Here is a 134,658-nt window from a genome sequence, read left to right as displayed (position 1 = left end):
ATCTTGGCGTTCCAGCCTCGAGGACCATGAGAAAGCAGAGTCCTGTTGTGTGAGCCACCCAGCCCGTGGTCCTTGTTAGAGCAGCCATGGCAAGCTCTGAACCATTCCTGCGTCTGGAGGCCAGCAGAGCGGAGAGGACCCATCACGGTTACTCTCTTCCATTGTTTGATCTGCTGGTGGCTCCCATTGGTCAAAACCAGGCTAAAACCAGAGGGCCGGAGAGCTTGTTGGTGTCTGTCCCTGTCAATCAGCGTTTGAGGCTGAGGAGCAGGGGAGAGAGGCGGGGATGGGTCTGGAGCGTCAAGCAGAAAACAGACTCCATCCCCTACACAGTGATTACCCACTGCTTGTAGCAGCCGTTCGCTTTAGAAACAAGATGGTGCTCATTCAGCAAAGCCTGGTAGCTGAACCTGTATTCGGCTCATTTGTATTTAGTGAGAGTAGTAATAAGGTCACGTGTGCACTGCTGACTCAAGATCTGATGATCCCTGTGTGCACCTGAATACTAAGGATCCACCCACACACACACTGCGGCCTCCTCAGCCATCCCTAGCGAGCCCCAGGCTGCCTCCAGCCTGTGCGTCTGCTCAGACCTCCTCTACCGCCGTCCGCCACTCTCACACCCTCCTGAGACGCTAATGCCCACCATTTAGGGGGCATTGCCCACATGTTCCAGGAGATCTGCCAAAGCCACTCCCTGTTGGCATCCTCTGGGGTCCTCGTTGAACTTGACTCCAGGCTGTGATGGGAACTGTCTTCCTACTCTGTCTCTGCCTCACTCTGTCACCTGTGCCCCCCACAGGAGCCCTGCTTGTATCCCTGGTCTCCTAGTATCATACCCACACTCATATCCCCCAGTGGTGGCCACGTGCACTACAGACACTGTGCCTTTCTTCTTCTTCTTCTTTTTTTTTTTTTTTAAGATTTATTTATTTATCTGAAAGTCAGAGTTACAAAAAGAGAAGGAGAGGCAGAGAGAGATCTTCCATCCGCTGGTTCACTCCCCAATTGGCCGAAATGGCCAGAGAAGCACCAATCCGAAGCCAGGAGCCAGGAGCCAGGAGCTTCTTCCGGGTCTCCCACACGGTTGCAGGGCTTCAAGGACCTGGGCCATCTTCACTTCTTTCCCAGGCCACAGCAGGGAGCTGGATCAGAAGTGGAGCAGCCAGGACTCGAACCGTCACTCATTTGGGATGCCGGCACTGCAAGCAGCGGCTTTACCCACTATGCCACAGCACCAGCCCATGCCTTTGAATTCTTCCATCCAGTTTCCTCCCCTAGGCGTGGGTGTGCACACACACACACACACACACGCTCCACAATTCCCTCCTTCCTCTGTTCTGTGAGGTCTTTCTAAGACATGCTGCTGTCTATCTGCCAGCGGGCTGTTAATCAGTTTGTGGCAGCACAAATAAAATCAGAGGGTCTAATTAAAACTAATGAATGAGTGAGTGGAGACCAGCCTGGCCGCCTTGCTCTCTGAGCTCCGAGCAGCAGATAATGAAAGTGTCACCCAGCGAGTGATGTGTTTCAGCAGAAGTGTGAGGGCAGCAGAAATGAGGCCACAGAGCTCTCCCCACCCCCCGGGCGTATTTGCAAGTGGGCGGGATCTTACGATGTTGGCGCATCTGATGAACTAATTCGGCAGGAACTGGGCCAGTATTCCGGTCGGTCCCACAGGCTGTGTGCTTTGTACAGAAGAGAAATGCATTTTTCTCCTGGCTCCGGAGACTGGGAAGCCTAGATGGAGGAGCCAGCTTCCAGGGCCTTTTGCTACGTGGAGGAAGGCAGAGGAGCAAGAGAGACCAAACTGGTTTAGTAACAACAAACCCACTCCCGCATGAATGACACTGATCCGCTCAGGAAGGCAGAGCCCTCGTGACCTAACCACCTGTGAAACGTCCCACTCCTAGGCCGGCGTTGTGGCGCAGTGGGTAGAGCCGCCGCCTGCAACACCAGCGTCCCCTATGGCTGCTGGTTCAGGTCCTGGCTGCTCTGCTTCCCATCCAGCCCTCTGCCAGTGCACCTGAGAAAACCAAAGAAGATGGGCCCCTGCCACCCACGTGGGAGACCCAGATGAAGCTCCTGGCTCCTGGATTTGGCCTGGCCCAGCTCTGGCTTTGTGGCCATCTGGGGAGTGAGCTAGCAGATGGAAGACCTCTCTTTCTCTGTCTATCCTCTCTCTGTAACTCTAAAGTAAATCTTTTTAAAAAGAATTATGAATACAACAGAGGGTGAGAGTAAAGAGAGATTTGCTGGCTGAAACACGGAACGATAGGGGGCATCAGACTAGCAGGCACAAGCAAGCAGCCACAAGCCCTAGCGAGGCCTGAGGTCAAGTGTGTGCCCAGAGAAGGGTCCCTCGGGGCTGAGATCCAGCCCTGGCTGTGACCGAGGGCCAGTGACTGGCGGAGAAACCTGTGGTGTCACAGGCGGGGAAGGGAGCCCTTCCAGAGGGGACTTCCCCACGGGGCTGGGACCTTCACAAAGAGAGACAGCCCAACACCCTGCTCTCACCCTCTCCTTCTTGGTAGCTCCTACTGGGGTGGCCCTGGACGGTCCCCTCCGGGATCTTGGTTTGCCCCTTAGCCACTCTTACTTTGTTACAAAAGGTAGTGAACCTGAGAAGTTTTTGGTTTTTGTTTTTCAAAGATTTATTTTGTTTATTTGAAAGGCAGAGTTAAAGAGAAAGGCGGGGGTGGAGGGAGAGATCTTCCATCTGTTGGTTTGCTCCCCAAATGGCCTCAACAGCCAGGGTTGAGCCAGGCTGCTCCACTTCCAATCCAGCTGCACCTGGGAAAGCAGTAGAAGACGGCCCAAGTGCTTGGGTCCCTGGCACCTACATGGGAGACCCAGATGGAGTTCCAGGCTCCTGACTTCAGCCTGGTCCAACTCTGGCCATTGCAGCCACTTGGAGAGCGATCCAGGCAGATGGACGATTTCGCTCTCTGTCTCTGTCTCTATCTCTCTGTCACTCTGCCTTTCAAATAAATAAGCAATACTTAAAAAAAAAAAAAAAAGGTTTGCTCTTTCCCAATCCCCAACTAAGGAACATGCTATTTTATTGATGGCAGTCTGTTCTAGACTAGGAGTGACACAGGCAGAGTGGGGCCATGGTGCAGAACTCCGAAGATGCCCCAGGAAAATAAAAATCCTAGTTGAACGGAAAACAGTGTTCGAGAAAAGGCTGCAAAACCCTCTCCAATAACGAACACCTTGGGATCACAGCGTTTGTTTAAAAATGGAGCATCCTCATTGGGGGTGACAGCTGGGAGCCGAGGCCCACGTGCTATGTGTGGGTTTCTGACTGATACAGGCACTTAGTGGGGCCCCGGGTTGGGCAGAGAAATTGCTTGGCTCAGCAAGTTTCCCGGGCGGATGCAATTTGGAAGTGCCCCAAAGATCTAAAGAAACGCGAGCCAGAGCTGTTTGCACAAATGATTGGGAGCGGAAGCAAAAGCTTCGTCAAAGCAAAGGTGCGTGAGCAACATATCGGTCTCCTGGCGTCGCTTGAAGAAAATTAATGCGGAGGCCAAAGAGTGGGGAGCGCGCGGCCTGCAGCACCCCAGAGACCTGCCCGCGGCTTTGTTCCCGGTGTAGCAGAAATGAACGCTCCCAGCAACCCTCCGGAGAGACACAAGACACGTGCATAAGTAAGATTAATCAGCCCAGCCCGCGTCCACCTAATGAGTCATCTTTGACATCACAGGGAATGAGTGGATCTGTGTACTCGAGCAGGCGGCAGAACCAGGGCCGCCCAGGTGTGTGTGAAGTTCAGGGGACAGGAAATGACAGAGCCCTGGCCGGCCGCGTGCTGGGAGGACGACTTGGGGCGGCTGCTGGGGTGAAGAAAACGCAGATGTGGGGGCTCCTGTCCCTTCTGTCCTCGGGAACTCTCTTTTCTTTCCCAACAAACTCGCAGGAAGCTGTTTGTGGTCCTCAGGACTTCCTGGGGGTAGGGTGGAGTGGAGGCATCACCGGCGTCTAGGCCGTTGGAGGAAGTGGGTATGGGGTCCAACTACAGTTCTTGCCTGTTTGGGGCCTGGGCCACGCCAGGCCAAGCACTGCCCTAGGCCCCTTTCTGTCGTGTTCTCTTCAAATCCTCTCGCCAATTCTTTGTCGCTTGTACTCAGCCCACTTTTCAGATGAACACACTGAGGCCCCAAATCACACAGCAGGTCCTGGGTTGAAGCTGAGCTCGGAGGTCACCTGGAGATTTGGGGCTCAGGCTGATGCTCTCTTAGCAGGAATTCTTGTGCATGAATTTCAAAAATGTTGCCACCAAAACAAACCCATGTTCTTTTAATTCCACTTCCTCAAATGTTTTGAGGTCTTCCCCTCATTCAGTGAGCAGGAGGGAGGCAGGGGGGTGGGGGTTAAACCCGAGCCCTGGGGATGCTAGCAGGCTGAGATGCCAGTGGGATCTGGATTGGGCAGATAATCCCTGTTTGCGTTTTATTCTGCTGCTAGGAGAAACCACAGGATGGATTTCAGTGAGAGAGGGACAGGAGATTCCAGGGTTTAGAACCTCACTGTCTGCCTGTCATGTGATGGGTGCCTGGTGCAGGTGGGGGCACAGGTGGGTGGGTGGGGAAGCAGCGGAAGACTTCATAGCAGCGTCCCCACTTGCCTAGGAGAAAGATCAGGGAGCAAGTGAGAGCAGAGCAGGGAGAGACCGGAGCACACTTGGGAACTAACCAGTGAGTTTGACATGAGGGTTAGGGAAAGGAAAGATTAGCAGAGGGTCTAAGAACTGTTGCTTGGGCCGGTGCTGTGGCTCAACAGGCTAATCCTCTGCCTGTGGCGCCGGCATACCGGATTCTAGTCCCAGTCGGGGCGCCGGATTCTGTCCCGGTTGCCCCTCTTCCAGGCCAGCTCTCTGCTGTGGCCTGAGAGTGCAGTGGAGGATGGCCCAAGTGCATGGGCCCTGCACCCCATGGGAGACCAGGAGAAGCTCCTGGCTCCTGGCTTCAGATCAATGCAATGCACTGGCCGCAGCGCACCAGCCGCAGCGGCCATTGGAGGGTGAACCAACGGCAAAAGGAAGACCTTTCTTTCTGTCTCTCTCTCACTGTCCACTCTGCCTGTCAAACACACACACACACACACACATGCACCTGTTGCTTGAGCCACAGGTTGGGTGGTGACGCTGCCGGTGGTGATGAGGGGGCCTTTGTTACGTTCTCAGCGTGAGAAGCGAATCTGGGCAGAGGGGTGGGAAGAGGAGTGTTGCGGCTGGCTCACGCGTGAGAGATCAATTAGACATCCAAGTGGAAATCTCAAGGATGAGCCTGGAGTTGAGAGGCCCAAGGCGAAAATGGAAGGTGGATGGGACAGGAAGTGGCGTAACCGCGTGGAAGCGCCTGGAGGCAGTGTGTAAGAGAGCAGCTGGGCACCTCTCACAGTTCAAGGTCAAGCACGAGACCCAGCAGAGGAGGCTGAGAAGGCCACTGGGGTAGGAGCAAAACTGGGAGAGAAAGATGTCATGAAATCCAAGAGAGGGGAGTATTTCAGGAAGCAGGGATGGGGGACAGCACCAGTATCACCTGAGTGCCAGTTTGAGTCCTGGCTGCTCCACTTCCCATCCAGCTCCCTGCTAATGGCCTGGGAAAGCAGTAGAAGATGGCCCATGTCCTTAGGCCCCTGCACGCACATGGCAGACCTGGAAGAAGCTCCTGGCTCCTGGCTTCAGATTGGGGCAGCTCCGGCCGTTGTGGCCATTTGGACAGTGAACCAGCAGATGGAAGATCTTTCTCTCTCTCTTTCTCTTTCTCTCTGCAACTCTGCCCTTCAAATAAATAAATAATAATAATAAAAAGAAGCATCTTCCATCCATGTGGGAGACCCAGATGAAATTCTTGGCTTCCGGCTTCTGTCTGGCCCAGCCCCAGCTGTAGTGGCCATTTGGGGAATGAACCAGCAATGGAAGATGTCTCCCTCTCTCCACCTCTCTCTCTCTCTCTCTCTCTCTCTCTCTCTCTCTCACACACACACTCTTTCTGTAACTCTGCCTTTCAAATACATAAATCTTTATAAAAAAGGAGGAGGAGGAGGAAGAAGAAGCAGGCTGAGATACTCATTTGCCACATCAGAGGGCCTGGGTTCAAGACTCGGCTCTGGGTCCTGACTATAGCTCCCTGCTAGTACAGCAGTGATGGCTCGAGCGGTTGAGTCCCTGCCACCTGCATGGGAGACCTGGATGGAGCTCCCAGCTCCCAGCTTCAACTCTGGTCCAACCCTACCCATTGCAGGCATTCGGGGAGTGAACCAGCAGATGGAAACTTCCTCTCTCTCTTTCTCTCTCTCTCTCTCTCTGCCTCTGAAATAATTTTTTTTTAAGTTCTATTATTGTCTGCCTCCAGGACCTACTGTTCTCATGAGGCTGCCTCTGTGCCACTGTTCCAGATCACCAGAGAATTTTTTAAAAGATTTATTTATTTGAAAAGCAGAGTTACAGAGAGGCAGAGGCAGAGGCAGAGGCAGATAGAGAGAGAGAGAGAGAGAGAGAGAGATAGCTTCCATTTGCTGGTTCACTCCCCAAATGGTCATAACAGCTGGAGCTGGGCAGATCTGAAACCAGGAGCCAGGAGCTTCTTCCAGGTCTCCCACGTGGGTGCAGGGGTCCAAGGACTTGGGCCATCTTCCGCTGATTCCCCAGGCAATAGCAGAGAGCTGGATGGGAAGTGGAGCAGCCGGGACTCGAACCAGTGTCCATATGGGATGCCGGCACTGCGGGCGTTGTCTTTACCTGCTACCTCACAGCACTGGCCCCATGAATGGCTTTTACAGAGGAAACAGCACTTACGAGGGTCTCCCTCCTGATGTCCAATAGAAATTATCGTTGGCCTCGGGCAGCAGGAAACTGCCCATGAAACCAGCCCAGAGATCAAATGGAGAGGAAAATGCCAGAATGGAGTGAAGAGTTCACGCCCCCTGTGCCTGAGACCCCGGGTCGTCACCAACGATGCAGAAAACAAGTTTCCAAAGAAAGAGTGGAAGAAGATTGCAAACCACGCTAGGAGACCAGAACCACACGTTACCCAGGGAGTCCTGGCTGTTCCTGAATGGCTACCACGGGGGAGGGTCAGCAGAGAGGGCCCAGCCACTTGGGAGCAATTTATAACAGAGCGCCCAGGATGAAACCATTATTTCAAAAGGTAAAACAGGGGCCGGCAGTGTGGCACAGTGAGTTAAGCCAGCTTTCACAATGCCATATCCCACGTGAGCACCTGTTGAGTCCCAGCTGCTCCGCCTCTGATCCAGCTCCCTGGGAATGCACCTGGGAAAAGCCGCAGAGGATGGTCCAGGTCCTTGAGCCCCTGCACCTATGTGGGAGAGCCACATTGGGGGTCTGGGCTCCTGGCCTAGCCCCAGCCAGTTGCTGGCATCTGTGGAGTGAGTCAGCAGATGTCTTTTACTCTCTCTTGCTCGCTTGCTCGCTCGCTCTCTCGCTCTCGCTCTCACTCTCACTCTGTGTGTGTGAGAGAGAGAAAAAGAGAGAGAGAGAGAGAGAATGAATCATATGTACAAAAGAGAAATCCAAAGTCAGGTCATTGAATTTAGGAACAGATTACCCTTTGGAGAATCCGAGTGCTCTGTGACAGTCCTATATCAGAGATCTTGTCCCTAATCTCTTATCTCTTCCCTCCCCCTCTTCTCTCTCTTTCTCAAAGTACTGTTAAAAGTTGACATTGCCAATACAACTCCATTTGGATAAAAATGTCCTTGATTGTATTCCCTAGAGTAAGTAAAAGGAAAACCCAAATAAATTATGCAAATTATTTGAGACTGTCACAGGCCCCAGTATCCGCTCTGTTTAACAAGGTCAAGACCCCAAAATAAGCATTAGTAGCTGAGGGCAAGCATTGTGATATGCAGGTTAAGCTTGCGATGGTGGCAACCCATACGGCCGCTGGTTCGAATCCTGGCTGCGCCACTTCTGATCCAGTTCCCACATAATGCACCTGGGAAAGCCATGGAGGATGGCCCAAACGTTTGGGTCCCTGCCACCCACATGGGAGACATGGATGGAGTTCTGATGTTCTGCTTTTCCAATAAATAAATAAATCTTTTTTTTTAATTTATTTATTTGAGAGGCAGAGTTACAGACAGTGAGAAGGAGAGACAAAGAGAAAGGTCTTCCATCCACTAGTTCACCCTCCAAATGGCTGCAACAGCCAGAGTTGTGCCTATCTGAAGCCAGGAGCCTCCTCCAGGTCTCCCATACAGGTACAGGGGCCTAAGCACTTGGGCCATCTTCCACTGCTTTCCCAGGCCATAGCAGAGAGATGGACGGGAAGAGGAGCAGCCGGGAATAGAACCGACGCCCATATGGGATGCCGATGCTGCAGGCAGAGGATTAACCTACTGTGCCACAGTGCCAAATAAATAAATCTTAAAAAAAAAAAAATAGTAGCTGGCTGCTCACACCTCCCGATGCTGACCCAGCTGCACCTCAGAAGGAAGCCCAGTGGGACCTGTGGAGTGAAAACAACACAGCACTTCTGAACTCCACAGGGACCTGACTTTCTCCCAGCCAAGTTCCCTCATTGGCTTTTTCAGCAGCGAGCACAAGGTAGCACGGAGCCAGCCCGCTGGCCTCAGACACGCCCCAGCTCTGACTCTGGGGCCAGCTTTTACTCCGTGGCTCCACCAGGATCCAGCAGCCACTTGGGTGTGCTCCACTGTCTCCTTCATCCTTGGTTCTGAGCACTGTCGCCCTGGGCAGGTGCAGGCAGCCCAGCTGGGGCACGTTCTGCTTCTGGTCGTCTCGGCGCTGGCTAATCCATACACCAATGCATCACCCACCCAGCACCTGCCCATCCAAGGAGCAGGGACCAAGATCACCTAGATGCTCTGCTCCAGCTCCCGTGCTGTGAAGTCAGAATATAAGATCCAGAATAAAATAAACCAGACTTTTTTCTCATAGCATCTTTTTTTAAAGATTAATTTATTTGAAAGAGTTATACAGAGAGATAAGGAGAGGCAGAGAGAGAGAGAGAGAGAGAGAGAGAGAGAGAGAGAGAGAGAGGTCTTCCATCTGCTGGTTCACTCCCCAGATGGCTGCAACAGCCAGAGCTGGGCCTATCCGAAGCCAGGAGTCAGGAGCTTCTTCCAGGTCTCCCACATGGGTGCAGGGGCCCAAGCACTTGGGCCATCTTCTACTGCTTTCTCAGGCCATAGCAGAGAGCTGGATCGGAAGTGGAGCAGCCAGGACTCAAACCGGTGCCCATATGGGATGCTGGCACTGCAAGCGGCGGCTTTACCTGCTATGCCACAGCACTGGCCCTTCATTTCTGTTTAGTGCTAAGCAACATTGCGTGCTCTGGAGGTATGTGGCTTATCCACCCACCCACTGAATGAGGAACCACACATAATAAAGTTTGAGCCTTGCTTCATGCAGATCCAAACATTAACTCCAAAGGGAGGAAAGATGCATGTGTAGAAGTCAAGTCTATAAAAATATTGAAAAAAAAAAAACAGAGATAAATCTTCATGACCTTGGATTTGCATTGGTTTCTCAGGATACCAAAAACACAAACAACAAAAGCAAAAAGATGGGATAAATTGTACTTGTTCAGAATTAAAACGTTTTGGGTTTCAAAGGACATCACAAAAGGACAACCCACGGGAGTGTTTTTGTTTGGTTTTGTTTTGATTTTGTTTGAGAGAAAGAAAGAGAGAGAGAGAGAAAGAGAGAGAGAGAGAGATCTTCCATCCACTGACTCACTCTCACTCCCCAAACGCCTACAACAGCCCGGGCTGGGCCAGGCTGAAGTCAACCTCAGTGCAGGTCTCCCACCTGGGTGACGGGGACCCAAGCACGTGAGCCTCTTTCTGCTGCCTCCCAGGGTGCACATTAGCAGGCAGCTGGATCAAAAGCGGGGAATCTGGGACTTGAACCAGGCACACTGCCCCAGACGCCCGTCCCTGGCTCTTACGGGTTTACCTCTCTGGTCGCCTTGCTTCGAACCCTTTGCTTCTCTGTCTGTCTTCGAGTTACCGTCTAGTGTCTTCATTGTAGCCAGAGAAGCCCTTCCTCCTTTAACTTCTCTTATAGGATGGGTCTACTCGTGGCAAATTCTACATCGCTTTGTTTGCTTGGGAATATCTCGGTTTCCCCTTTCCTTTTGAAGGATTCAGGAAACAAGGAGAGGAAAGAGAAACCCGCCTCTGCGGAGTGCCACTGATGCTGCGTGCCACCCTCCCTCTGCTGACCAACAGAGCAGCCAGCACGTGGCTTGTGACATCCCCAGGGGCACCGGGAGCTGAAGCTTTTGAGGGTCCCAGTGTGGTGAGGACCCTCCGGCCCCCACTTTTGCTCCCAGGCTCCCCGAGCTCCATGGTTTTGCCTGAACCATGCGTTCTTTCTGTTCCCACCCAGTGGGTTTTGGGTCTGCCTTCCACTGTTATCCAGGAATGGCTACTGCTCCCACCACGACCACGGGAGACACCCTCCACCCCCCCACAGGCAAAAACAAGACCAGTGCCTGGTGAGAGTCTTTCGGGTCAAGACAGAAAACCACAAGTCCTGTCGAAAGAAGTCCCACCCCAGGAGCTTGGGCTGGCCTCTGCCAGACTGCCGGGAGCCAGGGAGGTGCGGCTGGGGCAAGTGTGGACACGGCCCCACTCCCCTCCCGCTGTGGGCTCAGCGTTTTCCGGTTTCTGCAAACTCTCACCAACATTTCAGAATTCTGACAAAACTGATCCTGACAATTGTTCAGTTTTTCAATCACCATCTACACTTACATCACGTAGTCGGCTGTTTTTTAATTTAATTAAATTTCATTTGAATATTTACTTATTTGAAAGTCAGAATTACAAGAGAGAGAAGGGGAAGCAGAGAGAGGGAGAGGTCTTCTATCCTCTGGTTCACTCCCCAGTTGGTTACAACGGCTGGAACTGTGCCAATCTGAAGCCAGGAGCCAGGGTCTCCCACACAGGTGCAGGGGCCCAAGGACTTGGGCCATCTTCCGCTGCTTTCCCAGGCACATTAGCAGGGAACTGGATCAGAAGCGGAGCAGCCGGGACTCGAACCTGTGCTCATATGGGATGCTGGTGCTGCAAGTGGCAGCCCCTGTGGTTTATTTCAAGGAACATAGAAGACACTAACTTTATACCCTTCCCATCTACCTACACCTGCTGCGTAGACCTTTGTTTTCAAGCTTTAAGTAAAATCTCAAAAGCCCCTGTAACTCCTCTAGCCCCACTTGGAGAGTGAGAGCAAATGCAGCCCCAGTGCCCTGGTGACTAACCCATTACAACCACAGCGTCATTTCCGGCTCTGTGTCCAGGTGTGAACCCGGGAATCCTTGTGGCCCTAGTGCAGCCGGGCTGGGGGCAGGGCCTCTGGGAAGTGGGCTCCGCCCTAAAGGGTGGACTCCTCCACCTGGACCCTGGGGGTTATCACACCAGTGGCTTTGCTGTCAATGCAAGCATGCTCAGCCTCTCTCTGTGATGTCCTTCCCGGGGCTGGCGCTATGGCGTAGCTGGTTAAAGCCCTGACCTGCAGCGCCAGCATCCCTTTTGGGCACCGGTCCTGGCTCCTGGCTTCGGATCAGCCCAGCTCTGGCCACTGCAGCCATTTGGGGAGTGAACCAGCAGATAGAAGACCTCTCTCTGTCTCTCTCTGCCTCTCCTTCTCTCTGTGTGTAACACCGACTTTCAAATAAATAAATCTTTTTTTTTTTAAGTGCCTGGTTCAAGTTCCGGCTCCACTCCCAATTCCAGCCTCCAGCTGCTGCAGAATCCTGGCAGGTGATTGGGTCCCTGCCACTCACACAGGAGACCTGGGCTGAGTTTCAGCCAGGCCCAGCCCTGGCTGTTACAAGTATCTGGAGGTGAACCAGGAAATGGGAGTTTTCTGTCTGTCTGTCTCTGTCCCACTCTGCCTTTCAAATAAAAGTGATTAATTAATTAAAAATAATAAAAACCCGTGGTTCTAGCTCAGTAGCAGCAGCAGCAGCATTGAGGAATTTGTTAGGAATTAAATTTGGCTGCGCTGATGCGGGCACCGCCGTCAGTGCTTATCGCGCCCTGTAGGTGGCGCTGATGCGCGCTCCAGGTTGATCACCTTTGATTTCAGAGCAGAGTCCCCAGGAGCTGGAGCGAGGACTCAACCCCAACTACACTTGGGCACCTTTTTGGTTTTTGAAAAATTTGTTTATTTGAAAGTCAGAGAGAGAGGGAGAGACAGATCTTGCACCTGCTGGTTCACTCCCTAGATAGCCACAACAGCCACAGCTGAGTCAGGCTAAAGTCAGGAGCCAGGAGCTTCTTCTGGGTCTCCCATGTGGGTAGCAGGGGCCCAAGCACCTGAGCCGTCTTCCACTGCTTTTCCCAGGCCATCAACAGGGGGCTGGATGGGAAGGGGAGCAGCTGGGACTCGAATCAGCGCCCTTATGGGATGCTGGCGTCGCAGGTGGTGGCTTTACCCGCTATGCCACAGCGCCAGCCCAGGGATGAGGGCCTTTTAATGGGGTGGGGGCTCTTCACCATGAGGCCAAAGGCTCAGTCCTCCTCTGGGGGCTTTTATGAGCAAAGCGGGGCCTCCTTTACAGCATGATGGAGAGACAGCGTGGAAGGAACTCAGATACCCAATGACCACATGGGATGGGGCCTCCAGCCAACTTAGAGCATCCTCCCCCTACCCTGGGACCCCAGTGTAACCCTGAACTCTTCTCTTAAAGCCACAGCACAGAATTTAGCCTGCCCGAGGCAAGACTCCACCACAGAGCAGCGCAGACTCGGGGGCTCCCCGTGCTCTGCCCCCCGTATTTCCTACCTTGCTTCTCCTGACCAGGATTCCTCTAACCCCATGTCAGTTCCTGAGGCCCGCCCTGCATCCCCGGCCTCCCTGAGCCACCTCAGCTGCCACAGGAGGGGCCTCCACGCAGGGCGTGTGAAATGGGAGGGGCGTGGGTGGGCTGAGAAGCCAGAGGAAAACCTGCCTGGAGACTGGTTCCGGAAGGGGGCATTTGGGCCAGCAGTGAGGTCACGGGTTGGGACGCCACGCCCACCTCGGTGTCTGGGTTCGGTATCTGGCCCCAGTCCCTGACCCCGGCTCCCTGCTGATGGGAATCTTGGGAGGCAGCACTGGTGGTTCCAGTAACCGGGTTCCTGTCGCCCATGTGGGAGCCCTGGCTGAGTTCCCAGCTCTCAGATTCATCAGGGCCCAGACCTGGACATTGTGGGCAGTTGGGGAGTGAACCAGTGGGTGGGAGGGGCGCTCTCTCTCTCTCTCCTCTCCCTCTCCCTCTTGCTCTCCTTCTCTCTCTGTGTAACTCTGACTTTCAAATAAAAATAAGTGAATCTCTATAAAAGAGAACACAGGTGGCTGGAGTTAAGGTACACAAGTTAAGCCACCACCTGCGATGACACTGGCATCCCATATAGGCACTGGTTCGAATCCCCGCTGTTCCATTTCAGATACAGCTGCCTGCTAATGCAGCTGGGAAAGCAGTAGAAGATGGCCCAAGTGCTTGGGCCTTGCACCCACGTGGGAGACCCGGAAGAAGCTCTGGCTCCTGGCTTCAGCCTGACCCAGCCCTGGTCATTGTGGCCATTTGGGGGAGTGAACCAGTGGATGGAAGACCTCTCTTTTTCTCTCTGTCCCCTGCTCTCCTCTTTGTAACTCTACCTTCAAAAAAGAGAAGAAAGAACAAACACAAAATATAATATGTAAAAAAGCACAGATAAAATGTTAGTTGACTACAAATGGATGAGTTAAAAATAACAGAGCCCCTAAAGAAAATCAACAGGGAGAGAAGCTATATTGGCAAAATTTTACATGAATTTTCACTTTGTATTCTTGAAAGTTTTATTTAATCATTTATTTGAGAGGCAGAGAGAGGGAGAGAGGGAGAAGGAGAGGGAAATGAAGAGAGAGAGAGAGAGAGAGAGAGAGGGAATTTATCTTTTGGTTCACTCCCCAAATGCTCACAATAGCCATGAGCCCAGAACCCAGTCCACGTGGGTGGCAGGGCCATCTACGTGAGCCATCACCCCTGCCCCTCAAGGTGTGCATTAGCAGGAGGCCAGAATGGGGAGCAGAGGGAGGATTTGAACCCAGATACTCCGTCAGGATGTGCGTCCCCACCAGCAGCTTCACTGCTAGGCCAAACACCCAATGGATGTGTCATTTCTCCACTGAGAAATTTACAAGGAAAGGTGTCTATCCCAGTGCAGACACTTTTGGTTAAATGAAAATTAAAATGAACAGCACGGCGGATGAACCTGTCCGACAAACCAGAAAAAAAGCATGTCATTCTCTAGAGTGACCAGACGGGGGCAGCAAGACCAGCGGTGTCGTCGTCCTGGCCCTGGTTCCCAGAGTGCTCTGTGCCCACCAGCCCAGCTCAGGATGGTGCTAACTCCAGACACCAGCAAGCAAAGGCCTGCTGGGAATTTGTTAGAAACACAAACCCCGCGGCCCACGGAATCAGAAACTGCCAGAGACGGGACCCAGCAGGGTGCGTCGCGTAAGCTCTCCAGGTGTAACTCCCTTTGCCAGACCCTGCAGCCAGGCACAGGGCCGCTTTATCCAAAAGCGAGCAGACGCTGCTGTGGGAGTGGATAGGATGCTCTAAGTGTATTTCCGTATTTGGCAAAAAATGCCTTCCGTCTAACCACCAACCTGCTTCTTTTTAAAGCAGCCACTCTGAGTCTGCTCAGGTGCCCACCCCTCTAAACCTTGCCAGCGTCTAAAACCGGAATGGGCAGGGGCCAGGACCCTAAGTCTGCAACAGTAGCCTCTCATCTGGCAACCCTTGTCCACAGCGGTCCTCCTGGCCTGGGCACTGAGGCCGCCTGCCCCCAGCCCAGCCCCCTTGCTGCCCTGACGCTCCTCTGTCCATGCCCATGACCTATAGGCAGGGTCTCCCTCTTAGCCTGGAGTCTCCTCGGGGGAAGGGCCGCGTGACCCACCCCAAGGAGCAGGTGCACATTTCTGCAGTCCCGCGACGTCACGCACCGTGGAGTTCTCTTTTTCCCCAGCTGATCCGTCAGACGGAAAGCCGCACCTGGCCCTCCTATACCCCACTGCCTCTGTCCTGGCTCCTCCCACAAACACCTGATGGTGCCCACAGCCACACCCGACAGGGGATGACCATAGGGAAGTGAATAGCTGACGACCTTGCCCCCCGAATCTCGGAACCAAAGTCTGGGCACCCTGGCGGGCTGGGAGAAGGCGGGCCTATTGCACATGCGCAGTGTCTGCAGCTGCTGCTCGTGTCGCAGACCCTCTCCAAGCGTCGGTTTCTGAGTCCCGTGTAGGTTCGCTAAAGGAGGGAGCCCCTTGTGCTGGGGACAGACTGCTCCCCGAGACCCTGCCGGGGAGCTGCAGTAAAAAGGCATAGTGCACGCCGTACTCGCATCACTTGGTAGAGACTTGTGGGTCTCTAGACGCTGGCTCGCCCCGTGCTCCATGGAGGGACCTGTGACGGAAGCCAGGCGCTAGGGCTTCTGCTGCCCGCAGTCACTACCATTCTTCCTTCTCCAAGGCCCCTGGGTGCTTTGCCTTCTCCCCACCCCTGCGCTGACCCCACTCACAGAGAGAGCCCTCCTCCCAACACAGTCCTGCCACGACCTGGGACATCGCTCCCTCCTGTCCTTTGTCTCCATGGTACGGTCCCCCCTGCCTGCTCGCCTGGCCCTCACCCTGTGTCCCCCAATCCCGGTGCAGGCTGCAGGGACCCTTACGCTCAGCCTGCACGCCCGCCCCAGCCACTTGCAGGAGGCAGGGCCTCTTCATCCACTTCTGCCCTGGTACCTGATGCCATGAGGGCTTTGTCGAGACCTTGGAGGAGCCTGGGTGAGGTCTGGAAGGCCAGGGACCATGGGGTCAGAGGCGAAGCTCCCTGGGCTGAGGTCATGGCTGCGGTGGCATAGGCTGGGCTGGGCTCTGGCACGTTTACAGTCCCTGAAGCGGGCAGCTGCCTGGAGCCCCCTGGCCTCTCCTCCATGCCGCTCCCCGCCTGCCTGACCCCTCCATGTCACCTCCTCCTTCCAACCCCCTCCACTCAGGCTTTTTTGAATCTTTCCCACCCTCCCACTGGTGCCAACGCCGGCCACCTCCACATGAACACACAGCAGTGGTGGGTGCTGGGTGGGCGGATGCTTGCACGTGTGGCATCAAGAATGAGTCTGAGACGAGTTCCAAGTGCAGTTTGATTCCTAGCACCTTGATTGCCTGGGGGCAACCAAGCTCTGGCTAGTCCTCTTGCCATGAGCACATCATGTTTTCTACTGGGTCCAAGCGTCTGGATGACATGCCCCCCCCACAACCCCACGCAGTCCCCACATACCAGTGGAGAGACGGGGGTCATGTCCACCTTTCCTGTCTCCAGCCCCCACCCAGACCTCCACGTGGCGCTCCAGAACTCCTCAGAGTCTTGCACGGACGTGGGCTGAAGCGGCCGGTATGGCCAGTTCAGGGTGCCCACACCCCAAAGCGTCAGTGTCACCCTCGAGATCCTGGAAGTTTCTCCAGGCCCTCTGTGCGGCCAGGGTCCCTCAGGCTGGCCACTGTCCTGGAGACACCTCTTTCAGGGCTTCATTTGCCATGTGGCCATGGTGGGGGCCCTCGGGGACTTCCCGTGTGGTTTGGCATCCCTGGTCCGAAGTCTGGACACTCTCCTCTCCAGGAGAAGCCATGGTGCCAGGTGCTGGGGACACGCTGGGGACAGTCCCGAGAAGGTCACAGGTTGTGTGCATGGCTATCGTGGGTACTGCGGGGGGTGTCGAGGTCTGGCAGTCCACTTCTGGTCACCATGCTCCAAAGTGTCCCTCAGCCCCCCACTACTGTTCTGGCATCATCGTGTTCTGACAGGGGCTCTTTCTGTCTCCTGTCCCACCCCTGAGCCCCAACTACAGCCCACAGGTGAGCAGAGGGCCCCTGGTCCCCACTGCTGGGCAAAGCCACCTGCAGCTGATTACAGGCCCTACAGGGGGGAAAAATGCTCCAGCTGCCACTTCCAAGGAGCAGGCTCACCACAGCTCCCGTCCCATGGGCGGCCCGGCCCCTGGAGCCCCGAACAATCCCTAAGCCACATTTAGGGGGAGGGGGAGATGGCCTGGGCCCCCCTGCTTGCACGCCATCCTGGCCATGCACCCTGGACTACGTCACCTCTCTCTGCATCTCGGTTCATCACATACAAGGGGTTTCAAGAAGTTCACGGTCAGTGGTGGGCACCTGGCCTGGCTGGTTCAGGCGCCTGTGTCCCAGATCAGAGCCCCTGGTTTCCAGTCCTGGCTCCAGTTCCAGACTCCAGCTTCCCGCCAGGACACACCCTGGGAGGCAGCGGGTGCCGGCACCCTGCCGCTCACCCACGTGGGAGACCTGGGATGAGGTCACCTTCTGGCTTTGGCCTCAGCGGTGCGGTAATTTGGGAAGTGAGCCAGCAGATGGCAGCACATGCGCTCCCTCTCTCCAATTAGAATATTCCCGGACAGATTGACTGCTGCCCATTTCCATGAATGTGTTGAGGCCCTCGCGTAGAAAACAGGAGGAAATTACACGTAAAGTTCATAACGCAGCATGGGTGAGACTGCTGTGAGGAACCGCAGGTCGCCAACCCCTCCTCACTTATAAAGCCGATTCAGGGGTTAACAGAATTTAACACAGACAAAAGAGCGAGCCTCGTGTCAGAGCACCAGTCTGCTCATTGATCCTTGCATGTGGGCATGTGGGTGTGTGTGTATGTGTGTGTGCACATGTGTGGATGGGGGGTATGTGTGTGGTGTGTGTGTGTGTGTGTGCACATGTGGGCATGTGTGTATGTATGTGAGTGTATATGGGGTGTGTGCGCACATGTGAGTGTGTGTGTGGTGTGTGCATGTGAGTGTGTGGGTATATGTGTGTGCGCACATGGGTGTGTGTATGTGTGTGAGGTGTGTATATGTGTGCATGTGAGTATATGGGTGTCTGCATGTCTTTGTACATGAGGGTATATGTGTGGGGTGTGTGTCTGTGTGGGGGGTGTGTATGGTGAGTGTGGAGGTGTGTATGCACCTGTGTGACTCTGGCCATTCCAGGTGTTTGCTGCTTGAGGCCCCCTGGCCATCTTGGGAGAAGTGAGATGGACTAAACGCAGCCCGGGAGTCCCTTCTGAAGATGCCAGGGTGGGGGTGTGCACCCGGGGCCCACCTGCTCTCCGGTGGGGAGAGAGCACCAGTAACAGCACCCAGGGGTCTCGGGCAGGCAGCCCTGTGAGCACCTGTGGAATACTAGGAGCAGCAGTATGGGGGAGGGTGGGGGCACCCCCCAAGGGCCCCACCAGCCATGCCGAGCTGGTGAACCTGCTCCCAGGAGGTGGGCAGAACTGATCCTGGAGCCAGGGGATCTGCCAACAGCCTACTGCGGGAGTCCCGGCAAGACCGCATCAGAATGGATGTCAGAACGTCCGCACAAGGAGACAGAGGTGCCTGCCCCTCTTTTCCCTGGGCCAGATGGTCCCCAGCCTCAGGGCGAGGAGGGCAGAGTTGACCCCACACACCGGTCAGGGGGACCCAAGACAGAGCAGAGACCTGAAGTCCCAGCCCCCAGAGCACATGAGCGTGAGTCAGACGGCCACGACCTGGCACACAGCACTGCCCGCTCTACAGAGGACACGGTGGGGGGAGTCTCGCGAGGATGCCTCAGGGGGCCTACGGGACTGACAACTAATAATGTTAAAAGCCTTCTCTGGGGGCTGGCTTGGGGCCAAGCCTGGCGCTGTGGCTGTCCCTGGACTTCAATCCCCCCCCCCCTCATCACAGACTCATCCGGGAAGGGGGAAGGGCCGATTTCCAGCTGCTCAGATGAGTGATGGGAACCAGGCTAATGGCTAGCACCCCGGTCCCTCTCCTCCAAGCCTGGACTTTCAGGCAAGGCCCGGCTTTGCCACTAGATGGCGCCTTCTCCTTGCAGTCTACTGGCTCCACCGAGACTCGAACTGGCACCCATGTGAGATGCCAGTGCTACAGGTGGCGGCTTTACCTGCTACTCCACAGTGCCGCCTGATTCTTTCTGAAACTCACAAACAGGTGTATTCTCTCATCCCACAGTCAGCCATCCATGGTGCTCTGGAGCTAGGCAGCAAAGGAGACCCAGCTACCTCAGAGCCTACCTCCCAGGTGCCTGCTCCAGTGAGCCCACCATGGTCACACGGAGTGATCCGTACAGTAAATGCTCCATGATGCAAAGGAGGAAGAGGTCGGTGTTGTTTGGGGGTAGGGGTGGAACAAAGGTTTCATTTGATCATAAGAGATGTGGAAGAGGGGCCGGCGCTGTGGTGCAGCGAGTTAACGCCCTAGCCTGAGGCGCCGGCATCCCATATGGGCACCGGTTCCAGTCCCAGCTGCTCCTCTTCCAATCCAGCTCTCTGCTGTGGCCTGGGAAAGCAGTAGAAGATGGCCCAAGTCCTTGGACCCCTGCATTCACGTGGGAGATGTGGAAGAAGCTCCTGGCTCCTGGCTTCCGATCAGCCAGAGGAGTGGACCAGCAGATGGAAGACCTCTCTCTGTCTCTACCTCTCTCGGTAACTCTGCCTTTCAAATAAATAAAAATAAATCTTTAAAAAAGAGAGAGATGTGGAAGATTTTTTTATTTTTATTTTTTGACAGGCAGAGTGGACAGTGAGAGAGAGAAACAAGAGAGAAAGGTCTTCCTTTTTCGTTGGTTAACCCCCCAAATGGCCGCTACAGCCAGCGCTGCGCTAATCCAAAGCCAGGAGCCAGGTACTTCCTCCTGGTCTCCCATGCTGGTGCAGGGGCCAAGGACTTGGGCCATCCTCCACTGCACTTCCGGGTCACAGCAGAGAGCTGGACTGGAAGAGGAGCAACCGGGACAGAATCTGGCACCCCGACCGGGACTAGAACCCGGGGTACCGGCGCCGTAAGCGGAGGATTAGCCTAGTGAGCCGCGGCACCAGCTAAGATGTGAAAGATTCACCTAGGCAGACTGGAGATGGTATAAACAGTCATGGTGTCATAGCAAACCCTAGGTGGCATTGTCGATGCACCCATTTCACAGGCGTGTAAGTACGGTTTGGAGAAGTTAAGCAAGTTGCACAAGACCAAGGAGTTAGAAACTTGCAAAGGAAAGGCAATGCCAACAGGTATTTAAAATGACAGACCCTGGGGCTGGTGCTACGGCACAGCAGGTTAAGCCACAGCCTGCATCTCATGTGGGTGCTGGGCCGAGTCCTGGCTACTCTACTTCCGATCCAGCTCCCTGCTAATGTGCTGAAGAAAGCACTGTTCAGGAAAGCAGTGGAAGATGGCCCAAGTGTTTGGGCCCCTGCACCCACATGCGAGACCAGGACAAAGCTCCTGGCTCCTGGCTTCAGCCTGACCCAGTCCCGGTCATTGTGGCCATTTGGGGAGTGAACCAGTGGACAGATCTTTCATCTTTCTCTCTTTGTCTCTCCCCTCTCTCTCTCTCTCTTACTCTGCCTTTCAAATAAATAAATAAATCTTTAAAAAAAAAAGATAAAATGACAGACCCCAGAACTTAAATTCACTCAAGGTTTCAGATAGAAGGGAATGACTCAGGAATCAAATCCGGGCATCACACTGAGGCCATGGAAGGAGATGCTGTATAGAGGACCTTTTGTCTGAAGCTAAAGGATCTGGACTCTCTCCACTGCTGATGGGACTCTCAAGGGTTTTAACTGATGCAGCAACTTCATAGCCATTCTAACTTACCTTGCCCAATAAGAATAAACCATTAAATCCAGGAAAGAAGTAGAAGCAATAATTTCCATCTACCATGGACAGATCTGGGACAAAGGTGTTCTATTTTAAAATGTTGAGAATTCTTACAACCCAGAAAGAAAAAGGCAAACAGTCTAATTTAAAACAAATACATACAAAGAAACAGGCACCTCAAAAAGAGAGAGAGAGAGAGAGAGAGAGAGAGAGAGAGAGAGAGAGAGAAAATACAAATGAAATGGCCAATAAACCTACGAAAAGGAACTCAGCCAACACAACAAGTCAATAATTAAAATGATACTAAAAGCCATTTTTCTGCCATAGATGGACAGAAAGGGGGAAAAAAAAAACCTCTGATAATAAAAGGGAGCATTGGCATGGGTGTGGGTGGGTTGTGCACAGCATCCACTACTTGGGGGTACACGTTCACACAACCACTGCACATTTCTTTTCAAATTGCAAGCACACAGTTTGCCGGGGTTAACTGAGCAATCCCAGTTATTGGGCTCTCTTGGGGAAGCAACTCCACACAAGCCCGAGGAGGCTCATCACAGCATGGTAAGAGTGGGAAGGCAGAAATGACCCAAGCATCTGATAGTTGAAAACACCATGCTATGGTCACACCAGGAAATATCATGCCACAGCTCAGAAAGTGCGGGTCACACTGACCAGAATCAAAGCAAGCACAATGACACACACAGAGCCACATTTCTGCTGACATGGGCTTGTTTGGGTGGAGGTGCGATGGGTGGGATGGATTAAGGCTCCACGTGGAATGCCTGATCCCGTCTCAGAGTGCCAGCTCCAGTCCTGGCTACTCCGGTTCCAATCAGCTGCCTGCTGCTGCACCCTGGGAGACAGGGTAGATGATGGTTTCAATGCTTGGGCCCCTGCCACCCACATGGGAGACTGGGATGGAGTTCCTGGCTCCTGCTTCAGGCTGGCCCAGCCCTGGCTTTTGCAGGCTTTTTTGGGGGAATAAACTAGTGAGTAGAAGATTCTCTCCCTTCCTCTTCCTTCGCTTTCTCTGCCATCAAGTAAATCAAAGTATTTTTTAAGAGAAAAAAACCTGATTTGTTTAAAGGAATATATATTAGGGTATTTCAGAACGACTGTGGAGGGGCCAGGTTGTGGCACAGCAGGTTCACGTCCCAAATGTCATGCTTCTGATCCAGCTCCCTGCTAATGCGCCTGAGAAAACAGTGGAAGATGGCCAAGTCCCTGGGCCCCTGTACCCATGCGGGAGACTCAGATGGAATTCTGGGCTCCTGGTCTTGGCCTGGCCCAGACATTCGGGAAGAGAACCAGCAGATGGAAGTCCTCTCTCTCTCTCTCTCTCTCTCTCTCTCTCTCTCTCTCACACACACACACACACACAAACACACACTTTCAGATAAATAAATCTTTTAAAAAATAGTCTTGCAGGGGCTGGCATTGTGGTGTAGCAGGTTAAGTCTCTGCCCATGATACTGGAACCCCACATGAGTGCTGGTTTCTCTCTCTCTCTCTCTCTCTCTCTCTCTCTGTCTCTGTCTCTCTCTCTCTCTTTTTTTTTTTTGACAGGCAGAATGGACAGTGAGAGAGAGACAGAGAGAAACGTCTTCCTTTTGCCATTGGTTCACCCTCCAATGGCCGCCACGGTCGGCACGCTGTGGCTGGTACACCGCGCTGATCCAAAAGCAGGAGCCAGGTGCTTCTCCTGGTCTCCCATGGGGTCCAGGGCCCAAGGAGTTGGGCCATCCTCCACTGCACTCCCTGGCCACAGCAGAGAACTGGCCTGGAAGAGGGGCAACCGGGACAGAATCTGGTGCCCCGACCGGGACTAGAACCCGGTGTGCCGGCGCCGCAAGGCAGAGGATTAGCCTATTGAGCCTCGGCGCCGGCCCTCTCTCTCTTTCTATCTCTATCTCTCTCCCTCCCTCTCTCTTTCTCTCTCTGCCTCTCAACCAAATAAATAATTTTTTAAACTATGGAAATTGGAATTAAAAGATGAGCTTCTTTTTGGTGCAAAAAAATGTTTTACATCCAACTATAGTTTTTTCATGATACCTGTTTTCTCTCTCCTCCTTGGAGAGACCTCAATAGGCATGGGTTTCCAAAGGTTTTGCCCCCAAATAAATTTATTTTTAATTCCATTTTCCACAAGCTTTTTAAAGTGCTCATGTATGTCTGGCAAAGAGTTTAGAAAGGGATCAAAAGAAGACACATCAAAATCCTAACAGTGGCAGAGGGGCTGACCATTCACAACGCTCTCATTTCTACAGGAACACATACATGTATGACTCAGGTGGTTAGTTTCCATTTTTAACAAACGAATAGGGAGATTTCAAAAACACAGATGCATCAGTGCCCATGCAAAGTGCCCTGGCCAGGATGGAATGGGGAACACAGCAAGCAAAAGCCAGTCCTTGCCTTCCGGGAGCTCATAGGCCTGGATTTGGGGGTCAGGAGCTGGTCACAGCATTTCAGGAATCAGAGGAGAGGGGAGAGCAAGGAAAGGCAAAGCTGTGATCCAGCCGAATGCTGGTTCCCAGGCGTGGATGGACAGCTCCTGTGGCCTCTGAGGGAGGCCGGGATGGCTGTGAGGTGCGGTCACCACGCTCGGAGAAGGAGCAGGGGACCCTGGGATTGGACTTCGGTGGGGCTTCACAGAGTATGCAGGCGGCCAGGCAGAGGGCAAGGGGGGAGGTGCTGATTGTCCCGGGGTGGGGAGAGGCGCAGGGTCTGGGCAGGGAGTGATGAGCCCGAGGGAGCACTGGGCAGGGATGGAAAGCCAGGGGAGGCAGCAGGGAGCAAAGGCACTGTCAAGTCCTGCTTCCAGCCAGAATTTACCGGAACTGTCGAGGAGTCAGAGGGAGGGTGAAGGGGTGAGGTCCCCCTTCCAGGATCTACAGAGAGCAGTTCCTCAGTGCAGGGGCCACAGCCCCTCTCTTCCCCGAGAGGAGCCCAGTTCTGCTGTGCACACAGAGAGCCTGGGTTCTGAGGCCGGGTTGGCCAAGGGCGGCCAGGCAGGCACGTCGTCCTCTGGCTTCCAGCCAGGAGCCTCACGGGTTTCCCGGAAAGGCTGACACGGGCCGCTCTGTTCTTTTGAGTCAGAATATGCGGCGAGGGAAGCCTAAATTAATTAAATGATGCTGATGCCCTGAGGCCCTCCGGAAGCAGCGCACAGGGCAGGGGTGGTGAGGCCTGAGCGTGCCGCGCCCCCACTCTGAGTGCTGGCATCCAGAGAGGCTTGCGGGCTTCATTGGCTCTAAGCCTGCACTTAAGTGCTTCCAGAGAGACAAAGAAATCATAAATCAGGAGCAGGCGCCCCACCCACGCACCACGACTTCCAACTCCAAGGATTGCACTCCGTTCACATCAATGGCATCAGATGTCTTACCCAAGCAACAAATGGCCAAGCCCTAAAACTGATGTGACCTCCTGACCCTCTCAGAAATGTAGCTGGGGCTAATCTAGTGCCTCCCCACAACAGTAGCTATTCCTACAAGGGTCTCCCCCTACCACGCACACACACCTCAGCCAGGCACTGCATGTAGCAGGACAGCTACCCCTCTAGCCCCTCCTCATAGTCCCTTTTACTAGGATTCCCCAGTCTCCAAAAACCTTCCCTACAACACCAGTCCAACATGGAATAGACTCTTCCAACAGATGGAGATCAGTGCATAAAAGAATGATTGCTAGCCAGAAAGCACCAAGCCCTCACTACTCACACTAAATAATGAATCCATACAGAATAAAAGTTCCAGCTAAGCCCCAGGCCTGGAGCGAGCTCCTTTCAAGCCAGTCTTCTCACAGTCCTCACCCACCCGGAGCTGGCCAGCATGGCGGCTCATTAGATCACCTGCGTCTGGATCCCTCTTCACCTACGAGCTCTGACTGTGGATAAATCACTTTGCCTTGGTGTCCTTGACGGTTGGTGAGCTCATTCGATGAGCTAACATTTGCAAAGTGCTCAAAACAGTGCCTGGCACATTGTAAGTACTGCTGTGTGTCTAACAAACAAATTCCTTCTTTCACTCATTCAGCTTACGTTGAGTACCAGATGTGTATCCTGTAGCAACAGTTGCCAGATCTGATTGAGAAAGGAATGGGGAGAAAATGCTTCTATTTGCTCCTACAGGGCCCGGTGGGAAGTTTCCTTTTGCCTGTAAGATAGGGGAGTCCCCAAAAAGGAGTTTACCAAGAGCTCTGAGGGCGAGGCAGCCACAGGTGCAGGAAGATAAAGGGGGCGGGCCCTTATGCAAGGCTGGTTGGCAAGCGGCACCGCCCAGAGCCAGCACCCTGGACAGCTCCCGCCTGCAGGAGGAATGGCTGGAATGGAGGCTGCTCACAGGCCTTTTGCTGAAAGGGATCCTCGCCCCTTATGAACCCGGCACCCTAGTCCTTCAGGCTGATGATGGGAGGTGGGTGCCTTAGGATCTGGAAGTATGACAGTGAGGGAGCTTAGCGTCCCTGGGTCATCTGCCACTGTCCCAGCGGTGGCCACCTTGCAGTGGAGCATCAGGGGCACTGGGAGGAAGGAGGCAGCGTGAGGACCAGGGGACAGGTCTCCCAGGTTAAGCTTAAATCCAGGCTCTGCAGCTGGGACCTTGGGGAAGTGAACCAGCTCCTCCACGCCATCACCCAGTAAGATGGAGAGCGCAGTTCCGAGGGAGGGGTAAGTAGAACTGCACACACAACGTCCCTGGCACAGAGAGAACCATCATGCATATGTCTGCTTCCTGCCACCAGGAATGAGGACTGCAAGAGGCGTGAGCTCAGGACCAGCCACGAGCCATGTGGCCCGAGCCCTGGAAGAAGGGGTCTGCACCTGGGAGGTTCTGGGAAACTTTCCCCTCTCTGGGCTTCCACCGTTCTAGACAGAACACTCCTGTCTCATATTCTTCCCTCCTTTTTTCCTTCCCCTTAGAGAGTGCAGGCAGCACTGGCCTACACAATCATGGCTCTGCAGGCTGGAAGGCCTTTCTTTTAAAAGCTTCATCGTGGTGGTCTCACATTCAAATGACTGGAGACCCAGGCAGGTGACAAATGCGGGAGGCCCGCTGGTGGGGTGGGCGGGGGGCTGGAGGAGAAAGACCGGGAGGAGCTGGGGTGTGAGTGTACCAAGAACAAAGGCCTTCCAGTAAAACTTAAAACAAGTCTCCCACACCTCCCCCCACACCCCCAAAGAGCCCCCTGGTGGCACAGGTTTCTGCTCAAAGGGACTGGGTCTCTTCCAACCTCTTAGGAGCCAGGGTCATCCAGAGCCAGGCCTTTCGCACATGGGGCCCTTTCCCAGAGGGCAGTGCGGCCCCTGCAGAGCAGGAGCCGGGTCAGTCAGCGGAATCCTCTCCTTGGGGGTGGGGTTGGGGTGGTTAGCTTGAGCAGTAATAGTTGGCAGGGACTGCTGCTTCGAGTCTGACGCTCTGTCTCCATCACCTCATCTCACAGCCATCTCAGGAACAGATGCCAACTTTCCAGCTCCCTCCAAAACTCCCCAGAGCCACAGCACCCACCTTAACCTGAGGGCCCAGCCAGGTGGCCAAGGGCGCCCTCTGTTCCTTGTATCTGCTCCTGCTGTGACAGGAGGGTAGAACACTACATTTCGCAGACAACAGTAACAATGGCAAAGCATTTACGTGGCTCTGCTGTGTGCCAGACACCCTACGAGGTAGGTACCACTATCATCCCATTTTACAGATAAAGTAACTGAGGGACAGAGGTGTGAAGTCATTGCCCAGAGGTACTCCTAGCAGCAAGTGGCAGAGGTAGGAGCCATCCCAGCTGCCTGCCCATAAAGCTCTTGTTCTTTGCACCGAGTCCTGGGGCCTCCTGCTGGGTGGGGGGGAGCGCGTGGGGCGAATGAGCTGCACCTATGGTTGATCTGCTTTTGAGATCAGAAGAGAGGAAAGGCTCCTCTCTGAAAAAAAGGCAACCCGCAATCTGAAAAACGCAAGCCCCCTGCCCCCCAGCCTCTTCTGCTGCGGAGCCCCCCTCTCTCCCGCCAGCCCGGGGACTCGAACACGGGCTCCACGGGCCATCCGGGGTCAAAGACCTTCTGGGGACGCGTCGGGCGCGGCGCACAGCCGGGCCAGCGCAGCCCGTGAGCTGAGAAGCGGGCGCCTCCGCGGTGCGGGCCTCTTGCACGGTGAGCCTCGCCTGGGGCTGGGCCCTTCCTGGGGAGTGGGCGCGGCGCCCCCCGCAGCTCCAAGGAAGGACTCCGGCCTGGTCACTCCCGAGCCCACCCAGCCCATCCCTGGAGCTGCGGAAGGGAGGTGTCGGAAAAGTGGGCGGAGGCGCGAAGGAGCCGGGGGCTGGGGAGGGGGGGAGTCTGGGAGGAGTTAGAGTGGGGAAGGGGGAGAAAGGAAGTGGGGCTGGGGGATCCGCAGGCTCTGGAGCCACCGGAGCGCCCGGGCTGCGGAGGGTGGGAGGGGCCTGGCTGATGCCGGGGACCCTGGGTCGGGGCGAGGCTACCTCTCTCTTCAGTCTCCCATGTTCGCGGTGGGGGATTTTTCCAGTCCAGGCTCAGCAGACCCTGGGCCTCTCCCTCCCTTCCTGGGGTGACAGGGGCTAGGGGGCGGGGCCAGAGAAAGAGCTGGGGAGGGGTCTGTGCCCGGAGCCCCTCGGGTCGCGGCTCCACTGTTGCAGCTGCGAGGAGGACAGATGGACGCGGCCGCGGCTCACCTCGGGGGCTCCCTGCCCGCTGCGCGCCGAGACTCGGGCGGAGGCGGAGATCCAGAGCCCCTGGTCTCCCTCTCCCCCGGGGACCCCGTCCCGGGCAGGCAGAGGGGAGGCGAGGGCCGGCTCCAAGCGCGGCGCGCCCACCCTCCGGGGCTCGTCCCGTAGCCGCCCGGAACCAGACCCTGTCTTGGGGCTCGCGGCCCTAGAGCACCGGAGGAGCGGACCCCTGCCCGGCCGCGCCCCGCCCCCGGCCCCCGCCCAGCCGACGTCGCATTAGCATGCGCGACGCAAGTGGCCGGGGCACCACTCGGGGGCCGGGACTCGCCGCGTCACAGCCCCGAGTGGAAGGGGGAAAAAGAGGAGCCGACGCGCGGGGAGGGGAGCGCGGCGGCGGCGGCGGCGGCGGCGGCGTTGGGGCTGGGGCAGGCGGCAGCAGCCATGCCCCTCGGCCCGCGCGGGCTGCCTCTCAGCGCGGCGGGGGCTGCTCCGGGTGCGCCCCGGGCGCGGCGCGTCCAGTCTCCGGCCTCAGCCTCTCAGTGCGCCCGCCTCTCCCGCCGCTCCTGAGCCCGGCGGCGGCGGCGGGTCCCGGATCGGCTCCAGCGCAGCGGCGGCGCCTCCTCGCGCGACGGAGTCCTTGTCTTTCCCGGGGCACGGGGCCATGAGTCCCGCAGCCACCTGAGGCACAGGCGCGGGGTGGGGTTGTGTGTGTGTGTGTAGAGGGGTGGGTGTGAGCTGCGTGGCGAGGATCGCGCCCCCCGAAGTCCCGCACCTTGCAGTTTCTGCACTGCGGGACGTCGGCGCCCGGAGCCTGTGGAGACTTCCCGAGGAAGAGCATCGGGGGTCCAGGGGCATGGAACCCGCGGCGCCGGCGGGCCAGGCCCGGGCTGCAGCCTCCAAGCTGTCCCAGGCTGTGGGCGCCGCGCTGCAGGAGCCGCGGCGGCAGCGGCGTCTGGTGCTGGTCATCGTGTGCGTGGCGCTCTTGTTGGACAACATGCTGTACATGGTCATCGTGCCCATTGTGCCGGACTACATCGCCTCCATGCGCGGCGGCAGCGACAGCCCCACGGCGACCCCCGAGGCGTGGGAGCCCACACCGCCGCCGCCCACCCCGGCCAACGCCAGCGCCGCGGCAGCCAACGCCTCGGCGACCCCGACGGCCGCGCCGCCCGCCGTGCCGATCCTGCGGCCGCGCTACCCGGCCGACAGCGAAGACGTGAAGATCGGGGTGCTGTTCGCCTCCAAGGCCATCCTGCAGCTGCTGGTGAACCCGCTGAGCGGGCCCTTCATCGACCGCATGAGCTACGACGTACCGCTGCTCATCGGCCTGGGCGTTATGTTCGCCTCCACGGCCATGTTCGCCTTCGCCGAGGACTACGCCACGCTGTTCGCGGCGCGCAGCCTGCAGGGCCTGGGCTCCGCCTTCGCCGACACGTCGGGGATCGCCATGATCGCCGACAAGTACCCCGAGGAACCCGAGCGCAGCCGCGCGCTGGGCGTGGCGCTGGCCTTCATCAGCTTTGGCAGCCTGGTGGCGCCGCCCTTCGGCGGTATCCTCTACGAGTTCGCCGGGAAGCGGGTGCCCTTCCTGGTGCTGGCCGCCGTGTCGCTGCTCGACGCACTGCTGCTGCTGGCCGTGGCCAGGCCCTTCTCGGCGGCCGCTCGCGCGCGCGCCAACCTGCCGGTGGGCACGCCCATCCACCGCCTTATGCTGGACCCCTACATCGCAGTGGTGGCCGGCGCGCTCACCACCTGCAACATCCCCCTGGCCTTCCTCGAGCCCACCATCGCCACGTGGATGAAGCACACGATGGCAGCGTCCGAGTGGGAGATGGGCATGGTCTGGCTGCCGGCCTTCGTGCCGCACGTGCTGGGCGTCTACCTCACCGTGCGCCTGGCGGCGCGCTACCCGCACCTGCAGTGGCTGTACGGCGCGCTCGGGCTGGCGGTGATCGGCGCCAGCTCCTGCGTCGTGCCCGCCTGCCTCTCCTTCGCGCCGCTCGTCGTCTCGCTCTGCGGCCTCTGCTTCGGCATCGCGCTGGTGGACACGGCGCTGCTGCCCACGCTCGCCTTCCTCGTGGACGTGCGCCACGTCTCCGTCTACGGCAGCGTCTATGCCATCGCCGACATCTCCTATTCCGTGGCCTACGCGCTCGGGCCCATCGTGGCCGGCCACATCGTGCACTCGCTGGGCTTCGAGCAGCTCAGCCTGGGCATGGGCCTGGCCAATCTGCTCTACGCGCCGGTCCTGCTGCTGCTTCGCAACGTGGGCCTCCTCACGCGCTCCCGCTCCGAGCGCGACGTGCTGCTGGACGAGCCACCGCAGGGCCTGTACGACGCGGTGCGTCTGCGGGAGCGCCCGGCGCCCAGCCAGGAGGGCGAGCTCTGCTCCCCGCCTGACCCTCTGGACGCGGGCGAGGACGACTACGACTACTACTACACCCGCAGCTAGCCGCTGGGCTCGGGCACCAGGCCACCGCCCCCCACCCTCCGCTGCCCCTCCGGGCAAGGGGCCTGCTCTGTGAGCGCACTGGCCAGCTCAAGCTCAGGGCCCGCCTCCTCCAGCGAGAACCCCAGCCCCCTCCCCCCCAGCCTCAACTCCCCCTGCCAGAATCTGCTCCCGTGGGCGAGGAGCACCGGGGCTAGGCTAAGCGGCTGCGCTCCTGGCCGGGAGGAGGAGACCGACAGGCCTCCACCTCGGGGCTCCCTTGTGTAGACTAAGGCGCGCCTGTCCCTTCTTCCCCAACGTTCCTCCCAGTGCCAAACACGGCCCGCTGCACCGCGGCGCCTCCGGGCCGAATTAATAAACCGTATCTGTCCGAGGAGGCCGAGTCTCTTTACTGGTGGGGTGGGCGGCTGGGCGCAGGGCCCCGGGCAGAGGGGGAGGCTCAGCTGGGTCCCTCTCCAGCCCGGCGGGCACGTGGGAAGCCTGTGGCTCCTTTGCTACCTGGAAAAGGGCACACAAAGGAAGCAAACCCACCAAGGGCTCCCGTTCGCCGGCGCCCTAGAGCGCACGCTCAGTACAGCCCGAGACGGCCTCTCCGGGCAGGCCCAGAGCAGCGCCCGGAGGTGTGGCCCGGGGGAGCGGAGAACCGGCACCGGCCTCGAGCGCCCGGCCCCGCCCTTTGAGGGTACGCCCAGCGCCGGCCGCAGGGCTCCGAGGAGCCTGCGGGCTGGGCTCCCCTTCCCACCCGTATCCCGGCCGGGCCAGGCTTCGAGGAAGGAATGAGCAACGAGCCGTTCCGGCAAGAGGAAGATAAACGGGCCGCGTCTTTGCAGGCCTGATCCGTGGAACCGCATCCATCCGTGTGTGTTCCTTGGAGAGCTGGGCGCTACCCACCAGGAGGCGTGGGGCGCAGGTGGCCGCGGCTGCGTTCCGCTGCAGCGGGTCCGGGCCTTGAGTGTGTGAGCTGCTGCCAACCCCCGGCCCATCCCGAATGGAGGCAGCCGCGCCCCGCGGGGCGCGCGCGGGGGATGGGGGCGGGGGTCTCAGAAGTTTCAGGGCCTGGAGTCCCGGGCTCCCAGGCCGGCGTTCGGGGGACACCCCCCGCCAAGTCCGGGATCTCGTGGAGAGGCGGCTGGGTCTGGGTCGCCCGTGGGGGCCTGCATTCCCCATGTATGTGTGTCTGTGTGAGGCCTCTCCTCGTGGGTGCTCATTCGTGTGTGTGTGTGTGTGTGTGTGTGGAGGGGGTTCTATCTGGGAGGCGGTACTTTTATCTGCCCCTAAGTCAGGTCTCCAAGCACCCCTGCGTCTGCCCAAGTCAGCTCCACTCATCTCCACCTCCCACCCCCCAGCGCCAGCAGAAAGGTAGGCCCTGCAGTAATTGGCAAACAGGTTTTTTATTATTATTATTAATACTATTTTTAAGGAGGGTCTGGTAGGGCTTGACTCTGGCCTAGTCGGCGGGGAGCAGAGATCGCCTCTCACCCAATCTTCCCCAGGGTTGCTTCATAAGCAGCCGCGGGCGGGAGGTGATGGGGTTGGGGGAGCGCGGGGGAGGGTCAGGCTGGGCAGGGGGCGACGACAGGGGCGGAGCCATGTTCCCCGCGCCCTTCTCCGGCCTGGATTCTGCTGCCGGGACGCGAGTCCTCCGGACAGGTTCCGGGACCGAGAGGTGGAGGAGGGGGCCGGGGGAAGGGGGGAACCGAGGACCTAGACGAAAGGAGACAGGGAGGGGCTGGGGAGGGAGGAGGGACAGGAGGAAGAGGGAGAGGCGAGGCGAGTTCGCAGACAGCCAGTCGGGCGGCCGCGGGGACCCGGCTACGTCGGAGGCTCCAACGGGGACCCAGCCGGCGGCCCCCACCCTGCGCTGCCGACGCGCGCTCCCGACCCCCTCCCATCCTCTCGGGTTCACACCCACGCCCCCAGTCCTACTTGGTGCTGTGCGGCGGCGGCGACCGAGGCAGCGGAACCCGGGAGAGCAGGTGAGAAGGGCTGGGCGGACAGGCGGAGCATGGCCGGGGAGCAGATCCTCCGGAGCGGAAAGCTGCGGACAGAGGTGCTGTCCGGGGACCGGGACCGGGATCCAGAGGCCCTGGCAGTAGCCGGGTCCTCTGAGTTTTGGGCGGCGGCGGCCGTCGGGGGACAGCCAGGAGGCTGCGGGATTCCGCTGCCTGGGTGCTTGGATTTGGAGAGATTGGATCACCCGGGGCGCCACGCGCCTGTGCTTACCACACCCCAGGCACGCATCTGCTGAGTGCCGAGGTCTGCGTGCGTGCGCTTGCTGGTCCCAGGCAGAGGGTCCGAGGCTCCCCCTGAGGTGCCAGAGCGCGCCCACCTCGCGGTGGCTGCAGACCCTCTGGGGAACGGAGGGAGGGAGTGGCGGGGAGCCGCGACAGGTAGCAAGTCTGAGCCGGCCTCCGCGCGAAGCCCGCAGGTGACGCTGTGCCAGGCTGGGCTGGGCGCTTGAGGGCAGAGCAGAGACCCCTCCGGGCAGCCCTAAAAGGCCAGACTGGCGGCTGCGTGAATGAGAGCTCGGGAGACACATAGACAAGAGCCAAGAAGGAAAAGGAGCTGGCAGGCTTGGACCACCAGGAAGGCATCTTGCTGGGGTCCGAGGCTCCCCTCCACGGCCCTGGATCCCTGATGCCTGACTAGTGACTTCCTGGGGGAGGGGCGAGACGCACGGGCAGCAAGAAGAGGCATTGGCAACAAGGTCTACAGAACCATTTACCACATGACCTTGCTCTGGTGCCCTCTCAGACGGACTCCACTCCTCACTCACCCCGAGGGACCCTCACCTGGGCCCTACAGGTTTGTTTTTTTTTTTTTTTTCCAGTCCTAGGCAGCCCCATGCCTGCTAAGCTAGCCTGCCTGGGACCACTGTTTTGGATGCAACTGAGTTTCATTATCGACTTGTCTAGTAGCTACCCGCCAGCATCCATCCGGCACAGGTCCGAATAGAAGCGAACCCTCAGCAGGTGCACCTGCGTGGGTCCTTTGGAGGGGAGGGGGTGCTTCAGTGGCACAGCTACAGTGTGAGTTTGAGAGTTTTAAGTACTTATGGTCCCCGAGGTGGGGGCGCAGCACACCTGTGGGAAGACCCACACATGGAGGTCGGGCAGACAAGAGCAGTTGGCACCCAGTGGTATATTTAAGTTCCCCAGGCAAAATGTCTGAATGGTCCACAGTGGGGAAAATGGGAGAGGCCAGCCCGCTAGGCAGAGAGATGCCACTGCGTCCTTCTCTCTGGCTGCAGGATTGAGTAATCTGGATATGATACACAGGACCAGCAACCTGCATCAAGGGTGACAGAGCCCGGCTTCTACTCTACGCAAGTCGTACTGTATTAGAAACAGCCTCTCAGCGGGCAGCTCTCTTGCCCCTGCCTGCAAGGGCCCAGAGCCACAGACAGCCTCGGGCTACTCCATCCTTGGCCTGCCTGGTCCCTCCTTCTTTGGCGGGGAGGGGATTCCATCTCCCGAGTCTGCTGTGCCAGGTGCCCACATCTGGACCTGTGCTTGCTTCCCAGCAGGACTGATGTGGGTGATGGAATTGGCTAAACACGAGCTTTAGGTTCTTGGGGGAGAATGGAGGGTGGGTTGGTGGAAGTCGTGAGTGTGTGCCTCTGCAGGCTCCGGCTTGGCGGGGGGTGGTCTCAGTGTGCTCCCCACCGCCTTAAGAACTGGCCTTCGGCAGTGGGCGTTTGGCCTAGCAGTTCAGATACCAGTTGGGACACCTGCGTGTCATCTCAGAGTATCTGGGTTCAAGTCCCTACTCTTCTCTTGAGTCCAGCTTCCTGCTAATGGGCACCTGCGTGGCTCAAGTAGTTGGGTTCTTGCCACCCATGTGGGAGACCTGGATTGAGCGAGTTCCTGTGTCCCAGTTTCAGCCTGGCCTGGTACCATCCATTGTGGGCATTTGGGGAAGGAACCAGCACATGGAAGTCTTCTTCTTCTCTCTCTCTCTCGCTCTGTCTCCTCTCTCTCCTCTCTCTCTCTCTCAAATAATAACAGACAAAAGAACAAGTGGTCTCACTCTTCTTGGCCTGCCTCCCTCTACTGCACCTTCCAAATTCACCTGTCCCCCTGGCGTCCTGCATCAGCTACCTGTGCAATCTCATGGCACCAGACATCTAACAGGTCCTGGGGTCCTCCCCAGAGCATCTGCAGGAGCACAGAGCCTTGGGGGCCTTGGGGTCACCCATGCACCCATGTGTTCCTCCTCTTCCGCTAGCCAGCATCTACCCTGCACCAGGCCAGGCCCCGCAGATGAAGCATGGCCAAGTGCATACCAGTTATTTCCCAGGCAAGAACAAAGTGAGTGCTCTAGGCCCCCCATGGAGCTGAAGAGGGCAAGCCCAGCCCTGCCTCTCCCTCCAGTGCTGCCCGGGGAGCCCCCAGCCTTGTGAGAGCAGGTCCCAGCTGCAGGCTCACTGCAGAATCCTCTCCCATTTGGGGGCTCAGAGAGAGTGCTGGGTTCAGGGGGACAGGCCTGGAGTAGGTGGGGGGAGGGTGTTTGGATTGGAGCCAGGCTTGTCACGGGGCCTCTGTATGCTACTGGCAGGCTCTGGCCTCCTCCTGGGGCTGGGGACAGGGGGTCAGACTGTGGGAGGGACAGGTTCCCGGCAGGCCCACGTGGCTGTAAGCATTGACGCCCTCACTTCTCATTTCCCAGGTCTCCCCTCGGCTTCTGCAGCCCAGAAATCATCAAGATGCCTATCCTGGAAAAAGCCTCCCAGTCAATGGCTGCAGAAACCGCCAGCGGCGAGGAGGAGCCTGTGAGTGATGCTTGGAGTTCTCCTTCTTGACCCCACTCTCCCTACTCACATGCATTGCTTCTAGAACAGTCCAGAGGAGGCCTGGATACAGAGGGTCTGGGAGTGGCCTCAGGACATGCAGGGGAAGTGACAGTCACGCTTCCTAATCCCAAGGGGAGCCCTGGATCTGCACCTGGTGCTACCTTTCCCCCTAGAAAAGCCTCCTGCCACCCCCACGTTCACTGCCAGTGGCTTTGAGCCCACTGGGGGTGCCTTAGGGGGAGGCTGAATTCCCTTTTCCAAGCCTTGCTGCATTGTAGCCCCAGCTCAGCCCTGGAGCTCTGGGCTCCATCTGCTCCACCAGCCCGAGACAAGGCCATCCTCCCTGGACGGTATCTGCCCACCCACCTGTCTAGCCGTGGAGCGACAGAACCACACTTCACACTTCTGAGTGCTGGTTGCTGCACCTGTTGGTCTCTCTCCCCCAGCCCCGCTTCCCAGCCTTGCTTTGTGGTCCCCATCAGAACTTTCTGGCTTCTACCACCCCATGAGGTTGCTTCCTATACCGCCCCAATGTTTGCAGCTGACCCGTGCCTCTGCTGTTAGCTGTGGCTCGTGGCATGTTTGTGGCATGTTCGTGGCATGTTCTCTACTGTGGCATGTTGTACAGCTCTGTCTCTGTCTCTCCATCATCTCTGACTCCAACCCAGACCCTCCCGATCCCATCACATAGACCCCAGGCCCCAGGAGAAGGGGGACGGAAAGTGACCGTGGCGGGGCTGGGCCTGGCTCACAGCGAGAGGGCTGGGCAAAACCTGGGGTGCTGCCCAGACCTGTGCTGGCATCGTGCCCCAGGGCAGGAGCAGCCTGTAGCTGGCACTGACACCCCACCCTCTGCCAGAGCAGGGAAGTCCAGGGACAGGACCAGACAGGCGAGGACTGTCATCCGCCCATCAGCTCGCACTCACGCCATCTGCTTCTGCCTGGGGCGCGGGGCAGGAGCAGAGTAGAGGGGGGTGCTGTCAACAGGACCCCTCACTCCAGAGCCCCCCAGGGCAGGGAGGAGCCCCTGAATGCCTCAGAGAAGAAGCCCCCGGAGCAAGGTAGCCCACCAGCCACCAACAACATTAATGAGAGTATTTTTAAAACCCTCCTTGCCTGCGGTCAGCAGCTAAGAGAGGGAGCCGGGGAGAGGGAGTGGCCGCAGAGGAAGAGGAAGAAAAATAGGTGTGGAGAAAGAGGATTGCAGCCCCTGGATGTGCCATCTGGTTTGTGTGTGGCTTTGCACTGCTGTCTCCATGTTCTGACCCAGAATGGGAACAGAAACCCTCACCCTGCCTAAGTCACAAGGTCAAAGACCTACCTGAGGCCCTAGGTGGACATGGCCGCTAAGCTGGGAAGTGCTGTGCCCACCTAGGTAGACAGTGGGGCGGGAGGTTCTGCCCAGCCCCTGGCCGTGTGTCAGGATCCTGGAGATGGCGGGTTTCCTCTGAAGGGTCAGGACAGTCACAATGTCACGTGTGCTGTTTTGGCCAACATGGAAGTCTCGTACGTTTTTATGGGGTGCAGCATAGTGCGTACAGCAAAGATGGATCCGATTGGGGAACCAGCCTTTCCATCTCATCAGCCTTGGGGTGTGGCCTCCGGCTCTTCATACGGAATCCATAGTGTGTTCTGTGAGTTAGTGTCGCCCACTGTGCTCCTCCTACGTGACTGTGCTCTGGTGCCTGTGCACAGCCTTCATCCACCTTCCCCTGCATCCTTCCCAATCTCCAACAATCACTATTCTAAGCTCAGCTTGGCTTTTTATTTTAAAATTCCCACACAGGAGAGAGAACATGTCAGACTTGTCTGGCTTATTCTATTTAATAACTTGGCAGTTCTACCCCTTTTGCTGCAAACATCAGGGTTTCGTCCTTTTTCCAGGCTGCATAATATTCTACAGGACATACACGCCACGTTTTCCTGACCCATGTATCCATGGGTCTCACTAGTGCTGTGGTGAGAGTGGCAGTGGGGGTGTCTCTTTGATGTGTTGATTTTTATTTCCTTTGGATGCCTCCTGGAAAAGTGGGCTGGCTAGGGGAGACGGTAGATCCACTTGTAGCTTTTTGAGGAACCTCCATATGGCTGGGCTGATTTGCATTCCCACCAACAGTGTCTAAGAGTTTCCTTTGCTCCACCTTCTCACCGCACTTGTTATTTTCTGGGTTTCTCTTGGTAGCCATTCAAACTGGGGTGAGCTAATCACTCATGCTGGCTTGGATTTGCATTTCCCTGATGGCTAATGATCTTGAGTTTCTTTTTTTTTTTTTTTTTTCCCCATGCACTTGGTGGCCATTTGTATTTCTTCTTTCGAGAACTGTCTGTTGCTCATTTCTTAAGTGGACGGTTTGGCTTTTTGTGTTGAGTTTCTGGATATTAATCCTTTGTCAGATGAGCGGTTTGCAAATATTTCTTCCCGCGTCGTAGGATTGTATGCTGTGTCTGTTTGAGGCCCTGTTCCCCCCGGTTAACTCTCTCCTTGTCTCTCTAGATGGGGGTTGTTATTTGTAGGCTTGGAGAAGACAAGGGGAGAGGACTTCCACCCCTCGCCTGGCCCCACAAGGAACAAAATCCTTTGCCGGGTTGGAAGGCCTTCACGGGGAGCTTGGGGCGAGAGCACTGTTCCCAGGAAGCGAGCTGTAGGATTCTGGTCACTCCGGCAGCACTGAGCCATGGCCCCCAGCCCACTTCTTTTTCCCCCCTCCAGCTCTCCCTGTGAGAGCGGTCCCTTTAAGGTCAATTAGCCTGTAGATTCCCAGCTAGGAACAATGCCTAGATGGAGACGGGCCAGCAGCCGACAGTATCAGTGGCTGGACTGCTCCATCTCAGACCCCGCCTGCACGGTTTCTAACAAGCACCTTCATAGCCGCCATGTCTCCCTGCTCCTACGGGGTTCTCACCTCCACGTTACCGGTGGGGGCGGGGGACTGAGGCACAGAGGGCGGGTGTCTTGCCCGAGATCACGCAGCTGCTAGGCAGCAGGGTCAGGATATAAACCCGGGTCTGTCCAACAGCAAGGACTCTTCTCCGGGTTGGTGTCTCCCCGGGGGGTGGGGGTGCAGAGACAGCAAGCGAGAGCTCCCTACATGCACAGTTCTGTTGGGCCTTAGAAACAGGCCCCAAGGATGAATGGAAGGAGACACAGACTGGCAGACACACAGAGAGTGCCCAGGGACCCCTCTCTTCTAGGGGCTGCCCAAGCTGCCGGTGCCCCCCCTGCAGCAGACCCTGGCCACCTACCTGCAGTGCATGCGACACCTGGTGCCCGAGGAGCAGTTCCGCAAGAGCCGGGCCATCGTGCAGCGTTTTGGGGCCCCTGGAGGCCTGGGCGAGACCCTGCAGCAGAGACTCCTGGAGCGGCAACGGGAGACAGACAACTGGGTACGGGCTACTGCTGGGGGGCGGGGCCACAGGGACCCACAGGAGAGGGGCGGGAGGCAGACGCAGAGACAGATGGCAGGATCCGGGTGAGGGGCTGCTAGGTGACAAAGAGGGGGCAGCGAGGGACAGGGATGAAGTCAGGGAAGCAGAGAGAGGTGACAGGCAGAGGCCAAACAGGCAAGACTGGTGTGGAAGAGCAGGGGTGAGAGTGCAGGGCAGGGGTGGGCAGGGGTGGGCTTGGGAGCACAGGGACCTAGCACGTACCTGAACTCACTGTGTATGTTGGGAGAATGAATTCATAAATGAATAGGTGATCCAGGGACGTGCCCGCTTGTCCCCTGCGGTGGCCAGGATGGGAGCGTGGTCTCCCCAGGCGATGTGCACCTGTCTGGATGCACGGATAAAGGTGCCCCTCGCCGCCTTCCCCGCAGGTGTCTGAGTACTGGCTCAACGACATGTACCTCAATAACCGCCTGGCCCTGCCCGTCAACTCCAGCCCCGCTGTGATCTTTGCTCAGCAGCACTTCCGCGACACCAATGACCAGCTCAGGTGAGGCCACAGTGCTCACCGCTCAGGGACCCGCCCTCGCAGGAGGCTGGATCCAGCACCAGGAAGAGCAGGTGGTGCTTCCTCTGGGGTGGTGGGATGGCCACTCGTGGAGGTCCCCCCTGGTGGTCTTGAACTGGCCGAAGCCCCGGGAGATGGCCCTGGTGGCTGGGACACACCTCCCCGGGGCTGTCTGAGCAGTGTCTGCTGCCCCCCAGAGCCTGGCTCTACACGGAGCCTCCAGAGGGGGTGCAAATGGTCCCTCCCCGGCAGCCGCGGCCGCCAGCAGAGCTTCTGCCATCTGCTGCAATTTCAGAGCTCACTGAGCCGCTGGAAGGGCCTCTGAGCCACTGATGGCGATGGTGATGGCCGCAGCGGGCAGCGCTGGTAAGGGGGGGGGTCTCCTCTGCCAGGGACTCTCACGGTCTCTGGGCTCAAGACGGATGGGGCAGCTCTGGGGGACAGATGGGAGGGAGGAGGGTAGGCTCCCCAGGCTCTAAAGGGAAAAGCCCCAGCACCCCCAACCCTGCCTCAGGGCAGAGCTCACCCAGGCTAGGAAGACCCTCCCCCCGCCGCCCCCATGACCACCCTCAGTGTCCCCAAGATTGGCTCGCTGAGCTGCTGGCCAGACGCCTGGCCGCCTTCCCCCCTCCCCGTGCCCTGCAGCCACGCCTCCCCTGGGCAGCAGGAGGCGCGTGGACCGACAGTGACTTCCGTAAGCAGTCCTGCAGGCTTGTTGGAGGGGGCATTTTCTCTCCCGTGCAATTAAGCCAGGCCTCATCATCCACGGGCGGTTAAGCTGACGCCGTCCCCGCGGCACGCCTCTCTGCTGCCTGCCCCCCTCGCTGCCTGCCGGCACTTGCTTTCTCTTGCGTTTCCACCTGGGGAACCCAATGATGGACAGCTCCCAGGAGACTGGGTTTCCTTGAGCTCCAGGGCCCCCAGCCAGGGCCAGCCCCAGGACTGGCCTTCCCAGGGAGCAGGTCCCATCCAGCCCTTTGCTGCTGCTCTGTGGCTTTCCCTGTCTTCCCACTCCCCACTCCGCCCCTTCCAGGTGGTTCCAAGTTTGTCTGTGTCATCCCTTGGTTCTCACCAGAGGACGATCTTTACTGCAGGCTTGTGATGGGGCTGACAGCCTTGGGGGAAGGGGCAGCAGGCACCCCAAGGGATTGGTGCACTCCTGGGACTTGGCACTTGGTGGTGGTTGAAGTTGGGGTCGGGGGAGAGGGGAGGTAGGGAGGAGGAAGTAGGAAGGAGGGAGAGCAGGAGGGAGGGAGGGAGGCAGGGAGCCGGGCGTGGGAGGAAGGGCTCAGCCTCACTTCTCTGCAGGTTTGCAGCCAGCCTCATCTCTGGAGTGCTCAGCTACAAGGCCCTGCTGGACAGGTAGGACTGTGGGCCCCGCCTGGGACAGGTAGTGAGCGCTCTGTGCTGGCACAGTCGGCCAACGCGTCTCTCTCCCTGCCACGCTGGGGAGGGCTCTGGAGGGCTCTTGTCTTTTCCGAGCTCCGTGTTCTTGGCTCCTGTCACAGAGTCCCTGTCCCCTCTATCCCAGTATCAGGATGACCCTCAGTCAAGCTGGCCTGACCAGTAAGGGTTCCTTTTCCTGGTAAGAGCACTGGCCTCCCTTGATTTTTTTAAAAGATTTATTGATTGATTTGAGAGGCAGAGTTACAGAGACAGGGAGAGATAGAGAGAGAGAGAGGTCTTCCATCTGCTGGTTCACTCTCCAGATGGCTGCAATGGTCAGAGCTGCGCCGATCTGAAGCCAGGAGCCAGGAGCTTCATCCGGGTCTCCCATGCAGGTGCAGGGGCCCAAGCACTTGGGCCATCGTCTATTGCTTTCCCAGGCCACAGCAGAGAGCTGGATCAGAAGTGGAGCAGCTGGGACTCAAACCAGCACCCATATAGGATGCCGGCGCCTCAGGCAGAGGCTTAGCCTATTATGCCACAGCGCCAGCCCCTTCCCTCGATCTTTTTAAAACATCTGTCTCCCTCCATACCTCCTGAGTTCACAGGTGGAGTGAATTCCTTGGTCAGGAATTTAGAAAGCACAAGGAAAGGTGGAGAAGTGTTGCTGGGATGAGAGGTGGTGGGGTCAGTGTTCTCGCTCGCAGCTCTGTCTCTGTCCCTCCAAGCTCAGTGGACAGGAGGTGCCCTGACAGGTGGAGGGAGCTGCACACACACAGCGGGATAGAGTTGAATTTAGCAGGAAAATGCCCCTGCTGGCCAAGCCCCAGGGTACCTACCCATGAGCATCAGGGGGAACCAGAGGATCTGGAAAGCCCAGAGAATAGAAGATCCAAGATGCTGGAGTGAAAGAGGCCCAAAGCAATGTCCTTTGAACAGATCAGGAAGTTGAAGATCAGAGAGGTTAAGCACATTGCCCATGGTCACACAGCCAGGAGGTGGCAGAGCAAAGAAGGCACAGGGGACAAACTTCACTCTGTCCACCCAGCCTTGGGGCTCAGGCTCAGACCTGCAACCCCTCAAGAGGAGGAGGCAGGGCCCCCAGACCTGACGGCCGAATGCCTCAGGGCTTGGGCCCTGGGGTCAGGAGACTTAACTCTGAATTCAGATGCCTATGAGCTGGCCAAAAGCTGTCTGGACCACACCCTCTCAGACACAGAACGCGTGCCCCCAGGCCCAGCCCAGTCCCTGCCTTGGAAGAGCTAGGAGGAAGGGTGCAGGAGGGAAGGAACCATTCATCTGTGCCCATCCGTCACAGCAGTCCACACCCCAGACTCTCACGTGTGTGTGTGTGCGCTCCCACGGACGCCTCGGCCCATGCCGATGACTGTAAAGGTCACATGCCGGGGACCTTTGCCAGTCCCAGTTTTGGGCCATTCATTCATTCACTCATTCATTGATTCACTCTACAATGCCTTAATGCTAGGAAGATTGGAGAAACAAGGCTCCATCCGCAGACCACTGGGCAATTCAGACACACGATTACCGAACCCCCAGACAGCCCCACTGGGGGTCCCCTGGCCATTGCATAAGAGCCCCAGAGAATTCTGAACTCCACTTGCCCTGACCCATCTCGCACCTCTGTAGGTGCACCTGCCATACAGCCCAGCTGCCTCACCCAGGGACCCAGAAGTCATCTATGGTTCCTCTTTCTCCCCCACCCCTAGTCTGCTTCCCAGAGCCCCCGGGGGTGGTTGCCCTCCCTGGAGAACACACCACGAGCCTCCCTTCCCCCTCCTGTCTCAGATGCAGCTTCCTTCCTTGGTCATTACCAAAGCAGAAAGTACAGCAAAGCCCACCTGCGCGGGCAGCCCTCTGAGTCTGTCCCTGCCTGCCTGCCCCATAGCCCCTCACGCAGCTGCACACTCGGCCGGTGCTTCTCAAACTATCTCTGCAGAAGGAACCTATCTCTGCAGAAGGTGTTTTATTTTTCCCCCAATTTTGTAATTTGTTTGTAAAACACAACAAAACTTGAATTACTGGACACATGGTACAAAAACAGAAACCTGAGACTGTAAGTTTCGTTATTGGATTCAACAACTATACACCTCCCATCACATAGGTGTATCTGGATTCTGGCACTCACTGTCATGTGCCAGTCACGACAGCTCAGTGTGACACCTGCTCTTTAAGACAACGCCACCCCTACCCCCACCCCCCTTAGGGCTCAGCTTGTGCTACTGGGCTTCAGTGACCCTGCTCCAGCTGCCACCTTCTGGCCCTGCCACTCACTTTGTCTCAGTGCCCGGAATTCTCCCATCTCTTCGGCTACTCCCCACCCACACATCCCAGGACGTGCACACCAGGAGAGCAGACAATGCATGTCTTGTTTGCTGCTATGTCTCAGGTCCCAGAAGGGTATGTGACGTGGAGAGGTGCTCAGAGAGTCTTTGTTGGCTGAAAGGATGGATGGATGGATGGATGGACAGTGGGTAGAAGGATGGATGGATGGATGGTGGGTGGATGGGTGGTAGGTGGATGGATGGATGGGTGGTGGGTGGATGGATGGATGGGCAGATAGATGGTGGGGGATGGGTAGATGGATAGATGAGTGGAAGGTGGATGGATGGGTGGTGGGTGGTGGGTGGATGGGTGGTAGGTGGATGGATGGATGGGTGGTGGGTGGATGGATGGATGGGCGGGTAGATGGTGGGGGATGGGTAGATGGATAGATGAGTGGAAGGTGGATGGATGGGTGGTGGGTGGATGGGTGGTAGGTGGATGGATGGATGGGTGGTGGGTGGATGGATGGATGGGCGGGTAGATGGTGGGGGATGGGTAGATGGATAGATGAGTGGAAGGTGGATGGATGGGTGGTGGGTGGTGGGTGGATGGGTGGTAGGTGGATGGATGGATGGGTGTTGGGTGGATGGATGGATGGGTGGGTAGATGGTGGGGGATGGGTAGATGGATAGATGAGTGGAAGTGGATGGATGGGTGGTGGGTGGTGGGTGGATGGGTGGTAGGTGGATGGATGGATGGGTGGTAGGTGGATGGATGGATGGGTGGGTGGATGGTGGGGGATGGGTAGATGGATAGATGAGTGGAAGGTGGATGGATGGGTGGATGGAAGGGAGGGAAGAAGAACAGACACAGGCATGGTGACATCACATAGGAGAGACATTGCTGCCTTGAACTCAGGAAGGGGCTTCCGGGAGACAGGATAAAGGAGCAGCTTTTGAAAGAGGGGAAGGAGTTTTCTAAACGCTGAATGCAAGGACAGGATGCACGTGGGCCAAGCAGAGGCCACATAAGCAAAGGCACCCAGGGCCAAATGGTGAGGTCTGCAATGCCGTGCGAGAGACTGGAATGATGAGGATTGACAGAGGTGTGACGCAAGCCTGGGGCTCTCCCACGGGCCCCGGAAATGGATCGATCTTCAGAAGGTGGAGAACTGAGTTCCGCAACTGACACCATCCTGCAGCCCTGGGTGTGTGCCTCAGTTTACCTAACCAAGTTCCAGCAGAACCAGTTCCAAGTCCCTCTCCACCTGACCACCTGCCTTCCTCCTCCCCATCCCCCCACCCGACCTCCAGCCACTCCATCCCCACGGACTGCGCCAAGGGCCAGCTGTCTGGACAGCCCCTCTGCATGAAACAATACTATGGGCTCTTCTCTTCCTACCGGCTCCCCGGACATGCCCGGGACACACTGGTGGCCCAGAAGAGCAGCATCATGCCCGAGCCAGAGCACGTCATTGTGGCCTGCTGCAACCAGGTAAGCCGTGCCTTGTCACCACTGCCACCTCTCGGGCTCTGGGAGCGAGCGGATGTGTCCTTCCATCCCTGCTTCTCCCAGGGAGCTCAAGCCCACGCCCCTGAGTCACACGGGGAGCTGGGGGCACCGTGGCCCCAACATGGGGTCTCTACTCCCAGTCAGTGCCATCTTCCTCCACGCGTGGGCTTTCGGAATGAGGAGAATCACCAGGTAGACGGTGGTGTCCCGGGCCCCAGGCAGGTTGAAGAACTCCCTGCACGCCCCGGGAGCCTGGCCTCAGGCCCTCCAGCTGCCCTGCCACTTGCTTCTATACACTCACCCTGGCTGTGGCCTCCCTAGGGGCCCTGCACAGACAGATGGACAGAGTTACAGACGGACGCGTGAGCCCTCCCATGTGCCAGACCACACTCAACTGACCCTGCCAGGGGCCCTCAGCCCCTCCATCTGCCAGATGGGGAAGTGAGGTTCCAATGAGCGAAGCGGTCTGCCCGAGGGTGGAAAGGACTCCCAGGGCTGACCGGAGCCCCAAGGCCCCCACTTTGTGCCCTGTAGCTCAGGGCTTCAGACCGGGTTCCCCAGAGCCAGCACAGGCCCCCGACAAGCTGATGAGAAGAAGGGCTCCTGTCTCCCTCCCAGTGTCCCAAACTCTTGTCTATACAAGCAGACGTCACAGAAAGGTTGTTCCCAGGTGTGAAGGGTTCCCAGCCCTCCTTCATTCAAAAGCCAAACCCAGCACTTCCCAACCCCCCACCCCCCGCTGTGTAGAAGTCTGCCCTCCAAGAAATACTCTGAGAGCTCCTGCCCTGGGCCAGGCTATTGGGTCACTGCCCAGGGCGCGAGCCAAGATGTTCCTGTCAATCAGCTCAAAAGGAGTCTGGACCTGGGTCTCTGCATAGACTCTTTCTTTCTTTCTTTTTTTTTTTTTAAGATTTATTTATTTATTTGAAAGTCAGAGTTATACAGAGAAAGTAGAGTCAGAGAGCGAGAGCAAGAGAGAGAGAGGTCTGCCATCCGCTGGTTCACTCCCCAATTGGCCACAATGGCCAGAGCTGAGCTCATCTGAAGCCAGGAGCCAGGAGCTTCTTCCGAGTCTCCCACACGGGTGCAGGGGCCCAAGCACTTGGGCCATCTTCTCCTGCTTTCCCAGGCCATAGCAGAGAGCCGGATGGGAAGTGGAGCAACCGGGACTCGAACCGGCGCCCATATGGGATGCTGGCACTGCAGGTGGCGGCTTTACCCGCTACGCCACGGCACCGGCTCCTGGTTCCTTACTTTGAACGCTGGGTGTGTCCACCGTCCACCGTACAAGGACACTCACTACCTATGACTCAGCCATGCCCTTTCTGGAGAACAGTGAGGCTCCTCCCACCATTTTGCCATTGCGAACAAGGCTGCCACACACAGCCCCACCTATGTCCCCTGGTGCACGTGCCTTGGGCTGCGGTCTGCATGTATAAGGGCCATTGCTGAGTCACAGGCATGCACAAGGACGTTTCAATGAATGCTGCTCTTCCGATGGTGGCTGTGCCAATTTATACCCAGTTCCCCTACAAACGTAACGGCTTTGGGTATTGCAGGACCCACACAAATTTTCCTTTGGCTGGCGTTTCGCTCGGTCCTCACAGCTGTGAGTCACGTGAAGCCCAGTCAGCGGTCAGCACTGGGTTGGTGCCCCCAATGGGAATGATTTAGCACCCCACGCCCCCTCTCCCAGCCCTGGAATAGCGTCCCCTTCCCAAGCCCACCCGGTGCCTGGCTGGCGACGACTTGGGCCTGGGTGACATGCCCCTCCTGTTTCTCCCACAGTTCTTTGTCTTGGATGTCGTCGTTAACTTCCGCCGTCTCAGTGAGGGGGACCTGTTCACTCAGCTGAGAAAGATAGTCAGAATGGCTGCCAGCGAGGACCGCCGCCTGCCCCCCATCGGCCTGCTGACGACAGACGGGAGGAGCGAGTGGGCCGAGGCCAGGACGGCTCTCGTGAAAGGTCAGCAGCGGCGGTGCCTGGCGCCCCACATCTCCTGTCCTCGGGCTCCGCCTCCCACCACCACCATCGCCTCCGGGGTCGGGCGCCATGGCTTCATCCCCATTGGCCATAGCACAGGGAGCCCAGGCTGATGGTCTCTTCCACGGGCCCCTCGCGTCTCATCTGCCGATATCCTGGCTTTCTGGGTGAGCCTTGCTAGCGCTGGATGGTGAGGACAGGAAGGGGTTTGGGGGGCGTCTGGGAAAACCGTTGGAGATCTCAGGCATTGGAGAGTGGCTAGACGGGTTGGGCTGGAGCCCGTCTGTGGGAGGGTGGCTGGCCGTCTCCCTCACCTCATCTCTTGGCTCTGGGCCTTTTCATTGTCAAGGTGACCCTGGTCTTGGATACATCTCTGAGCATTCCCACTGGAAAGCCAGGAATATTCTTGGACACAAGGCCAACTCTAGTCCCAGGAGTTGGATGGAGTCTTTCTTTCTCCCTCCCTCCCTCCCTCTCATCCTTCCTTCCTCCCTTCCTTCCTTCCTCCCTCCCTCCCCCCCTTCCTCCCTTCCTTCCCACCTTCCTTCTTTTTGTTAAGATTTATTTTACTGAAAGGCAAAGTGACAAAGGGGAAGAGAGAGAGAATCTTCCATCCACTGGTTCACCCCCCAAATGGCTGCATCAGCCAGGAACTGGGTCAAGCTGAAACCAGAAGCCAGGCACTCCATCTGAGTCTCCCACATGGGTGGAGGGGGCCTAAGCACTTGGACCATCACTCATTGCTTTCCCAGATGCATTATCAGGGAGCCAGATCAGAAACGGAGCAGACGGGACTCGAACCAGTGCTCACTATAGGATGCCGGCGACAGGGGAGGCAGCTTAACCCCCTGGGCACAACACTGGCTCCTAGGTGAAGCAAGTCCTTTCAATTCTTGCTCATCTTGGACATCCTGGGATGAGAGGCAGAGCTTCTAGGCGTCTCCCTCTCACCTGTCTGCGTGTCAGTGGGTCCGGCGTTCCCCTCTGACTCCCTGCCTGTCTGTAGCTGAGGACCTGACCAGTCCCTGGGGGCTGGGAGAATCAGAGGAGATGGGGTAGCCCTGGGACACAGAAATGGGAAGAGAGGAAATGGGGCAGGGGAGGCAGGCTTCAAATACACCATAATGTTTACCCATAGAAGGCCGCAGAGACAGCAGGTGCCAAATAAGTGCTTTGGGAGTTCAGAGAGGGGAGAGAACCCTTCATTGGGATTTTAAAAAATTGATAGAAATTTTTAAAGCTTATTGATTTTTTTCATTGGAAAGGCAGAGAGAGAGAGCACGAGTGAGCGAGCTTCCATCTGATGGTTCACTCCCTCAAATGGCCACAACAGCTTCCATGGGCGAGGCCAAGCTGAACCCAGGAGCCAGGAACATCTGTGGATGTAGGGACCATCTTTTCCTGCTTTCCCAGGAGCATCAGCAGGGAGCTGGATCAGAAGTGGAGCAGCCGGGACATGAACCGGTGCCCATGTGGGATGCCTGCACCGCAGGCAGCAGCTTAGCTCACAGTGCCACAGCACCAGTCTTCTACCTGGGACTTTGAAAGGCTTTGTTGGAGGAAGAAGTGGGAATAGGGCCAAGCCCAGTGCCATGAGTGAGTGAGGGGGCCGAGTTGGAAGGCGGGAGGGTGGTGTCCAGGCAGGTGGACTGAGTGTGGGCAAAGCTGGCACGTCATCAGGGACATGTCTAGCCCTTCCTGGAGATCCTGTCTCTAGAGGGAGCTGCTGGCTCCTTGCCCCGAGCAGAACTCAGCCCAGCTGTCTCAGCCTTGGGCATCTGGGAGCCCCTGTCCTCCCTCCTGCCCGCAGACTCATCTCTTGGGTGAGTGCTGATGCTCTCCCTCCCTCCGCCCATCTGCAACGTCCCAAAGGACTCTGCCTTGGTGTAGCTCTGAATCTACCATGCTGTCCGCAGTGGGAGACCACGTACATTTCAATAAAAGAACGAAGTACTGGCAATGCCTCGTCCCAGACTTACTTCCCACTTGCTGACTTATCCTGTCCTCCAATTATTAGGCACCTGCTGGACACTTGGTCCTAAGCAGAAGACCGTGGAGCCACAGGGAGTGGGGAGAGCCGACCGCTCTGGCGGACCTGACCGCCGTGGTGGGGCATTAATAACTCGCTATTAGAAAGTGAGTTCATTCTCTCTGGAGACCGTGGTGAAATCTGGCCCTGCAGGGAAAGAGACAGGCGTCAAAATAATCACCTTTGCTTCCAGCTCGGTTTCCACTTTATTAGCAGGCCAGGGCCAAGCGACTCCCTCCAGCACTGACCGGGATCGCCCTGGGGCCTAAGTGCTTGGGCTGTGCTAATCGGAATTAATTTGTTCATGGCGCTTGATCTGGCTTTCTGAATGGCAGCGCTGTTTCTGAGCGATGCACCACACAAAGGAGGGAAGACACGCACCTGCCCCTGGGCAATCGGATTAATCCCATTAGCGCTCAGTGTGTCGCCTGCCCGCCCGGCGAGAACCCATCCCTTGCCGGAGCAGCCCCTGTCCACGGAGGAGAAATAGGGCGACCGTTTAGGAAGCAGTTGTGGCATGGGTGATAGATCTCAAAGCAAAAGCAGCCAGAAAGAAAAGAAGGGTGAGGCAGAGAGAGGCCTGGGTTGCTTTAAGTGCAAGCCGGGGAGCGGAGGGTGGTGCCGCTTGCCGAGATGGACAGGGTGGGTGCGGGATGGAGAAATCTCATCTTGAGTCATCTGAATGCAGACGTCAGGTTAGATGAATGCGTCTGGCGCTTGAAGGGGAGGTCAGAGCAGAGATATAAATTGGAGAACCATCAGCACCTAAATGATATTAAAAGGCCCAGGCCTGGATGAGATCATGGAGATGCAGAAGAGGAGGGGCCCGCAGAGGTCCGGTGGGGAGGGGGAGGCGGGAAGAGAGCAAAGGCACGGAGCAGAGCAGCTCGGGGAGGGACCAGGAGATGCCACCAGGATCCTGGAAGGAGGTAGGGAGCAGCCGGCCACGTGCAACACTGCCGCGAGCTTGCGGGGCCACGGAACAGGGAGGAGACGGCGAGCTTGGCAAGGGTCAGGCCGGAGCTACAGGAGATAGAAACTGTTGATGACGTGGCTAATGAGTGGAACCAGCAAATGTAGGTGACTTTAAAAAAATGTGTTTGAAAGGCAGAGAGAGAGAGAGGAAAGATCATCTTGGGTTCACTCCCCAGATGGCCAGGGATTGCATCCAGGTTTCCCACAGAGATGGCAGGGGTCCAAGCACCTGGGCCATCTTCTGCTGCTTTCCCAGGTGCATTAGCAGGGAGCTGAATGGGAAACACAGCAGCCGAGACTTGAACTGGTGCTCTGACATGGGATGCTGGTGTTGCACGGGGCGGCTAAACCCACTGCTCCTCCAGGTTGCTCATTTCAAATGTTGCGTCATTACAAGGAACAGAAAATTGGAGACGTTACCAGACAAGCACAGGAGTCAGCAGAAATGTTCTGAGTAGGAGAGGCAGGTGCACGGTGTATGTATACAGGTGCATGGAGGGAGTCCAGTGAATGGAATTGTGAGCGACAGGAGAATGGTGGATGTGTGGAACTCTAGCCAAGGAAAAAGAGGGAAGCCAGAGAAATGGAGACTTTGAGCTGGTACAGGGAAAACAGAAACCCCGGACCCAAGGCCCACAGTATGGCAGTGGTGGTGGCGGCGGTGGCTCCAATTGGTGGCCCCTGGTCTCTGATCAGAGAAGTCTCAGCCAGGAGCTGAGAGAGGTGAGAGCCAGTGGGATGCTGAAGACAACGAAGAATGTATGAAACGGGCTTGTGAGATGCGGGGCAGGAACTGGAACTCCTGGATGAGATTTGAGAGCGTCTGGAGAAGTGAATTAGCCTCCTCACACAACACCTGCTCATGCTCCCCCGTGTTCGGCTTCTCGGTTCCACACAAGGAGCAGCTGGGTCCCTGGGAGAGGCAGAAAGGGCCTGCTGAGGGTGCTGGTGTAGCTGAGTAAGGAGGGGGTCTCAGTGCGCTTGGCTGCCCCAACACCATGCCACAGACCCGCGGCTTCAGCCCCGGAAGTGCGTTGTTCCACAGTTCTGAAGGCTGAAGGTCAAGACCAAGGTCGGGGCTGGCTTCTCCTGAGGCCTTGCTGCTTGGCTTGTTCTCCCTGGGGTCCTCACATCATCTTCCTTCTGTGCACATCTGAGCCCTGGTCTCCTCTTCTCACGGGCACGCCAGTCCTGGTGCTCAGGCCCTCCTGATGGCCTCTCTTCATTGAGAATGAAGAAGCCCCTACCCCTATGCACCGTCAGACACTGAGGGGCTGCCTGCTGGGACTTCAGCATGGGCATTTTGGGAGAACACAGCTCAGGCCACGGCAGGAGGGAACTGGAACCCGGAGTGACTGACAGATGGTGAGCGTAGGAGGTGGGGCTGGCAGAGGTTGCAAGGGTTAGGAGTGGAGTCATGGAACAGAGTTGGAACCTGAAAGCCCAGGCTATGACCAGCGTGTGGGATGCTTGGACAGAGGCGTCAGAGGGGACAGGACCCTGGGAGCCAGCAGATCCTCCACTATGCCCTCAGGAGTGGCTGTTGAGATGAGATTGTCCACAGGAAAGTGGTGGAGGAATTGAGAGAAGACGTGATATTCAAGTTATGGGGGGCAATGCCTTGAGTGGCCCCGAGGAGGGAGAAAGTGAGGCTGGAGGAGCCCGTATGGTCCTGATGCAGAGTTGTGAGCAGGTCGGGGTGCTGGGCGGGGTTGGGCAGGGACAGAGGGGACAGCGGTGATGGGGGATACAGCCCAACGGCCCCAGCTCCAAGGGAAGGGGCCTGAGGGTGAGCGGAGCACGTGTAGAAGTGGTTAGCCATGCAGCAGGACTGGCAGGTGCTGTGAAGGGCTCAGGGGGGAGAGGACCACGTCCACCGAGGGGACCCATGGAGCAGTGAGCCACAAGGGCAGGTTTGTCACTGATATCTCCCTGCCCTGGGAAGCTGGCCGGCCATGGCTGTCGGAGCTGAGCATCTCTGTGGCCCACAGCAGTATCCTGATGAATGCCATGGAGAGGGCTGAGCTGTTTCAGCCCTGAGGCCTCCACCTCCCGCCCTGGGACCTGGCCCCCTGGGGTCCAGGCAGGTGCTATGCAGCAGGAGGCCTTGGCCAAGCCGACCTCTGCTGCTTCTGGCGAGGTCTGGGCCAAGGAGCCTAACCGTGGGTGACACGTGCGTCTTAGTTTGCATGCAGCTGCCCAACCTTTTATTTCATCAACCTGTCTCCTTGGAAGACACTGTCTCTGGCCCTCCCGCAGCCTGGGCAGCCCCCATCTGTCAGCCCCAGTGTCAGACTGTCTGACCCTGAGGAGGTGGGGCTGGTGGAGATCCAGGGACTGCCAGGGTGACATGGCTGAAATGCACGAGGCGGGTAGCCAGGTGCCTTGTTGGGACTCATCGGCCACAGGCCAAGTGCCGTGCTGGGGGCCAAGCAAGGTGCCGGACGCACAGCCTAAAACCAAAGGAGCAGTTCAGACAGAGCCGCCCCCCTCCTGCCCCGAGGGACGGTGGAGGCTGCCTCCCAGACCTGCTGTGGCCCAGAAGGGCTTCCTGTCCCGAGTGGAACTTGTCGCTCAAGCCAGGTGGGCTGAGGTCAGTGTGATTCAGCCCTGGCTGCAGACTGGGGTGTTGATGCCATCAGGATCGTCTAGAGCATTCCTTAAGACGGAAACAAAACGTTCCTGGGCTCCAGTGATTTTCCAGTAGGATAGGAGTAGGGCCAAGGAATCTATTTTTAAAGTATCCTGGTGTTTGCAAACGTGCAGCCCAGACTGGGACCCACTTGGGTGTTAGTAGCAGCCGTGCGCCAAGCTCCCCTTTCTGACCCTTGCTTCCTGAAGCTTGGCGCACGGAGGAGGTGGCTTTGCTCCTAACTCCGGGGCAGTAGCTGTTGACACCAGGAGAGCCAGCAGCCTGGCTGGGCTGCTGAAGACCAGCACAGGGGCTCAGGATGTCCCTCCCCACCCAGCCACGAAGCTGTGGCCTCCCTGAACCCAGAAGGAGCCAACCCCGTTATCCTGGGCTGCAAATTTAATTAGACATTCGGCCTGAGTCTGGAAGACTACAGAGCTTGTCAATTTGTCGGAAAAGGATGGCCAGGCTGGAGAGGCCCCCCGAGCCTGTTGGCTTCCCTGGGCGCTGGGTGGAGATCCTGCACACAGACCTCGGAGGCAGGCGCTATTTGTCTGTGCATCCCCAGCAGCCAGTTAGAGCTGCACCATTGCTCTCGAGGAAGGAGCAGATAGAAGGCACAGTTGTGGCTGCAGAAGGCCACGGTCATGGTTTGCAAGGACCACACGGGATGGGGGCCCTTTGCTCTTTAAATAGTTGTCATCCAGAGCTGGGCAAGTCTGCTGGTTTGAAAACCAATTACACAGCGGCACTAACGACCTCTCTGATTTAATTGGCCCAGAAGCACCTCCTGTGCTCCTGAGACTGAAAATGTGATTTTCTTTCTCCAGGGAGAGATCAAGGCCGGTGCCTCCCTCCCACACCAGAAGCATGAAGTTCTTTAGGGACTGGCCTGGAGCATCCAGACTGGACAGGCCAGTGGTCCAGGGGCCAGAGGCCTGGCCTCCACCTGTGCCCATCTCTGGCTCCTGCAGCCTAGCCTTTTTGGCCCACAGTATGGAGACAGCAGCCGCCGTGTGGGGAGGACAAGGGGATGGGCTGTGAGCAGATGGCCTGGAGCCTGCTGCACAGAGGGTGTTTGCTAAATGGTAGCTCTTATTAGATTTGGGGAAACACTCTGGGGACCCTGAAGGCCCACAGCCTCTCTGGAAAAAAAAAAAAAATCTGGTGAACTTGGAAACGGGCAGCTGCGGAATGAATGGGCACGGTCCATGCAGAGAACATAGCCCGTGGATGCTCAGGCTGCATGGGCTTTGCTCCTTTCGTGGAATCCTCACCCTGGGTGCACTTGGCTTCCCTGGGCTGTCTCCCATCTCCTGTGCCCTGTGCGCACACACACCAGGCGTCTCTCCCTGGCCACCGTCTCCCAGGCCCTCACTTGCCAGGTTAGGTGCAGGATGTTAGGTGCAAGGCAGTCATGAGCGGTTTTTTGCTTTTGTTTTTGTTTTTTGTTTTTTGTTTTTTCTCCATCTCCCACCCTTCTCCAGACTTAATCCAAGTCTTTCACATGGGTGTGGGGGACCCAACTACTTGACCATCACTACTGCCTCCCAAGGTCTGCACTAGCAGATTTATTTGTTTATTTGAGAGGAAGAGTTACAGAGAGAGACAGAGACAGAGACAGAGACAGAGACAGAGACAGAGGGAGAGGTCTTCCATCTGCTGCTTCACTCCCTAATTGGCTGCAACGGCTAGAGCTATGCCATTCCAAGGCCAGGAGCCAGGAGCTTCTTCTGGGTCTCCCATGTGGTGCAGAGGCCCAAGGACTTGGGCCATCTTCTACTGCTTTCCCAGGCCATAGCAGAGAGCTGGATTGGAAGTGGAGCAGCCAGGACTAGAACCGGCGCCCATATGAGATGCTGGCACTGCAGGTGGTGGCTTTCCCCGCTACGCCACAGTGCTGGCCTCCAATCTTACATTCTTGGAATAAGCCCACTTGGACATGTTGTGTTGTTTCTTTCTCTGTATTGCTTACTTTTATCTGCTAATACATTGTTCCATGTCTTCATACCTATATTCATGGGGAATATTGACCTGTAGTTCTGCTTTTGTTTTTTTAATAAGACTTATTTGTTTATTTGAAAGGCAGAGTGACAGAGAGAGGGGGAGACCTTCCACCCACTGGTTCACTCCCCTAAAGGCTACAACTGCTAGGTCTGGGCCAAGCCAAAACCGGAAGCCGGGAACTCAATCCTGGTCTCCCACTTGGGTGGCAGGAGCCAAGGAGTTGGGCCATCATCTGCTTCCTCCCCAGGCACATTAGCAGGGAGCTGGATCATAATCGGTGCCACTAGAACTTGAACCGGTGCTCCGATGTGGAGCATCATGAGTGCTGGCTTAGCCCACTGCACCACAACACCAGCCATTGCTGTGGCTTTTATGTTTGTTTTCTGTACTGTGTTTAAACTTACACATTCAGTCTTCTTAATAGTTATGGGACTGTTGGAATTGTCTATTTCATTTTCAGTGCTTGTGGTAGTTAATGCTTTTTAAGGATTGATCCATTTCATTTAAGTTGTCAGTGTGTTGTGTGTGGAGCTGTTTGTAATATTCTCTTATTACACTCCTTATGTCTGCAGGGTCTGTAGTGATGTCCCCCGTTCATTCCTGATATCACTGATTCTCTCTCTCCTCTTCCTCCTCTCTCTCTCTTTCACCTGTTAGTCTTGCTACAGATTTGATTTGTCGTCTGAAAGAATCAACTTTTCTTTTCAAGGCTCTTCTTTTTCTTCCTGTTTTCAATTTTGTTAATTTTTTATCTTTATTTTTATTTCCTTCCTTCTGCTTACTTTGGGTTTATTCTATTCTTATTTTTCTAGATAAATCTGAGACCTTTCCTCCTCCTCCTCCTCCTCCTCCTCCTCCTCCTCCTCCTCCTCTTCTAAGATTTATTTATTTGAGAGGCAGAGTTAGAGAGAGGTTTTCCATCTGCTGGTTCACTCCCCAAATGGCCACAACAGCCAGAGATGGGCCAATCTGAAGCCAGGAGCCAGGAGCATCCGGGTCTCCCAGGTGGGTGGAGGGGTCCAAGCACTTGGGCCATCCTTTACTGCTTTCCCAAGCTTATTAGCAGAGAGCTGGCTCAGAAGTGGAGCAACTGGGACTTGAACTGGCACCTATATGGGATGCCGGCACAGGCTTAACCTACTACACCACAGCGCTGGCTTCACCTTTTCCCCTTCTCTTCCTCTCCTAATGTAAACATTTAGTGCCACAAATCTCCCTCTCATCAGGATGTTAGCTGTATCTCACAGATTTGTATGACAGCTATTTAAGTTTCTAGTCCTGTCAGTGTATTTACAAAATTTCCCCTAAGGATTCTGCTTTGACCTAGGGATTATTTAAAGTGTGCTCTTTAATTTCTAGAAGTTTGGATCCTGTTTTTTTTTGGAACTGATTTCTACTTTGATCCCAACAGAGGCATGGAACTCATTTTGTATTATCTCAATTCTTTTAAATCAGTTGAAGGTTGTTTTATGGCCCCGGACATGGTTGATGTTGGCACATATCCCATGGGCACTTGGGAAGACTGCATTCTGCTGTTGAGTGAGTCTTTCTATAAATATCCATTAGATCCTGTCCATTCGTAACAATGTTGGATTCTTCCATATCCTTGGTGAATTTCTCTCATTTTTCCTATCCATTGTGCTTTTTTAAAAGATTCATTTATTTAAGTTAAAGGCAGAGCGACAGAGCAAGAGGGAGAGTAAGAATGAAAGAGATCTTCCATCCACGAGTTCACTCCCCCAAAAGGCTGGCAACAGCCAGGTCTGTGCCAGGCTGAAGCCAGGAGCCGGGAACTCCATCCTGGTCCCCCACATGGATGGCAGAGGCCCACGTATTTGGGTCATCTTCTGCTGCCCTCCCATGGTGTGCATCGGCAGGAAGCCAAATTGGAAGTGGAGCAGCCGGGACTCAAACTGGCACTCTGATATGGGTTGACAGGGTCGCAGGTGGCAGCTTAACCTGCTGAGCCACAGCGCCAGCGCCTGTCCTATCAGTTGCTGGAAGGGGCGTTGAAGGCTCCAAGTACAGTTGGGGACTTGTCTACCTCTCCTGTCAGTCCTGTCATTTTGCGCTTTGTGGCACACTGCATGCTTCCGCATTTCAGATCGCTATGCCTTCTTGCTGGGTCTTCACCCTCTATTTCTAGGCAATGTCCTTGGACGTCTCCAGCAGATTCTCTTTGCTCTGAGGCCCCTGACGTCTTTCAATTCATGTTTGCCCGAGGTATCCGTTTTCTCTCTTTCCCTCACAACCAACCTCTGTTGCTGTATGTGATGTGAGTTACCTGTAGACAGCACGTGGCTCGGTAATGCTTCCTAATGCATTCCACCAGTCTCCGCCTTTTACTTGAGGTCTTGGATCATCTACACTGACTGCAACTATTGACGTGTCAGGGCTTATTGATGTCATTTTGTTTTCGATCTGTTTTCTCTATTTTTCAATTCCTGTTTTCTTTTTCCGGCCTCCCAGTGGGTTACATGAACATCTGTAGAATCCTATTCTGATCTGCCCACATGTTATTCACCGTGATCTGTGTGTATAGCTTCCTGTAGCGATTTCTATAGGTGTAACCTCACGTGTACATACATCACAGCCTACCACTGGTGATGTCATACAAGTTCCAATGAAGTGTAGAAAACTTACCACTTCTATTTCTGTTTATTCTACGCCATTTATGACCTAATCATTTAAAGTATTTTCTTGCATATACATTTAGAACCACATCAAGGAGTGCCATCATTTTTTCTTTAATGCCAAACATAACTGAGAAAACTCAAAGGGAGAATGAAAATTCAGTTGTGCCCTCAGATTTTTTTCTTTCTTTCTTTTTTTTTTAAATTTTGATATCAAAAGTCAGAGTTACACAGAAAGAGGAGAGGCAGAGAGAGAGAGAGAGAGAGAGAGAGAGAGAGAGAGAAAGGTCTTATATCCGATGGTTCACTCCCCAGTTGGCCTCAATGGCCGGAATTGTGCCGATCCGAAGCCAGGAGCCAGGAGCTTCTTCCGGGTCTCCCACTTGGGTGCAGGGGCCCAAGGACTTGGGCCACCTTCTACTGCTTTCCCAGGCCATAGCAGAGAGCTGGATTGGAAGTGGAGCAGCTGAGTCTTGAACCGGCGCCCATATGGGATGCCAGCACTTCAGGCCAGGGCGTTAACCCACTGTGCTACAGTGCTGGCCCTTCAGATCTTTTTTCTTTTTAATGTTCTTTCTTCCTTAATAGACCAATATTCCTCTTTTTATTATTTCCCTTCCTTCCTTCCTTCCTTCCTTCCTTCCTTCCTTCCTTCCTTTCTTTCTTCCTTTTTTTTTTTTTTTTAAAGAAAGCTTCCTTTAAATATATACTATGGTCTGGATATGGTTTGAGTATTTCCCAAAGATTCGTGCATTGGAAATCTGGTCCCCAGTGTGGAGATGTGGTAGGGAATGGCACCTTTAAGAGGCAGAGCCTGGTGGCTGGTACTTGGATCCCTGTGGAGCTGCACTTGGTAGCGTTTAGGGGATGTCTTGTGGGACCCCCGCAGCAGTTTTCAGAGCCAGCCAGACCCCCGGGTGACTCTAGCTCCCTGTCTGGAGATGTGGTCTCTTACTTCCACCTGCGCTCCTGCCATCTGCCCTGGGGCCCTCACAAGAACCTGCACGATGCTGTTTGGACTTCGAGCTTCCAAGACTGTGCGAGTTCAGGAAACCTCCTTTCTTTATAAACTTAGCCTCGCTCGGGCATTTCATTATAGTATCAGAAAACGTGGACAAGTACCCCGTTCTTTTCAGGTGTGTCTGCTAGGAATAAATCCCCTAGTCGTTTTCTCCTACGTGAATATTTTGATTGCCCACCCTTGTTTCTGGGGGATATTTCTGCAAATACAGAATTCTGGGTTGGCGGTCCCTGTCGGTCAGCACGCAAAAGGTGTTTGCCCACTTCCTTGTGGCCTCCCTGGTTTCTAGTAACAATTATGCTGTCATTCTAACTCAACTTCTCTTTGGAGTTAGTTCAGTTTCTTTTCTTTCTTTTTTAATTAACATTCATTTAGTTATTTATTTGAAAGGCAGAGTTACTGAGAGGCAGAAGCAGAGAGAGAGAGAGAGAGAGAGAGAGAGAGAGAGAGAGATCTTTCATCCTCTGGTTCATTCCCCAAATGGTTGCAACAGCCAGAGTTGAACAGATCCGAAGCCAGGAGCCAGAAGCTTCTTCTGGGTCTCCCATTTGGATGCAGGGCCCAAGGACTTGGGCCATCTTCTACTGCTTTCCCAGGCCATAGCAGAGAGCTGGATGGGAAGTGGAGCAGCCGGGACTCGACCGGGTGCCCATATGGGATGCCAGTGCTGCAGCCCGGGGCTTTAACCCACTACGCCACAGTGCCGGGCCTTGGTTGTCTGTGTACTCAAGTTGGGATTCCTAGTTATTGATACAATGAGAGGTTTTCTATCGAAACCTGCAGGTATATGTTGTAAGCCTCTGCGTATTATTTAAACCTGCTATTTTAGCTGGCTTCCTCTGACACTGCCCCAGCAGGTGAGGGGGGTGTGTGCTGCTTTGGTAAAGCCAGAGGAAGATCAAGTCCAGGTTCTTCATGTGGGCTCCGTGAACACTCTGGGGGAGGGTGTGCCTTAATACTCTAGGGTGGAGGTGGGAGTTCAACCCCCCACCCCCGGCCTCTATCAGTGCTGAGCTGTAGAGGGTTGGGGGCTTGTTACCACGCACTGGAGATGGAGATTTGTTTTCAGGCTTTTATTTATTTATTTGAGAAGTAGAGTTACAGAGAAAGAGAGAGGGAGAGATGTCTCCCACCTGCTGGTTCACTCCCCAAATGGCTGCAATGGCCAGAGCTGGGCCGACCTGAAGCCAGGAGCCAGGAGCTTCTTCCGGGTCTCCCACACGGGTGCAGGGACCCAAACACCTGGGCCATCTGCTGCTGCTATCCCAGGCCACAGCAGAGAGCTGGATTGGAAGTGGAGCTGCCTTCGGAGGGGTGCAGAGCCACTAAGAGTCTGTTTGAGCCTTGCTTACCTGAGTCACAGTCTGGAAGGTCCCCGTCCAGCCCAGCAGCAGCCTTGGGGCTGCTCCCCATGCCTGGTGGGCCTCTGGGGTTTGCACAGCATGGAGCTGTCAGTCCCCAGGCCCCCAGCTTCTCCTAGCACCGAGCCCCCACTTCCCTCCGCGGAGCAGGGGCTCCTGGGGAAGATTGATGGGCCACATTAAGTGCACCTCGGTGTGCTCGCTGAGAACGCCGCAAGACAAACGGCTCCCGCAGCGCGCCTCCAGCCCACCGCCCCGCCTTCCCATTACCCAGGGGCTGCGGTCACGGTGGATGGGTCTGGGTGTCTGCCTTACGCGATGCACTTGTCAGCAGCTGACCGATCCGTGCTTGTATTCAGGGAGTTCATTTGCAAGACCACCTGGCCCAGCGGCACTGCTCTCCTGCCCCCGCGGCTGGCGTTGGCTAATGAGCCAGGACTCGGTTCCTGTTCGGTGGTGCAGAGCTGTTGGGCTCTGCAGGGCCTGTGCTGGATGGCGAGGCCCCAGCCCCTCCCTGGGGGGAGCCCTCACTCCGCTGTCCCTTGCTGCCACCCTTGCCAATGCCCGGCTGGGAAGGAGTGTCCCAAGGCCCCATTGTCCTGCCCAGGGGTGTGCCCAGCTGCTCCTGGCCTCCTGGCTGGACACACCTGCTGTGGACGTGGGAGCTCTAGGCCTGTGCCCTTCAGATGCCAAGCCAGGGTTCTCAGAGCCCGCCGGGGCATGGTCGCGGGGCCAGGGTGGACAGTGTACAAGCTCTTCATGGCCTTTGCTGTCCTGGACCTTGGCTCGGGATCCGTCAGTGACTCCTGGGGTTGCTGGGGTGCAGTCTGCGTCCTGATCTTGGCATTAGTGATCTCCTTCCGACCTGGGTGCTGGGGCTGGATGCCTGGGACCAAACCCAGCTCCCGCCACTCCCTGCACTATTGACAGCACCCACTCTGTGCAAGGAAGGCCTTGCAAGTGGCCAAGGTGAAGACACTTAATTTTCTGCTCCTCACCTGGAGATGGAACCCCACAGTGGGGCCTGCCACATAGTAGGTGCTCATGAAGAGCTGGCTGCCTGCCCACAGGTCAGAGGTCAAGCCACTAGCCCGTCAGCTCTCCCTGCAGCTCCCGGTCCTGCCCCCATTCCCAGCAGTCACCACCAGTGGTCCGTGTGTCCCTCGGAGCATGGGGAGGTGGTGGCCAGGCCTGGGTTGGATTCAGATTGGCAGGGAGAGAGGGAGAAGCCTTGAGTCCTACCCTGTCTGTAGCCTCCCATTGCCATCCCATGAGGCCCTGACCACAGTGGCTGCCCACCCCATTAGCCAGCCAGGTGCCTCCACGCCCCCTCTCTGCACCGGGTGTGCAGATTCCAGCCCCACTGTGCCTCTGAACCAACACCTGGCGGGGAATGGGGGCTTAGCAATATCTGTCCTGCAGATTTTTACATCGAATTGCCCTGTTTTCAAATTCCAGCAACTAAATGTTTGAAAGTCAGGGATCAAGGCAAATAAAAGTGTGTGTGTGAGCAGCTGGGGCTCACGGTGCCGGAGTGAGGGTGCCGTGGACTGAGGGGATGGGGGGCTCTCCCCTGGCGAGGGCTGGCATGAGGGTCTAAGCATCCCCTTTGCCCCTGGTGGGCAGAACCAACGGCCTGCACATCGGGGGGCAGAGACCACTGGGGCAGAAGAGAGTCTGACGGATGAGGGAGCTGGGGAGGTGGGGAGGTCGGGGCTGGCTCCAGAGCTGGCTGTCTGTGTGTTGTCAGGGCCCAGGGCTGCCCTGGGAGGGAACAGGTGCTCAGGCTATGCTTGTGTACCCTGCAGACTCCACCAACCGGGACTCGCTGGACATGATCGAGCGTTGCATCTGCCTGGTGTGCCTGGACGCACCGGGCGGCGGGGACCTCAGCGACACCAGCCGGGCACTGCAGCTCCTCCACGGTGGAGGCTGCAGCAGGAACGGGGCGAACCGCTGGTACGACAAGTCCCTCCAGGTGAGCAGCCACTCAGCGGCCCTGTGGGAGCACGGCCACGCTCCCGTGAGCCACCGGGCAGAGCGTGGGCATGGCTGGTGGCTGGAGCCAGCACGTGCATGCCCCTGGCAGGTTCACCCCCTGGGCTGGGAGTTGATCGGACTGAGATGTGCCAGTGGTGTCAGTCGCTGGCTGGGACAGCGCTCTGCCTAGGAGCATGTGGCTAAGACCTGTCCACATGTCATCTGCTTAGAGACAAAGCCTCCAAAGCTCAGACTGCAACTAGGGGAACAAAGTGGAGCAACCGGGACTCAAACCTGCACCCATCGGGGATGTTGGCTTTGTAGAAGGGGGTGCTATGCTGCAACACGCTCCTTCACCCCCGCCCCCCATCATTGTCTTTCATTCACTCCCTCAACAAACGCATCCAGCACCTGCTATGGGCTGGGCGCTTCTCTGGATCCTGGGAATAAAATCATTGGTAGTCCCAAAACAGAGACTGGGCATGAGTGCCACACAGGGCTGCAGAGGAAGAACAAACAGGGCCCAGCTCCGCCTTGGCTGCCCAGTGCCTTCAGGGAAGGAGGCCATGTGGTACAGAGCTGTCTTGAGACTGGCACGCTTGTGGCCAGGCCATGGCAGCCACGCCCAGGGAAGTATTATCCATGGGTGTCCTTGGCGGAGCAGGGTGTGTGGAGCTGAGGGCTGGCCTGAAATGCGGGCTCCCTCCTCCCGTTGCAGTTCGTGGTGGGCCGAGACGGCACGTGCGGCGTGGTGTGCGAACACTCCCCATTTGACGGCATTGTCCTGGTGCAGTGCACGGAGCACCTGCTCGCACACATGTGAGTCTGGGGGCAGGGCACAGGGCCAGCAAAATCGGGGTGGTCCTTGGAGGAGGGGTGCATGGGGGCTGTGCTGTGTCCATCTGCAAAGTCTCCTGGCCAACGGGGGAGAGCTGGGGCCGGGAATTCTCAGGAACACCGGCTTTGATCCAGGGAAGCCCGGATGCAGACCTACTGTCTGTCTTGGGTCAGGACTGGCCTAGCACAGAGAGAGGTCTGTTTCCACCTCTCAGACTGGGTCCTCTCCCCAGCTTCTGAGCTGGCCGGGGCTGAAGGCTCCTCAGTCCGTCCGCACGCACTGCTGCTCCCAGTTTTGCTCATCCCCTAATGAGGATCTTGCGCCAGGAGTCTAGGATCCTTTCAGGATCGTTGAAACCCAGCCCCTGTAGACAGACGATGCAACTGTGCCTCGGATGTCCCTCCAAGAAATGCTAGTGACCTCACATGGTCTAAGGGAAATGAAATGCAAAGCTCCTTTAGGCTTTGGATTCCGGGGGAGCTGGGTGGCGTCTTAGAAAGCCCCAGGGTGTGGGGTGCTGGGAGAGCCCGCAGGTCTTTCTCCCTGGCAGTCCGTGACTGCACACGCCAGCAACTACTATGACTGCCGAGGTGGAGCCGCCAGGCTGTCCCCCCAGCCCCTCCCCTACCCCGGCCCTGCAACAGGCGGGGCCTTGGGAGCTGACCCCTGTCCACCTGCAGGACACAGGGTGGCAAGAAGCTGGTGCGAGCCGACTCGGTGAGTGAGCTCCCGGCCCCCAGGAGGCTGAGGTGGAAGTGCTCCCCGGAAATCCAAGGACACTTGGCCTCCTCGGCAGAGAGGCTCCAACGGTAAGAAAAACAGCCACCGTGTCCCTTTGGAGAGATGGCCCAGGCAGTTTCCAAAGTCCCCAGCCTGCTGTCGCCAGGCTAGACCCCGCGCTAGACCCCGCGCCGACCGCTCATGGAAATGACCTTGCCTAAGTAGCCATCATTTCCATAAGATGCAAACTTGGAGCTACTTCTTTTTTTTTCCTCCTCTGGTTTCACCTGGTTGAGCAGAGCCAAGGCCGGGAAGTCGTCCCTGCTTTCTGGGGGGAGTAATACCCAGCTGGTTTGAATAGGTCATTTGAATCCAAGCTATTTCAATTTGCTTGAATTTACACCACAACTTGACAAGGGAGACCTTTGTTCTCCAAGGGGAGAGGCTCAAGCCCCTGATGGGACACAGGCAAGAGTTCTGGAGACAGGTGCGAGCTCCCGTGGGTGGGCCAGGTACGGGGGCCGCAGTGAGGGGCAGTGGGAGACGCAGGCTGGCACCCAGGTCTGGACCATGGTTCATTCCCTGTAAGTGGGTATGAATGCATTCATTCATTCATTCACTCACTCAATCAATCATTCATTTGTTAACACTGTGGAGCTCCCAGTCTGTGTGATAGAACCAGACAAGTACTCAAACCAGACCTGGCCCACAGAGGGCTGGCAACGTAAGATCTGCCAGGACTGTGAGGGAGGGCTTTGCCGAGATGGGCCTTGAAGGATGGATAGGAGTTTGTAGTGCAGACAGATGGCAAAAAGGCATAAAGATCTAGGCAGCTCTGGAGACAAGCAAAGTGAACGGCCACAGCTGGGGCATCTGCTAAGAGGAGCTTTGCTGGCCTCATGGTACAGGCACAGAGCCTGCCCTGTGGCACAAGGAACTCCTGTAGGTTTTCAAGCAAGAGGCTTGAGGGAGCCAGGGAGGACGGTGTGGGGATGGTGCCTAGGAGTGGGGTGGAGCCTGGTCAGGCGGGGAGGCCAAGGTGGAGAAGACCACTCTACCTGAGCTGCTCCGGGGGGCACCTGGCTGGAGGTGGACAGTGGAGTGGCCTCGGGTGTTCTACCAAACGATGCTGACATACGTTAGCTTTTACAGGGTGCTCCAGCGAGGGGAAGCAGCCCCCCAGGAGAGTGAGGAGGGGGGTCTGAGTGCTGGGGGAGGAAGGTGCCACCCACCTTCCGGGACCCGCACAGGCCCCAGGCACCTCAGGGAAGTCCCCAGTGCCCCCACTGCAGTTCCTGCTGATGGAGGATGAGGCCTGGCCTGTGGCTTAGGGGGCACCGTGGGGGGAACCGTGGGAGGGGCCGGGGTATGAGAGAGGAGCCCTGTCTGCCCAGTCTGTCCACAGGCGGCACTGCAGGGTGAGCTCCTGGGGAAAGTGAACCCCTCTGAGTCCCCCGCTCCCCAGCGCCTGGCTCCCCCGCCCCCACCCAGCTGAGCCCAGGTGAGGCAGGAGGAAGAATTCAAGACAGGGTGGGCAGGGAGTCCCAAGGGAAGGCGTGAGGGGGCATGGCACTGCCCGGCCAGGCTCTGTCTGGGTCTCGCACAGCTGGTGGGCAGATGATGGACCTGGCTGGACATTGCTCCAGGGGCCAGAGTGGACCCCAAGCTTGTGATGAGAACGGTCCGCAGGGGGCAGTCTCAGCATCGCCTCGGGGAGCTGGCCTGTGACCAGCTGCAGTTTGGGGATGAGATGGTTCTTCAGTCACTGGCAAACTGGGGTGACCACAGCAAGCCCCCAGGCCCCAGGACATGGCAGGGATAACCCTGGGTGGGGAGACTCCCGCCTAGTGATGGATAAGGTGACGGAGCCCACCCCCCCCACCCCCAGGGATGCCCAACACTCCTGCCCACACCGGTCAAAGAATGGCCTCTTTCCTGGGCAGCAGGTTTCTAGAATTTTCTTTGTGGACCACATGGTCTCTGCCCATGCCAATGTCTCCCATCATCCCTGTCTCTCCCTTGCCTGCCTCCCTGCTGCAGCCCGGCCCTCCGTCCACCACCTGCTAGGCGGAGCTCACCTATATCTCACAGTAGCCCTGGCCTCAGCGAGCTGCTGCAGCTTCCACAAGGGTGTCGCTGACACCCCAGTGTGTCCCCAGGGTGCAGGGCCCGTGTCCTCATCTCCCAGAGCGCCAGGATGTGGCCAGGCACAGGAACCATGTCTGGGTTGGTGGCAAGTGCATTCCAGTGAACACAATCGTCTTCCTGCTTCTCCCACAGAATAGTCAAGGATCTCGACTTCCTTGTTTATCCGTTCGACGGCTATGGGAAGAGCTTCATTAAGAAGCAGAAGTTCAGCCCCGACGCCTTCATCCAGGTGGGCCTGCAGCTCGCCTTCTACAGGTGAGCCCAAGGCACCGGATCTGCACCCCAGGCAGGGGGGGTGCTGGCTGACAAGGCTCTCTCGATGCTCGACTCTGGGATCCTGGGACCCGAGGCTCGCCATGGCAGGTGGCATTCAGGAACGGAGGATCAGATCTAAACCAAGCCCCAGGAGAGGGCCGGAAGGCTGACACAGTCAGGACCTGCCCGAGCGCTGGTGCAGGGGCACAGGGGTCAGAGGGCCTGGGAGAGGGCCAGGCCACGAGCAGGATCTGGGGTGGGCGGGGGAGGCTGCTCCTCAGAGCCTGGTTGCACAAGTCCAAAATGACCTGTGTCTCACCAAGATATCTCCTCCGATTGCCCCTAAGCCCCTCCCCTGTCCTCCACTGCCACTGCCTTCGTCCCCTCCCCAGCCACATCCTCCTGTGCGTGGCCAATGCAGCAGCTCCCAGGGGGTCTCTGCGCCCACTCCGGCCCCTGTAATCCTGTCTTCCTGAGGCATGAACTTGGAAATATGTACATCAGACTTCCGTCCAGGAAACCTGGACACTTCCCCCTAGGCTCAGAGCAAAAGCCAGGCTGAGACAGGCCCCCTGCAAGCCGGCTTTTCCTGGGACCCTGCCACAGTGCTGTCCCGCCCCGGGTCACCTTCCCGCTCAGGCAACCCCTGCGGAGGCTGGTGGGGACTCCCTTATCTGAAGCAGCTGCCTGGGGCTCCCTTGCCACCTGGGACTCCCTTGTCACCTTTTCTGCCACTACCTTGTCCGTCCCCCCCCCCCCCCCCACTACCACCAGGAGAGAGGGCCCAGGGCAGGAGGCCCGCCCGAGACTCAGGCCACGTGTGCCCTCCCTGAGCCCTTCTCTCTTTCCTCCTCCGCCCTCAGCACCAAGGGCTGGTGAGAAGGGAGCTATGCCGGGCTGGTGTGCAGACCCAGGGATGCTCACCTGGCTCACGTGAGGGAGGAGGGAGGTGTCCCCTGGCCTGGGGGAGGGGTGGGGTGGGGGAGCAGCCCTGTTTTCTCCCAAGGCCGGCGTTAGTTCTGTGAACTGCTTTGTGTGTGCACTTTCTAGATTGTGTGTGCTTTTTCTAGATTGTCCCCTACCCCTGACACCCTGGGGATGTCCCACAAATGTGTGCGTCTCCAGTGTTCAAACCACACCTGGTTCAGAGCAGGCGTCGGTAGGGGACTGAATCAGAGACGTGCACTTTACATCAGTGCTGGCTGTGCCACCCCTGCACCATCTCTGGGTTGGGGGGGGGGGGAGGACAGGACTCAGGCGGGTGGGGGGGCGGGGGCGCCCAACGGGCCTTCGAAAAGATGCCCAAAAATAAATAAATAAAACGCAAACGAGATCTTCGCAGAGACAGGCCCAGGCTTCTGTGGTTCTGGCTCGTAAAGCCAGGGGTGTGGACAGTAGAGGCTGTTCTGTTCCATCTGCAGCCTGCTAGCCCGGCCAGGAGTGCTCGCTAACCAGAGGGCAGCAGCCATGCGCGCCTGTGCGCATGCGTGGGTGCACAGCCTCCCTCCTCGGGGACGTGAGCTCAGGGCCGCTGAGAGCCGGCTGTGGTCGGGACCAGGACACCGCACACCAAAGCCTCAGCAGCACCAAGACAGGACTGGGCGGCTGCAGTCGGTACCTCCTGCCATCCCAAGGGCCTGTGGCTGAATTGATGGGCAAGCGTCCTGCCGGACCTCGACCTGGCGTGCCTCCCGGCCCAGGGGCTACAGCCCCAGCATCTGTGAGCACGTCCCAGCCTCAGGCCTGCACCGACCACGGCCTAGGCCAGGAATGGGTGTGGCCAGAGTGTCCCTGGGGACAGCTTGCTTGACTCTAAGCCATAATAACAACAGCTGCCCCTTTTTTAGGGTGGGGGGGATTTAAGTTGTCAATTTTTAAAAATCATTAATTTAATTGTACTTATTTATGGGGCATAGTGGAGCAATTCGCTATGTGTATTCAGTGTATGGTGATTGCATCAGGTTGTCAGCATTTCCATCCCCTTAAACATTTTTTTTTTTTTAGATTTATGTATTTATTTGAAAGGCAGAGAAAGAAGGAGAGAGAGAGATCTTCTATCCCGTGGTTCACTCCCCAAATGGCTGCAACAGCCAGGGCTGGGCCAGGCTGAAGCCAGGAGCTCAGAGCATCTTCCGGGTCTTCCATGTGGTGCAGGGGCCCAAGCACTTGGGCCATCTTCCACTGTTTTCCCAGGGACATTAGCAGGGAGCTGGACGGGTAGTGGAACAGCCAAAATTCAAACCGGTGCAGTGGCCGGCGCCGTGGCTCGACAGGCTAATCCTCCGCCTTGCGGCGCCAGCACACCGGGTTCTAGTCTCGGTCAGGGCACCGATCCTGTCTCGGTTGCCCCTCTTCCAGGCCAGCTCTCTGCTGTAGCCAGGGAGTGCAGTGGAGGATGGCCCAGGTGCTTGGGCCCTGCACCCCATGGGAGACCAGGATAAGCACCTGGCTCCTGCCATCGGAACAGCGCGGTGCGCCGGCCGCAGTGCGCTACCGCGGCGGCCATTGGAGGGTGAACCAATGGCAAAGGAAGACCTTTCTGTCTCTCTCTCTCACTGTCCACTCTGCCTGTCAAAAATAAAAAAAAAATTAAAAAAAATGGAAAAAAAAAAAAAACGGTGCAGAGGCTTAACTTACTACACCACAGCACCAGCCCCCTAAACATGTTCTTAACAAACTTTTGGTTAGCACTTAATAATTGCACGTGAACAATTGTTTTTGTAAAAATCAATTAATTTATTTAAAAGGCAGAGAGAAGAGAAGAGAGAGAGATCTTCCATCTGCTAGTGTACTCCCCAAAGGGCCACAACAGCCAGGTCTGGGCCAGGCTGAAGCCAGGAACCCAGGACCCCATCCTGGTCTCCCACATGGGTATCAGGGGCCCTAGCACTTGGGCCATCGCCTGCCGGCTTCCCAGGCGCGTTAGCAGGAAGCTGGCTCACAAGTGGAGCAGCCAGGACACAAAAACCAGCACTCCAGTATGGGAAGCCAGCAATGCAAGTGGCAACTTAACCGGCAGTGGCTTAACCCGCTCGCTGTGCCACGATGCTGGCCCCATGAACAATGTCTCCATCTGCTCCTGCACTCAGCAGAAAACCCAAGCTACCTAGATGGGAGGCCTCGGTCCATTTTCTACAGCCATAATGGAATACCACAAACTGGGTATTTTGGTTTAAAAAGCAAGGTGCATTGTGTCATGAGGTGACTTATAGAGACTAGAAGTTAACTGGGCTCAAGGTATTGGGGAGCCCGACCTCGAGGGGTCACATCTGACCAGGGCCTTTATGCTGTGCCCTAATGTAGTAGTGAGAGCACAGGGAGACCCAGAGCTTGTACCAGGAGGGGCGGGGGCCAAACTCACCCTTTTATCAGCGCCCCTCACCCATGCATGGGGGCAGAGACTTCACAGCCCACTCTCTCCTCTTTTTTTTTTTTTTTTTATTTGACAGGCAGTTATACAGTGAGAGAGAGACAGAGAGAAAGGTCTTCCTCCCATTGGTTCACCCCCCAAATCGCCGCTACGGCCGGCGCTGCACCGATCCGAAGCCAGGAGCCAAGTGCTTCCTTCCAGTCTCCCATGTGGGTGCAAGGGGCCCAAGCACCTGGGCCATCCTCCACTGCCCTCCCGGGCCACAGCAGAGAGCTGGACTGGAAGAGGAGCAGCTGGGACTAGAACCCGGCGCCCATATGGGATGCCAGTGCCTCAGGCAGAGAATTAACCAAGTAAGCCATGGCGCCAGCCCCTCCACTCTCCTCTTAAAAGTTCCACCTCTCAGCTCTGCAGCTTCAGGCTTATGCTTGCCACTCACGTCAGCCCCGAGCCCTGGGATTGCCCAGTGGCCTGTCAGCGACAACGTCTGTGCCTACACTCAGCACGGCGTTTGCTTCCAGGGCCCACGGAGAGACAGGAAAGGGGCTCCCTTGCCAGAGTCCTGGGGGACTAGGATAGGTGTGCATGGGGAAGTCGAGTCACGCGCCAGGCACAGGGCTCCATCAGACAGAGCCTTCCCCTGCAGGAGCCCACCCCGTGCAGAAAGGACTTTCCTGGAGAGGCCTGGGACACAGGCTGCGACTTGCTGGGTGACTCTGGGCTGTCCCTGACCCTCTCTGAACTCCCTGCCTTGTTTGCTCCCCCACCGGCTGGTAAGAAGGGGGACGTGCCCTCAGGGCATCAGGGGTAAGAGGTTTCCCCTGGGTCGGAGAGGCATAGCCGGGGTGCCCTGGGCTCCCACCACCGAGGCCCCGCCCACCTCCTGCCTCCTCCGGGGGTCACGTCTGAGTTACTTTAGATCAAACAAACAGGGTTCCCTCCAGGCTGCAAGCGATGAATTGCACAATTATTCCGTTCTGCACTCTTCTTCCAATGCCCACCGGGATCTCTTGGAAAATTTGAGGTTTTTCCCAACAGATGGGGATTTTTTTTTTCCAAAGCAACCAGTTGCCAGCTCCTTGTTTTGTATCAGCAAAGCATAGGTGATGTAGAGACGTGCACGCGGCTCCGCCCACGAGAGCCTGTGCCAGCATCCATCTCTGGGAGCGCTACTGGCGGGTCCTCTTAACAGTAGCGTGAAATACGCCGCCGAGAGCCAGCACTGTCCAAACCAAGCCGCTGAGCCCATTTTTCTTTCTGTATCGCTGGTGCCCTGAGAATAAATGATCGTGTGCCCTTCATCCTGTATCCCACACAGACTCCACCGGAAGCTGGTACCCACTTACGAGAGTGCGTCCATCCGCCGGTTCCGTGAGGGCCGCGTGGACAACATCAGATCGGCCACGGCAGAGGCGCTGGCTTTTGTGAGAGCCATGACAGACCACCAGGCTCCTGCTGCTGCTGCTATGCCCGTACGTCCTGCTCTGGCCTCAGGGAGCCGTGGTGGCAAAGGGGGACCAGCAGGGGTCGCTGTGGCTTCCCCTGGGGGCACCAGTCCCCAGGCGACCTCCTAAAAGTCCCTTGTGACACGTCTCTGTCATCGACAGGACTGTGAGAAGCTGCGGCTGCTGAGAGACGCCATCCGCGCCCAGACCGAGTACACGGTCATGGTGAGTGATGTCCCAGAGCCTGCAAGACTTGGGGGTCACAGCACGAGTCCCCCGGGCTCAGAGCTCAGCCAACCACCCGCCCGGTGACATGGCAAGGCCACGCCCCCTCTGAGAGCCGCCTTCTGTGGATTTTTGGAACCTGAGTAACACACCATTCTGACTTTTTTGCATGGATTTTGCAAGTCTGAGAGTATTTGACACCCTTTGAAACAAGGCCTTGGTGATAAGAGCACGTGGTACAAGGGGTTTTCAGAAAGTTCATGGGTGTGGCATTGAAGGATATGTCCAGGGCTGAGCCACTGGCTCAGGGGTTAACAGATGCCCACGTCCCACACTGGGGTGCCTGGGTTTCAATCCCAGCTCATGCTCCCCACTCCAGCTTCCTGCTAATGCAGACTCTGGGAGGCAATGGCGACGGCTCTGGCGATTGAGCCCCTGCCACCCACTGGACTGAGTTCCCAGCTCCCGACTTTGATCTGGCCGGGTCCTGGCTGTTGGGTGGAGACAGGCTCTGTCTCTTAGATAAAAATCAACAACAGATAATTGCATGTTGGTGCAACAGTGTTGCATAGATGTTCTGTAATCTGCATTTCCACGAGCTTCTTAAAGAATCCCCCCGTATATGTGGCAGTCTACTGAGTATCCAAAAGGAAAGGTCAAAGGTGAAGGGGCGGGGCTTAGGCCTGTCAAACATGGCTGACACACCATGAGCAGGTGCTAGGTTGTGGCTCTTATTTTCTGCATAAAGAAATACGACCTTTGCTGGGAATTAATAATCACATCAAACTTGTCAAGAGAATGCCTCCCTACTTTAGGGAAATCATTTCTTTTCTGGCCCTGTGGAGCCCTCATTTGCATACAAACAATGCACACTGAGCCACTGCTTGGGGCTGGTGATTAACTGCAAGTCATCTTGATGCAGTCTTTGAAGGATCGGATGATCTATCAAAATGAATTGAGCCAATTCCACCCTTCGTCCACGAAAGCAAGTCCAGTGCATTTTGGGGTTGCAGAACCTTCCCATGTAGACTTAGCCCTACATACCCAACTCATCTGAATAGTTAAGTCATTGCCCTCTGTGGGGGAAATTAAGCAGCCTCTCGTGCCATCAGTGGATTGTTTGTGTTTGGTTTGCTTTATGCCTGGCAAGGTGCTGGGAGTTAGCAAAACAAAACATGAAGCCACTTGCACGGCCTCCCAGGGTCAGAGGTTAAATTGGGCGGGGGGGAGGGAGGAGTCCAGAGAAGGGAAGAGAGCCTGGCGCTTCGGGGATGGGCTCAGAGCCCTTCCCTCTGTGCCCACAGAGCACAGGCGGGCTGAGGCTGTGGCGCTCGTCTCCCCAGCCTGCAATGAGGTGCGTTTGGAGAGGCTGAGGCTGAATCATCTGTGCCTTCATTGGCCGCTGGAAGAGACACCTGTCCGATCCCCAGACCCTGTACACCTGAGCGAAGCTCACTGTGGCGGGAGGTGCCTCCTGCTTGGAGGGGCTTTGACCGCTTTGACCGTCTTAAAAGCCGGGAGACCCTCCCCACTCCCACCCCTACCTGTTGTCCCACGGGTTATTGCTATAAGCCTAGGGTGTCTCCACCAGCCCCCCAAAGGCTCCAAATAAACATACAATACTCAATAGCAGGGTGCCTACTACACCCCCAGCCTCACCTGGGAGAGGCGTAGAAGCAGTGCCCTGGCCCACTGCCAGCCACTCCACTCCCCTCAAGGCCCTCTGACGCTGAAATTCTGGAGCTCTCATTCTGTTACTCTATCCTTCCTTATGGATTTAAATATAGGGGCCGGTGTTGTGGCACAGTGGATTAAGCCTATGATGCTGGCATCCCATATGGGTGCCAGTCCGAGTCCCGGCTGCTCCACTTCTTCTACTTTTCTTTTTTAAAGATCTTTTATTTATTTGAAAGACAGAGTTACTGAGAGGCAGAGAGAGAGAGAGAGAGAGAGAGAGAGAGAGAGAGAGAGAGAGAGAAAGGTCTTCCATCTGCTGGTTCACTCCTCAGGTGGCCAAAACAACCAGAGCTGAGCTGATCCAAAGCCAGGAGCCAGGAGCTTCTTCCAGGTCTCCCACGCAGGTGCAGGGACCCAAGAACTTGAGCCATCTTCTTCTGCTATCCCAGGCCATAGCAGGGAGCTGGATCAGAAGAGGAGCAGCCGGACACACACACACACACTCTCTCTCTCTGTCTCTCTCTCTCTCTCACACACACACACACACACACACATTCTGCCTTTCAAATACGTAAATCTTTTTCTTAAGAGTTTACATATCTTGTGATTGAAAAGTAAACAAATGCGTCATCAAACACCCAGCTCTCTCCCCTTAAAAATGTTAACCAAGCCCTGCCGAGGCATCCAGTGCCTGTCTCCAAATGACTTCTTAGATTACGGATCCAGTTTAATCGAACTGATCTTGAGCATACGGAACAGCGACCAAGCCTCAGGAACAAACCCAGCGCCTTCGGTGTCCCTTGTTCCCTGGGGTCCTGCAGAGGCGGTGGTGGTGACAGGGTCTGCACAGTGACAGCCAGGCACGCCCCTCCGAAAGCTTGGACAGGGCCAGCAGTCCCTAGGCCCCGACTCACTGTCCTCAAGGTACAGCCCAACACGCGCTGGACTCCTCCTGGGCATGTAGCAGTGCACAGGAGCCCAGGAAAGCAGAAGCTACGTGGCTTAGCGGTCAGTCCTGAGCAGCCACCCACACGCGCTGTGGACGGGGCAAGCGCTGAGTGAGCATGCGCGTGACTGCAGGAGCCGTCGCGGTAGAATCATGGGCGGGGAGAGGAGGAGCGAGGAAGTGCAGCAGAGCCCACGGCTCATCTCCTGTTCTCTGTCCCTGGTCCCTCAGGCCATAACAGGGATGGCCATTGACAACCACCTGCTGGCTCTGCGGGAGCTGGCCCAGGACCTGTGCAAGGAGCTGCCTGAGATGTTCACAGACGAAACCTACCTGATGAGCAACCGGTTTGTCCTCTCCACCAGCCAGGTATGGCCCCCTGCATGCACTGCTGTCCCCGAAGAGCCCCGTAGGAACCGGCTGAGTCTTCCATCCACTGGTTCACTCTCCAATTGGCCGCAACGGCTGGAGCTGAGCCAATCCGAAGCCAGGAGCCAGGAACTTCATCCGGGTCTCCCACACAGGCGCAGGCGCAGGTGCAGGTGCAGGTGCAGGGGCCTAGCTACTTAGGCCATCCTCTGCAGCTTTTCCCAGGCCATAGCAGAGCTGGATGGGAAGTGGAGCAGCCGGGACTCGAACCGGTGCCCATATGGGATGCCAGCACTGCAGGTGGCAGCTTTACCCACTACGCCACAGCGCCGCCCCTGCTGCCTGAGCTTGTTAGAAGCTGTATGTCCTTCAGCAAAACCACTAGCCTGCCCAGAGCACCGGTTTGCCTTCTACTGTGTGGGAGTAATCCCACACTTAGTCCAGGTGGAGACAGAACCACCCAGGTGGCACCCTCCCTGTCAACCCTGGCCCTACCTTTCATTCTGTTACCTGGGTGGTGCTGTTCCACTCCGTGACCCCAGCAGGTCTGGACAGGACCTCCAGACAAGTCCAAGAGTTTATTCTAAAAGGCTGTGGGCTCCACGGCAGGATATTGGCCACCAGCCACACAGCTCCTGGCCAGCGCTGCAGGCTAGGTCGGGTAAGGACCGGTGTCAAAGAGGCAGAACCGAATCCACCAGGGAGAGGCGGCTGTTTAGGAGGGGAACACCCCTGCCATCGTCAATTTCCCTCCACTCACTCCTCCACCAGGGAGGATAAAAGCCCGCTTAGTAATTTGATTGTGTCCTCACGGTGGGGAGCCGGCAGACATGAGCAAACGAGGACAGAACGCAGCAATTCTGCAGGAAACCACACATGGACGAGTCGTGCTTCGTAATGGGCAGCCGGCCTTTGGCTCTTGAACAGCGAATTCGTCTGACAGTGCAGTGACTCCATTAGTGAGACTAATGGTTTGTTCTGCCCAAACGGCCAGTACCACTTCCAACAGCCCAGCGCCAGGAACCCCGCCCCGCACCTGCCCAGGCTCTCGACTTGTCCTGTAGAAGCAGCTAGTAAGCTGAATTGGAGGGCGTGGGCTTAGTGGGTGGTAAGTCTTGTTTTCTAACGGAAAGCAGCTTTGGGGGTTCCAATGCCACCAGGAGCCTGCTCTCTGGGTTGGCGATCCTCTAGTCGCCACAGAATCTCGCCACTGTCAATCAGTCGCAAACGTATTAGGCATGTAAGGTAAACTCCACGGATGGCAACCTCTGCAAACGCCCAGCGCTGGGTAATGGGGCGTAGCCAGGCTGTGGGGGAGAGAATCCGAGCAGCCAGGCAAGGCTGACGGTAATTAAGGATCTGAGGGAGAATGGTGGGGGCCAGATTTCGTCCGTTTCTTAGATGACTCCCTGCAGAGAAGCCAGCCCACTGTTGGGGGCCACTAGGGTGCCGTTGAGTAAATTACCCTGATTGCTCGAATGCCACCCTCCCCTCCCCATCCCCCCCCCCCCCCGCCTCGCCCCGTCCCCAGGTAAAGAAGAGACTCAGCCCAGGACCTAGCGTCTGGGCACCCTGGAGCTGCCCACTCCACAGTCGAGCAGATTGGACCCGGGGAGTGGGCTCGGGGTCCCTCTTCTCCCACCCTCATGAAACTAGATGGGTTTATTTTCATGAGCCTGGCTGTGACCATCCGGGGTGGAAGCAGCCAGCTGCTCTGGTTAATTCAATCCAGCGCCCAGGGGCCAAGGTGGGAAGACAGGGAAGCAGATATCCCGCCCCCGAGCCCTGGGCGAGCAAGGCCCTGCCTTCTAGCAGGCTCGCAAGTGCTGTTTCCCAGGAAGCAGCTTCTGCTCTGTCCTCCCCTCCAGGTGCCCACGACCATGGAGATGTTCTGCTGCTACGGGCCTGTGGTCCCCAACGGGTACGGGGCCTGCTACAACCCGCAGGCTGAGACCATCCTCTTCTGCATCTCCAGCTTTCACAGCTGCAAGGAAACCTCGTCCGCGGAGTTTGCGAAAGCCGTGCAAGCGAGCCTGGCGGACATGAGAGACCTCTGCAGCCCACCGCAGCCTGCCCGGGGCAAGCCACCTGCAACCAAGGAAGATGGCCCAAGACCAAGTCAGGGCCACCAACCTTGACTCCCAGGCACCACTAGGTCTCCCATCCCCAAGCCCAGCCTCCTGCAAAAACCTGTAGCCGTCCCTCGCCCCAGCTTTCTGCAGCTCCCAGGGCCCCAGGACCCAACCCTAGACCGCACAGACGCATTACATGCGGCTGGAGAAGCTGGCGTGTTAGCAGACAAAGGCCCCTCACTATGCATGGGAGTTGTCAATATGTATCAAGGTGCCCTCAGGCCTAGGTGAGGCAGGGCCCCTGCTCCTCCCAGGCTCCTCCTGGGGTCCACCTATTTCCTTTCCCCGCAGGACCTAGCTTGTCCAGGTGATACTTCTGCCCCCTGAAAGAATGAATCACCCTATTGCGTGCCACGCACCTAAGTGAGTCACGGAAGCAGAGGCTACATCTGGGTCATTGCTTCTTTCTTCTGGGGGTAGGGAGTTGGGGAGCAGGGGGCTTAGTTTTCAGAGCAAAAGCACCTGGTCGTGGTGTTCACAGAGCCTCCCCTGAGCCATGCAGGCCTGCAAAACCCCCTAACCCCACCCACCTACACACACACACATACACATACACACACACGCCAAGTTCATCTAAAACGTGGTGACCTGCCCCCCTCCACACACACACATTTCTCCTTTGGCCTCCCAGAGACAGATCTTCCACTGGGTTCAGAAAATCGTATCCAGCTATCCTGAAAGGAAAAATAATGTTTCCACCTATGACCATCCAGGAGCCCTGGCAACTGTCTGCCTCCCATGTGGCATCAGGGCCAGCCAGTGGCAGGTGGAGATGCAAAGGAGTAGGCCACGCCCTCTGGGGGGGCCTGTTATTTGCATTTTCTCCGCCCCTTTCCCATGACTCTACCCTGATAGGTGGAGGGAAAAGAAGGCTGTCCCGGAGTCTCTCTGGCTGTGGCCTGCTTTGTTTTGTTTGTTTACAAGAGCGAGCTTTTACAGAAATCCACGGTGACATTAATTTCAGAAAATGATCTCGGTGGCACCCTTTAACAGGTGGGCTCCTTTGGTTGAAGGATGCCATCCAGGGATTCTATGGCAGCACAGGTGGAGGGGCCCAGAGCCAGGCTTTCCAACCGGCCCTGGGGACAGAGGGGACAGTGGGCAGAGAGCAGGGCTGGGTGAGGGAATGGTGGTGCCCAGCCCAGCCCAGGCTCTGGCTGAGGAAGGACAGACAGCTTGGAGACAGAGCAGCTGAGACAGGGGAGGCAGTGCACAAGCAGGCGTTGGGCACATTTTCTAAAGGGCAGAGGAAGAGGGGAGCGTGAGCTGTGTTCCCCCATCGCGAGGCAACTCTGCTGCTGCGGGGGTCCCGGGAAAGTGCCCCTAACCCAGGCTGCGTCATTCCGGGCACCCCACGGTGGCCCTGGGACGTTGCTGAGTGTCTGCTTTGGGGGCCACCATGGGAGTTCTCTGTGCTGTAACCTGGTAGACTGCAGTGGGGCTGGGGCATTTGGTCAGCAGCCCCTGGTTTGATACAGGTTTTGACTGACAATGGGGAAGGTCAGGGCGTGGGCTGCAGCTGTACACACCTCAGACCCCAGTCTGAAGGTCCAGGTGCATTCCCTCTTACGTCCACCTTCCTGCTGACCTGGGGAAGTTGGAGACCAAGGGTCCTGGGGGTGCCTGGGGACGCCGCCGTGCACCTGCTGTAAACTGACCAAAGCCACCTATCCCTTCTCGTGAAATAACCCATTCTCTCCCAGTTTCCCTCCAGGAATTCCTGGGCAGGCAGAGAGCTCCAGCCTTGGGCCCCATCAGCCCCTCACAACCTTGACCAAATGCCCAAAGACTCAGTTCCTTCCATTGCCCAATGAGGAGAAGAGCGTCCCCACCTTACAGGCTCTGAGGACCAGAGAGCGCGTGTGTAAGAACATCAGGACAGTGCCCACCGGTCAGGATGACAGGACCCAGCAGGCACTGCCCAGGTGGTTATCCGCTTATCTGGCAGACCCGAGCTCACACCCACTCCGTAGAGTTAGATCCCCAACAGTGCACTCTGAGGACTCCCAGGGCTTGGGTCGAGACACCTAGCGGGAGGGAACACCTGTCTCAGAGGGAGGGGCTGGAAGCTGGTCTTCCACCTCCGAGGGCAGGTAGGTGCACTGCATCTTTATGCAAAGGCAACACTGAGCCATTGCCAAGGGCATCCCTGGGGAGACCCTGGTAAAGGAGACTGCTCCGCATGTCCCCCAAGAGATGGAAAATGAGATGGCCACCGGGAACAGGGATGCATTGTAACAGTGTACGTGGCCACCTTACAATACTGCTGAATTGCCAAACCATATAAAGTTACTATTTGAGTTCTATTTTTATAAAATAGTTCTAGATTTATGGCAATATGTATATGTGTATTTATAGCCCTTCAACTTTAATTTATAGTTTTGTGCTTTGAAGAAATATATGTATGATTCAGGAATTGTATATTGAAAATATTATATTCAAAGTATTTAAAAACTGTATTCAATAAAATGTCGTGCCAAGAAAGAGGACTTTGGCCATTGCTTCTGTGCAGAAATGCTACATAATGCAGGGCTGCAAATCGCCGGAACTGAGTCTGCAGTTCCTTGGCCCACATCTGGGGTCCGCCTCCAGCAGCAGTGATGCGTGTTGGAAAGATGTAGGGGCTCTGGGGTGGGTTTTTGGCACAGTGGTTGAGACACCACTTTGGGGGTCACCATATTCCATATCGGAGGGCCCACTTGACTTCCCATCCAGCTTCCTGCTAATGCACACCCCGGGAGGCAGAGGAAATGGCTCAAATCCACGAGTCCCTGCCACCCCCATGGAAGACCTGGATGGACTGCAGCTCCTGGCTTTGCAGATATTTGCATGGGAGCTTTGGCTGTGTGTCTCTCTTTCTGTTTCTCTGCCTTTCAAATCAATAAAAGAATTTTAAATAACTAAATGTCATTTATTCATTAACAGCTTAAACAATAAAAAATAGTGGGATCGTTCTAATCATTAAAATGCATTCCATAAAATTCAGCATTCATTCATAATTTAATTTTTAAAAGCCTCATAGTAAAATGGAATGAGGAAAGAACAGACTTAGCCTGACAAAGAGCATCTAAAAAAAACCCTGCAACATGCATCATCCTAAATGGGGAAGTGTTGGACTGTTCCCTTCAAAATCAGGATAAAGAGAAGATATGCACTATCAGTGCTTCCATTCATCATTGCAATACAGGTTCCAGCCAGTGCGACGAGAAGAAAAATGACAGGAAAACTTCATAAAGGAAATAAAAGTGTCATTGCTTAGAGACGAAGATCGTTTATGGAGAAACCCCAAAAGAATCTTCAAATGCATTCATGGAAATGATAAATAAGGTCACAGGAGCTCATACAAGATCCGTGTACAAACCAATTGCATTTTATACACCGGCAATAGACAACAGAATCACAATTCAAAAGACATGGCTGCGGCAGTCCCAGGGAATAAATCTAACAAGACATGAAAGACAAAACGGTATGCGAGGTAAGCATAAACTCTACTGAAGACGCTGGAGCTGTGAGTGGAAGAGAGGTATTCCAAGTTCATGAATAGGAATAGGTCAAACGCCCCACAAGGAGAGTCTACAACTGAAAGAGGCGACTCGGCCATTCAGACCAAGCTGCCCGTGGAAGATATTTTCAACATCTGGCATACATATGTGTTTGAAAGATCTCATTTGAAAAGCATAGAAAGGCTCTCTGGTTCAACAGCAGGGAGACGGAGGGCAGACCATACCCCTGGGCTATCCTGTGGTCTTGAATAGGCAGCCCGGAAAGCGAGCTCTCATTGCTTAGTCTTTGCAGAATTGGGGGGAGGGTCCTGGGGCCCAGCACCACCAAAGGAGAACCCTGGTAACCCACCACACTCACCGGGCTGGGAAAGGACTGTGTCCCCAGAATGAGCATCAAATATAAACACACCAGCGGCTGCATGCCCTGAAGCCCACCTTCACATCATCTGGAGGGCCCAGAAAAATCCAGAAAAATCTCGAGCTCTCCAGTCCTGGAAGTTGTATTGAGCTGCCCCAGGCTGCAGCCCGGGGCAGTATCTTCCTGGACTTCAAATCATTTCCACAATAATTGAGCCAATACAATGCCCAGGACACAACTAAACTGGGGGTGGGGGTGGGGGTGAGGGCAGGCATTCACATACTCTAGCAGCTAACATGACACTTGGCAACTATTACACGAAGGATCTCTCTTTCTCTCTCTCTCTCTCTCTCTCTCTCTCTCTCTCTCTCTCTCTCAAAAACCTTAAAAATTGAAAACTAAACAGTGTGGCCCAGGGGCAGGCACTTGGTGGAGAAGCCACTTGGGAGCCCTGCATGCCATACCAGAACACCTGGGTTCATGTCCCAGCCCCACTCCTAACTCCAGCTTCCTGTTAACGTGCATCCTGGAAGGCAGCAGGTGACGGCTCACATACTTGAGTCCCTGCCACTCACGTGGTAGCCCCGAATGGAGTTCTCCACTCCCGGCTTCAGCCTGGCCCAGCATGGGCCGGTGTGGACATTGCGGAATGAACCAGCAGATGGGAGATCGCTATCTGCTTTTCAAATAAATAAAGAATGCATTCCTGAGGACTGTTTAAGAAATAAATAAATGAAGTGGCACAGAAGACTTGAAAACAAATTAAAACTCTAGAATTGGAAAACAAATAACTAATAACTGCAATCAATCACCAAGTTGACAGCTTTATAATGTCAGTTAAGACATAGCTGATGCAGTGCTGGCATCCCATATGGGCACTGGTTCGAGTCCCGGCTGCTCCTCTTCCAGTCCAGCTCTCTGCCATGGCCTGGGAAGGCAGTAGAAGATGGCCCAGGTGCTTGGGCCCCTGCACCCACGTGGGAGACCTGGAGGAAGCACCTGGCTTCGGATCGGCACAGCTCCAGCCATTGCGGCCAATTGGGGAGTGAACCAGCAGATGGAAGACCTCTCCCTCTGTCTCTTCTCCTTTCTGAGTCTAACTCTGACTTTCAAATAAATAAATAAATCTTTTTTTAAAAAAGGTAATGGAGGCCGGCACCGTGGCTCAACAGGCTAATCCTCCGCCTAGCAGCGCTGGCACACCAGGTTCTAGTCCCGGTTGGGGCGCCGGATTCTGTCCCGGTTGCCCCTCTTCCAAGCCAGCTCTCTGCTATGGCCCGGGAAGGCAGTGGAGGATGGCCCAAGTGCTTGGGCCCTGCACCCCATGAGAGACCAGGAGAAGCACCTGGCTCCTGCCTTCGGATCAGTGCGATGCGCTGGCTGCAGCGCGCTGGCCGCGGCAGCCATTGGAGGGTGAACCAATGGCAAAAGGAAGACCTTTGTCTCTGTCTCTCTAACTGTCCACTCTGCCTGTCAAAAAAAAAAAAAAAGGTAATGGAAGTAATCACTCAAACTTGTCCAAAAACTGTTGAAGAATCTTAATCCGCTTTCTGGGTTTTTTTTTTTTTAGGATTTATTTATTTATTTGAAAAGCAGAGTGACAGAAAGAGATACAGATACACACATATACACATGAGAGAAAGAGAAAGGAGGAAGGAGAGGGAGAGGGAGAGGTCTTCCATCCACTGGTCACCTCCCAAATGGCCACAACACCTGGGGGCTGGACCAGGGCAAAGCCAGGAGCCAGGAATTCCATATGAGTCTCCCATGTGCATAGCAGGGGTCCAATTACATGGGCCATCATCGGCTGCTTTCCCAGGCCATTAGCAGGGAGCTGGGTCAGAAGCAGAGTTTCAAGAATTTCAACAAATCCCAAGCAAAATAAATAAGAAGAAACCCACACATGCTATGAAGCTGTGGAAAGCAAAAGATAAGGGAACTTGAAAACAGAACAGCAACAGAATCCAATAAAAATCTTTATAAAAACTTTAGCAAGGAGCCGGCGCCGTGGCTCAACAGGCTAATCCTCCGCCTTGCGGCGCCGGCACACCGGGTTCTAGTCCCGGTCGGGGCACCGGTCCTGTCCCGGTTGCCCCTCTTCCAGGCCAGCTCTCTGCTGTGGCCAGGGAGTGCAGTGGAGGATGGCCCAAGTGCTTGGGTCCTGCACCCCATGGGAGACCAGGAGAAGCACCTGGCTCCTGCCATCGGAACAGCGCGGTGCGCCGGCCGCAGCGCGCCTACCGCGGCGGCCATTGGAGGGTGAACCAACGGCAAAGGAAGACCTTTCTCTCTGTCTCTCTCTCTCTCTCACTGTCCACTCTGCCTGTCAAAAATAAAAAAAAAAAAAAAAAAAAAAACTTTAGCAAAAGTGGTGCAACAGAGCTAAACTTCTAATACCTAAAAATCCTACCAGCAATGGAGGATTCTGTCTTTTATTTTATTTTTAAGATTTATTGATTTGTTCGAAAAGCAGTTACAGAGAGCCAGAGGCGCGGGCTGGGGTTGGGGCGTGAATGTTCCATCCCTGGTTCACTCCCCAAATGGCCGCAATGGCTGGAGCTGGACCAGAGTGAAGCCAGGAGCCAGGAGCTTCTTCTGGGTCTCCCACACGGGTGCAGGGGTCCAAGCACTTGGGCCATCTTCTACTGCTTTTCCAGGCCATAGCAGAGAGCTGGATCAGAAGTGGAGGAGCTAGGACTCGAACTGGCGCCCATATGGGATGCCGGCACTGCAGGTGGTGGCTTTACCCTCTAGGGCACAGCGCCGGCTCCAGGATTCTACTTTTTACAAAAAGTTAGGGAGAATGAGGCAATACCTTCTCCCCAGACAGGGCGTACAGCCCTGCGTTCGCCCCAGCGCGGCGGCCAGCTGCGTGCAGCATTCAGCGGCTGCCATTTCACCATGGCAGACAATGTGCTGGAGGAAAGTGCCAAAACCCTGTGTTCATCGTTACGTGGAAGTTCATTCTCACGGAGGACACGAGTGCCGCAGTGGAGCAGGCTGTATCCGTGGGAGAATCAAAACACGCACAATTCAAAGGGAGGGCCGAGAGACCAGGAATCAGAAACGTCAGCAGTATCAGCCACCCCGGGCACTTAAAGATGTACTCCGGGTGGACTGGGAAGAATTCCCGCCGCCTCCGGCCTCCTAGGCCGGCTGCAGCCCGGGGTGGGGCTCCGAGCAGCTCTGCAGGTGTCCAGGCCCCGCCCAGGCCCCGCCCCCACCCCACAAGGCCCCGCCCCCGCCCAGGTCCCGCCCGCCCATGCTCCGCCCCTCCAGGTCACGCCCACCCCGCCGCCGCACGGAAGCACGGTTGCCTAGCAGCGGCGTGTGTTGCTCCGTAGCCCCGGCGGCGGCGGCGGCGGCGGCGGCGCGCGGGCAATGCCCAAGAAAGCGGTGGTCACCATACGCTACGGGCCCTACAGCGCGGTGGGCCTGGCCGTGGAGCACCGCACCTTCCGCCTGGAGGGCATGCAAGGTGGGTCCCCGCTGCGCGGGCCCGGGGCGCCCAGCCTCCGAGCGTCCGCGCCGGCCAAGCCCACTGCCCAGCCCCCTCTTCCTTCCTCAGCCCCGAGCGGCCGCCTACGACCCAGCGGGTCTCCCCGGACTCTGGTCTGCCAGGGCGACTTCGCATCTTCCGGCTCCCGGGGCTTGGTTTCGGCTAAGAGTGGGAACACATTGGAACGGTGGGGCCCCTGAGCGCTGGCCTGGTTCCCGCGAATTAGAGTCCCAGCACCCGGCTTTAGGAGCTGGGAAACTGAGCATCGCGAATACTCAACCTCACAAATCCAATGGCTGGGCAGTGGCCGTGCTGAGCTTCGGACTGGGTCACTTACTCTTGCAGCAAACCCCTTGGGTGCCTTCCACAAGCTCACCTGTGACCGTCTCAGATTTCCCACCACTTCCCCACCCCGCGACGCCGGCATTCAGCCCGTGATGCTGTCGTGGAGTGCCAGCACAGAGAGAGAGAAGTTGCGGGACCGGGCATGGGGGTGGGGGGTGGGGGTGTGTGTGCTATGTAGAGGCCGCAGGAAGGCTGAGTGACCAACAGTGTGTGTCGCATGCCCACCCAGAAAACCCGCAGGCACTTGTGGGCAGCCTTAGGGAGCAGCCGCACGTGGACGAGGGCGATGGAGCCGAGGCTTAGACGGGCAGGGCCAACCGGACATGTGGGGTCAGGGTCGCCAGAGTCCACAGCTGGACAGTGACACAGTTGGCAGCTGGGCAGTGCTTAGGAGCTGCAGGGACTCTAGCCTGTGGGAACTGTAGCGTGGGCTGTGACCAGCAGAGCTCTGGGGGGTGGGGTGGGGGTGGGCTGCCCAAGTCCCTCACCACAGTGTGCCCAGGATGCCGGACATGGAGCTTTGGTCTCACTTCTCCTTTCTAGTTCCTGGTCTCCCTCTTTTTGGGGCGGACGTATGTACCCCATGCCTGTCCCGCCCACGTATTGGAATGCATTGAAGTAACTCCGGATTTCAGCAGGCTCACGGTTGAAGAAGTGTGTCCGAATTCTCAGATGAGACTTGGGACTTGGGGATGACGTTGGGATGAGTTAAAGGACTTTGGACCGATGGGGATGGAGTGATGTGGTGGTGTTTCTGAGGATGACAGGAGTTTCATGGGGCTGAGGGTAGAGTGCTATGGTCTGAACGTGATTTGGCTCCTGAACTCATTAAGACTTTATCCGCCCCCTGGCCAGCACCGTGGCTCACTAGGCTAATCCTCCACCTGCGGTGCTGGCACCCTAGGGTTCTAGTCCCGGTTGGGGCGCCGGATTCTGTCCCGGTCGCTCTTATTCCTGTCCAGCTCTCTGCTGTGGCCCGGGAGTGCAGTGGAGGATGGCCCAGGTCCTTGGGCCCTGCACCCGCACGGGAGACCAGGAGAAGCACCTGGCTCCTGGCTTCGGATCAGTGTGGCCACAGAGGTCATTGGGGGGGTGAACCAATGGAAAAGGAAGACCTTTCTCTCTATCTCTCTCTCTCACTGTCCGCTCTGCCCGTAAAAAAAAAAAAAAAAAAAAAAAAAAAAGACTTTATCCCCCAAAGTCGTAATCCAATAGAACTTTCTTTCATTTATTCTACTACTTTGGGTAGACAGTTACATTTGCTGTTTTCTCACTGGGCACTGCTTTCACTACATCGCAAAGTTTGTATATGTTGTGGTTTTTTGGTTATTCATCTCAGGGTATTTCCTAATATTCTTTGTGATTTCTCCTTTGATTCCTTGGTTTAACAGCGTGTTGTCTTATTTACATACACAAGTACTTGTGGGTTTTCTGGTTTTCCTTCTTTATTGATTTCTGATTGTGGTTGGGAATGATACTTTGTAAAATTTCATTCTTCTCAAATTTATTAAGATTTGTTTTGTGGCCCAACCTATGATCTATCCTGGAGAAGGTTCCATGTGAGTTTGAGAGTGTGGATTCTGCTGCTGGGTGGGGCAGTTGTGGGAATTGCTTACCGGAAGACAGTAATGAACTTGGCCACATCAACAGACTCTTGCTTGAGTGAAAGATTTCTCTGCAGCGAGAGAAGCTGTGTACAATCATTTTGCCCATGGTTCCTTCAGAACTGGAGTCTGTTTTGCTGCTTGGTCTACTCCGTGTATGGAACATTCTGAGTTCTTGGTTGCCTTGTCAACCATAGTCCAGCCTCCTCCCTAGCAGTAGAGTCCATCTCAAGAAACACACTTTCTTTTCTCGTCTCTACTCATCAGCTCTTCATTGCTACAATGAAAACCCAAAACTAAGGAGACTCCTGGGGTTCACGGTTTTGGAAGTTCGCAGCCAAAGATTTGGCTGGCCCCATGGTTCTGGCTGTCTGGTGGAGAGCAGAGGACGACCATGGTGGAGTGAGGGCAGGGGCTGATCATATGGCTGGCAGGGAGCAGAGAGGCAGGTGGCTAGGCCCAACTCAGGCTTATATAACCAACACTGTCCAGAGAACTCAATTCCAATGGCACGCCCTCAAGGGCCCAAGGACACCTCCCCGGACTCGCCTCCTAAACACCATCATTGGACCAAGTCTCCATGCTCCCAGCACCACCAACTCATGAGTCCTACATGAGTTCAGGAGCCAAATCAAATCAAATAAATCAAATCAAAATAAACATCATCCCTGAGAAGTAACCCTCATCCATTCAGGTTTTATCCTGAGAGAACAGCCATTGCGTCCCACCGCAGGCTCCCCTCTGGTTCTGGTTCTCATCCTGTTTCCACCAATCTGCTGTCACTTCATCCAGGGAAGTCTTGAGCCTCCCCAAGTCATCCATGAGGATTGGGTTCAGCTTCTCTCAATCTCCTGCTACTGTTGCTATCCTCATCACTGCCCCATGGACCACAAACTATGTAACGTTACCCAGAATGGTGACTCCTTCCCGGAGTGTTCTCAGGGACCTTTGCTCAGCTCCGTCAGAGCAGTCGCTCCTCAGGGGTGTGCAGCCCTCTGCTATCTGCTTCTTGAATAACAAGCCGTGTGTTAGAAGACGCGGAAACCTCAATCTCCACGTGCCTCTCCGACAGACTCCGGGTGGCGTTGACAATGAGAAGTAATATTTTGAAAGGATCTGAGCCACAGGTCTCAACCATGGCTTACAGTGCTCAGTGAGCCATGTTGTAAATGGATGCGCTGTCATGCAGGCTTTGTTGTCCCATCTGTGGAGCACAAGCAGGGTAGATTTTGTGTAATCCTTGAGGATCCTAGGACTTGGGCTGGCAAACAGCATTGGCTTCAACGTAAGCCCCTCCCTGACAAGACACCTGGCCTGTCCTTCGCAGCCTGCAGCCTGGCTTCAATTTCTCCTCTCTATGCCTATGAAAGACCTGGATGGCATCTTCCCAAAATACAAGCTGCTTTGTCTACACTGGAAATCTGTTGTAAGCCTAGCCGTCTTCATCTGTGACTTTAGCTGACTTCCGGCTGACTTGCCACACCTACAGTTCTGCCTTGTACTTGTATGTTGTGGAGGTGATGTCCTGTCTTAAACCTCACGAGACAAACTCTGCTGGCATCCACCGTTCTGTAGCTCCCTCACCTCTCCCAGCCTTCAGAGAGTTGAAGAGAGCTAGGGTCTCTCGCTAGATTTTCTGTGTGTGCTTTCCCTTTTCTCTGTGTTCTTTTTTTTTTTTTTTTTTTTTTGACAGGCAGAGTGGACAGTGTGAGAGAGAGACAGAAAGGTCTTCCTTTGCCGTTGGTTCACCCTCCAGTGGCTGCCATGGCTGACGCGCTGCGGCCGGCGCACCGCGCTGATCCGAAGCCAGGAGCAGGTGCTTCTCCTGGTCTCCCATGGGGTGCAGGGCCTCTCTGTGTGCTTTTAGCTATTTTTATTGACACAGGGAGCTCGGTCCGTCTGCTGGCTTATTCCCCAAATGCCACCAATGGCTAGGGCTGGACCATGCCGAAGCCAGAAGCCAGGAACCCAATCCACTTCTCCCTGGTGGGTGGCGGGAGCCTGATTCCTTGAGCCTTCACCATTGCTTCCTTAGATGTCCGTCAGCGGGAAGCTGGAGCCAGGAGCCAGAGCCGAGCGTTGACCTCAGGCACTCTGGTGCACATGGGAGTCTCAGCCAGCTGCCAGCTGCTGCCTGTCCCTAGTTATTTTCTTAGTGGTTAACTAGGGCATTCGCATCCTAAACTTGTGACAACTCGATTTAAACAATACCAACTTAGTTTTCACCAGCTTACAAACATTGTGCTCCTAGACACCTTCAAGTTTACTGGTTCTTTCTTATGCTGTCTCGAAGCTGCTGTGTAACCTCTAGTGAACTTCTCATTTCAAGTATTGTACTTTTCTACTTCATAAATTATCGTTGGTTCCTTTTTAGATTTTCTGTCTTTTTATTGGTGTTCCCATTTTGCTCATACATCATTCTCTTCATCTTTTAGTTTTTCTTTTCTTTTTTTTTTTTTTTTTTTTTTTTTTGACAGGCAGAGTGGACAGTGAGAGAGAGACAGAGAGAAAGGTCTTCCTTTTTGCCATTGATTCACCCTCCAATGGCCGCCGCACTGTGCTGATCCGATGGCAGGAGCCAGGTGCTTCTCCTGGTCTCCCATGGGGTGCAGGGCCCAAGGACTTGGACCATCCTCCACTGCACTCCCTGGCCACAGCAGAGAGCTGGCCTGGAAGAGGGGCAACCGGGACAGGATCGGTGCCCCGACCGGGACTAGAACCCGGTGTGCCGGCGCCACAAGGCGGAGGATTAGCCTAGTGAGCCGCGGCGCCGGCCCATCTTTTAGTTTTTTATCTATGGTTTAATACAGTTGATTTGTGGGGCGGGTATTATGGCATAGTAGGTTAGGCCATATGGGTGCCGGGTTCTAGTCCCAGTTGCTCCTCTTCCAGTCCAGCTCTCTGCTGTGGTTCAGGAGTGCAGTGGAGGATGGCCCAAGTCCTTGGGCCCTGCACCCGCATGGAAGACCAGGAGGAAGCACTTGGCTTCTGGCTTCAGTTCGGCGCAGCACCAGCCATGGCGTCCATGTAGGGGGTGAACCAATGGAAGGAAGACCTTTCTCTCTGTCTCTCTCTCTCTCTCACTGTCTAACTCTGTCAAATAAAATAATATAAAATTAAATTAAAGAGAGAAAAAAGAAAGTAGAGCAGCCAGGTCTCAAACCAGTGCCCGTATAGGATGCTGGCAACGCAGGCGATGGCTTTACCTGCCATGCCACAGTGCCGGCTACTCAATTGTAGTCTTTCGCCCAGGCAGCTGTGGGATTTTCATGTGCCTTTTGATGTTTCTGAGCACTGCCCACAGCTTTTCCACTCTGGGTCAGTGCCAAGCTAGGCAAACAAAGACAGGCTTCTTGTGTCCGTCCTTGGGGAAGGCTGCAACAGCCAAGAGAGAACAGAGAAACCCAGGAACTTGCGAACAAGGTCTGTCCTGCCCGCTCTGGGGCCCAGGACCAGGACCCCGTACTGGGAACACGGGGCGCTGTCTTCACCGTCACGCCGGGCAGGAGGTGCGGCGAGGGCAAGCCCCAGTGCCATCACGCTTGCCTGCTTGCTCTCGATTCGTATTCATTTGGTTGCCGTAGGCCTTTGACTGCTTTCTAGAGTTTGGACAGGGTTCGTTCTGAGAGTTTCCGGTTCTTTGTTGTTGTTTTTTTTTTTCTGTGTTCCGTGGAGGGATGGAAGTCCCCTGTGCCATGTGCAGACACTTTCGTTGTATTCCTTCCTGCTGCTCCAAGTGGCATGATAGGGTGAGTTCAGCCTGAGCAGTTACACACCAGAAATGGCTGTAAAGCAGCATGCGTACGTAAGCATTTGCTACACAACCTACAAGTACTAGGGGAGGAGACTCCCCGGCTCAGCTGCCCACAAATCCTGCCAGCTTCAGCTGCCACATGTCCCCGGCCACGCGTCCCCGATTGCAGCCCAGCTCTGTTGGCAGGGAGATGATGGGAGCAGAGGTGAGGCGTGGGGGGAGAGGGGGTTTGAATTGGTCTCACGTATCGGCTTTGTGGCCAAGGTCAGAACCAAGTTGTTTCACCCCTATGAGCTTTGGTTTACCTGTTGGTAAAGGGGAGTCTTTGCTGATGTGAGATTCTGACGGGCAAGTGCAGGCGAGAGATGTTCATCATGCCTGCACGTGGTGAGGGCTCCAGCGCGCGTCCTTCTGACTCCTGAGGGGACCGTTGGGGGCGGGGCAGCTTGCAGCTTGTGTGGGTCTGGTTGGAGGGTGTGTGTGCTCAGAGTCAGGTCTGTGTCGCCCTTGAAAACAGGGAGCCAGCGAAGGCTCTTTTTTTAATTTTTTTTTTTTTTTGATAGGCAGAGTGGACAGTGAGAGAGAGAGACAGAGAGAAAGGTCTTCCCTTTGCCGTTGGTTCACCCTCCAATGGCCGCCGCGGTAGCGCGCTGCGGCCGGCGCACCGCGCTGATCCGATGGCGGGAGCCAGGTGCCTCTCCTGGTCTCCCATGGGGTGCAGGGCCCAAGCACTTGGGCCATCCTCCACTGCACTCCCTGGCTACAGCAGAGAGCTGGCCTGGAAGAGGGCAACCGGGACAGGATCGGTGCCCCGCCTGGGACTAGAACCCGGTGTGCCAGCACCGCAAGGCGGAGGATTAGCCTAGTGAGCCGCGGCGCCGGCCTCTTTTTAAAATTTTTTTAGAAGATTTTATTTATTTGAGAGGCAGAGTTATAGACAGAGAGAGGGAGAGACAGAGAGAGAGGTCTTCCATCTGCTGGTTCACTCCCCAAATGGCTGCAATGGCCGGAACTGCGTCGATCCGAAGCCAGGAGGCAGAAGCTTCTTCCGAGTCTCCCATGTGGGTGCAGGGGCCCAAGGACTTGGGCCATCTTGTAGTGCTTTCCTAGGCCATAGCAGAGAGCTGGATGGGAAGTGGAGCAGCCAGGGCTCGAACTGGTGCCCATATGGGATGCCGGCACTCAGATGGTGGCTTCACCCACTATGCCCCCAGCGCCGGCCCCCAGCAAAGGCTCTTGAGCTAAGGAATGGTGAGATCAGAGCTGTCCTTGAAGAGACCACTTCTGAAGGAAGAGAGCTGCGGAAGAGGAGTGAGGAGAAATGAATTCCTGAGCAGCATGAAGCCAGTGGTGAGAAATGGCTCCCTGGAGTTTGGGAGGAAGATGAGGGTGAGCGAGAGGGGTCGGGGAAGTGCGAACTCCATGCCAAAGGACTTCCAAGTTCGTCTGTCCGGTTGGACCGTGCACTGTCGCTAGGGTACTGAGTAGGCAGCTCAGACTTGGTGAGCCCCACATCCCCCAACCAGACTCTGTGCACCTGCTGCCCCAGTTCGCAGCAGCTCTGGCCTCCTCGGGCCAAAATCCCTGTGCTCCTCTCTTTCCCTCACCTTCCTCGCTTGTGCCGTCCATATCCCGGCTGCTCTGTCCTCGAAGTGCCTCCAACCTTCAGCCCCCCTCCCCGCTTCTTACGACTGCCGGGCCATGCCGCCCAGTAAGGAGTGGGCACAGAGATCAGAGATCACCCAGAGACTGTAGAAGGCAAGGGAGACGGGGATGTCAGGGCAGAGTGGGCGGCAGGCGCTCAGGTGTTGGGGAGGAGTTTCCTCCAGAGAGAGGAGAATTCCTGGGAGACGGAGGAGGGAGGGTTTCTCACGCATGCGCCGTGGGAGGGTGAGCTGGACAGTAACCTTGGAGGGCAACCCAAAGGCACCCTTACTCAGAGAGTTCGTGGAAAGAACTGAATTAAAAGATACAGAGTTCATTTCAGTGAATAAAAAACCTGAAACCCGTGAATAGTTTTTTTTTTAATATGCATCTTCCATGAATTTAAAGACTCCTGGTATGCCTGAGTTTCACAACTTTTTCAGCAAAATCAACTTACCTGGATTTTTTAAAAAATTTATTTCAAAGGCGGAAAGACAGATAAAGAGAGCTCCCATCTGCCAGCTAGTTCACACCCCCCAAATGCCCGCAGCGGCCTACAGCTGGGACTGAAGCTGGGAGCCGGAAACTCAATCCAGGTCTCCCACGGGGTGGCAGGGACACAGCCCTGGAGCCGTCACTGCTGCCCTGCGCCAGGACTGCGTTTTTAGGAAGCCGGAGTCAGGAGTGAGAGCTGGGTGTTGAACGCCCGTGCGGGACGCGGCTGTCTTACTTAGCTTCTTAGCCATCAGGGTCCCCGTTCTTCCACAGACTTCTCGAATCATAGGTGTTCCGAGGAAGAATGCCAGGGGATTTCCTGCAGCATTCTTGGTGAGAGTGAACAATTGAAAATGACCAGACCAAGGGAGGGTTAGGTAAACCACGGCACACCTGGGACATGAAGTACAATACAGCAGTGAAAAATCACACAGCAGCTCTATGTCCCTTGATGGGGCTGGGCCACTGCGACCCAGCGCAGGGGGCTGGAATGTGGCCTTGAACCCCCTGCAGGATCCCACTTCCACTGCAAAAGACAAAATAGGGAGGGAGGTGAGAGATACAGGGGTTGAAGGCAATGGTGACCTTTCCTATAATTTTTAAGTTTTTTTCTTTTTTAAAGATGAGCCTGCATTACATTTGTAACAATAACATTTTAGGGTTTAAAAGGCTTTGCTGTGGGCTGGCGCTGTGGCTCACTTGGCTAATCCTCCGCCTGCGGCACTGACATCCTAGGTTCTAGTCCCTGTTGGGGCACCGGATTCTGTCCCAGTTGCTCCTCTTCCAGTCCAGCTCTCTGCTGTGGCCCGGGAGGGCAGTGGAGGATGGCCCAAGTGCTTGGGCCCTGCACCTGCATGGGAGACCAGGAGAAGCACCTGGCTCCTGGCTTCGGATCGGCACAGTGTGCTGGCTGTGGTGGCCATTTGGGGGATGAACCAACGAAAAAAGGAAGACCTTTCTCTCTCTCTCTCTCTCTCACTGTCTAACTCTGCCTGTAAAAAAAAAAAAAAAAAAAAAAAAAAAAAAAAGGCTTTTCTGTGTTGTTTTGCCCAGTGAAAAGTATTTCAAAGAAGTAAGAAAGGGCCAGCTCCGCAACTCACTAGGCTAATCCTCTACCTGCGGAGCCAGCACACCAGGTTCTAGTCCCAGTTGGGGCGCCGGATTCTGTTCCAGTTGCTCCTCTTCCAGTCCAGCTCTCTGCTGTGGCCCGGGAGTGCAGTGGAGGATGGCCCAAGTGCTTGGGCCCTGCACCGCATGGGAGACCAGGAGAAGCACCTGGCTCCTGGCTTTGGTCCAGCAGCGATGGCGCTGGTGGATTCTTCCTACTCACTTGGATTGAGTTCTGTGTTCCTGGCCCAGCTCCGGCCACTGCAGGTATTTGGGGAGTGAACCAGTGGATAGGCTCGCTCTCTCTCTCTCTCTCTCTCTCTTTCTCCCTTCCTTCTTCTTCAATAATTTTTAAAGTTTTATTTACCTATTTGAAAGGCAGAGTAACAGAGGGAGAGAGAGAGAGAGAGAGAGAGAGAGAGAGAGACAGAAAGAGAGAGGTATCCTCCATCCATTGGTTCACTCCCCAAATGGTCTGGGCCAGGCCATGGCAGGAGCCAGGAGCTCCATCCAGGTCTCCCATGTGGGGAGCAGGGGCCCCTGGACTTGGGCCATCTTCAGCTGCCTCCCCAGACACATTAGCAGGGAACTGAATTGGAAGCGTTGTCGTGTGGGATGCCTGCACTGGAAGTGACAGCTTCATTGCCTGTGCCACAAGGCCAGCCCGAGTCAACTTTTAAAAAGGAGTGGTGGGCCCGGGAAGCAAGGAGGGAGGGCAGCCGGCGCGGGCTGCTGTGCCCACAGTGGGGACGAGGAAGGAGTGTTTTGAACAGCCCCAGGGGAGTGTTTTTGTGGTTGAAGGAGATTGAGGATTGAAGATGTCAGCAGGCGGTTGATTTGTACCATGAGCTCTGTGTATCCACGAGCGAGCATCCATCTAATACTGGCAGCCAGTGCTTACCGAGGGCCTGTGCGAGGGCCAGGGCGTCCGCAGCAGCAAAGCCGGCAGCTTTTGCTCCCCAGCCCGTCTTGTCCTCTCCCCCACCCCCTGAAGTCCCAACCCTAGGAGGTCAGGGTTGTGGCGCAAGAGAGCTAAGCGGCTCCTGCAACGCCAGCACCCCATACCTGAGCACAGGTTCATGTCCAGGCCACTCCACGTCCAATCCAGCTCCCTGCTACTGCACCTGGGAGGGCAGCAGAAGATGGCCCAAGTGCTTGAACCCCTGCACCCACATGGGAGACCTGGATGGAGCTCCAGGCTCCCGGCTCTGGCCTGGCCCAGTCCTGGCCGTTGCAGCCATTTAGGAGAATGAACCAGCAGACAGAAGATGTCTTTCTCTGTCTCTCTCATTCCCTGTCTCTGTCATGGTGTCTTTCAAATAAATACAAATAAATCCTAAAAGAAGACCCCGAACCAGCATCAGGGTAAGCAGGGAGTAGTGTGCTGACAGGCTATTCTCTATATCCATGTGCATCCGGTGTATTTCTGGAAAAACCATGGCACACTGATCATTTTCCAGAGCTCTGCTGGCTTTGGAAATGCACCTGGTCTTTTCTGAACTTGCCTTAAGCAACCTGAAAATCCGCGCGCTTTCTTTATTACCCATGAATTACAATAGCTTAGTAAAACACACACACAGACACACACACACACACCCCTCAGCAGTGATGGCATGAAACTAAGGCTTAGCAAAAAAAAAACTCCAGGTAATTTTCCTGGCCATCATTCCTGGCAGCTGCTCCTTGCCTGCTGTATTCTTAGGTCTGCCAATGACGCACTGCAAGGGATTGGAAGGGATCGAAGGAGACCCTGAAAATGCAGAATCCACCCAGTGCACCACCGTCCATCCCAGGCCATGCAAGTTGTACTTGGTAACAACAGTCCGTGCTGGGTGGACGAAGGATGGGGGTGCTGCCGTCCACCCTGCAGCACTGCAGTCACCCGCAGACGGCCTGCGGCTCGGCCCACACCGACAGGAAGGGGCATTCCCTGTGTCCTTGGTTTAGCCAGATCCCCCTTGAAGAATGAGGTGCCACTTCAAAGAGGCAGGCGTTCCGTGGGTGGCCTTCCAGCTCCTGGCTGATTGATGCTGGAGCTCAGCCCTGCCTTCGCACAGACTTTGTCTCAGGAAGGAGATCTGCCTGACCTTTCTTTGACTAGACAGCGCTGCAGCAGCTCCCAGGGACAAATGGGCCCTCCACGGAGAGGGGTGGCATTTGGAGGAGCGGCAGGAGTTCCGGGACCTCCCAGGGTCCGCTCCCTGGAGCTGGCAGTGGCCGCGGAAGGGCAGGGCCTGGATGTCCGGAGGCTGAGGATCCGTGCAGGCTCTGGAGTTGGTTTTCTCCTTTAATAAACGTGAGACCCGAGGCCCGGCAGTGTGCACGGCGCCCAGCACATTCTGAGTTTGTTTAGTCAGTAAGCCCGTGTAAGCGCCAGGGACCTGGTGGGGTTGGTGGCAGTGAGGACCACATGCCTGGTGACCCTCTAAAAGGCAGAGTGGGGAAGGGTGGCCTCGTAACAGAATTCCCCCCGTTGGGCTACACTTGCTTGCATGCAAACTGGAGCACCCCAACACCATAGGATTGGTGGATCAAATCCTGGTTTTATTTTTTCATTTAGTTTTAAAGATTTATTTATTTGAAAGGCAGAGTGTCAGGGAGATGGAGGGAGAGACAGAGAGAGAGAGAGAGAGAGAGAGAGACATTCCATCTGCTGGTTCACTCCCCAAATGGCCACAACGGACAGAGCTGGGTCAAGCCAAAGCCAGGAGCCTGGAACTCCATCCGGGTCTCCCGTGTAGGCAGGGGTCTAAGCACTGTGGCCATCTTCTGCTGCTTTCCCAGGCTCATTATCTGGAAGCTGGATGGGAAGTGGAGCAGCCAGGCCTCGAATCAGGGTTCTGATATGGGGTGCCGGCGACGAAATGGCAGTTTACCCCCTCTGCACCACAAACACCAGCCGTCAAATCCATGTCGTTTAACGCTGTCCTGGGGCAGGCGGTGAAGATGCCCGCGTCCCACATCGCGGTGCCTGGGTTGGATCTCTGAGTGCAGGTCCTGGTTCCAGCTTCCTGCTCACGTGCACCCTGGGAGACAGCAGGCAGTGGCCCAGAGCGGTTGGGTCCTGCCACCCATGTGGGAAACCTGCATTGCATCCTTGGCTTCAAGCTTTAGCCAGCCCATTGGCAGGTATTTGGGGAATGAACTAGCAGATGCGCTCTCTCTCTCTCTCTCTCTCTCTCTCTGTGTGTGTGTGTGTATCTCTCTTTCTGTGCCTACCTCTCCAATAAATTAAAAAAAATTTTCAAGAGTGACAGTGCCCTCATAAAACCCACTCCAAGCCTAGATTCCACGCGTGGCTTGGTCAGACAAGCAGGCTGTACAGCGCTTGCCTCCCGGGGTTCTGCAGGGCCTTGCTCACCACCAGGGGAAGTCCCTATGCCCTCATTCCCTCCAGAACATTCCCCTGGGACCTTCAAGAGTTGGCACTGGGTGTCTCCAGGGGAGTGGCGGTGGCGCCTGGCCCCCCAAGGCGGGAGTGTACGATAGGCATGGAGAAGCTGTTTTGTCCCTACTTTCTTGCTGTCAGATTGAAGTCCATCGCCAGGAATATCTCCAGTCGATGTGAAGACCAGAGCCCTGGGGGCCAGGGTGTACCTCCCCGCACTGGCTACTGCCCTGCACCCTGAGAGAGCATTGCTGGGGGGAGCACGTGAGCCCCAGCATCTCTGTGATAGAGCGCCTTCCGCCTCCTTAGAGTGGATCAAGCCATTGTCCCAGCGGACTGCCTTCCCCAGAGACATTCAAGACACTTAATTCAATAGCATAAATAACCCGAGAAAAAGCTGAAGGCGTTCTCTAGAGTGCAGAGGGAGGCATGAGCTGCGAGGCCCTCCCCGGGGGCCCGCACTCCGCTGTCCGCCTGATGGAGCCTGGCCGAGTCTCTCTGAAGCTTCCTTCCAGAAGTGAAATTAAAATCACACCATTAAAATGCTCGCAGTTGGGGCTGACGCGCCCGATCCGACTGAAGAATGAAGTGGACACGCCAGCGCCTTGCAACAGCAATTGTCTCTGTAATTAGGTGCAATTAGCTGACATCACTTGTCTGCCTTTCTCCACGGAAGGCTGATTGAAATGCTCATTAAAAAAAAAAAAAAAAAAAAAGCATGCCCCCCCCCCCCACTTCTGACTTATTTTTCCCAGTTTTGGCTGTTGATGGAAACTCTCGGGCTCTGTTAAAAGGTGCCTCTGGGGTTTAATCAGGGCACATGCGAGCCACCTGGGGCTGGGGACACGCACCCGGCCACTTGTCTCCCATCCAAGTACTAACCAGACCCGACCCTGCTTAGCTTCCAAGATCAGAGGAGATCGGGCACATTCAGGGTGGTATGGCCGTAGACGTGCCCGGCCACGTGTAAGGAGTCGTGGGAAGTGTTCCGAAGCAGAACGTGTGTATCCCTGGCCGGCGCCGTGGCTTAACAGGCTAATCCTCCGCCTTGCAGCGCCGGCACACTGGGTTTTAGTCCCGGTTGGGGCGCCAGATTCTATCCCTGTTGCCCTTCTTCAGGCCAGCTCTCTGCTATGGCCCGGGAAGGCAGTGGAGGATGGCCCAAGTGCTTGGGCCCTGCACCCGCATGGGAGACCAGGAGAAGCACCTGGCTCCTGGCTTCAGATCAGCGAGATGCACCAGCCGCAGAGGCCATTGGAGGATGAACCAACGGCAAAGAGGAAGACCTTTCTCTCTGTCTCTCTCTCTCTCACTATGCACTCTGCCTGTCAAAAAAAAGAAAAAAAAGAATGTGTGTATCCCAGAGCAGTGATTTGCCTTCATCATTACTTAGTGAGCAGACACTGGTATGGCCCCAAGAGGCTGCCAGAGTTCTCACAGGTTAGAGGTGACTGCTTGTATGTTTTATTTTATTTCTTTGAAAGGCGGAGTGACAGAGAGAGCGACACAGAGACAGAGAGAGAGAGATTTTCCATCCTCTGGTTCACTCCCCAAATAGCCACAACAGCCGGGACTGCACCAGGCCACACTCGGGAGCCAGGAACTCCATCCAGGTTCCAAGCCATTGGGCCATCTGCTGCTGCTCTCCCAGGCACATTAGCAGGGAGCAGGATCCGAAGTGGAGAAGGCGGGACTCAAACCAGCACTCAGGTATGGGATGCCAACATCACACGCCGGCCCCAGTGACTGCTTTTAGAGCATGATTGCTTACCAACATCTTCAGAGACGGAGTATGCTGAAAAAAACGGCTGCTGGGTCTGGCGCTGTGGCGTAGTGGGCTAAAGCCTTTGCCTGCGGCACCGGCATCCCATATGGATGCTGGTTCGAATCCCGGCTGCTCCTCTTCTGATCCAGCTTTGCTATAGCTTAGGAAAGCAGTGGAAGATGGCCCAAGTGCTTAGACCCCTGCATCCAAGTTGGAGATCTGGATGAAGCTCCTGGCTTTGGCCTGGCCCAGCCCTGGCCATTGTAGCCATCTGGAGAGTAAACCAGAGGATGGAAGATTCTCTCTCTCTCTCTCTCTCTCCCCCCTCCCTCCCTCCCTCTTTCTGTAACTCTTGACTTTCCAACAAGTAAGTTAAAATTTAAAATAATAACAAATAAATAAAGTTCAAAGAAGCCAGTATTTGGCACAATACTTAAGACACTCCTGTGGGGTATCCACAACCCATAGCAGAGTGCCTGGTTCAAGTCCAGCTACTCCACTTCCGGTCCACAGCTTTCTGCTACCGCACATTCTGGGAGGCAGCGGATGCTGGCTCAGGCGCTTGGGGCCTGCCAGCTGCGAGGGAAACCAGAATGAGTTCCAAACTCCTGCCTTCGGTCTGGCCCGGCCCTCACTGTGGCAGGCATTTGGGAACTGAACCAGTTAGCCAGAAGGTCTTTCTCTGTCTCTCTGCCTTCCAAATAAAATGAAAATGAATAAAATATTCATAATTTTTAAAAAAATTTCTGAATAAAATTTTACGAACTTGGCCATCCTTTTATTATTGGACGTGTAAATCAGTCACAGTATTTTGCTATTATAGTAATACAAATATTGTGATATATTGTCACAAAAACCTACCAGCAGCAGCTTTGATTTTTTTCTTTTCCTCAGAAAGTGTTCTTTGCATTGCATTTTCCTGGGTCAAAGGTTGGCATCGTTTTTGGAGACTTTTGGTTTGCACTGGCTAAGTACTCTGCCAAAAATCGACAGACGGGTATTTCCACCAGTGAGGTCAGAGGTCACCCAGCCCCCCCCCCCCCCCAGCCTTCTCCATCACTGAGATCCGTCTCTGGGACTAACCCTCGGGAAAGCCCGGGCACCCTCTCCTGCAGGAAGCTCGTTGTGAAACAGATCAGCTGGGTCTGCCGCCAACCTGCAGCCACCCCCTGCATTGCCCAGGCTTCCGCCCGTGCGTCCAGCAGAGGTGAGGGCTCACGGGGGCCGTCCGGGACGAAGAGCCAGCCACAGCAGCTAAGTTACAGCCCTGAGCAACTGGAGAGCAGCCAGCTGCTGCCATCGGAGTGGACTTGAGCCATCAGGCTGACCTGGAGTCAGCGCCCGCCCCTCCCCCACCCCCGCCCCGCCCCACCCGCCTCCCTCCCTTGTTTGCAGCTGTGTTGAAGAAGGACGGGCATGAGGTCGCCCTGGAGAAGATAGAAGACTGGGACGTGGTGGAGCTGCTGGTGAACGGGGACGTTGTCTTCCACTGCAACATTAAGGACCTGGAATTCGGTAAGCCCCGCCGGAACCAGTCCCTCGCTGTCTGCTTGAAATGGTGGCTGAGTGGGGTCTGGATTCACACCGGGTTTCTTCCGGGACTTTGAATGCACACCCAAAGCCCCGTACTGGGTCAGCGGCACAGAAAGGAGGGCCCCTAACCACACGCGGTGAAATGCCGGACCCGCGGGAACCGAGCAGAAAGGGAAGGAAGTGGAGCCCTGGACTTGAAATGATAGGGTGGGATTTAAGGAGAGCAGCATGAAGGGCCTGGTGTTTGAATAATGTGCGATTTAATGCTCTGCTCCCAAAGTTATTTTGTGTTCCGTTTGATTATCCTGTCTCCACCTGCAAAGACAATTATGCCCGCAGCGCGTGGCATTCTCAGCTCCGTTCTAGGAGTGTTTCACCCCTGGAGAGATTCTGGCCTGGCAGGCTGGCACCCTGCAGCCTTGCTGTGCTCGGAGTAAGAGCTTCTGTGTCCCACCCACTCCGCTAAAGACCCGTTAACACTTTACACGCTGGTGGCCTCTGAAAACGCACTCCTCGTGGAAGCCGCTGCCTAATTCATCATCCGACTGTGTGTAAAGCTGGCCAGAGAACATTGTCTGTTTCCCCAGGAGGCGACGGTAAACTCGACCCGCTGTGCGAAGAGGCGAGGGTAGCCGTGCTGAATGCCTACTGAGTTCTTGGAGCTGCACCTGCAGGCGGCGTGGTGGGGCCGGGCCACCAGGCTCTGCCAAGCCGAACAAAGCGACACCAGCCCGTCCTTTGGCCCGAGCAGCATCAGGTTTCTCACCTGCTGCAGAGGGACCTGCGAAAATAATAAAACCACATCCTGGGCGGCAGCTCTCAATCACGACCCGTAGGGAGAGCCTCCGATATCGGGTACACGATGAGCTGAAAGAAATAATAAATGCAATCTAATAACAGCGCCATCCCTTCCTAATAACGCATCATTGCCAGAAGCACCTTCGACTCCACTCCGTAGTAAGTGGAGAGCTAGGAACAGGAGAAATTAAAGAGAGGTTGGGGGCGCAGCTGGGAATAGAGGCCTTTGGAATCTGAACCGAACGTGGACGTCTGTATTTGGAAATCCGGCCGTTCCTGCAGACTTGTGTCTTGCTCCTGGTGCTATAAGAACCTAAAGTTGCTCATATAAAGGTATCAGAGGGGCAGGCATTTGGCAGAGCTGCCCAAGACACCCACATCCCATAGCGGAGTGCCTAGGTTCGAGTCCCAGCTCACATCCTGATTCCAGCTGCCTGCCTATGTGCACCCTGGGAGACAGGGGTGATGGCTCCAGTAATTGAGTCCCTGACACCCACATGGGAGACCTGGATGGAGGCTCCTGGCTCCTGGCTCCTGCCTGGCCCAGCTCCAGCCATTGCAGGCATTTGGGGAGTGTGAACCACTGAATGGGCTGTCTCTGTCTCTCTCTCCTTGTCACTTTGCCTTTCAAATAAATAATTTACAAAAAAAAAAAAATAGCTCAGACTGAATCTTCATTTATCCTCATTTAAAACAAGAAGACTGGGGTGGGTGTTGTTAAACTGCTAGGGTCATCCACATTGCATATCGTTGGAGTCTCAGCCGCTCTGCTCCTGATCCAGCTTCCTGCTAATGTACCCTGCGAGGCAGCTGGTGATGGCCCAGTACTTGGGTTCCTGTGACCCATAAGGGAAACCTGAATGGAGTTCTGGGCTCTTGGCTTCAGTCTGGTCCAGCCCTGGCTGTTAGGGGCATTTGGGGAATGAATTGATGGATGGAAGATCTCTCTCTGTCTCTCTCTCTCTTGCTTTTCATTACTGTGCTTTTCAAGTGGGTGAAAATAAATAAACATCTACAAGTAAGGCAAGATAGTCTGCCTCCTGTGGCATTTGCCGGTCCAACGGGCTGTGTTCTGAGGAAAGCTTGAAGGAATCATGGGTAGAAGTAAGAGGAGCAGGACGCAGCCCCAGATAGTGAAAGAGGGGTTTTGCTACCCGCACTTGGGCCATCTTCCACTGCTTTCCCAGGCCACAGCAGAGTGTTGGATCAGAAGTGGAGCAGCCGGGACTGGAACCGGCACCCTTATGGGATGCCAGCACTGCAGGCAACGGCTTTACCTGCTACATCACAGCGCCGATCCCTCGCACCTGATGCTTGATGGGCGTGAGAAGGGCTCCTGGGAGATGCCTGTGCCTGGGGCTCTGTGTTCCTGTCTCATGCAGAGGTGAATGATAGCTGCACCTGTGTTACTGGGCAAAGGCACAGGTGACCAGGGTTACCCCTGGGTGAGAGGATGGGAGAGGGGTGGGGGTGGGACGGAGAGGGGAGGGAGCCTACGGGGGGCTATCATTTTTTTCCGTATCGTACATGTTTTCATTCATAGGACTGATTTTGGCTTTACCTGCGAGTGTGTTTTTCAAATAAACATTTAAAAGACTGAGTTGTGGCGCAGCAGGTGAAGCTGCCACATGTGGCACTGGCTCCCATATCAGAGCACTGGTTGGAGTCCCCATTGCTCCACTTCCAGTCCAGCTCCCTGCTAATGCACCTAGGAAGGCAGCGGAAGATGGCCCAAGTGCTTGGGCCCCTGCACCCACGTTAGAGACCCAGAAGGAGTTCCAGGCTCCTGGCCTTGGCTTGGTCCAGCCCCAGCTGTTGCAGCTATTTGGGGATTGAATCAGTGGCTCCCTCTCTCTCTCTCTCTGCCTCTTAAATAAAATTAAAAATGAAAAATAGTTCTTAGGGGGGAAATGCATTTAAATAAAACCTTTGAAAAAACAAAATCAAGACCTTGACCCGGAGTCCGTGGGGTGCGAGCGCCCGGCACTGATGAAGTGCCCTCGGCACCACCTCCCTCCGCCTTCTGTCTCCGGCAGCAGATACCCCTGCGGAGAATCACTGGCCCGAGTGCCTCTCGGTGCTCTGAAAGCAACACTAATTGAGTCCCGTTAATTGAAAGTTTTATAAATCCCAAAGCAATGGCATTGCTACTGGAAAAGAAAGTGTCTTTTAGAGTAAAATTAGAAGTGTGGCTCCATTCGTTTTAAACTGAAACTTGGCAATCTCAACTTTGTTCCTGTAATTTTCAGATTCGCGACGCATGGACCTTGGTGGAGGGAGAGGGGGAGCTTCCTGGGGCTGTGACACCTGCTCCCCTGGTGGGTTTATCCTTAAGAACCCTGGACAAAGGAACTTTAGGACAAGGTCATGTTACAAAAGAACTGCATTCAAAATCAGTTCTCAGGGTGAGAATTTTGCACAGCTGTTAAGATGCCACTTGGGGCCAGCTCCGTGGCTCAACAGGCTAATCCTCCACCTGCAGCGCCGGCACACCGGGTTCTAGTCCCAGTCGGGGCGCCGGATCCTGTCCCGGTTGCCCCTCTTCCAGGCCAGCTCTCTGCTATGGCCCGGGAGTGCAGTGGAGGATGGCCCCAGATCCTTGGGCCCTGCACCTGCATGGGAGACCAGGAGAAGCACCTGGCTCCTGGCTTTGGATCAGCGCGGTGCTCCGGCTACAGCGCACTGGCTGCGGTGGCCATTGGAGAGTGAACCAACAGTAAAGGAAGACCTTTCTCTCTGTCTCTCTCTCTCACTGTCCACTCTGCCTGTCAAAAAAAAAAAAATGCCACTTGGGGGCCAGCGCTGTAGCCTAGTGGGTAAAGCCACTGCCTGCAGTGCCAGCATCCCATGTGGGCACTGGTTAAAGTCCGGGCTGCTCCACTTCTGATCCAGCTCTCTGATGTGGCCTGGGAGAGCAGTAGAAGATGGCCCAAGTCCTAGGGCCCCTGCACCTACATGGGAGACCCAGAAGAAGCTCCTGGCTCCTGGCTTCTGATTGGCTCAGCTCTGGCCGTTGCGGCCAATTGGGGAGTGAACCACTAGATGGAAGACCTCTCTGTCTGACTCTCCTTCTCTCTCATTAACTCTGCCTCTCAAATAAATACTAAAAACTTAAAAAAAAAAAAAAGTGAAATACATGTGGATAAGAGCACTTTTGATTAGGTTCTGAGTCAACACAGAGCCCCCAGTAATCAATAGGAAAGAGACAAACAGCTCCACAGGAGAGAAGGTGGGGGGCAAAGGAAATGAAGAGATGATTCTCAGGAATGGAAGCATAGACAGGGAGCGGACGTTTTAGCCTCACTCACACTGTGATCAGTGCACATTTAAACTGGGACACTAAATCAGAAGTGCTAACGTTCCATGTTGCTGAGAACACGGGGCACAGACACAGCAGTGGAAACTGATCAAAACGCCTGCGGAGCAATGGGGCGTTACTTGTCAGAAAGCATAAAGCAGGTCTCCCCTGATTCAGAAGACGCCCCTTGAGAGATGTGCCCTAAAGATACTCGGCTACGCTGACGCAGGCATGTACCTGCAGGCGCAGAGCAATCCTTTGCAGCGAAGACCAGCTAACAAGGGGATGGTTAAACACCCTGCTCATACATGCTGTGGGGTCTGATGTGTTTGGTCACAAGAACCAGAGAGCCCTTTGGGATGCTGTTGTGGAGAGAGCTTCCAGATACATTGCTTAAGTCATAAAGGCATGGCACAGGGGCTGGCATTGTGGGCACAGCGGGTTAAGCTGCCACCTGCAGCACCGACATCCCATATGAGTGCCAATTCAAGTTCTCGGTGCTCCACTTCTGATCCAGCTCCCTGCCAATGAGCCTGGGAAAGCGGTGGTCAGATGGCCCAAGGACTTGGGCTCCTGCCACCTATATGGGAGACCTGGAAGAAGATCCTGTCTCCTGGCTTCGGATCAGCACAGCCTCGGCCACTGTGCCCAATTAGGGAGTGAACCAGTGAATGAAAGATCTCTTTCTGTAATTCTGCCTTTCAAATAAATAAATAAATAAATCTTTTTTAAAAAAAATGCATGACACAAAGTCATATTTATTATGTTACAGTTTATGAAAACTGAGAACATATACATACACATCATCGAATCTGCTTAAAACACGTAGAAACAGGACGTAGCTACCTCTAGAGAGGGAGAGCTTTTCACCATACACTCCTCTTATATTTTAAATTTGCATTCAAGTTTGTAAATGTTGTATGGCTTATTCAAAAACAAAGTTTCAAAAACCAAAGCAGGTGGGTTGACCCTGATGGAGAAAGCAGAACCCAGAACGGAAGCAGCGAAGATCATCGAACATGCATGAGGCAAGACACAACAGAGAGGCTGTTCAGACCGGCCAGAGGATCTGGTGTTTGCACAAAGACCCCAGCCATTTGTCTCAAGAAGCGGTGCAAGGGGCTGTGGCACAGCAGGTTAAGCTGCTGGCTAGTGACACCACATCCCAGGTGAGCGCTGGTTTGGGTCCCAGCTGCTCCACTTCAAATCCAGCTCCCTGCTAATGTACCTGGGACGGCAGCAGAAGACAATCCAAGTGTCTGGGCCCCTGCCACTCAGGGGGGAGACCCAGACGAAGCTCCTGGCTCCCGGGTTAGGCCTGGCCCAGCCCCAGCCGTTTTGGCCATTTGGGGAATGAACCAGTGGACGGAAGATCTCTTTTTCTGTATCCCTCTTCCTCTCTCTCACTCTGCCTTTCAAATAAGTAAAATAGATATTTTAAAAATACATACAATTAGGGGCCGGCGCTGTGGCACAGTGGGCTAATGCCCTGGCCTGCAGTGCTGGCATCCCATATGGGCGCCGGTTCGAGACCTGGCTGCTCCACTTCCTGTCCAGCTCTCTGCTATGGCCCGGGAAAGCAATAGAAGACGGCCCAAGTCCTTGGGCCCCTGCACCCACATGGGAGACTGGGAAGAACCTCCTGGCTCCTGGCTTCGGATCGGCACAGCTCCAGCCACTGTGGCCATCTGGGGAGTGAACCAGCGGATGGAAGACCTCTCTCTCTGTCTCTCTCTGTAACTCTGCCTTTCAAATATATAAATAAATCTTTAAAATATATGTACAATTATTAGGTACCAATTAAAAATAAAATGTTTTTTAAAAGGTTAAAAAAAAGTATCCCTCAGACTGCTCTGTCGCCCGGCCCATCCCTCCTTTTCCCCATCCCCTGGTCCCAGTGGGCAAACACAGAGCAGGGCCCTGGAGCCGGCACCTTGTCCTAGGCTGTGAGCCAGGACCCCAGGCTCTTCATCAACGTCTGGGAGTTCAGGGAGGGGACTCCTGCAGCGTCGGAGCTCAAGCCCGGGCCTGCGGGACCCAGGCCGAGCTGGGACAGCGGCTCTGGCCAGCCCCGCGCCGCTGCACCAGGGAGAGGGAGCCTGGACTCGCTTCATTAGCTGGGGAGAAGGTGCTGGGACACGCCAGGGCTCCTGGCAAAGGAGTGGCGGTGAGAAAAGCGATGGCATCGGCGATGCGTTTGGGAAAAGAGAGCCTTGTGTTCCAGAATGTTCTTCCATTTGTCATGGTGACAGCTGCTGTTTCCCAGACAGCCTGTTCTGCACGTCATGAGGTTGGCAAGATCTCAGCAAAAGCAAAAAACCAAAAAAAGTGCCCAGAACAAGATGCTGTCAGTGCACCCGCGTGGGAGAGAGGTGCTCACCAGGAGCAGGCGTGAATGGAAGTCTCCGTGTTGTTACTGTGAAATTAGGGGTGGGAGAGTCCATCCCTCCTGGCTCTCTTCCGAGGACAAAGGGAAAGAATGCAGGGGGAGCAGACTCCCGTGCACACGGAAGCCGTCCTTGGATGCTCTGGTAGACTTCCTGGGGTTCTCTGATGCTTCCCCCTGGTTATTCGTCCCGTGGGGAACACATGCCCGACCCAAGCCTAGCACCCGCTTCGAGGAAGCCGAGGCACCTCCTCTCTGGCTTTTGCCGAGATGGAAGTGACCTCGGGGTATTTTCATTTTGCACATCAGCTGGAGAGGCAGGTGATAGCGTGTAGAGGGCGATAATTTGTAGCATTGTCTACTCCAGCCTCCAAATTTTGAGCATTCCCACCCATTATACTGGAAATTTCCTTGAATATTCAAAGAGAAAGGAGCCCCTCTGCTCCCCATATAGGAAGAAAACCTAATGAGCCCCAGAGGGTCCCACAGGGACCAGCCTGGCTGGGCATCTAGTGGCCACCGTGGACAGAGCACTGGGTCAGCCGCCCTATAGGCACTGCCTCACGTAGTTCTCCAAGATAAAGGAAAGGAGGACTCCTCAGCCCCTTCCTGCAGAAATGCAAATCACCTTGGGGCGGGGAGGGGGGCAGGGAACCTTGGGGCCCACAGAAAACTCACCCTAACTGAGGAAGTACGGCAGTTATAAGTCTGCTTCTTGGACTGCAGTCCCAAGGTTGCACTGAGCAGCCTCTGGCCATCCTGCTTGCTGCTTGCAAGCATATGGCAACAGTGACCCTGACTAAGAAGGGGCTGCCACAGTGTGCCCCTCCAATGCCAGTGGATTTTCCAGCACTAGTCAGCCCCACCTGTCCTGTGTCTCTAGTTAGTAAGTCTATCTCTGCTCACTCTGTCTGCTCTGGTGAACTCTCAACCCCTGCCACACTAGTCTCAACCAGTCACTTCCTGTGACAGTTCTTTTAGATTGATTTATCACTCTTTGAAAGAGTTGCAGGGAGAGAGAGAAATCTTCCACCCTACTGGTTCGCTCCCCAAATGGCCACAATGGCCAAGGCTGGGCCAACCCAGAACCAGGAGCTTCTTCCGGGTTTCCCACGTGGGTGCACTTGGGCCATCCTCTGCTGCTTTCCCAGGTGCATCAGCAGGGAGCTGGATGGGAAGTGGAGCAGCCAGGACTTGAGCCTGGGCACCGTGCTGGCATCGCACCTGCTACACCACAGTGCCAGCCCCTCCCTGTGAATTCTTAGAATAACCTACATAGAAACACCTGAGTCCAGAGGCAGCCGGCCCAGCAGCTCAGGATAAGGACTCCAGACCCACTCAGCTGGGTATGACTCCCAGCTCTGTGGCCTTGGGCAAGTTACTCAGCCTCTCTGAGCCTCAACCCCTCAACCAGTGATCCGACAGCGAGGCACGCCTCCTGGGGTGTGCACGGGATTGGAGGGCTCACTGAGGGGAGGACCCAGAAACTGAAGGCCTGGGGGCGGGGAAGGGGTTCTGTGGTTGAACCTCGGTGCTTTATATGCAGAGAGAGAGAAAGAGAGCAGAGGATCCACACACAGCTGCCGGTGTGTCACCACGCAGTGCCCTCTGCTCCCCGGAGACTCTGCCAGCCGGAGCCCATGAGACGTGGGCCCTCAGACCTCGCGCCAGCGACCCCAGGAGCCTGTCCTGATAACTCATGCTGTGTGTGCACGAATACAGTCGTGTTATTTGAGGCACTAGATCTCAATGGGAGGGGAGCAAGAGCCTAAATTAATCAGGGTTCCTGTGGTTTCTAGCTGGGGCCCAGCATCCATCCCTCTAGCCCCTCCATCTCCATGGTGATGTTTAGTCCAGGAGAGATGAAACGTGGCTCTGTGACAACAACCATGAAAATGAGAACCTGATCTGGCACCGATGGTGTGGCACAGCCTGCTAAGCCACCACTTGCAACGCCGGCACCCCGTATCAGAGCGCCTGGTTCGAGTCCCAGCTGTTCCACTTCTGATCCGGCTCCCTGCACTGAGAAAGCAGTGGAGGATGGACCAAGGGCGTGGGCCCCTGACACCCACATGGGAGATGGAAAAGACCTGGCTCCTGGCTCAGCCTGGCCCAGCCCTGGCTGTTGCAGCCATTTGGGGAGTGAACCAGGGAATGGAAGATCTCTTTCTCTCTCTTTCTCTCTCTCTCTCCCCCTCCTTCTCTGTCTCTCTACCTCTCAAATAAATACATAAATCATTTTTTAAGATTTTATTTATTTGAGAGGTAGAGTTATAGAGAGTGAAAGGGAGAGACAGAGAGACCGCATCCGCTGGTTCACTCCCCAAATGGCTGCAATGACCACAGCTGAGCTGATCAGAAGCCAGGAGCCAGGAGCTTCTTCCGGGTCTCTCACACGAGTGCAGGGGCCCAAGGACTTAGGCCATCTTCTACTGCTTTCCCAGGGCACAGCAGAGAGCTGGATCGGAAGAGGAGCAGCCGCGACTAGAACTGGTGCCCATATGGGATCCCCATATGGGATGGTGGAGAATTAACCCACTGCGCCACAGCGCCAGCCCCAATAAATCTTTTTTTTTTTTTTTTAATGAAAAACTGATAGACAAGACAGGAGAGAAAACAAACCAGAGAAACGAAAATCCCAAAATGTCCTTCTCAAAATACAGCAGGAAACCAACATTCCCAAATGTCAGGGGACAAATAAAGCCAGCACAGTTGATGCCATTGGAACAGGAATTCCCTCCAGATAAAACTAACTCTGCACGTCAGTTTGACGAAGACATCGAAATATGGCAAGCGGCTCAAAGAGATGAGTTGTTTTTTTTGTTTTTGTTTTTGTTTTTTGTTTTTTTTTTAAATATTGTATTTATTTGAAAGGCAGAATTACAGACCTGGGTCAAGTTCCTATGTCCCGGCCTCAGCCCTGGCCATTGCAGGCATTTGGGGGAGTGAACCAGAAACCTCCTGGGCTCATTCTCCACCGCGCAAATAAGTAACATTTGAAATGAAAGAAAAGCGAAGTGCTAACCCAGCAGCTCTGGGGGAGACTTCGCACCAGCAGAGATGGGAACCTAAAACAAGGATGCAATGTCTTCAAGAGTGGAGGAGAAGAAACTGCCACGAGGTATTTTATGCCAGATATACTACCGTTTAGGAGCGGCAATAAAAGGTTTTTTAAAATATTTATTTATTTGAAAGGCAGCTTTCGTACTTAGAAGACTCAAGCGGGTCTACCCCCTCAGACTCTCGCTAAAGCCACGGCTAGTTGTGAAGCTGCCGGATTTGTTTGTTTGAGGTCTGATTCGTTCCCATGGCTGAGCCGAAGGAAGACGTCTGGGCTCCCAGGGTCCCAGAGCTCGCTGTGCGCGGCCACCCCGGGGGAGGGGGGTGGGCGGGAGCAGGGCGGGCGAGCGGGGCCGCGATTGGCTGGTTGGCGTCGTTTCAGCGGTCAGTTTTCTGGGGGCTGGCTGGCCCAGGGCTGGTTAGGGTAGTGGGCCGGGGGTGTGGCTCGGGTCGGCTGATTTGCATATGAACGCCCTGCCCCCATCTCTGGGAAGTGGCTGGTCCTGGCCAAGGCATCAGTACTTGGAGAATTTGGAGCGTAGCTCACACGAGGGTGAATTGCAGTCCAAAGGAAGATGAACCCAGAGGATGTGCGATTCAAAATCGCCAACACCGAGCGCTCAGAGATGAGTGAAACATTCGTGAAACTTACCTAGTAAAAAAAGAACGTAGTCATATGAGGATGATGTAATTCCTGCAATTAACAATATTGGATTTCTAAAAGATTTATTTTATTTACGGTTCATTTATTTATTTGAAAGGGAGAGTCACAGAGCAAAAGAGAGAGAGAGAGAGAGAGAGAGAGAGAGAGAGAGAGAGAGAGAGGTCTTCCACCTACTGGTTCACTCCCCAAATGGCCGAAATGGCTGGAGCTGTGCCCAGCCGAAGCCAGGAGCCAGGAGCTTCTTCCAGGTCTCCCACTCGGGTGCAGGGGTCCATCTTTCTCTGCTTTCCCAAGCCATAGCAGAGAGCTGGATTGGAAGAGGAGCAGCCAGGACTAGAACCGGTGCCCATTAGACCTACGATCTAAGAATGTTTATATTCTTAAATAGTTGAAAAATACAAACACCAGAATGTCTTGTAACACGTGAACATTCCATGACATCCACAGCTCACCATCCATGAATGAAGTTTTATTGGAACACAGCCACACACATGCGTTTTAGTAGTTTTTAGAGATGTTTTAATGTTTCATTTATGTATTTGAAGGAGGTGGGTGGTAGTGGAGAGACTGGTCTGTCATCCACTGGTTCCCTTCCCAAATGGCTGAAACAGCCAGGGCTGAGCCAGGCTTCAGCCTGGCTCCCAGGGCCCCATGCCAGCCTCCCATATGAGTGACAAGGGCTCAAGCCCTTGGACCACCTTCCGCTGCCGGGCACATTGGCTGGATCAGCAGTGGAGCAGCCGGGACTTGAAGGGGGCTCTGATGGGGGACACCAGCATTGCAGGCAGCAGAGTAAGCCGCGGTACCCCAAGGCCGGCCCCACGCACATTTCCTTCTTGTCCGTGGCGGCTTTGGTCTGACCTCAGCAGAGCTGAGCGGCGCTTTGCTACAGACTGAATGTCCATGGTCCCTCACAGCGGTGATGGTGTTTAGAGGTTGGGTTTGGAGAAGGTGACTAGGCCTGGAGGGTGCAGACCGTACGGAAGGAACTCTTAGCACTCAGCAGGAAGCAGACTCGTCATTTTTAATTACATCTTTTATTTGATGGATTTCTAGCAGTCACAAGGAATATATTTTTTCTGTATCTGTGTTGTTCATAATAGTGATGCAATCAAAATCACAAATATTCTGCATGTCGCTTCTCACACTGCTGAGGTTTTGCAAAACCAGGATGCAACACCAGCCCGGGACATGGTCCCTGGTCCCTGACACCCTGAGAGGTGCTGTTCCAGCCCTGTGAGAACTCCTGGTGCTAGGGGCTGGCACTGCGGCGCAGCGAGTTAAAGCCCCTTATGGGTGCCAGTTCGAGTCCCGGCCACTCCACTTCTGATCCAGCTCTGATCTGGGAAAGCAGCAGAAGATGGCCCAAGTCCTTGGGCTCCTGCACCCACATGGGAGACCTGGGAGAAGCTCCTGGCTCCTGGCTGCGGATCGCACAGCTCCGGCCGTTGTAGCCATTAGGGAAGTGAACCAGCGGGTGGAAGACATCTCTCTCTCTCTCTACCTCTCACTGTAACTCTGCCTTTCAAATAAATAAAATTTTAAAAAATTGAAGAGATATAATTAACATTGCAAAAATATCTGCCTATATTTAATGTAAAACTTAAAAAAACTCTGGGGCTTCTCTTCTAGGAACTCTGCTTAGACGCACGCTTGAACGGTGGACACCGTTCCTGTGTTCTCCATGTCTCTTTAAGGAATTTTACGATGTGTATCTTTGTTCTGCTTTCTCGGGAAATTCCGTGGCCTTAGCTCCAAACTTACTCTGCCTCTCAGCCTGTCTGTCCTGTTACTCTCCCATCTAGGGAGGCTCTCCTTTGGGCAGTATTTGGTAGTTTCTCGATTTGAAGGCACTTCAGAACTTTAATGAAAATGGAATTAAGAGGCCGGCGTCGAGGCCAGCATGCTGTCCAAGTGCTCCACTTCTGATCCAGCTCCCTGCTTCCGCACCTGGGGGAGCAGCGGAAGGGGGCCCAGTGCCCAGAACCCTGCACCCACGTGGGAGATCTAGATTGAACTCCAGGCTCCTGGCCTCAGCCTGGTCCAGCCCTGGCCATTGTGGCCATCTGGGGAGTGAACCAGCAGATGGACGACCTCTCTAACTCTACCTTTCAAATAAATAAAAATAATTGTAAAATGGAATTATAATTTTATTTTGGTGCAAAAAGCTTTCAAATCCATGTTTTCCACAACAGGCAACCTCACGATTGTCTTGAGGCTCCCTTGTGAGCCCGGATTTCAGGGATTTGTTGCCCAGAGATAAACTCATCTCTGAGTTGCACTCCCACAACCCCGCCGAGGCGCCCTTGACCCTGACTGGCGTCTGTGTGGTGACAGCTTCCCGGCAGCAACCCCCCGCCCCCGCCCTCGGAAGTCACCAGGGCCTCTGCTGCCCCGTAGGCTCCCGGCTGCCCAGGGCTGGGTGCCTCCATGGGGCTGCTTTTCCCCGGGTCTGTGAGTTGAGGGCACTGCCCCTCACAGCCTGTCTGCAGCCTTCCTGCCCCAGCAGTGAGGGGCGGCACGGGCCATGGGCGGGCTGCACCCCACCCCCAACTCTGAGTCTGCCAGCCCGGGTGCCTCGCCGGCCGCACCCCTACCCCTGCCAGCAGGGCTCGCCCGAGGGAAGCAGCATGGCCTGTGCACCGAGGCCAAGTCCATGACCAGCCCCTCCGTCACACATGGCCTTGGGCAGACAACTCTCTGAACCTATGAGACAGGTGCATTCCCAACATGCAAAGCCCGGATGAAGGTCAAAGGCCATTGACACAAACTCCAAATGTCCAGCAGACGACACCTGGGAAACCCCAGCTGTAATTATTTTCACTTTACATCACACAAAGTACCCCAGCAAACTGTACCTGCAGCTGAGGAGCTCAACACCGTCCCGTCCACCCTCAGGCTGCTGTCCCCCCTAGGTGCCCTCCCCAGTCTGCAGTAATTCAGGGTCTCCAGCCTTCTGTGGGACGCTTCCTCCAGGCAGCCTTCCCTGACTGCCAAAGCCTTTGCACTTAGCTCCAGTGTAACTCCTGACTCAGGGAATTAAGTCTTCGAGCCAGCACACAGAAGCCCACCCAATCCTCTACCCCACAGGCACAGAAGAAGTACCTTGGGTAGGCAAATGGACCAATGGTTTGTAGCAAGCAAAGCAACCCCTGCTGTCGCTTTGCCAGCATCCTGGGGCAAAGCAGAACCAGCAAAGGGCTGAAGAAGAGCGAAGACGTGACTGCCTGGGAAACCCGGCCCACGCAGCAGCCCCCTGACCCTCCTCCGCCACCCCTGCCCTCTCTGGGCCAGCGCCCTGCCCCCACTCCCTGGCACGAACAATGACAGCGAGTCTGTGTCTTTCATTCTCTTTATTTCTCTGTGATGTGGGCGTCTGTGAGCCGCACGCGATGGACGCGCCGGTTACTGCTGGCGTCACGACTTCCAGCGGCACCTCAGAGGCCCCCCCGCAGCCACAGCAAAGCGAGGACGCGGGCGGCGGCCTGGCTCCCGGAGGCCGACTCCAGCCACAGCAAAGCGAGGACGCGGGCGGCGGCCTGGCTCCCGGAGGCCAACTCCAGCCACGACAATACGGACAGAAAGATCCGGGCAGCCGGGAGAACGCTCTAGAACTCCGTTCCACCGGGGGGGGGGGGGGACCTCTCCTGCCAGGGAGCACTTGGGCACTTCCAGGATCATCTGTGGGCCGCGCGCCACGATCCACTCAGACACCAGCCTGCTGCAATCCACTGCATTTCCGGTCCCACCCGTGGCTGCCGTGGCTGGGCCAGTCCCAGATTCTGAAATAACTACAGTGCAGGGTCTACTCTTTGGCCTGGCTCCTGGGGCCCTGGCAGCACCTCTCCTGGGCAGGAGCTGTCCCCTCCCTCTCTCAACCGGACCCCACAGAGAGACCCCCGGCAGGCCTTGCCCGGCCCTAAAACGTCTTGCCCTCAAAGGCCTGGAGATTGAAGGCAGTGTCCAGAAACTTCTTCAGAGACACCAGGTGAGTGTTCCTATTTCCTGTGGCAGGTGCGGCAGCTGGGTCACGGCCGACATACCTGCAGGAGGCGGAGAGGTAGCTAAGGACATTCCAGAAAGATCTGGGCAGCTGGGGGAACATTCTAGAACTACTAGGGCGTGCCTGGCCTCACCACACCCCCTCTCCAGGGCTGCACAGCACACGCCTCCAAGGAGGTGGACACGGCCGCAGGACCCATCTGCCCACCTGGGCACCGCTCTTGCTGAGAGCCACGGGGCCTGGACGAACCTTGTCACCCAGCCATGGGCTAGGGAGCCACTGTCTCCTCCATGACGCTGCCCACGAGGACAGCAAATGGGGCCACAACCAAAGGCTGTAGGGGCCGAGGCAGCTCCGAGCCCGGAGCGCCCCTCTCCCCACTTCGCCAAGACAGCCATCGTGGCTGCTGAACACGCTGCACACTGAGCACCTACTACGTGCCAGGCAGCTCCCGGGCTCTCTGCAAGCGTCAGCTCTAACTCCTCATCGCCCTGCTGCAGGGATGAGGAGCCTCAGGCCCGAGAATGAAGCAGGAGGCTGCGGGCCCGCAGGGGTGCTGGCGCCGCTGGTGGGCGGAGTGCACAGAGCCGGTCCCCGGCGGGTACCAGATGGGCCGGGTGCGGCCGAGGATGGTCAGGAAGCGGGGGCTGATGTAGTCGTAGTAGCCCATGTTCTTGTGTTCCTCCTGGCACCACACCAGCTCGGCGCCCGGGTACCTCTCGGCCTCCTGCTTGATCAGGTCGAAGGGGAATGGCGAGATCTGCGGAGGAAAAGCGGGGGTGGCCCGAAGGGTAGGGCTACCCGCCCAGGACGCCCCGTCCAGGTCGCCCAGGACACCTGTTAAGGGCCCCCACAATGCCCCAGCCCAGCCTGGCCCCAGCCCAGCACGCTGCCCTGAGTCAGGGCTGGGGATGCTCCCTCGCCTGTCGCACTGCCAGGGCACACCTGCTCCAGGCGTGTGATGGCCACCTGCTCCTCCAGGCCCCGGCCGCTGCGCTCCTTCACCAGGTCGTAGTACACCTTTCCCGTGCAGAAGATGAGTCGCCGCACCTGCCCGGGAGCACGCGCCGCGGCCCCGTCCTCAGGAATCACCCGCTGGAAGCTGGTCCCTAGGGAGCGACAGGGCACAGCGGGGGTAGCAGGAGCCAGCGGGGCTGAGGTGCCCACGCCTCGCATCCCTACGCTCCCCCGGGCCACCAAGACTAACGCCAGGCTTGGGCCATGGCTCGGACAGAGATGGAGCCGGGTGCAGGGGACATCCTGAGGTGTCGCGGGGACAGGGGGAGACAAGGGCTGGGTGGGGTGGGCCCCTCTGGCAGCACCACCGTTTGCCCAAGACCTGCCCCTCCAGCCGTGCCCACCTCCCCCGTGCAGCCCCGCCTCCCCGTCCCCAAGTCCCCAAGCCTGGAGGCGAGCAGCTGACTAAGGAGGCCTGCCACACTCCCCCTCTCCCAGCCCCGCGGCCTAGCCCCATCCTCAAAGCCCCGCTGGGTTGTCTCTCCTGAGCTCACACCACGCGCCAGCTGCCCGGGCAAGCCTGCCGCAAAGCCCACTGGGAGGCCACTGCGGCGTCCCCACATCCCCAGGTGAGCACGCAGGCACAGCGGGCAGCGGCTGCCAGGCCCCCAGGAGAAACGCCAGCACCAGACGGTCAACCCAGCGGCCCCCGGGCCCGACAGCCAGCTCCGAATGTCTCCACACCAGAGACACCCTGACACACACAGGTGAGAGGCCAACACCTGTCCCGGCCGCTGTGGCCTTCCTAGCTGGCTCTGCTCCTCTCCCCGCTCTCAACACGCGGCCTGGGTCCCCTCAGCTCTGCCAGCCTCACACCTGGCCCTCCCTCATGCAGGTGCTTCAACTGACCCCCAAGGCCCAGGTAAATGAGGCTGAGAGCTCCTGGGGGTGGGGGCGCCTGGTCCCCAGAGCTACAAAGATGTGTTGGCTTAAGAGGGATGAATGGGGGCTGGCGCAGCTGCCGCCTGCAGTGCCGGCATCCCATATGGTCACCGGTTCGAGTCCCGGGTGCTCCACTGGGAAATGGCCTGGGAAAGCAGCAGAAGATGGCCCAAGTCCCTGGGCCCCTGCACCCACGTGGGAGACCAGGAAGAAACTCCTGGCTCCTGGCTTCAGATTGGTGCAGCTCCGGATGTTGTGGCCAATTCAGGAGTGAACCAGTGGATGGAAGACCTCTCTTCTCTCTCTCTCTGCCCCTCTTTCTCTCTGTGTAGCTCTGCCTTTCAAATAAATAAATTTTTAAAAGATTTATTTATTTATTTGAAAGTCAGAGTTACAGAGAGGAACAGAGAGAGAGGTCTTCCATCCACTGGTTCACTCCTCATATGGCCACAATGGCTGGAGCACCTTCCGCTGCTTTCCCAGGTGTATTAGCAGAGAGCTGGATCAGAAGTGGAGCAGCCGGGACAATAACCGGCGCCTATACAGGATGCCGACCCCACAGGCAATGGCTTTACCTGCTATGACACAGCACTGGCCCCAAATAAATAAATCTTAAAAAAAAAATTATGGGAAAGAGCAAGATGAAAACAGTCAAAAACTATAGAAAGCTACAAAGTATTTATCTGCTGAAAAAAAATATAGCAAATAAACAGAAGAGGGAACATAAGATATTCCACTTCCAAAAAAAGATGAATGAATGAATGAATGAATGATACTCAGTGCAGCCCTCTGCCGGCCTCCTGCCTCTGAACCCCCTGTGCACAGCCAGGCCAGCCCTACTGAGGGGCCCCGACATCCTCCTTGGGCTCTGCAGTCCTGAGCAGGTGACCACAGCAGCGATGGCTGGAGGGGGCTGGGGCCCAGAGAGAGGGGAGGCGGGAAGGGGGCTGGCCTGGGACGCACCGGAAACCATCTGGTCAAAGCTGGACTTGGCATCCGGGTGTCTCAGCAGCGACTTGGGTGTGAAGATGATGAGCTGGAAGGGAGACATGGGGCCGGCTCTCGGCTGCCCTGCCTGGCCCGGGCTCCCCTCCCCAGCAGGGGCGGGTGGCTCACCGGCTTGCGGAAGGGCAGCAGGATCTGCCGGCGCAGTATGTGGAAGTAGCTGGCAGGGGTGGAGCAGTTGGCCACGATCCAGTTGCAGTCATAGAGCTGGCTCACCTCGAAGTCCTTGCTGAACACCTGCCGGGGGCAGGCCGGTGGGAGGGGTCGGCCGGCTGCTGGGCCCACGGCCCACCGGAGCCCTGCAGGCACGGCCAGGCCCGCCCCAGTCCTGGCAGCCAGTGGGCGGCACTCACGGGGTAGGCGTCCGAGTCGTCGTTGCTCATCTGCAGGAACCTCTCAGGCCTCGCGGAGGAGTGCTCGGGGCCCTGAAAACCAACGTCAGATGCCCTGGCTGGCCCTGCAGGGACCCCCGGGGCCGGGGCCTCCCGGGGGAGGCGGGACAAGGGCACAGCCTTCGGGCCTGCCCTCTGCCCCACAGGTGACGGCACAGAGGATGGGGGCTGGGGAAGGGCCCGTGCAGCACAGGCACCAATCCCAGCTGCTGGCTGCGTGACCTTGGGCGAGCCACTCCCCCTCTCTGTGCCTCAGTCTCTTCTCTGCAAAGTGGGGCCACGCTCTGCAGGTACTGGACCAGCGGAGACACGGGGGTCTGACACCACGCCTGGCTCTCCCACGTGCCAGCTGCTTCGCCCGCCGGCAGGAGCGTCGTCATCGGGGGTGCAGGCCCGGGTGCCCAGTGCCCACCCGCCTCCCCCGGCCCGCCGCAGGCCTCACCATGCCCTCCATGCCGTGGGGCAGCAGTAGCACGATGCCGTTGTGCCGCACCCACTTGGCCTGCCCGGTGCTGACGAACTGGTCAATGATGCACTGGGCCGTGTTGTGGAAGTCCCCGAACTGGGCCTCCCAGAGCACCAGGGCGTTGGGGCTGGCCATGGCGTAGCCGAGCTCAAAGCCTGAACAGAAGACACCGACCCAGAGCTTACTGCACACTGTCCCCAAGCGGCAGGGACTCCTGGGCACTCCCCACCCAGGCCTTCCTCCCCACCCAGCCTCCCCCACAGGCCAGGGAGAGCCCGGAGAATTCCTTCCCTTCCTGGAGCTGGTGATAGGCCCAGGGATGCCCCCCTCAGCCCTGGCATCACACATGGTCAAGTTCATCCTTATGTGGCTCAGAGGCTAAGCCCGAAGATACCCTGGGGAGGCAGCAGGGACCATCTGCCAAGACCCCTGTCCCCACAGAGAGCTGCAGAGATGCCCTGGCCGCTGTCCCCGGGCAGGTGGAGGGGGCATGAGCCGGCTGCACAGCGGCTGGGTCAGGCTGGGGACCAGTCACTGGCTATGTCCACCGTGGCCCCTGTTGGGCTTCTGGTCTGTGTCCATGGGGCTAGTGTCATGGGACAGGCCTCAGACAAGCAGGACACAGACAGAGCCCGGGACCCCTGAGGGCACAGACAGGACAGGAGCATCCCCCCTACCCACCGTGACCGCAGCCAGGGGCAGCCCAACCACCATCCCTGGGGGCCATCCTGAGCCCCAGGCACCCCGGGCCTGAGGTTGGCCTTCCACGGCACAGCTCTGGCCCCGGCTGGCCTGCGGGCACGGCTCTGACCCACCCAGGACTCCGTACTCCGAGAGCGAGCTGTTGCACACGGTGTAGGGTGCCTGGTCGGGCCACAGATGGTTCATGGGGACGCATGTCCTGCGGTCCACCTCCTGGTCGTGGAGAACGTGGTGCCGGTGACTGGGAGAGACAGAGTGGGGAGGGGCTGGTGGGCAGGCAGGTGGGCTGGCCCCCAGCCACTTCACCGGAGCAGGAGAGCAGGCGGCAGGGGGCTGGGAGCCATCTGGGCCCCACCTCCACCCCAGGCTGCCTCCCTGGCCCCACCCCTGCAGGCTGCTGTCTGCACACAGTGCACCAGGGAGTCCTGGAATAAGAATGACGAGTTGTGGCCTCTCCCTGCCCTGGCCTGAGCTCAGAGAGGCTGGCACAGTGAGGGGACCTTGAGGCCGGACCCCTGCCCCAGCCAGGCTCAGCAGTCACCCTGAGCTGGGTCGGGATCTGCCAACGGCTCAGGCCCAGTGGTCGGTGCTAGGCACTGGCCCCGCGGGAGGCACACAGGACGTCTCGTGGCCCCTGGGGCCTTGGCCTGGGACGGTGCTGTCTGGGTCACAGGCCCTCCTGGAGTGCCCCCACTGAGCTCCCCGGAGGGCCCTGCGGGGACCAGGCCAGTGTCCACGGGGCCAGGGCCCCTGGCTCGCTCGGGCCTCACCTGAACGTGCCCCTCTCTACGTCCTGCCCGCTGAGCCGCACGTGGATGCCCTCCTTGAGCAGGGAGCCGAAGGCCATGTACTCCGCCAGCGCCCAGTCCGCCGTGCGCTTCCTGGTCATGTCGGCTCGGCCCCGAAGGATGCGGGCGAGGCCTGCAGAGGGGAGGGGCTGGCCTGAGGGCCACGGGGCGGCAACACGCCTGGGACCGCTCCACTCAGTGCGCAGAGCACAGCCCCAGGCAGCAGGCCCCTGCCTCTTCCCCAGCCTCCCCCAGTGTGGTGAGCTGGCCAGCCCGCCCCTCAGGAAGGAGGAGCCAGCACCACCCAGCCAGCATCTGCCTGGGCCACAGAGGGGAGGCCGACTGCCCTCATTCTCCAGGAGAGAAGACTGAGGGAAAGATTTTTCTCAAGGGCACACAGCTATCAAGGCACCTGGACTTGAACCCAGGCCCCTAGGCCCATGCTGTCAGAAGCCACGGTACCCACGGCTGGGGATGCACTCCACGACCACCCCTCGGGCATCCAGGCCCATCCCGCAGGGGTGGGGACACCCTGGGTCCATCCAGTCCACCACGGGCCCGCAGAGTCCTGCCCACATCCTAGGCCCCACCCCCGAGAAGCCCTTGCCAATGGAAGCCTGTCCCTGGCACCCCTCAAGTCTGTGCCGTCTGCACTTGCCCACCGCCTCATGCCCACCCTGACAGAAGCCCTCACCATGGACCCCTCCCAGGGGCACCCACAAGGCTCCAGGAGCCCAGGCCAGCTGCGTGGGGAACACAGCCCCCGGCCCTCACCCGTGTGGATGGTGAAGTCCTCCAGGGGCACAGAGCTGGCCACGCCACCGATGTGGGTGAGCACGTCCTCGGGGACGCCCGTGGCCGGGCATGTCATGCTCTTGGGCTCCCCGTCCACATTAAAGAAACCTGCGAGGGACAGAGGCTCTGTGGGGGCTCCAACCCTGACCCCCGCCCGGCACCGAGAGCCTGCAGCCTCTGGCATCCACAGTCCCCAACTCGCCCCAAGCCTGCCCGTGGGACCAGAGGCAGCTGAACAATGCCAGCTGCAGCTCCTCCACTTGCCCAATACCCTCGCCTGGCCCTGGGGTCCCGCCTGGCCCACCCTGCCCCCAGCCCACACGTGCCCACCCCTGGAGCTGTCTCCGCCCCCTCCCCACCCCCACACAGCCCTCCCTCTACGGGAAGCAGCGGAGTGCATGGGTCCCAGGCAGCATCAGCGCTGCTCTCCCCTGCCGGCATCCAACTGCAGGAAGGGCGCAGGGCAGAGCCCTGGCCTTGGGCCAGCCGCGGCACGCTCACCGGGCCAGGGGGAGTCCAGCCAGTGCTTGATGTGCAGGATCTTCTTGTCCTTGGACCTGCCGTAGGCCTCCTCACAGATGCGGTCGTACTTGGCGATCTCCTCCTGCCATCGGGGCGAAGGGACGCGCAGAGCCAACAGCGAGGCTCAGGCGCCTTACTCCCTCACCACGTTCTAGGTCTCCGTGGCCCAGAGGTCAGGGGGCCCCAAGGCTGGCGGAGCCCATGTGCTCTCAGTAAGGGGCCCGGGGAGACCCAGCAAAGACTCACAGTCCTCGCCCTCAGAGCCCCCCAACAGTGAGAGCACCAAAACGACCCCAGATAACTGGGAACAAAACCAACTGAAGGCTGCTTCCTACAGGAAGCCTTCCCGGAGTCCTGCCCCGAGCTGGGCGTCCCCTACTTCCCAGCACGCACTGCATCCCACCCCGCTGTAACCACAGCGTTGGTTGTATCTGACAATGGAGGGCCCTCCTGGCTACTTCTTTAAGCCCTCAGCGCCCAGCCCTCTGTCGGAGGCTCAGGCATGCGTGCGCGCGGCCGCCTGCCCACCTCGAACTCCTGCAGCGTGACGGTGCCCTCGGCGATGAGCTTGTCGGCGTACTTCTTGAGCACGGGCACCTGCCTGTGGATCTGCTTGTACATGAGCGGCTGCGTGAACATGGGCTCGTCCATCTCGTTGTGGCCCCGCCGGCGGTAGCACACCTGCAGAGGGGGAGGGGAGGGGGGGAGGGGCACCACCGCACCACTGGGCACATCCCCTGTGACGCCCAATGGCACCCTGTAACCGCCCACCCGGGGGCACCCGCGCGCTTGGCCCTGGGTGCCGAAGGCCTGGCTGGCTCTGCTCGCAGGGGGGACGGGCCCCCCAGGCCCCTGCCCCGGCCGCGGCCCCCACACCCACCAGGTCCACGACGACGTCTTTGTTGAAGGTGTTCCTCCACTCGGCTGCCACGCTGCACACGTAGATTACAGCCTCCGGGTCGTCGGCGTTCACGTGGAAGATGGGCGCATTGACCACCCGGGCCACGTCGGTGGGGTACGGGGAGGAGCGGGCCATGCGGGGGTCCGTGGTGAAGCCGATCTGTGGGGGTGACAGCAGCCGGCCATGCCTCTCCATTACTTAGGGCCCCCACGGACAGTGCTGGCCTCAGAGGGTCAAGGACACCCAGAAGGTACATGGGGTGCAAAGGGGTGACTGTCCAGTGAGACGCAGCAGCAGCTCCCACAGCCCCAGGGACAGTCCTGCAGGCTCTAACCGGAAACCTGAAACCCTAAACCCTAACCGTAGGCCTCATCCACTCACTGAGGGCGAGGAACACAGGCCGGGGAAAAGCCCAGTCCCACCAGCTGCTGCTCGTGCGACCTTCAATGCCCAAAGCCTCACGTCCTCGGCTGTGCAACGCGCTTGTTAAGGTCCTGCCCACAGGGTTCTTCTAGAAGATGAAACTTCATGCACGTGAGGCAGCTAATGCAGCCTCTCCTGACCCCGGAGACCTGCACCAGGCTCAAAGCGCCAGCCCCAAGATCTGCCCACTAGCCCTGCCTCGTCTCATTGCAGGGCTGGGGCAGGGAACAGCCCGCCACACAGCCGGCCTCCTGATGGCTGTGTGTGACACACTCACTCCTTGCATCCCACAAAACCTCCAGGATGCCAGCATCCGCGGGGAGGGCACGTGCCCAGGACCCCTCCGAGGATAGCAGACTGCGGATGCTGTGTGAAACAGGGTCGTATTGAAAAGTACCCTATCAGCGCCCCCTCCCCCTTAAATCACCTGCAGGTGACAATGCGGGACACCAGGTGGTGAGGGGCGGGGGGACGGGGAGAGGAGCGGTAGGGAGGCATTCTCCACCTGAGCCTGGCTGACTCTGCAGCAGGTGCATAAACCACAAGTACAGCCCTGTGGCCATGGAGGGCTGATGACATCACACAGGCCACAGACGGGACCCTGCCTGAGGGCGAGGGCACCCGGGAGCGAGCGGCACAGCAGGGACCGAGAACCAGGGCCGCCCCCCTCTTGCCATCCTGCATGGCGCCATGCCCGCACCTGGTTGTTGACCACGACGTGCACAGTGCCGTTGGTGGTGTACGAGGGCAGGTCGCTCAGGTGGAAGGTCTCATAGACCACACCTTGGCCGGCAAAGGCAGCATCTCCGTGGACCAAGATGGACATGACCTGCAGGGCACAGCATGAACCAGGAGGGGCACCTGGGGTCCAGCCTCTGCAGGCTAGCCCTGGCCCCGGGGCTGTGGGTGGAGACTTGGGGCCTGGGCCACCCTTCGGGGCCCAGCTCCTGGGTATCCCATCCCTGGAGGCCCAAACCCCGGCGTGCCCCTGACCCCCGCAAGCTCACCTTTCTGCCCTGGGCATCCCCGCGGTAGAACTGCTCGGCCTTGGTCTTGCCCTGCACCACGGGGTCCACAGCTTCCAAGTGGGAGGGGTTGGCGACAAGGGACAGAGCGATGTTCCTGTTGGTGACGCGGTTGATCCTCTCGTGGTACATGCCCAGGTGGTATTTGACGTCCCCAGAGCCCTGAAGGTCGAGTCGGGCTGTGAGGAGCCCGCCCCATCCTATAGCAGGCAGGGGGAGGCACAGGAGGACACCCAAGCCCCTCGCTGGGACAAACACCGCTGTGCTGCCCCTGGCCCGCCCCCTTCCGGCTGCTCCAGGCAAAGGCAGGCAGGCAAGTTTCTCAGGGGCCTTGGCTCATCAGAGGTCCCTGTGCACCATCAAGGGCCATGCTCTTGGCATGGCTGGCCATGGTGTGGGCGGGTACCACAGAGGCCCCAGGGACCACAGCATCCAGTGGCCGCAAGGGCAGGCAATGACGGACGGCTCCCAGTGGTACTGGGACCCCTGGCCAGGCCCCTAGAAAAATACCAGAGCTGAATCCCTACCTCACTCCCCATACCAGGGTAACCCTAACCCTACAGCCCTACCCCTACCCCTACCCCTAATCCTAATCCTACCCCTACCCTTCCCCCTAACCCTTCCCCTCTCTTGGTCTGTGTGATATCATCAGCCCTCCATAGCGCACATGGAGTGGACGGAGCCATGGTGGCATCGGGGCGGGGTGGGGGGCCCAGCAGGAGGAGGGAAGGCTTGACTTTTTCCAGACAACACCCCCGGCCCAGAGACCACCCGAGGCAGGACGGTGGGAACAGCAAGTTTGCCACGGGGGAAAGCTAATGCAGGCAGACTTGGGGGAAAGAAATAGAGCTGAGGAAAAATACTCATGTGACAAAGGCAGGCAAAGGGCGAACTCCCTCTTGTGCCCAGCGCCTCTACAAATCAGTAAGCCCAAGTTCAAAAAGGAAAAAACAATAATAACCCACAGAGAACAAGCCACAGCCATCCAGGGGCATTTCCGGAGAAGGAAATACAGAGGCTTCAAAATCACGTGCAAAGCTACTGAATTCACAACAGAGAACTGGATTAAAGTGAAATCACGTTCGCGCTCCTAGCACTGGCAAAGGCGGAAGGAGCTAACAGTGGGTTAACAGCCCGGAAGCTCCAGGCCCTGTCTGCCCTGCTTCGGCCGCCCGGCAGGGTCCAGGGTGCGCCACCCACCTCGTCCGCTGCCTCCAGCTTGGGGTCAAACTGGCAGAAGATCTGCTCCAGGTCCTTGCGGATCACGTTGGCCAGCACGTTCAGCCTGCCCCTGGAGCAGAGGGACTGCACTCTCACCAGCCCCCCAACCCCGGGCCCCGCCCGCCTGAGCCCCTGGAGCAGAGGGACTGCACTCTCACCAGCCCCCCAACCCCGGGCCCCGCCCGCCTGAGCCCCTGGAGCAGAGGGACTGCACTCTCACCAGCCCCCCAACCCCGGGCCCCGCCCACCTGAGCCCCTGGAGCAGAGGGGCTGCACTCTCACCAGTCCCACAACCCCGGGCCCCGCCCGCCTGAGCCCCTGGAGCAGAGGGGCTGCACTCTCACCAGTCCCACAACCCCGGGCCCCGCCCACCTGAGCCCCTGGAGCAGAGGGGCTGCACTCTCACCAGCCCCCCAACCCCGGGCCCCGCCCGCCTGAGCCCTGGAGCAGAGGGGCTGCACTCTCACCAGCCCCCCAACCCCGGGCCCCGCCCACCTGAGCCCCTGGAGCATTGGGGCTGCACTCTCACCAGCCCCCCAACCCCGGGCCCCGCCCACCTGAGCCCCTGGAGCAGAGGGGCTGCACTCTCACCAGCCCCCCAACCCCGGGCCCCGCCCGCCTGAGCCCCTGGAGCAGAGGGGCTGCACTCTCACCAGCCCCCCAACCCCGGGCCCCGCCCACCTGAGCCCCTGGAGCAGAGGGGCTGCACTCTCACCAGCCCCCCAACCCCGGGCCCTGCCCGCCTGAGCCCTGGAGCAGAGGGGCTGCACTCTCACCAGCCCCCCAACCCCGGGCCCCGCCCACCTGAGCCCCTGGAGCAGAGGGGCTGCACTCTCACCAGCCCCACAACCCCGGGCCCCGCCCACCTGAGCCCCTGGAGCAGAGGGGCTGCACTCTCACCAGCCCCCAACCCCGGGCCCCGCCCACCTGAGCCCCTGGAGCAGAGGGGCTGCACTCTCACCAGCCCCCCAACCCCGGGCCCCGCCCACCTGAGCCCCTGGAGCAGAGGGACTGCACTCTCACCAGCCCCCCAACCCCGGGCCCCGCCCGCCTGAGCCCCTGGAGCAGAGGGGCTGCACTCTCACCAGCCCCCAACCCCGGGCCCCGCCCACCTGAGCCCCTGGAGCAGAGGGGCTGCACTCTCACCAGCCCCCCAACCCCGGGCCCCGCCCACCTGAGCCCTGGAGCAGAGGGGCTGCACTCTCACCAGCCCCACAACCCCGGGCCCCGCCCGCCTGAGCCCCTGGAGCAGAGGGGCTGCACTCTCACTGGGCACCAGGCCACCCAACCCCGGGCCCTGCACATCTGAACCCCCTGGAACCAGCATGGTGGGCGGGGACCCAGGCCTGCACAGACCTGGTCCACGTAGCTCCCCTGGGGAAGGACAGCCCCTCCCCCATAGCACAGGCTTGCAGGAGCCCTGAGAGCACCCTCAGTCCTTTGGGCAAAGCCTCCAGCCCCAGGGCCCCCTCCCCTCAGACTGAACGGCTGCCCAGCCCCAGCCCACGGGCCTGGTGCCGCCCCACCTGCACCACCCCTGCCCGCCAGGCGCCATCCTCTCCTTGCTGCTGTGGGCCCCCGGCCAGCTCTGCCTGACTCTCTGAGCAGATTCTGGGCATTTGCAGGCCCCCCAGAGCACAGAGCTGGTGACCGACAAACCCCACGGGACAGGGACCCCCTTGAGCTGACACAGCCCTGGGCTTGGCCCGACAGCATCAGCTCCCTGGTCACAGCCGCTCAGCGCATCCTCAGTGGCCTTTTCAACAGGCCCTGGGCCACCGTGGGCGCCCCCAGCCAGGCTGGACTCCCTAAGAGCCCACAGACTCTGGCTCAGATGGGGCCGCCCCCCTGAGTCTTCTCCAAGGTCAGAGGAAATAGGCAGATGGCTTGTAGCCAGGACGGAGCCCCTCGGCTCACCTCCGGGGAGCTCCCTCCCAGGAAGGCCACCCCAGGGCCAGCTGCCTAGGCCCTGCCTTCCCTCCACACCCCTCCACACCCCCTTGTCCTGGGAACCCTCAAGAAGCATCCTGAACCTCTTTGTGAAATTCTGGCCATGAGGCCAGAAGGAATGGGATCCTGGGAGAATCTGCCTAGTCCTGGCCCCTGGAGCTCTGGCCAAGCACTTGGCTCTTTCTGGGACGGGCAGGCCAGGCCCAGGGACTCTGAGAACTTTCTGGGCCACCTGCCTCTGAGCCCGGGTCCTACCAACACCCCTGCTCTGATCTCTGCCTGTCTGCTGGGCCTGGCGCAAGGACACGGCTGCGGGGGCCCACCTGTGTGGCATCCCCAAGATAACGTTCTCGATGCCCATCTCGCTGGACTTGTCGATGATGGTCTTCAGGGCGGGAATCATGACCTCACAGCCCTCCAGGCCAAACCGCTTCTCCGAGGACCACTTCCGGGCCAAGAAGTCTTCAAATCTGCGTGCGAGAAGAGGAAGGAAGCAATGGAGTGGGACACAGCTGGTGCCCGGGACACAGCAAGCCACACACCACCCATGTCCTGCACAGCCCAGGGCCACCCCCACCCTGCAGGGAACCCAGGACGGAGGGAGGCTGAGGTCCTCCCAGCTGAACCGCAGACCTCAGCCCACACCTGCTCCAGCAGCCACCCCCTCCTCTTCATGGCCACGTGTCTCCGACAAGTCATTTCCACCCCTCTCGGCCCGCTGCCCACCTGCCCACACTGCCAAGGGCCCTCACGCCATGCTCTAAGGACCCCTTCCCAGCTGGACTCAAACTCCAGCTCATGCTGCGCTGAAGAGGCCACTTGGGTGCTCCTTGAAGCCCCTACTGTCCTGGGCAGACCCAGCATGGAGGACCCAGCGGGCAGAGCCAGGAGGTGCCCACTCCATACCAGGGACAGCTTTGTGTCCAAGCATTGCCGCAGCCACATCCTGTCCCTCTGCGTTTGCTCAGAGCGTCCCCCTGCGGTCACACACCCGGGCCCGGGGCACCTGGCACCAGGAGGCCCTCCCTGCAGCCGGGGCCGGGGGTCTGACCTCATGGAGCGCACCAGCCGAGCCAACAGGGTCCGCTTCTCCTCGCTGGAGAACTGCATCACGCCGGGCGTCTCGAATTTCTGCCGGATCCACTGGCACTGCTCCACGTCGTTGATGAACATGAACTCCAGGCCGATGTGCTGACAGTAGGTGCTCTGGGGCGGGGGGCGGGGGGGACAAGCTGGACTCCACAGGCAGCCAGGACAGTGAGGGCACAGCGGCCCTCCCTCCTCTGGAGACCCCCGTCAGGTGTGCCCCCCACACACCTGTGCACCTGCCAGGGCTCACCTCCAGGCGCCGGATGATCTCCCGCAGAGAGAGGGTGCTCTCGGAGCCCCCGATAAAGGTGGTGGTGGGCAGCTGGAACTCCTTATCCAGGTCAGCCTCCCGCAGGTCGTAGAAGGCTGCAGGAGGAGGGAGCTCGGGCCAAGGTGGAGTCCATGAGGCTCCCTGCCACACCCTCCCCGCAAGCCCAAGCCTGGAAGCTCCAGGCCCCTCTGTCTTCGGGGGCAGGAAGTCGTCGGACCCCTGATGCCATGATGGAGGCTGGGACAAGCCTCTCCCACTCGCTGAGCAAGGTGCACCAGCCAGGAAAGTATGGGAGTGGCCCCCTCTGGCAGGTGGGCAAAGGGTGGAAGGAGCTGGGTGCTCCCAAAGGCACCGCAGGCTCGGGGCCTCCAGGGCCCGGGTGCCCTGCACTCGGCCGCTGGAGGCAGCTCGCTCTGGTGCTACCAGGGCAGCAGGACAAGGCCTGACTCTCACCCAACTTATCGATGGTTGTGATCAAGTCCGAGGGTACAAAGGAGTCCAGGTCCGCATCCAGAATGCCCAGGGGGTCCAGCTGCGCCACGTGGTGGCCCCGGATCTGGGCAAAGGGAAAAGGGCAGGGCAGGGCTGGGATCCAACTGAACGGATCCCCAATGAGCCTGGGAAGGCAGCTTATGATGGTCCAAGTATTTGGGCCCCTGACACTCATGTGGGAGACTCAGATGAAGCTCCTGGCTCCTGGCTTCAGCCTGGCCCAGACCTGGCTGTAGTGGTCATTTGGGGAGTGAACCAGCAGATACAAGATCTCTCTCTCCTTCCCTCCCTTTCTCTCTCTCTCTCTTTCCCTTAATCACTTTGCCTTTCTAATAAGTAAGTCTTTAAAAAAAAATTCTTAGTTATGCAAGAATTTTGTCTGTTAAAAAATAGATGTCAAATTTTTATACCAAAATAAACTTGTTTCTTAATTCTATTTTCCCATGAAGTTTTTAAAGTTCTCTCATATACAAATACATATATGCATTAGAAGAAGTAATCCTAAGAAATCCTAAGATAAGAAAGATTATCTACGTGGAAAAGGAAAAAAAACAAAAACAGGAGGAGGAATGGGCAGAGTTAAATGCCAGGCTTTGCAGAATATATCCTGCTTAGAAGATTGGATTTTGGAACCTTGCATGTATTTTACATTGCTCTAAAATGAGATTAAATTTTAAAAATTGAAAGTACAATGAAAAAGTGGACGGCCATTTAGCGGTCCAGCTACAGGGAAAGAACTATTCCAACAGACTGAGAGAATATTCCCTGAAGCAACATGGAGCTGCAGGAGACATTCATAAAGCTTTGTCTGGACCACTCAGCAGTGAGAGCCCTTGAACCGGTGCTCTGATAATAAATAAAATCACCTTCGAGTTACGTGTCGATGGTGGCTAGGAAACACACGTGCATTTTGTGTTGGAAGGGGGTTCTGTCCCCAGGAGATCCCATTATACACACACACACAGATGGCCCCAAATCTGGAAAACCCCAAACCTAAACCCCTGTGGTCCCAAGCATTTTGGATGAACGCGTGGATCCAGGGCTGCAGAACACTGGCGTGCCCGTCACCATCACCACGGAAAGCAAGAAAAGTCAAAACTGCACCCCGCTGAGCCTCCGGAGCCGACGACCAATGTGCAGAAATCACAGTGACAAAAGGGGACGGGCCAAATGACAACCACAGGGACACAGGCAGCGAAATCCAGACTCAGAAAAACGCTCCAGGACAAACAGCCTGGCTTCTTGCACAAAAAACAAGTTGGCAAGGGCTGAACCTCCAGAGCGCAGGAAACGTAAGAGCCCCGTCAGCGTCTTGCAATCTGGGGGTTTATCCTGGAGTTTGCTTCAGACGAGCTCTGGGAAGAAACCCTAAGCCAGAAGGCAGACAGAACCCGTGCGTCTAGTGCCGTCAAGGATCACAGCCACTATTTTTGGAGGGCACGGGATGTGCCATCTTCTTGTGAGACTTTATCTCTAGAAATACGCATGGAAAGGCTGGAGGGATGAAACAATGGGCTCTCTGGGGTTTGCTTCACAACGTCCGGCTGCAGGTGGGAGCTGAGCAGGGGGGGAGGGGGGGCCACAAGGGCCTCATGTTGACAGGTGTGGCAGGTCACTACCCCAGCCCTTCTCCCCTTTTCTCCGTGTACAACGGTCCAAAATACGTCACTTTTTTCCATGCAATGTACACAGGCCTCAAACTGGATTTTTGTGTTTCCTCCTGGTCTGGGGAGGTTGGGGGGGGGGGAGGTGCCCAGCCCTCCTGCTGGGGGCTCACCCATGCTAGGCCACGGAGGCTGGGCCACCAGCCACACTGCTCCTCCGCCTTAGGCAAATTCAGAGCAAAACTCGCCTGAATCCAGAAACCAACCACTTTGCTGGGAAGACTCATGAGTGCTTGGTCCTGGCTACAGAACAAAGCAAGTGCAGAGCCAGGGGCCCGCGGGCTGCACGCCAGCTAGGGCCTTGGATTGCACAGGAGAGCTTTACCAATGTATTTCCGGTTCATTGTCAAAGACCCCAGAGAGATCACGTTCTGCTTCCTTCCGCCAGCCAGGAAAAACACAGCGCGCTGAGTGCCCCTTATCCGAAATGCTCAGGATCAGCAGCGCTGGGGGATTTTTGGGGGGTCAGATTTCGGAATATTTGTATACAGTTAATGAGATTATCATGGGAAGGGGACCCAAGCCTGACTGTGACATTCATCTGCTTCATATGTAAGGGGCTTGCGAAAGGTTCGTGGTCAACGCAAATATCTTTTCCTTCCGTCTGTCCACAAGCTCTCTGAAGCTCCTCAGGGGAGGAATTCCCACTGTGGCATCAGAAACTTTCACGCTCGGAGCTCAATTTGGAACTCCCATTTTTGGGGGTGAGGGACACTCACCTGCTCGGAGGTGGCAGGGAGCCCAGGCCGGCTCACCTGCCCTCCCCCGCTGCCTGGGGGACCCACCTCCATCCGCACCATCTCCATGGTGCATCCCCGCTCCCCAGCCCTGCAGGGACTTGCTGCTCCCTCCCACGGGGTCTCGGCAGAGGCGCGTCAAGTTTCCCTTACGGAACACCTCCTGCCACCGGTTCCCACGGAGATGGCGCCGACTGCACTTGCTAGGGCATGACCACGAACACGCAGAGCAGCCCTCCGGCCAGTCCTGTTCAGTCAAGGCCGGGAACAGGCACCCGGCATGGGACAGCCTCCAAGCAGCAGCTGGGAGGCACCGGGCTGTCTGCTAACTTACTCTTTCACGCCATGAACACGAGTTAAGCACCTGCTGTCTATCAGTCCCTGTGCTCTTGGAATGCCCTGGCTGAAGGAGAAAAGAGACATTAACCAAGGTTGACACTGGACGTTCAGTGAGCCTGTACACTCACTCCAGGAACCCAGGGTACACAACATTCCGGGAGACAGCACACGCGCAAACAAGTCGGTATACACCGGAATGGCCGCTCTGAGCGGCCGGCCGGAGGGCTCAGGGGAGGCCTCTCCAGGGAGGGACAGCAAGAGACCCCCCTCTCCCCCCGCTGCCCTCACCTGGTAGGCCCGAATCAGGGACTGCACAGCCAGGTGGTCCTCCACCAGCTTGCTGGTCTTGGTCCGGCCGGAGCCCAGGCCTCTGGCCTCCGGGACGACAGATGGAGACGACGACTGGGTGGGACCAGGAGGGGCTTCCTCGCTGGCTCTCCGGAAGAAGCTGTCCCAGGACTGAGCAGGGCAGAAGCAAGGGTGCAGCCAGGTCAGGGCCCGTTACAAGGCACAGCGGCTTTGGGTTTCCGTCCTGGGCGCCCAGCCCAGCCCAGCCCCCCTCGGGACTCAGCCTGCTATGGTGGGGGGCAGGAAGGGGAGCCCAGGGGCTTCAAGCGTGACGTCCCCACACCCCCAAGGGCGGCAGGAGGCTCCGTGCAGGGCAAACACAGCAGACAGAACCTAAGCGGTTCCACTGCTGGTCACTGAGTCTACAGAATCCGTGTCCACACGTGCGTACACAGAATGCGTGCCTACGCATGCCTATGGTGGTTATTTCGAAAGGTTCACGGAAAACGCGATTGGAAAATGGGTTTATTTGGGAGCCCCCAAATTTGAAATCTGCACACAAGGACCTTTCAGAAAGCTCACGGAAAATACACAGTATGAAAATACTCTGCGTGGACTTCCAAAGTTTTGCCGCCAAAATGAACTTAACTGTTCATTCAATTTCCCGTGAACTTTTTGAAGCACCCCTACCTGTACAAGGATGTCCCCTGCAGGGCTGTTGTAAAAATGACAGAACAAACAATCTAAAGGGTGTCAGCAGGTAACTGATGAGACGAGTGAATGTGTATTTAGGTTGGCAGTCTTAAAAATGACACGGTGTCCTTACTACTGTGCATAACAAATATTGCCCAGATACTACTGTCAAGAAAACAACAAAGAAGACATATGCCCCTCTACTCTCTGTGCAGATGCAAAAAGCAGAAGCAGCAGGTCCTGTGGCACAGCAGGTTAAGCTGCCACCTGCAGCGCCGGCATCCCCTATGGGCACTGGTTCGAGTCCTGGCTGCTCCACTTATGATCCAGCTCCCTGCTAATGTGCCTGGGAAAGCAACAGAAGATTGACCCAAGTGCTTAGGCTCCTGCCACCCACATGGGTGGAAGGAAGGAATACCTTTCTCTCTGTCTCTCTCTCACTTTATAACTCTGCCTGTCATAAAAAAAAATTATTAAAGATTTACTTAGTTGAAAAGCAGAGTTACACAGAGGGAGAGACAGAGAGATCTTCCAGATGCTGGTTCATGCCTACATACCTACAACTGCCAGGGCTGGGCCAGCCTGAAGCCAGGAGCCAGGAAGTCTACCTGGGTCTCCCATGTGGGTGCAGGGCCCAAGCACTTGGGACATCTACTGCCTTCCCAGGCCACAGCAGAGAGCTGGACTGGAAGAGGAGCAACTGGAACAGAATCCGGCGCCCCAACCGGGACTAGAACCTGGGGTGCTGGTGCCGCTGGTGGAGGATTAGCCAAGTGAGCCACAGCGCTGGCCTAATAAATTTTTTTAAAGAGTAGCAGCATAGGCAGTTCCGTATGCTTTCTTCCACACCCATTCGGGACTGGTGGAGACTCAGCCGGTACAGCCCTACAGAAAGCAATCTGGTGACACCCATCAAAACCGCACACACGTGGAGGGGTGCTTAGCCCACTGGTTAAGACACCACGCCCACATCGGAGTGCCTGGGTTCCGCCCTGGCTCCACTTCTGATTCCATGGGGAGATCTCAGAAACCCTTCTGCACGGAGCAGGAGTCTGGACTCTCACTCTGATGTAGAGGAGGGCCAGTCCAGAATTACATCGACAGTGAGTTTCCCCACAGAAGGCCTCACGGGCGTGCAGAAGGAATGAAAGCTAAGTTGGGGGTGCAGGGACCTGAGCCGACACAGGATGGGCTGGGAGGCAGCCAGGTGGCCAGGTCACATAACTTTCATATTCTATTTCCTCTGCAGAGTGTGAGGGAAGGGGACAGGGGGCAGTTTCACCCTGCCACCAGATTTAGTTTATTTTATCAGGTCGATGTGTTCATAAACATATATGCCCCTACTTACACAGTGTGCAAGGGCCACCTCGAAACAGCATAGGCTAACAGAGGGACAGGGGTAGGTGTGGTGGCCAGGGACGTGAAAGCGGGCAGGGGTGGGTCCCAATAAGGTCCTCTCAAGCACAACCCCCTCCCACTGCTGGCTCAGCAACAGGAATCAAAGGTGTTGTCCCCATCCAACATGAGGACAGGGTCTTCCCTGGACAAGGTCCACGTGCCTGGACCCTAGGGTGGGCACAGGCGGCTTCCGCCCACCACCCCAGCCCCGAGACCCCAGCAGGCAGGGCAGGGGCACCAACCTTGTGCACACTCTGGGGGTCTTCCAACCAGGCGAAGTACATCTCCTCCATGTAACTGGAGCCGCCTCCACCTCTATTGCCTGGGGAGGCGGCTGGGGGCTCAGAGGACCTGCGGCGGCAACTCAACACCTGGACACGAGGTGCGGCCAGGAGCCTGGCGGCCTGGGCCCCCAGCAGGGTTGGCAGCAGCCTCAGACGGCTCATCCTGGACACAGGCAATGAGGGACAGGTATAAACCACGGCGCGGGGCAGAGGGCGGCTCCGACGCCCAGACACTTGTTGGTCCAACGGGGTGGGTGGCCCTGGGCGAGGCAGTGATGAGATGGAGCAGTGATGGGATGTTCTCCCAGCCCTCCTGGGGTCACTGCCAGTGGTGGAGCCCAGCTCTGCCCATGCTCCCTCCCTGCCAGTGCCCCTGCCTGGTGCAGACTGGACCACCCAGGCCCTAGAGCTCGCCCACTCGGGGGGTCACAGGGTACGTGCAGGCAGCAACCCCAAGGAGGGGTGGGCTCACAGCCAGGGAGCCTGCCAGGGGCTGGATGAAAAGGCAGAGTGAGAGGGGACAAGCAGGGGGGAGGGAAGACAGAGACGCACTCTCAGGAGGCTCATGGCACGGCTGGGCCACCAGTCACCGTGACCAAAAGTGACCAGCAACTCCCCAGGTTTGCTGGGACAGTGGCGGGCCACTCTGGCTCCAAGGCCCATGGCCACGGCTGTCCGCTGTGACATTCAGGACGAATGTCACTGAGGACACCTAGCAGCCCAGGGGGTACACACAGGCTGGGCAGCCTCCCAGACTGGCAGGAACCAGAACCAGAACTCACGCCCCCCCTCCCCATGACATCATCTGTCCTTTCCTGGAGAGCCCGGGTTCGCTGCCCAGCAAGGCTGGGGCTTAGCAGGGCCCACGGAGGCTGCTGCTGCCCGCGCATCCCAGCTACCTCAAGTCAGGTGGGACCTCTGTTAGTGCACCCCCTCCACTGCCCCAGCCTGGGCACTGCAGGGACACAGCAACGAGTGCCCTTCTGTCCAAAGAGCCGGGTACGGCCCCTGGCACAGCTCCACGACTCAGGAAAAAAAAATTCCATTCTGGGAGTAACTGGCTCCCTGGGCCTGGCCCTGGGCCAGTGCCCCTGGCAAAGTCTGCTCAGCCAATGGGCCACTTCCCCAGCCCCCCCGCCCCCGAGACTTCCACTGAGGGGACGGGAGGGCCTGAGCCCCACACAGAGCAGAGCACAGCCCTGGCAGCCTCCCTCCTCCCTCCCACCACACTCACATGAGCCAAGAGAGGAGGGGAGGGCCTCAGTGGACGGAAGGTGGGCTCCTGGGGTCACCCAGCAGCAAGTCTGAACACAGCAGAGTTAGAAAAAAAAAAAAGTGTTCCACTGAGCTTAACAGAACTCTGAGCCCCACAAGCTTCCTCCCACCTGCTACGTCTGGAAGCAGCTGCAGGCTACAGGCCCAGCCCCACCAGCCAGCTATGCCAGGCCCTGCAGTGAGGGCCACCTGGGCCGCTTCTGGGGCTTGCACGGATTTCTCAAAGGGCCGGTGCACGCACCACCCCCACCCCCACCCCCACCCCCACCCGGAACTGGAAAGAGCTGGGATAGTTCCAGCCTGGGCCAGTGTGGGAACACAGTGTTTTACCAATTGGCTGGAGCAGCCAGGGAACGCTGCAATGGCCTTCACCTGGCCTGGCAGGAGGGGCCAGCTGGCCACCCCTCCCCACCCCCACTCCAGCAGGGTCTGCAGACACAGGATCCCTGGAGGACTCAAGTCTGTAGCCCCTGAGGCCTGGGCCAGCCCCGCCAGGTCCCACCCGTACAAAGACAGCAGGAAAGTGTGAGTTGGGAGCCCTACGTCAGCCCCCTCCCCAGCCAGCCAGCCCCCCAGGGGAATAGCATAGCTACTGTGGGCAGCTCTAGAAGCAGCCCCAATCCCACCCCAATCCCAGCAGCGCATACACCCCTGACCGCTAGGTCTGGGGGTGGTCTGGGGAGGCCTGGGCAGGAGAGGAGAGGGAGAGAAAGGGAAGGGGAGGGGGGAGGGGGGAGGGGAGGGGAAGGGAGGGACCCTCCACTAGGGACCCTCCCTTGGCCTCAGTAAAGTCTGGACTGCAGCCCTACTCCGGCCCTGAGTGCGGATTGGACCGGCTCTGCTGGGCAATCCATCCCAGCCGCACTGTGCACGCACAGGGAAGGTGGGGCGCAGTGCAGGGGGCAGGCTGGCACGCCGGGCACCGACGCCGGGCAGTGGGGAGGTGCAAAGGTAGATGGGGCCTGTTCCAAGGCCGTGAGAGCAGGCAGGCGGGGGTTGGGGGTCAGAGGGCCACTTGGCATCGGTTAATGACGCGCGCGTGCGCTGGGTGAGCCCCTCCCCCCCCCACATCCCCGCGAGCAGGGACACGCACTTGCCACGCCGGGGAACCTCAGTTTCCCTATCTGTGACTGGGGGTCGCCCACGGGGGTCCTGAGGCCCTGGCGCTGCCCGCGGCACCACAGGAGCGCACACGCACCCTCCCCGCACCTGCGCGGCTCTCACAGCCCGGGACCCCGCGCAGGTCCCTCCCCGACCCTGCGTTTGCCGGCTCGGACGCGCGCCCAGGGCCGGGGGCTCGGGTGGCTGGAGTCCCCCCCGGAGAGCCCGCAGCCAGCCGGAGGCGGAGCCAAGGTCACGCTCATTCCCGCCCCCACCCAGGCGGGGCCGGCTCAGAGCTGCGGGACCCCGGAAAGGAGAGCAGCGGAGGGGCCGACCCCCGAGACGGCGGGCGGAGGGGCGGCGCAGGGGCCGGCCGGGGCGGGCCGCCCGCTCACCGGGCGGGCGGGGGTCGGCGCGGCGGCGGCGGCGGCGGCTCGGTCCGGAGGCTGCGGGTCAGGGGCCGCGCGCCGCGCCGGTCCTGCGGGTCACGTGGGCGCCGCCCGCGAGCGCGCGCCCCGGAGACCCCGCGCGCCGTGACGTCGCTGCGGATGCCCCGCCCCGGCCCGCGGCCGGCGCTGTCCGCGGTGCTGGCGACTCGCGCCCAGGGGCCACACCGGGAAGCGCTACCACCTCGGGCCCGCGCAGGGCGCGGCTGGACCCCGCACCGGCTGAGCGGCCGCAGACCCCGCTGCGCGCTTGATCCCACTGTCCTTGTCCTTTAACTAGAGCGACGGTCCTGGACAGTAAGCAGGTCGAAAGTGTCCGCCTCTCGGTCTGCGAAGTGGGAAAGGCTGTGATTAAAAGTTCCCCCTGTCAGGGGCCGACGCTGTGGCGCAGCGGGGTTAACTCCCTGTCCTGCGGTGTCGACATCCCATATGGGCGCTGGTTCGAGACCCGGCTGCTCCACTTCCGATCCAGCTCTCTGCTGTGGCCTGGGAAAGCAGTAGAAGATGGCCCAAGTCCTGCACCCATGTGGGAGACATCGAAGAAACTCCTGGCTCCTGGCTTTAGATGGGCGCAGCTCCTGCCCTTGTGGCCAACTGGGCCTTGAACCATCAGATGGAAGACCTCTCTCCCTCTCTCCCTCTCCTCTCTGTGTTTCCCTGCCAGGGAGTGTTTGGAAGAAGTGATGTGATCATGTGGACTCTGATACACATTCTTCCGTCCGCCAGGCAGAGGTGGCCTGGCCTGCCCTCACCCCCAGGTCCCACAACCGACTACGAGGAATGGCAGGAGCCTGCGTGGGAACTTCTCGGGGGTAT

General features: G+C 57.0%; 4 protein-coding genes across 6 annotated transcripts; 3 read left to right on the top strand and 1 right to left on the bottom strand.

Moving 5' to 3' along the window:
- Positions 1 to 28,204: 28,204 nt before the first annotated feature.
- SLC18A3 (solute carrier family 18 member A3) lies at positions 28,205 to 29,803 on the top strand. Its single transcript, XM_062215183.1, has one exon. The coding sequence runs from the start codon at positions 28,205 to 28,207 to the stop codon at positions 29,801 to 29,803; it is 1,599 nt and encodes a 532-aa protein (XP_062071167.1).
- Positions 29,804 to 34,505: 4,702 nt separating this feature from the next.
- On the top strand, positions 34,506 to 74,478 carry CHAT (choline O-acetyltransferase). Its single transcript, XM_062214584.1, has 14 exons — positions 34,506 to 34,571; positions 37,785 to 37,976; positions 38,408 to 38,526; positions 39,853 to 39,906; positions 43,527 to 43,707; positions 45,514 to 45,691; positions 60,176 to 60,345; positions 61,066 to 61,166; positions 61,866 to 61,994; positions 64,186 to 64,308; positions 68,997 to 69,150; positions 69,286 to 69,348; positions 72,203 to 72,340; positions 74,209 to 74,478. The coding sequence occupies exons 1-14, from the start codon at positions 34,506 to 34,508 to the stop codon at positions 74,476 to 74,478; spliced, it is 1,938 nt and encodes a 645-aa protein (XP_062070568.1).
- A 7,236-nt stretch (positions 74,479 to 81,714) lies between these two features.
- On the top strand, positions 81,715 to 98,119 carry C17H10orf53 (chromosome 17 C10orf53 homolog). The gene is made up of 3 exons (XM_062213876.1): positions 81,715 to 81,811; positions 97,330 to 97,449; positions 98,055 to 98,119. Exons 1-3 carry the CDS (start codon positions 81,715 to 81,717, stop codon positions 98,117 to 98,119), a joined length of 282 nt encoding a protein of 93 aa, XP_062069860.1.
- A 13,066-nt stretch (positions 98,120 to 111,185) lies between these two features.
- Positions 111,186 to 133,866, bottom strand: OGDHL (oxoglutarate dehydrogenase L). Of its 3 annotated transcripts, none has more exons than XM_062214415.1 (24): positions 133,792 to 133,866; positions 132,255 to 132,324; positions 130,979 to 131,183; positions 128,646 to 128,816; positions 125,579 to 125,681; positions 125,105 to 125,220; positions 124,817 to 124,971; positions 124,089 to 124,235; positions 121,795 to 121,885; positions 120,577 to 120,756; positions 120,270 to 120,398; positions 119,126 to 119,305; positions 118,774 to 118,926; positions 118,225 to 118,327; positions 117,703 to 117,831; positions 116,911 to 117,061; positions 116,254 to 116,381; positions 115,415 to 115,593; positions 114,934 to 115,005; positions 114,692 to 114,817; positions 114,539 to 114,611; positions 112,622 to 112,785; positions 112,282 to 112,436; positions 111,186 to 111,716 (listed from the first exon to the last, which is right to left on the bottom strand). In XM_062214415.1, coding segments are annotated over exons 2-24 (3,036 nt in total). In that variant the 5' UTR covers positions 132,257 to 132,324; positions 133,792 to 133,866; the 3' UTR covers positions 111,186 to 111,592. The 3 variants fall into 3 exon arrangements, with proteins under 3 accessions (XP_062070399.1, XP_062070400.1, XP_062070398.1); XM_062214416.1 differs by lacking the exon at positions 133,792 to 133,866 and adding an exon at positions 132,406 to 132,485; XM_062214414.1 differs by lacking the exon at positions 133,792 to 133,866 and having other exon boundaries at positions 132,255 to 132,499.
- Between the last annotated feature and the right edge of the window lie 792 nt (positions 133,867 to 134,658).

This window comes from Lepus europaeus, chromosome 17 (genome assembly GCF_033115175.1).
Source record: "Lepus europaeus isolate LE1 chromosome 17, mLepTim1.pri, whole genome shotgun sequence".
In the NCBI taxonomy this organism is placed as follows: Eukaryota; Metazoa; Chordata; class Mammalia; order Lagomorpha; family Leporidae; genus Lepus; species Lepus europaeus.
Note: the sequence above shows the minus strand (reverse complement) of the source record. Positions and strands in the feature narration are given on the sequence as shown.

Excerpts from the sequence above, each read along its gene's own strand:
- SLC18A3 (XM_062215183.1), top strand. The coding sequence starts at position 28,205 with ATGGAACCCGCGGCGCCGGCGGGCCAGGCCCGGGCTGCAGCCTCCAAG.
- CHAT (XM_062214584.1), top strand. The coding sequence starts at position 34,506 with ATGCCTATCCTGGAAAAAGCCTCCCAGTCAATGGCTGCAGAAACCGCC. Across the intron at positions 39,907-43,526 it reads TACAAGGCCCTGCTGGACAG|CCACTCCATCCCCACGGACT; the intron begins GTAGGACTGTGG and ends CCCGACCTCCAG. Across the intron at positions 61,167-61,865 it reads GAGCACCTGCTCGCACACAT|GACACAGGGTGGCAAGAAGC; the intron begins GTGAGTCTGGGG and ends GTCCACCTGCAG.
- C17H10orf53 (XM_062213876.1), top strand. The coding sequence starts at position 81,715 with ATGCCCAAGAAAGCGGTGGTCACCATACGCTACGGGCCCTACAGCGCG. Across the intron at positions 81,812-97,329 it reads CCGCCTGGAGGGCATGCAAG|CTGTGTTGAAGAAGGACGGG; the intron begins GTGGGTCCCCGC and ends CCTTGTTTGCAG. Across the intron at positions 97,450-98,054 it reads CATTAAGGACCTGGAATTCG|GAGGCGACGGTAAACTCGAC; the intron begins GTAAGCCCCGCC and ends CTGTTTCCCCAG.
- OGDHL (XM_062214415.1), bottom strand. Across the intron at positions 121,886-124,088 it reads ATCTTGGGGATGCCACACAG|GGGCAGGCTGAACGTGCTGG; the intron begins GTGGGCCCCCGC and ends CCTCTGCTCCAG. Across the intron at positions 115,594-116,253 it reads CTCGGAGTACGGAGTCCTGG|GCTTTGAGCTCGGCTACGCC; the intron begins GTGGGTCAGAGC and ends TCTTCTGTTCAG.